This window comes from Adiantum capillus-veneris, chromosome 4 (assembly GCF_014529385.1).
Source record: "Adiantum capillus-veneris isolate H3 chromosome 4, ASM1452938v2, whole genome shotgun sequence".
Classification (NCBI taxonomy): domain Eukaryota; kingdom Viridiplantae; phylum Streptophyta; class Polypodiopsida; order Polypodiales; family Pteridaceae; genus Adiantum; species Adiantum capillus-veneris.
In genome coordinates this window covers 13,453,056-13,597,234 of record NC_140934.1, presented here as the reverse complement: position 1 = coordinate 13,597,234, position 144,179 = coordinate 13,453,056, and the positions used below count along the sequence as shown (strand labels likewise).

General features: G+C 43.6%; 1 protein-coding gene across 1 annotated transcript; it reads right to left on the bottom strand.

Moving 5' to 3' along the window:
- Positions 1-46,759: 46,759 nt before the first annotated feature.
- Positions 46,760-128,266, bottom strand: LOC147458732 (uncharacterized). The gene is made up of 4 exons (XM_086510173.1): positions 127,985-128,266; positions 96,378-96,498; positions 79,351-79,518; positions 46,760-47,789 (listed from the first exon to the last, which is right to left on the bottom strand). The coding sequence occupies exons 1-4, from the start codon at positions 128,170-128,172 to the stop codon at positions 46,929-46,931; spliced, it is 1,338 nt and encodes a 445-aa protein (XP_086366299.1). The 5' UTR covers positions 128,173-128,266; the 3' UTR covers positions 46,760-46,928.
- Between the last annotated feature and the right edge of the window lie 15,913 nt (positions 128,267-144,179).

Here is a 144,179-nt window from a genome sequence, read left to right as displayed (position 1 = left end):
CGGCAGAACAAGCTCGTTGGGATGTTAAGGATGCGCAGGCTCATGCATTGATTGCGTTGTCTGTGAAGCGCACCATTATTCCTCACATCCGTTCAGCAAAATCTGCAAAACAGGCTTGGGATATTCTAGCAGGTCTTTATGCAAGCCGCAATGAGGCTAAATTGCTTTGTTGTGTAAAGAGCTAGAGTCAAAGATTATACATGAGGAAGATGATATGGACACTTTCCTTGCTAGTGTCAAGGATATCAATGAGCAACTCATTTCTGCAGGTGAAGTCATTTCGGACAGTTCCCTTGTGCAGACTGTTCTTGATGCCTTACCAGATTCCTACGAGACTGTTGCTAGTACTTGGAGACTGATGACCCAAGGAAATCCTGAAGTTGTCAAGTTTGATGCATTATGCACATTGCTGTTGCAAGAGTCACTTTCTAGAAAAAACAGGACTAGGCAGCGTGCAGTTGAACAGGCTTTTATTGCTTCTCAAAGAAAGGGTGGTAACAGTAATGCAGCCACTTCTTATGGTTCTGCTGCGAGTGGCAAAAATTCTGTTCCTAATGCTTCTGTTGGCAGCACTTCGTCTGGCAATTCTGGTGATAAGGGCAAAAAGAAGATGCGTTGCCATTATTGTAAAGCCAATGATCACTTGATCAAGTCGTGTCCTAAGTTGAAGGCCAAAGAGGCTAAGAAGAAAGAGGGTGGTTCCACTGCAAATGCTGGTTCCACTAAAAATGCAGCCATTGTTGAGTCTTCTGTGAAAGGAGATTGTGATGTTGATGTTGATGCAGAATGGGCTTTTAGCGCAGAGTGCACTTACAATCCTGTTGTCCATGATGCATGCTTGTCAGTTGCTGCAGATTCACATGTGTGGTATTTCGACAGTGGTGCTACAAAGCACATTACCTCACATCGTGAATTGTTTACCTCTCTCGAGTCTGTCCCTCATGGGAATTCAGTCACTTGTGCCAACAACGCCTCTTATCCAGTTCAGGGAGTTGGAAAGATTGTGCTCACTGCTGCTAATGGCAGTTCCTTCACACTTGTTGATGCACTTTATGTACCTAGGATCAAGAAGAATCTCTTGTCTGTATCCGCACTTGCTAGACTTGGACTTGTAGTCAAATTTGTGGATGACAGATGTACAGTTCATGATCTCAGTTTTGGTGATGAAATTGTTGCATCTGGCCTTTTGTGCCGTGGGCTGTATAAGCTCACTTTGTATGACAAGTGTGGACAAAATTTTGCAAATGCTGTTGCAGATTCAAGGGCTATTTCAGATGCAAAACTTTGGCATGCACGTTTTGGTCATCTGAATTTTGCCAGTTTGCTGCGTTTGCAGAAATCTGATATGGTTGCTTCTTTGCCTCCTCTTGATGCACCTGTCAAACATGTTTGTGAAGGCTGTATTCTGGGTAAAATGCAGTGTTCTAAGTCTCCAAAGGATGGTTCAGTTAGGGCCACATGCAGGTTGCAGCTTGTGCATAGTGATGTTTGTGGGCCCATGCAAACTCCGTCCTTGGGCAATTACCTGTACTTCGTGACTTTCATTGATGATTACTCCAGGCATGCATGGGTATTTCCGCTTAAAGCGAAGTCCGAAGTTTTTATGTGCTTCAAACAATTTTTGGCTATGGCTGAAAATGTCTCAAAATGTACTATGGGCACCCTCCGTTCCGATCGAGGGGGGGAGTATATGTCTCATGAATTTAATGCATTTCTGGCTAGTCATGGGATAAAACACCAATGTACAGTGCCTTATACACCTCAGCAAAATGGTGTTGCTGAGAGGAAAAACAGGTCACTAACGGAAATGGCACGATGTATGGTCAAAAGTCAAGCTTTGCCGCATTCTTTTTGGCTTGAGGCCATCATGTGTGCCACTTATGTACTTAACAGGTGTCCTACGAAAGCTTTGCAGTCTATTACTCCATATGAAGCATGGCATGATAGAAAACCTTCTATTGAGCACATGCGTGTTTTTGGCTGTTTGGCATATGCTTTGGTGCCACAAGTGCAGCGCAGAAAATTGGATGATAAGGCTGTCAAATGTATTTTTGTTGGTTATAGTGCTGAAAGCAAAGGTTACAGGTTGTATCATCCGCAAACAAAACGTATTCTGGTTTCACGGGATGTAGTGTTTGTGGAAGACTCTGTTCAGCCCTTGCTGTCATGTACTAGAGACAGTAATGTGAGCTCACAGGACATTTATGACACTTTGTTGCCTCTTTTCAGTGGTGGAAATACGAACGTAAGTTCCAATGAGGCAAATGTACAGCCTATGGGGGTTTCTGAAAATGTTTTAGAATAGCCTATTACTGATGCAGATGTACATGATGTACTTGATGAGGAAAGGACTGAAAATGAGCAGGCTAGAGGTATGCCAAATGGCTGGTGCACACTTTGCGTGACAGTAAATTGGATGCACCTTTATCTAGTCGTACTCGTTCAGGCTCTCGCCATGCATCTTATGCATCAGATTGTTATGCTTTGGCTGTGTCTAGTTTACATGATGTTGAGGAGCCTCTGTCTTTTGATGAAGCACAGAATTCAGAAAATTGGATTGCTGCCATGAAATCAGAATATGATGCACTTATAGAGAATGACACATGGACTTTATGTGATTTGCCTCTGGCAAAAAGGCCATTGGTACGAAGTGGGTTTACAAGTTGAAACGCAAGCCGGATGGTGAGATCGATCGCCATAAGGCTCGACTTGTTGCAAAGGGTTATGCACAACAAAAAGGCATAGATTATGAAGAGACTTTTGCTCCCACTTGTCGTATGACTACTGTGCGTTTTCTATGTGCATTGGCAGCTCATTTTGGTTGGGATGTACATCAATCAGACATTGTTACTGCTTTCTTGAATGGTGACATATTTGAGGAAGTTTATGTAACGCAGCCTCGCGGTTTTGTCATAAAAGGACAAGAGGACAAAGTGTGCAAATGTAAGAAGGCTTTGTATGGGTTGAAGCAATCTCCTCGTGCTTGGTATGAGAAAGCTGACACTCATTTGGTTAAACGAGGCTTTCGTAACAGTCCAACAGAAAGCACATTGTATGTAAAGCGTGAGGATGATGTATTTCTCATTGTGGTTCTTTATGTTGATGATTTGCTGATCACTAGACCAAATGAGAGACATATTGCTGAATTTAAGGCTGATTTGAATGCTACTTTCAAGATGAAAGATTTGGGGCTGTTGCATCATTACTTGGGTATACAGTTTAAGCAGTGTGATGGTGGTATTGCCTTGTGTCAGAAAAGTTACATAGAGACATTGCTATGTAAGTTTGGACTTGAGGATTGCAAACCTATTGCCACTCCCATGGAAACAGGTTTGAAGTTGAGTCTACATGATGCTGGCGATCCTGCTGATGTCACTCTTTACCAAACTGCTGTTGGCTGCCTCATTTATGTATGCAACACGAGGCCAGATATTCAGTTTGCAGTCTCACAGGTCAGTAGATTTACGCATAGCCCAGGGTCTAAGCATTGGCAGGCTGTCAAGAGGATTTTCCGCTACCTTAGTGGCACTTTACATCTTGGCTTGTTTTATCCCAAGGGGGGATCATTGCCGCCAGACTTACATGCTTTTTCGGACTCAGATTGGGCTGGTTGTTTTGACACGCGAGTGTCCACAAGTGGTTTTTGTTTCATGCTTGGCAGTTCATGTATATCATGGTTGAGCAAGAAGCAACCTACTGTGGCCACTTTGAGCTGTGAGGCTGAGTACAGGGTAGTCTTCACAGCTACGGTTGAGTGTGTATGGCTCAGACGCCTTATGGCTGACTTGGGTGTTGGACAGGACACTGCCAACGCTATCTACACTGACAGTCAGAGCGCATTGGCAGTTGCGAGGAACCCAGTTTTTCATGCTCGCACAAAGCACATTGAGGTGCATTACCACTATGTCAGGGAGAGGCTCTCAGCAGGAGAGATCAACTTGGCTTATGTGCCAACACAGGACAACCTTGCAGATCTTTTCACAAAGGCATTGTCTCGTGAGAAGCTTGAAGCTTTCCGCAAAGCTTTGGGCTTACTCCCCTTTGTGGACTGATCCTGTCCTCAGGGCATGGCACTTCCCTTTACTCATGTGCCAACTCTCGTTCACCGCATCACTCCAGGGGGGATTTGTTACCATATACATGTGGTAGTGATGTGTGTGAACACACTAGGACTGCCGGGGCATTTTTTCCCTCTTTAGGAGTTTTTTTCCCCCGTGCATTGTATATATGCCCATCACTCTAGGGCTATCAATCTTTCCATTGCACACTAAGTAACATACTCTCTATTGTGTGCCTTGAGCTTCCTTCGTCTTCTCCAAGTTGTGTGTGTTTCTCTGCAACCCTAATTCCAACAAATATAATCTAGAACTAAAAATGGTCAATAAATATCCTACATGGTGTTGAGGAATAAACAAAAAAAGATAATGAAGCTTACATAGTCTATATACAAACATGGGATAAAATTAAAGTCAAGTATAGTAGATTATTACTAGGATTTTAACTACAAGATATCTCCAACTCATTTGTCTCGCTCACTTTATGTCCCTCGCTCGTTTTTCAAGGCTCGTTAAATGGTAGAACCCTCTCACAAGGAGGCTTCCTAGGTACTCTCTCTTCATGGTGGGGGGCTTGGAGAATCCCATGAGCATGAAGCTGCCGCCCGTTGCACTTCACTTTGGAGGGATGGATTGCCCATGGCTTGTTGAAGCCTACAAACAAGGTAGTTAACAAGCATAGGGGCATCATTAGTAGCCTGCTCATTAGCAAAATGAAAGTTATCAACATTAATTTCACTCTCTTTACTATTGTCAACCATTCTAACAATTTTTAGGTGTACTTTGGCACTTCAAGCCCTAGTTGCTGCTCCTCTTTACCCCTTTAGAAAAGCACTCAAGCTACTGTACCTATGGCTCGAATATCATTAATTGCAAGGAATAGAAGAGAGGGTCTTTCAACACCTAAACAGTACCAGCTCATGTCAAGCTTCTAATAGCTCAATAGTGGTTAAGCCGTAGGAAATCCCCTTAGAACTCCACTATTAAGACCATAGCTCTCGACGGTGATGCCCCATTATCTACACGAAGCAGGTGCATTGCAAGGCTGAAAATGGCCTATTCTACTTACTCAGTTGCAATTAAAATACCAACCATTTATAGCTAGCTTGAGGACCTCCCTTCTTGAGCAAGAAAAGAGAAACCTTGTGCTTTAATACCAATGTAACATTTAATGGCCTAGTAACTTGTGTGTAGCGGAAAATAGCATAGACATAGTGAGCATTTCATTAGAATAGATTCCTAATGAGCATAGCAAGAGTGCTTGGATGAAGAGAGCAACAAAAATCATAACACCTAGTTAGATAGGCATGAACAATACTTCAAAAGAGAGAGAAATTAAGCTATTGACAACATTTGCGGACCGGATTTGTGTGGAGCCGGTCCCCCCTCCAAAACGCTTTGTATTATCAGTTCCCCCATCAAGGGAGACATTTTATGACACAATACTTTGTGTTCCTTCAATAACTAGCTAGTGCATTGAAGATGGAAGCTTCAAGCACTAACCAAACACTTTAAAACACAACATCAATTCCCTCATGGTCTCGGACCTAAGACCTCACACACCTTCGAAGATGGTGAGAGCTAGCAGGGTATGAGAGTAGATTGAGAGGAAGAAGGAGTACTCTTACAAGAAAGAAGTATATATACTCTCATAATCACTCATAATAGCTTAGCATAGCTTAGTAATTAGCATGGTAGAGGAGATGAGCATGCATTGAAGCTTGGCTCTTTGTTAGATTTACATCACAAAGCCAAGAGTTGTTGCTGTAGGCCTCCCTTCTCACAAGCTTGGAGTAGATGATGAGCTTTCCATTAAATCTTGAGAAGAAGAGAGAGAGTCTTCTTGCTTCACACATGAGATTGTGTGAGAGATGTGCTATAATGCCTTGTCAAATTCAGCCCTCTTTCTCTCTCTTGGTCGACCCCTCTTGGAATTTACTCATGCTGGCACCCCATTGGACCCTGCAAAGCTTAGCCAATAAAAACTGAGAAGCATAAGTGATAGCCTTGTGACAAGTTTCCCCTTTCTCCTTTTGTGAGAGCTTTAGGTAATTAATTACTGCAATTAAACTCTCATTGGATCCCTTAGTCTTCTGGCCAATAGGAATCAGGCAAGCCATTGGGCTGTTGAATGCTCATTGGACCCCTTGGGAGACTGGCCAATAGTTTTATAGAGAGATTTATTCTTATTGGTTCTTTTATTAAGTGTTTTTAAATGAATTAAACTAAAAGTAGTCTAGCCTAATTCTCATTGTTCCACCTCAATGGCCATCCAATAGGATTTGAATGCATCTTGGGGGCAACTGGGCTAGGGAGCTGACATGTGTCCACTATGCCCTTTGTGTAAAGGGGCTTGCATGAGATTGTGTGTTTGTGTGTTTCTCTCTCATCCCCTACAAAAAGGGCTCGCCCCCTCCTCTTTAGGAACTTGCAAAGACTTTTTGTACACTATCAAGCATCCAATTTTCCTAAGCATTGACCATTCGACTTAACCTTTAAATTTTGGAACCTTAGCATTTTGGAAGTCTTAATGGGCTGAACCTTAGGTCTTTGAAGCCCATTGCTTGCACATTGCTCTTCTTCATATGGTCCCCCTTTGGATCCCTATTTTCCCTCCTTTGGATCCCTACTGTGACCAATCTGCTAGCCTTACCAATAATCTAGCTTTTTCTCCCCAAATACTTCTCCATATTGAATGATCAGTTTAACGTGAGAAAATCATTTAGGAGAATTAATATTAGTTACTATGACAACATGTGTTCTAGGCCTAACCATGTTCTGAGTTGAAGTAGTTTGAGATTGGCAAACCAATCTCTTGGGCCGTCGTCAATATAGATAAAGAATTGACGGAAGGGTTCTTGGTGACAGGTAAGGTAACTACGGTCAATACTCTTCCAACAAGTTATGCTTCCTGGCATGCCAAAGACTTTGGTCCCGATTTCTAAGTAAAAGAGTTCCCGTTCATCCCTTGACAATCGTGTCGCCAGATTGTTGAACATTATGGCCAAAACCTCATTTCCTTAGCTAAAGCATTCAGGCGTCACTCTGGGAGCCATTTGTTACTACAAAACAAACATTCAAAAAAAGTTTATAATATCGTTGTTTTAACGCTTCAACCACTTTGCTAGAACTCAAACCAAACACTTCCACCCAAGAAGACAAGTCAAACAACCAACCAATGTCACTTGTATATGCATCATGAATATAATATCCTTTCTCAAACAACATACATGAATGCGTGCACAATGCATAACTAACCTGACTAATATCAAACTTTAGGCTATCCCCATAACCTTAAGGATATGCTCTAATACTAGGTGAGAGATACCCCTCCGTGGGGGTCTATGCACAAAAGATACAATTTACACCTTTATACAATTTTCAATATACATCAAAGTTGGGGAATCATTTGCATAGGGGAGGAGTTCTTATGCCCGACCAAGCATGGAGTTTAGGCCATGAGCCGGACTGCATCCAGAGGTACCTAGAAACTAGTGCTATCCCTGAATGGATGTTATGAATGAAAGCGTACTCAAGAAAAATATAACATTGTGGAGGGTGAATATATCTGTATACTGCATTGCGGAGAGAGAGAGAGAGAGAGAGAGAGAGAGAGAGAGAGAGAGAGAGAGAGAGAGAGAGAGAGAGAGAGAGAGAGAGAGAGAGAGAATATAGTGGAGGGTGAAATAGAGTGCACAAAGACGTGAGATAATGACAACAGAGAATTTTTAAATGCCCTAACTAAATGAAACAGGCAACCATGTATAAATGCAATGACAGAATCTGGGTATGCCATAAGATCAAAAAGTTTATGACAAAATAACTAGTAGAGCACCAGACCCTGTGTAGGGATTGACCAGTCCACCCATCCACATCAGCTCTACTACGGACAAGGAGAATTTCACTTCATAGGGAGCGAGCCAGAACACCTCCAACCTACCTGAGCCAGACATAAGCTGAGGCCACTTCCCCTCCCTCCATGAGCCCGAGCTCTAAAAGGATCCCAAGTACTAGTAGGTGGTAGGGCATCAACACCAACCATACCAGTTTAGGCACCACGCCTCTCCGATTCCCAGCATCGGGTGTTTAGGCAAATCCAAGGAAAATTCCCGAACGCGTTAGCCGTGTAGGTCATTCAACCTCCGACGCACTAACTATGTAGATGAGTCTAACAAAAAAAAGACCTAGGCAACACTCGCGATCCAGCAAAGCCCGAAGTCAACAATCCTTTAGTCTAAAGCTAAGCGATATAGATCCTAGTCTTGTAGTGATGCTGCCATGAGAAACATAACACGTGAGTCCAATCACAATAGCACTTTCCATATGCACAAACAATCTTTTCCAAGCAGTTAGACTGTGCAGGGTCTCTACCCTTGCACATATGCCATAAACCTTCCAAATCACTTCATGATCCAATTCTAAAAACCACAAAGCATAATCCAATCATATCACACAGGTGAGCACTCCACCCAACTGGGGTGAGACACGACCAATCCTGCATAACCACTTTCTAACACAATAATATGGCTGCAAAAATTTTGGCAGCATAACCATATCTTGAAAAAAAACCATAAGCCACACCAGCTTCCACCATAAAATCACAACCATAATCCATAAGGGAATCCCAGCCCTTAACCATAAATCATAACCACACTGAACCAACTCCCATACTTGGAGTTTGAAATATCCCTTGCAAAAATCAATTGGAGTCCATACACATGTGACTCTTAAGACATGATTCTTTCATGCATAAAAAGAGTTTGATGAGCAACTAATCATGATATAAAAAATCCAATTTTAACAACATCCAACCATGCAAAGTTGATGCATCACATGTGCACTTCACCTCCCTAGCACATAAAGCTAGTTTTAACGTAGAAAGGTGGAAAGCAATCATAACCATGCATATGAGGCATCCACATCAATCCATAAGTTCCCATAAATCATATGATAACATTCCATCACCATAAACATGATGCAAAACAGCTCCGACCTTTAGGTCAACCATAAACCATAACTTCACACATATGCAAAAAACAAATTTTTGACATTTTCGAGAGCGTGCATAACATGAAAATGAAAGTATTTGACCCAAAACCAATGCATCAAGTTCAGCTCCATAATATAGACTATCACTCTATCACATCACTTTACCCATATGGTACTTACGCGCAATAAACGGTAACCCAAAAAGAAAGCCACAAACATCATATATGCATATACGGTTAGGGATGTCTAACCATATAGTCTCATATAAGTTATGGGAATCTAATAGCTGAAATCAACTCACCTAAACAAACCATAAATCATACATAAACAACTCGCTTAACTCACGACGTCATATGGTATCCTCCTTGGTAGCACCCCTATACGTGTAGCTAAAACCGGTTATAGAACAATCAATAACTCGCATTCCCGAGGTGATAACGGAGACCTGAATTCATTTATCATCAAGTTTCATCAAGATTTTCAATTTATGAAGAAGGTTTGCCCATCTGATGGATCTATATAGTGGTTCTCCAAGGAGCATGGAGTCAAAAATTTTGGTTATGTAGTGGGCAGCAAAATTGTTTTTTGACCGTATCTCTTACCTCGTGTTTTTTTTCATATGATACCAAAGAGAGAAAATGTTCTAAATGATGTGTTTTATCTCTTATACAAAGGGTTTGGGTTGATCATAACAATTTGTGATCTATGATCAGAACAGTGTTCCTATCGTCTCTATGACGTGAAACGAAAAGCTCTTTTTATGCACGCACGCGATCATAAACGCATCATGTGCATAAATCAATATGTCAAACATGATAAAATAATCATGGGGCAACTTCATATGTACTCGGTTAATCCATACATATACTCATATACAAAGAAAAAAATCATCGAGATGGTGACTACTTAGAAAAACGACATAGAGAGAGAGAGAGAGAGAGAGAGAGAGAGATGACGGCTATGGAGTTTAGAGCTTCTCATCGTGTTTTTGAATCGATTAGGGGCTATCAAAAGGCTTCTTGCTTTGCCGCAAAAGAGCGGTGATGAGAGCTGCAAGCTTTTGGGAACTTTGCTAAAAACATGCCTTTGCTTTTGGTGGTCAACTCTCCCACTTACCATTCAATTTTTACAGTAAAGTTGGCCAACCGAACAGTATCTGGCCAACTAATGGAAAGCGTAGCTAGACTATGCTGCACCGTAATGTCCCGACATAATTATGACTTTCCCATACTATCCGGCATAAATACGGTACCGCTTTTTATAAAAATAATTCCTGTAAAAATCCCGTTTGGTCCCGTTTTTGCTCCGAGTGATCATTTCTAAATCCGACGGAGACTAAAATTAATATTTCTATATTTAGTTCATCTCATAAAAAGCACATTGCTTTTCAAAAATGTCTAAAAGCACGAAAAGCTAAAAATAGTGTAAAAAGCAACAAAAAAAATCTAAAATTGAACCACAAGTTCCCTTTGTCCATTGGAATAAGAAAGCGGACTCGCTTTTCACTAAAAATCATGAAAAGCTATAAATAGTGTGAAAAGCACTAAAAAAAATATTTTTACAAAATTGAACCATAGCTTCCCTGGAACACATAGATCAAGGATCCGACCTTGCTTTTTGCAAAAAAAGCACTTAAAAGCATAAAAAGCTAAAATTAGCGGATTTTTCCAAAACTGCACCAAACGTCATCTAACCTATTGGAATATGGAAATGGCCTTGCTTTTTACTTTAGAACTCTCCAATACTGTCAATCAAGCATCTTAAATCAAAATTTGACAAAAAAAACTATTTTTCTTATTTTACAAGGAGACCCAAAAATTGGGGATCTTACTTGCCAGGCATAGTAGCCATCCCAAGATCGCCTTCTACTAGTGGGACAGAATGTTGGGTCAATCCTGAGATGTTGTGGTGTATTCGAATATATGGTCTCATCCTGTGTGTTTCCGCTTATCGAACCATGTCTTTTTCCATAGGGGTTGATTCTCTAGAATTGCAAGTGTGTGATCTACTATCAACGACATGTTTTTGTCCCCCTTTTGGTTTGGCTTGAGAGTGGACAATAGCTTCTTCTTCCACAAGATGGCCTCTTGCTTCATGAATGTAGAGAAATCATTTTGTGGCCAAAATACTTTACCACTTCATCTGGCGTGGTCATCAATATTGTGTTGATTCCAGAACCTTGAGTTCATACTGCATATATTTGTATTGTGAAGGATCTTGCACTTCTGAAATTCACCTTTTGATCTCGTCCCTAGCATCTTTCGTGTCTTTTGTGGCTTGAAAATCATGTAAACCTTCCTCTGAAGAAGTGCTTGGCAACTCTATTGGGGGTGGGTCTACCCTTGTGTGATGTCTTTCTGTTGCAAGTGGTGGTTGATCTGGCACAACTACTTTGGCTTTTATGGCATTGAGGACCACGTCTCTCTTTTGTAGATCCAATGCATATTCAGCCTTTTGTGCAACTAACTCTACCTGAGCTTTTGCCAATTGCTCCTTTAGCTGCTTGATCTCTTCATCTTTTTGGGCTTGGATAGCTCTATGCCCTCCTGCCTCAGGATCTGCATGTCATACTTCTCCTAAGCTAATTCTTCTTTTGCAGCCTTCAACTCTTCTAAAACCACTGCTCAAGTTGATGAGGTTGAAGTTGGGTTTGGTGTGTCTTGCATTTCTAAGAGTTGTGTAAGTGTATTTTTGACTACATCATACAATTCCCCAGGCTTCACATTCTTTTGCTGCTCCTTTTCTAGCTGGTCTTCCTGTTGTTGTTCTTCTTCTTGTAGTTGATTGTTCATCGCATTATAATCTTGAACTTATTTATAGTAGTAAGTGGCATTTTCTTTTCTTTAGTAAGCTCCTCCTTGAGTTGTATCTGCCTGTCTTGAAGCTCTTCCATTTGCTATTGGAGCTTCTGATTGTCTTCTTTTAGTGTCAAGGTTTCAGCTTGGGCATCTTCCATTGTGGCGATGAGTAGCTCCAGCCACATCCTTTGTCTCCTCCTTCTCTCTCTCCTTCTTCCTCTGTGCACATGCACCCATTGTGCACCCTTGAATTGGGGGTGTTGCTTATATTTTCTTTTTTGTTAGGCTCAGCTACACAATTAGCATGTCAGGGGCTGAATGAATTACACATTAACATCTTGGGGATATTGCCTTGGTTTGGCCTAAACCCCGATGTGGCCCAAAATAAGCGTGGCACCTAACCAATATATAGTTGGTATTGATATCCTACCACTACTAATATTTGGAATCCTTCTAGAGCTTGGGTTCATGGAGGAAGGCAAAGCAAAATGTTCTTTTATGTTCTGGATTGCTCTCAGATGAATTGAAATTCATTCTATTCGTAATAGGAGTGTATGTGGATGGGTAGCTCGATTGATCCCATACAGGGTCAGATGCTTCTACTTAGTCATTTACGGTTTTAAAGTTATGGTGATAGCATAAATTCATGGTTTGCCTAACTCATTTAGATGAGACATTAAAAAATTCTCTTTTGTGATTTTTGTGTGGCATCTATGTACTCCAATTCACCCTCCACTTGGTCCTTTCTTTTGAGTACACTTTCATTCATACACAATCAAGTGTAGCACTAGTCGCTAGGTACCTTAGGATGTAGTCCGTGAGCTCATGACTTAAACTCCATGCTAAGTCAAAGAATGCAAACTCCTCCCCTATGTTATTGCTTCCGTATTCTAATATATAATGAAGTTGTTATATTGATGAAAAAGTGTAAATTGTATAGTTCTTGCATAGACTCCCTAGGGACGGGATCTCTCACTTGGTATTATAGCCTAAGGTCATAGGGATAGCCCATAGCCTAATCCTAGTCGGGTTACTTATGCATCATGCACGCATTCATAAATGATGTTTGGAAAAGATATACTTTATTCATGAGTACGAATAATGATTGACTTGTTTTTTTGTGCAAAATCTGATCGGAAATTAAAGGTATAAAATATACTTGATTGGATTATTAGATAATTGTGCTAATCACCTTAATTTCTTGTTTTAGTAGTTAGCAATGCCTCTTGAGGTGACTTCTGAGTGCTTTAGCAAGGGAAGTGAATTTTTGGCCATAGTATCCAACAATGTGGTGACACCATTGCCAAGAGATGCTAGAGAACTCTTCTACCTTGAGATTGCAATTAAGATTTTATTAGTACAAGGGGATGTCATAATGGGATTCACTGAGTGCATCACATTGGAACTATTAAAGAGTTTTGAAGTTCGTTGTAAGCAATGTACTAAGAAATTTCTTGATATGGTGTAGTAATTAATCATGCCTCCTAGAGAAAATGGAGTGGCTATTAATGCCAATGCACCAACTATAGCCCAACCAACTATCATCAATTTGTGACAACAATGCTATGCTTTGAAAGTCTCAATGTGGAAACTTCAACAAAGAAGGCAAAGATGTAGGCAAGGCTACCAAGGATTGTATTGAGTATATGGATGATTAATTTGATTTGGCTCATTCATCCACCAAAAACAAGGCTATCATTTCCAAACATTGGTGAAAGGATCATTGTGATGAGAGTAATGTCAATTTGAGCACAACAACTTGGGCTTATCTTAGAGCTTAGTAAAAGAAGAATTATCAAAATAAGGTATATCACTCCGACCACATAAATAAATTTCTTGGTTGTACTCAAGGAACTAGAGACTTAGAGTCATACCACCAACATTTCTTGACCTTTTTGGATTACGCTTTAGCATGAATGTTTCCAGAAGTCAAGGTAGCATGTTTTGTTTAGGTTTATACAATGCTATGAAAACTAAACTCCAGAGGTTACAACTTACAAATTTTATAGATGTTCTTGATGTGGGTAAACCGATTGAGATTGAACTATGCATTGGTGGAGAGCAAAAAATAGATTCTACTTCTATACGTAAGATCAAGAGTCCTTGACCTAAAGTTGAACCAAGATACATAATTCACAACAGAGAAAAGAGAATTTGTCTCGTATGAAAGCTAGATGGAATAACATTTGATACAATTGTCTCCACCTTGACCATCTATCCAAGGATTGTCTGCTTGTGACTCACGATTAGCAAACAATCATGAGACCAAGAACCAAACCCAAATCGAATTTCAAGAATCTTAGACAAATGGACCACATCTAACAAGAACAATGGTAATAACTTTAATTGACTAGCTCATCCAAGAGGAGGAGAAAACCAATGACGCCAAGGAAGAGCTCAAGGTGCTCGAGGGTGCAAAAATCACGCAAATGTATATGTTCTTATTATAATCAAACGTTAATAAGCTATTGAACAGTTTTAGTGATTCAGACCCTAGCAAAATATGAAGGTAAATATTTTACCTTATTGATTGAATTTGGGAGTACACATTCTTTCATCTCTCATAGATGCATTAGAAACCTCACTTTATCTGCACATGCTAATACTAACCTTACTATGGAATCACCTACGGGTAGGAAAGTTGAATCTTCTACTTAAGTAGGTGAATTGAATTTTGCTTTTGATGGCTTAAAAAATTCTTATTTTAGGGTTTTATCCATAGGAGTCTATGAAATGTTTTTAGGGATGGATTGGCTTAAGGAACATGATGTTCACTTGGATTGTAAACATGCTTCATTGACCTTTGTAAATAAGCACAACTCTAGGGTCACTGTTATCAAAGAGTGAGGACAACCTAAACTTCAGCTTGTGAATTCCACTAAGTTACTTAAAAGTTATAGGAAGAATGAGATGGTGTACTCTATAAAGATTAACCCAGTAGAGAAGAAGTTGGAAAAACTTGAACCTGAGTGGCTTACTAAATTTGATTATGTGTTCCTTGAAGAAATTTTAGAGTTACCACCTAAACGTGAAGCTGATCATGCAATTGAGCTTATTCTAGGAGCTCAAGTAGTTTCTTGTAGACCATACAAGATGTCCGTAATAGAATCTACAGAACTCAAAGAGAAGCTTACTCGAATTTTTGACCAAGGTTTCATTCAATGTAGTGTTTCTTCATGGTGTACTCTCATTATTTTTAATCAAAAGAAGGATGGTACTCTACATCGTTGTATCAAATATCAGGGTTTCAATCAAGTAATAATCAAGAATAAGTATGCAATACCTATCATGAGTTACTTAATTGACTACATGGACCCTCTATTTTCACAAAGATTGATCTTAATTTTGTCTATTATAAAATCCAAGTTGAGGAGGAAGATATACCAAAGATAGGATTCAATACTCAATTTAGGCACTATGAATTTACGATTATGCTCTTTGGACTTACATATGCTCTAGCAACTTTCAATTGCCTCATGATGGATGTATTTAGAGAACATCTTGATGATTTTGTTCTTGTTTTTTTCGATGATATTTTGATATATTCAAAGAATAAAAAAGAGTATGACTATCAAACACAAAAGAAATACTTGGGATTCGTTGTTTCCAAGGATGGAATCTCTACTAACCCAAGTAAGAGAGAAGTGGATGTAGCTTAGCCTGCTCGCAAATTTAACAAAGAAGTACGCAAATTTCTTGGACTGATAAGATGATATCATACTTTTACTAAAGGTTTTGCTAAGATAGCAACGCCATTGACCAATACCCTCATCAAGATTAAAGTGTTTCCTTGGAATGATCGTGCACATGCTAGCTTTGAGAAAGTCAAAGAAGCCTTGGTAAATGCTCCTATTTTATGACTTCCAAATTTCACAATGATATTCATTGGCCTTATTGATGCATGTGGGCAAGAGATCGGTGGTGTTCTATCTCAGAAAGGAAGACCAATAGCTTATGCATCTTGTAAGTTATGCATTCAAAAGGTAAACTACCATACATATGATTTGGAATTGTTAGCTACATCAAGAAGGGAAATCTTAGTAGTTGATGCTTTAGGAAAAGAGAGTACGGTGGTATCAATTTGCAACCCTCTACTACCTCTTTGATTGACTTTATTCATGAGACAATCCTTCAAGATTCATTTTTCAAGAGGATTCAATATTTATTAGCCTTACATGATCATATAAAAAAATAGGAATGACAAATCAAAGGCTTTCTCATTGAATATGACGATCTCTACTTCAACAATCATCTTTGTATCCCTAATGATGAAGGAACCAAGCTTCGGCTATTACAAGAATCTCATAATATCCCCATTGTAGGTCATTTAGGTTACATTAAAACTTATGCTACTTTGAGAAATGGTTTCTTTTGGAAAAAAATAAAGCATGATGTATTAAGTTATGATACAAAATGCTTAACATGCCAACACATTAAAGCTGAGTGAGTTTGATATCTTGGTGGTAAGCTTCATCCAATTGACGCACTTCAAATGAATTGGGAATGTATATCCATGGATTTCATCACAGTATTTCTTACATCCCTTGGATATGGATCCTATTTTCTAGTGGTTGATGTGCTTACAAAAATGACTCACTTATATGTTGAGGAGCACAACTAGCTATGGTGAGCACAAGTAGAGAAGATTTATGAGAGATGGATAAGAGCACATGAGCACAACAGAGACAAAGATTGGGAGCTAAGAAAAAACATGTTATGATATATTTTTTTATGAGCCTTTACGTATGTTTAAAAAAGCTAACTAGCAAAGTCATTGCATACACCTAAAAAAGGAGTAGTGTGTGTGTGTTTTCTGACATAGCATGATCCCATGATCTTGAGCCCAACAATTTCTCCCTCAGTGCCAAACCACTAACAAAGGCCTTGTTACAAACATGGAAGAGCCTAACAAACTACCTGAAACAAAAGTAGAAGCTCCCTCTAGACAACAACATCGTGGTATGTGTGTGTACTTCCCTCAGACAACAATCAAGATGAGACAACAAAACTCAACCAAATCAACACATACGGAGGTCTTACCACTTATCATTGAGGCAATTTCTATACCCGTACAAGATTTATTGATTGTGACAACATAAAGGAACTAGGAAACTAAAGGACATCACTTTTGACGAGTACCATTTGTGCTTCAACATCACCCTCAACAAAGTTTAATACACTTTTGTTCTTCTTGAAACACTTGTTGGAAGAATGTTAGTCTCACCACAAGGAATTTAAGTGAAGCAATCCTTTGTTTGATGATTATTTTTCCCACAAATTGCACAAGATCTAGTACTAGTGGATGGTCTTGTTGAAGTTGACATAGAAATGAATCCACTGACTGCATATGTTGTGGGAACCATAGAAGAAGTAGCATGGGAGGCTCTTTTTTCCTCTTCCTACAAAGAATTCACAATACCATTTAAAGAAGGTAGAGGATCTATTGCCTTCAAGACGGTCACAATTTGACAAAACTTACCGGGTAAGTTGTTGAGTAAACGGCAATAAGATCTTTGTCAGGTACTCGAGCTTCAACATATACTAGCTAGGTTTTGATGCATTTTAACTTGTTAGCTAATGCATCTATATTTTACCTTGTTAGCTAATGGTGCTATATTTTCACAACTATGCATTATTAAAGTATACAATCACATCTTTAAGCTCATTTTAAAATATATGGCTTTGGCACCAAAAAGAGTCTCTTATTCTATCCACGCTTCACTCGAAGATGTGATATCATCCAAATAATTAATAAAATTGTCCTCAACAAAAGTCAAAAAATAATACCAAGTGCCTGCTCATCTTTCCTTTGTTGTTCAATGGATAAAGCACAAGTTATTGTAGCCGTTGTTCTTGTTTTGATTGTTGAAAGAGGCTTCATGATGCTCCAAAGGTTTTTTTGCATGGGGTATCCCTTGACTTTGATTTTTCACGTGTGAAATCTAGAACCATCAATTTTTTTGACCTTGAATACCATTTTTGATGAAAAAATTGAATTTGTATGAAGCTCTATAACTCAATATGTAGACCCTTTAGAACGACTGGCTCTCGTTGTAAATCCCAAAACAATGTGATGATATTTTAATCTCGTCAAGTATTTCAAAACATTACACGCTTTAAAAACTCAAAAAAACTTTCTACAGGATCTGGAAGCTCAAATGTTTCTACTCTTGAAAACTTCATAAACACTTGTTGATATGCCAATATGCCAACCGATGACCCCTTGATACTATCTAGCATGAATAGTTCTTGACAGTGACCAAAAGTTCAAATTTAAATCAATCAAAAGTTTGATAAAGTGTGAAAAGGGTAAGCAACAATGATAGCAAGCTCTACAGACAATGTGTGGTTCTAAAATGAAGCATGATTTGCCCATTGCAGCCAGTAGAGGCCAGATTGGAGGAATATGTAGTGTCAAAAAATGATTTGCAACCCTAGGAAACCAAGTTGAAAGCAAATATGAAAGGTTTTGTGCAGCTTAATTTTATCCTCTTCTCTTTGCAAGTGACCGCTCACACACCTTAACTTTTTGAGCCATGCCTCAAAGATCAAACCCAAAGCTCTCATACTAATTGTTGAGGAGCACTGCTACTATGGTGGGTGCATGAAGAGAAGCTCCATGAGAGATGGGCAAGAGCACATGAGTAGAGCACATAGAGAGAGAGAGAGAGAGAGAGAGAGAGAGAGAGAGAGCAAAGAAAAAAACACACTATGATTTTTTTAATGGGCCTTTACATATGTATAAAAATCTAACTACCAGAGTCATTGCATGCACTTAGAAAATGTGTGTGTGTGTGTGTGTGTGTGTGTGTGTGTGTGTGTGTGTGTGTGTGTGTGTGTGTGTGTGTGTGTGTGTGTGTGTGTGTGTGTGTGTGTTCTAACAAAGCATGATCACATGCGCTTGAATCCAACATTATCTCATGTCAAGACAACATTTACATTTAAATACATAGCCCAAGTTTCCATGAAAGGTGTTTTTATGTGTCATGGTGTACCTTGTCACACAATTTTGGATCATTATGCAAAGTTCAATTCGAATTTTTGGAAAGCCTTATTCTTAGTTACAAGAACCCAATTGGCATTTAGTACCGCTGATCGTCCTCAAACTGATGATCAAATGGAGAGAACCAATCAAATTATTGATGACATGTTGCGAGCTTATTTTATGCATGAAAAAAATAAATGGACCAAGTATCTATATTTGGTATAGTTTGCATATAATTCTTCATTTCAACATAAAATTGGGATGTCTCCTTTTCAAGCGTAAGAGTGTGCTACTCCATTAAAGTGGGAAAACCCACTCACAAGAGTTCAAGCATCTAAAGAAATGTTGGATAAGATGCAATTATAGACTAGCATTATATACAAACATATAAAGACTACTTAGAATAGACATAAGAGTTTTGCTAACCCTAAATGATCTACTCAACTTCTTGATGATGGAGATATGGTATTTTGAAACTGAAACCTAAATGTAGCTCTTTATAAATGGGCAAATGTAAGAAACTTAGTGTGTGATATTGTGGACCGTCTATCATTACAAAAAAAATAAATGATCAAGCTTATTGGTTATCTTTACCACCTCATATGAAGGTACATGATGTTTTCTATATCAACATACTTAAGAAGTATATACCTGGCCCAAAAATCACATTCTTGATTATCTCTTGTCTAGTTTGATCGATAATACTTTTGAAGTACACCTTCATAGAATTGTTTATAGTACAACCAAACCTCTTTGTAGCTGGACAATTACTAAACATCTCGTTAAATTTCAACTTACTTTGAGGAAGATGCTACTTGGAAACATGATGAAATTTCGAAGCATAATTATCCATACTTCATGTCCAAGTGAGGACATCTCAAATATTTCAACTGTGGGGAGATGTAAGATCTTTGATATTTTGGTCTCTTTTACAAATACAAAAGTAGAGTGCCAGTGTACATTAATTTATTTTTGGTTAAAATGCTTGCTATGCAATGTAGTGGTGTTTAAGAGTCGAAAGCAAGATTGTTTTCATGTTTTGTTAGGTAAGACGAGGACTTCCTTCAGTTTTGAAAAAAAATTGTGTTTTCTTGCTTTATTTATGAAAAGAAAGGCATGATTCTTAATCTACTAGGTCCATATAAGCTAAGGTTCAATTTTGTTTTAAAAATTGCTTTTTGAGCGCTTTTAGAGTTTTTTTTGGAGCTCTTTTGTGCACCCATGATTTAACTTTTAAAAACTTTATTTTTATAGCTTTCTATGCTTTTATTTACTTTTGTGTTTTTTTGGTAATTTTGAAAAGAAATATGCTTTTTAATATTGGCTTAACCAAAAAATATTCTTTTTAGTCACCGCATAAGTGCAAAACGGACATATGGTGGAGAAACAGGATTAAACAAGATTTTGACAGAGATTATTTTTATAAAAAGTGATACTGTAAATACATCAAGGTAGTATGGTGCAAGTTGTGATCATACTGAGACATCATGTGTAGTTTAGTAACTTTAGTTCACTTACAATCACATTAGTTATCAAGATACCATTATAATAGACAGGTTATAGCAGGAAAAATGGATGGTATGACCAAGAGTTCACTTCTAAAAGCGGAGACTTGCTTTTAGCAAAGAGGGAATCTCTTCCCAAAAGCTTGGGGCTATTCCTTGCAAAAATAGGGCATCCAATTTTGCTCTGGGGGCTACTCAAGCCCACAGGCAAAGCTTATAAGAAATAATAGGCCTCAATTTCACAAACGAACAGAGGCATAGAGCTCAATGAAACTCTACGTACATATTATATGAAGGTTGTGCAAGCTCTCCATCACCATCTCCATAAGAATCTCTCTCTCATTCACAAAAATAAGAAGAAGAACCATCTCTCTCTACTCTCTTACTATATTCTCTTCTGTTTTCAGAATGAACCTGCTCTACATCAACTTCATAAAAAATCTTCTACGTGTCTCTTCTCACCGCCCTACTGTGGCAAATCAAGAAGATTTTCAACCACCAGTAATCACTTCTTATTCATGGTAAGGATCTTTATCCTCCATAGCCATCATCTCTTTCTTTCTCTATGTCCATTTTTGTTGGTATTCTCTCAAGTGATGTTTTCCCATGTACAAAGGCATGTATGGGCTTGTCAAAAGTATATGATGTATATTCACACTTTTATAATCACGTTTCTCATGTTGATATATGCATACAGTGTGTATATGGTCACGTAGATACCTAAAAAGCACATGTTGCTTTCACATCATGTTGACGGTAGGGACATTGTTTTGGTTGTATCTCCAAAATTGTTATGAATCAGACCAAACCCTTTGCATTAAATATTAATCACATTCTTTAAACATTTTCTCTTTCATGTATCATGTGAAAATTCCGCTTGAGTGAAGAGTTATGGTCAAAATGCCTCAAGGATCTTGTATTGGCTTTTCTTAAACACCCAATGTTGCACCCAAGGGGTATAGTGCTTAAAATGGTATGGTTTATATTGATATCCTCCCACCCATTGGTATTTGGAATCCTTTTAGAGCTCAATTTTGTGGAGGGAGGTGAAGCAATCTCGACATATGTCTAGCTTAGGTAAGTTGGAAGTGTTCTGGTTCACTCTCAACAAAGTGAAATTATTTATGTCTATAGTGGGAGCGGATGTGGATGGGTGGATTCATTGTTGATCCCACATATTTTCTGATGCTCTACATAGTCATTTATGGTTTTAAAGTTATGGTATACTTAGTTTTGATAGCATGAATTCATGGTTTGACTATTTCATTTAGATGGGGCATTGAAAAATTCTCTTCAATAACAGTGCCTATAGCTGAAAAATAAAAGAGGGAGAACTTCCAAGCTTCAAAGAATAATATAGTCCAAGTGAAGCATTATTAATAGCAAAAACAATCTCTCGGTCTAGAGACCAAAATTTAGTGTATACAACACCTCAATCCTGTCATATTTGTCTCAGTCAAACTCAAGTAGATAGTGTAGCAAAAAAAAATCATCCACAATATTTAAAGTAGAATAAACTAGTAGCTTTGTGCACTATAATGCAATTTGATCAATCATCACACCAGAAGAAATTCCATGCTAGGCACAGTTAAGTATCAAGGCTACACCATATATCTTCAACTTATTTCCAAAGTGCAGGAAAAGGAAGCAAGAACCAAAACTTCAATAAATAATTGTAGCACGCCCAAATATTGTAGGAAAAGACTTTTTCTAGGTAAATTATCATAAGACAAAAATAAGACCAAATTTTGCAACCTATAGTTAAATAGCCACCCACAGCTAGTTAGCAACCCTTGACAAAAATGGGATATGGTGTTGATAGGAAAGCAAAAAGGGTAACCAACCCATTTTTTATAACCAGAGATCCTTAAAATCAACACATTCATAGATCATCTAAACCAATCTGGTTATGAAAATTGGGTCACCAACCCAATTTTCATAACCGGAGATCCTTAAAATCAACACATTCACAGATCATCTAAACCAATCTGAAGTAAGCCAATGCTAAAATCTAGCAAGATTTGATTAAAATACCCTACTTAAGAACTTAATCCAAGTAATTTACTCTTATATGAATCACCAAACCCGAGAATCAAAGTGAGTATGCTACCAATGACTCTAAACAATTGTGTATTTAATCCAAAATATATAAAGTAAAAGAAGTCATGCAAAACAAAGCTTCAAAAGGATAGTTTTGCTGAGATTTTCGAGAAGATTTATTTTGTAAAAAAAGAGGCTATCCGGTTTCAAAGTGATACCATAATCATGAGCATTGGTGGCAACCAATTAGGCATCAAAAGATTAGTAAGGACTTGTGAAGAATATGCATCCTCAACCATCATCATGTTTTGTAAGGGGAGAAAGAGGCAATCCAATTTCAAAGTGATACCAAAATCATGAACATCGGTGACAATTAATAGGCATCAAAATATTAGTAAGAAGAATATGCATCCTCAACCAACATCATGTGTTGTAAGGGGAAAAAGATAAAAACAAAAAGTAGATCAAAACTAACTGAGGGATAGGAATCCCTCACCTTTAAACTAGTAGGGCTTGGGCATGAGTTGCAATCATATCCACATGACAAGTGTAATGGCAACGGATGGCATCCTCTTTATGCAAAGTCTTAGTACGGCTTTCTTCATTCACAAGCTATCAATAGGGAAAACTCAACCATTCAATAGAGTAGTACACATAACATACAATATTACAAAACACCTAAATCCATAGTAGGGAATTAACTCATCGGTGGCATACCTTCAAGGATGTTGGGGGGGAAGTAAAGGAGTCATCACCCTTAGAAGACTATCCTTCAATAGGCCCTCAAGGATGTTGGGGGGAAAGACAGGAGTCCTTGCCCTCACAAGATCAGACAGATGTAAAGCATCATCCTTTAGTAAGCCATAGTAGGGAATTAGTTCATTGATTCCATACCTTTAACGATGTTGGGTGGAAAGAAAGGAGCCATCACCCTCAAGAGATCAGACGTAAATCATTCTTAAGTTTGCCATTTTTGACATAAAAATGCAGCAGGCAATCCCATCCAAGAGTCAAAAAAGATTAATGCGATTGGCCAAGGTGGTTCCAGATCCATACATCTTGCACTTGGGAAGAATGCGTATTGATGGAGAGATGTTTTGTATTATTGTAATCAAAGTCAAGAATAAGGATAAAATCTTCCCAATCTATTTGCATTTTGCTTACATATGCTTGCAACATATTGCAGTAAGAAATCACCACGGCTATGGCGACAACCGACTTTTTTGATTTTTTGGAAAATTGTACAATTTTGGCAGCCATTAGTGAGAAGCTTTGCGGTCATTGTAACTATCATTTGTTGTAATCCTGATTATATGTTTCATAAAGGGGTCATTGGACTTCCAAATTGTAATTATTTTGAGCCGATTATAGACGTAAGCCTAAAACATTATTTTTTCCCACTCCGTAGGTATATACATGATTTTAAACATTTTGTAAAGGTCAATTTTTTAGAAGAAGAAACACGCCATAATAGAGTGCTTGTCCACTAATTTCAATCATGGCTTTCTTGCATACAACTTGTTTTTGATTGCATAGTTTGGGGGGGGGTCACATCCAAATATGTAAGTTTAGCATGTGAGTTCAAAATAAGGGGTTTCTCACATGGATTCTTTAAAAAAAAATTAACAAAGTTACCTTTACAAAAGGGTGTTATTCTTGCATTTAGGAAAAAAATCATTTGTGTTTTAAAAAAAGGGGTTGTTTTATTATAGGGGTTTTTTTAATAGCCTTTGAACACAGTGATATAGATGATTTCTTGTTGGTGACCCCCCCCCCCCCCCCCCAAGATTGCATATTAATAATCTCCTCTATGTGCTCTTCACTTCAATCTCTTACATTGCATGATTTGTGTTGGTTGCTGATAGGCTTCTCGTGTGCGTAATTTGTTTTTAAGTGATCATTGTGAAGCATGTTGTATAAATTTTGATTGAAGAAGGATTGTAAGAGTAATGTTATGATGTTTGCTCCCTTTCAAACAATTTTTGAGCACCTTGAAAACAATGGGTCACAATTTTGTGCATGCCTAGAATGAGGTTCTAATAGCTTGTATAGGTTTTCAAATGCTAGTATAACCCTCTCCTTTTTGTTTTTTGCATTTTGAACACGATTGCTCTTAGAAATGCCCAATTATGCTAGTATGCTACATATCGCTATTGTCTACATGTTGATCTTGATTGGTTGACTATTGTCTCCTTACTCATTTTTCAATACAAATAGGTCATTTTGTGGTACTTGACAAGCCATCTAGTTCTCCATGCCCTAGTCGGGTCAAATCAGTTCTATATTATTTGATGTGTTAGTTCTCAAATAGTTGTGATGCATTTGATTGTCGTCACAAATTCCCATACTCTTTTTATGTCGATTTCTGCCGGCACAACTTCAAAATAATTGTGAAGATCAATCTTCTCCAGATACTTTGCTATAGCGCGGATAATGTGTCATGCTCTCTATAGTGGGTGGTCCTCAGTGCAATGTGCGTGACAATCTCACTCAAACAGACTGAACAGAAAGGAAATAATAGACATCAACAGAGCTCACAAAGACACATCAGCAAACCAGAACATATGACTCGACTATCTCAAAGACTGATACAGACTCTGGCATGGCAGCACACTCAACTCCAGCCCAGGACTCACAGGTACAATGCGGGTGTTGAGGCTCAGATGTGCAGGGATGGTGAAGCAGTGCTCTGTGCATAGACTCACTCTAGATGACTACGTACAAGATAATCCTACCAAACGCTACTACTCATATATATCACCATAAAGAGCCACCAACGGCTTATAAATGTCAGCCATGTGGTGACCTGACCACGACGTCCACTAGACCACCGTCGGTAGGTACCCTGCCATGTGTCACTCCCGAGACCAGAGGGTCCGTCCAGTGTGAACCAGACCAAGTGTAACCAACTGTCCAACTGTCTGTCCTGTGAAGTGACACTGTAGCCCTGCTACAGGTTTCCCGCCACAAGAGCGCTCACCGTCTCGGTGAGAGGAATACTGAAAAAACTGTGAAGGAAAACCACTAGGTACTGCATCCGTAGATCTTTCTTGAAGTAAGTGTTAGGCCCATGACCATACATACCTCAAAAGTGGAGTTAACAACACTACACTGCTTGTAATCGCCTTAAGCCTCTAACTAGGCAAGAACCCAGTATGTATGAGTGCATAGCCTAAGAATCCCAATTGGCAAAAGATGAGGCTCTACGGCAAAGAGATAAGCTCAGTTTGATTCCAGCGCATCTTTCTCTTCCCTAACCATAGTGATAGCAAAATGACATGGTTGCATATTAACCTTGCCACACTTTTTGCAACAACACTCTTCTCAAAAAGAGCTATGACCATAAGCCTGAGTAACACTGCAAATAGGGTTAAGCTCCATCATGATGGCAGAACGAAAAAGCCCTCACAGCAAGGATGGTATCCAAGTGAAATCTTGAGAGACAGTTGATCATGTGGGGGGGGGAAAACTTGAGGGGTGGGGGGTAAAAACTAGCTGAGGCTAGAGGGGTGGGGAGGGCTAGATAGGGGAAAACAATCAAACAACAAGTGGCAGAGTTACAACTACTACTTGCAAAGAAAATCTGCCCGCCAATTCAAGATACCACAGGAAACCTCAACGACAAATGCCAATAAGCGCATCGCTTATACCTTCCTCCTGCACCGCATAAATTCTTTCTACATGCATTGACTGCACATGCATATAGGGCTATATTACAAGGCCTGCATTAGCACGAGTTCAAACCCATGCACAACACATACCCTTGACGATACCCTGTCGTCCGGGAGGACTCCAATTAGGAGGGGAGGAGGCATTCCAATGCGGACTCATGTCATATATTAGAGGGCAATGTTTGTGAGCAATTTTTCAACCATTTTTGCGTTTTATTGTGTGATATTGTAGGGGCGAGAGGTGATGGAATAGGGTACAAGGGGAGGCAAGGGCAAGGGCGAGGGGGAAGGGTAGGGTTAGGGCTAGGGACGAGGGACGAGGAGCTAGGGGCTAGGGGCGAGGGACTAGGGACTAGGGGCTAGGGGCTAGGGACGAGGGACTAGGAGCTAGGGACTAGGGGCTAGGGACGAGGGACTAGGGGCGAGGGGCGAGGGACGAGGGGATAGGGGCGAGGGGTGAGGGGACTATGGGCTAGGGGCGAGGGGCTAGGGGCGAGGGAATATGGGACAAGGGGAGGCAAGGGCGAGGGCGAGGGGGAGAGGGTGAGGGACTAGGGCGAGGGTTAGGGGCGAGGGGGAGGGACTTAGGGCGAGGGCGAGAGGGGGAAGGGAGGGTGAGGGACTAGGGGCGAGGGGGCAAGTGGGAGGGTAGGGCGAGGGGTAGTGACGGGGAGAGGGGGATAGTGTGGATAGGTGCAAATAGGGAGCACGCAGCTAGCATGAGCAATACAGTGATCATGATCTTAGAATTCATCTTGCAGGACGGGCTCTGTGAAGGGAGTTTGCTATACACAAAGGAGAGTTTTGTTTTGGTCGGAGAAGCAGACACCAAAGGTGTTGATGTTTGAGGGGGTGTGAACTCCTGTAGAGGAGATTTCTTATTGCTTCTATACTTCTTCATAGGCTCATGTGGCTCATTTGGTGTAGTTACTATGGCACCATTTGAAGAGGGTGTACCTTCATGCAAAGAGTGAATAGAGACTCCATAACAAGGCATAGATTTGGTAGCCTCCAACCACACCAGCAGATCTTCATCTGACCCTTCAGGTGTAGTAGGCTGTTCTTGTTCAGGTTTGGTTTCCATTGACAAAGAAACTTGCTACAGCACGGGATCCATACCACCTTCTAAGAGAATGGGTTGCATCGAGGAGCCAGAAGTATGTATCCACATTACGTCGTTTCCCCAATCATGAAGTGCTTTAGTGTGTCGCAGCCATGGTCTTCCAATGAGCAAAGGAAATCCGCCCTCAACCTGGGGAAGACGAACCACAACAAAATCCAAGTTAAAAGTAAAGTCTTGTACCTGTAGAGGCACATTGTCCACTATGCCCACTGGGTAGACTGTCCGTTGGTCAGCCAACGTAACTGTGAAAGGAGCAGGGCGAGTAGGCTGTAGACCTAGAGCCAACATAGTGAACTCGGGCATCAGGTTGATGCCAGATCCACCATCCACTATCACTCCTGAGAATTTCCGACCCAAAACGGACAGTGTCAGGCGAGGGCTTCTATAATCAGCGAGTGGAGCAGCGGGATTGGATATCATATAGGACTCTGATGGTCGCACTGGGAGGTGCCCGTCACTAGGACCTGCTCTAAGATAAAGTGATTGAATAACAGCAAGGGTGTCACTTCTAAAATTTTCATCTAGCCGCAACATGTCATAAAGGGACACTTGTTGGAAAGTGTTCTTCAAGATTGTCTCTGCTGTAAGCTTCTCTTTTTCTACCTATTGTTCTTCTGGTATCTTGATCTTCTGCAGATCGGAAATTGCTTCCAAGAAAGCTTCATCAATATAGGAGAGCAAAGATTTGGATTCTTTCATGGCACTGGGGGATGGCTTGTTAACAGCTGTAGGCAGGGTATCCACTGGTGTGAGAATGTGTGGGGGAGTTGAACTTGATGGAATGCTAAGACCGAGAGCGGCTCTCTGGGCCCGGGTGAGGACGCCCCATGGCTACTCTACCAATTGCAGCGGCTTATTTTTAGGGGTAACCACGTGGGTAGAAGGGGGCGGCTGAGAAATAGTGCTAACTGCTATCAAATTGAGCTTGGGAAAGGCAAACTCAGTCTGGCTTTGACTTGGGTTCGAAGCCGTGGATGCCCGAATTTTAGGGCAATCCTTATTGTAGTGATTCTTCATATCAGGGCAATGACGGCAGGGAGGAGACCCTTCGGGCAAAGGGCATTTGCTTTGGTAATGACCATATTCCCCGCATCTGTAGCACAAAATGGGCCGATTCACTGGACGAGTCGAAGGACGAGGTGGTCCTTGCTCCATGGAGTTGGAGGTGGAGGCATAGAAGCTGTGAGGTGGTGAGGGAGCATGGGTATGATAAAAGATCTGAGAGGGAAAAGTGCTCTGCATACCTTGCATAGGAGGGGCTGTCAGCAAAGGTGGCATATGGTGTGGATGGCCACAGGGAGAAACCATGTTGGATGCAGGTGTTGGCCCTTGCTGAAGAGAAGGACCAAGATTTTGCTGTATTTGTCGCAATCCCTTGAGGTAGTAACAATCCTTGTCTTCGTGCCCAGATTTTTCGCAGAAGTGGCAATAAGCCCGAAGGGGACAGTCCTTTGGAGGATGCCCTGGAGAGCGACACGAGCTGCACCATACCATAACCTTAGTCTCTTGTTGAGACTAAATCTCTTCTAGCTCTCTCTTGATTTGATCCAAAGCCTCAAGATGTGGGGGTTTCTCCTGGTGAAGAGAGATATTTTTCTCCTCTTGAAGAGCGTGTTGTAGTTTTAGGGCTTCAAGTTCTCTCCGTAAAGAAGTCAATGGATCAGCAGGACTTTTCGGAAACACAGAGGAGGTCTCTATGTGAGGGGAGTTGTTGAACAACTTCCTAGCCCCCTCTATCCTAGTAGCAACTGCGATGAACTCCTCCAAAGTGGCGTGGGGCCGGAGACTCTCTTGGAGTTTTTGTTGAGAAGTTTTGGGAAGTGCCTTCTCCACCCACTTCTTCACCATGAATTCACATGGTTGCTGAGGAATCTTAGCAACCAGAGACTTGGTCTTAGTCATAAGCTCTGCAAAAGTCTCCTCTGGCTGGAGCACCATGTTGGCTAACTCATCCAACACCTTCTCCTGGTAGTCACCGGGCCTGAAAGCTGCACAGAACTGTTGCCTTAAGGTTGCCTAAGTTGCAAAATGGTTCTCTGCAAACTAGCTATACCATTTGTCTGCTAAGCCATCCAAGGTGGATGGAAAGAGTACCAAGTAGGCATCTTCCCTGTTAAGACCACGACCCCTACACAGAGATACAAATCTCCTTGCATGGTCGTCAGCATCTTCTAAAGAGAGTCCTTTGAATGTAGGAAACTTGATGTTTACCTTAGCCAACACGCTAGCTAGTGGCTCCATGGCCCCTTGCTGAGCCTGTAGCTCAGTAGCCTGTAGCAGAATAGGAGAGAGCTTTACTGGAGAAGGAGATCTCAAAGATGTGGAAGCGGATGAAGGAATGGGTGATGTATGTGGAGGGATAGGTGATGAGGTTGATGGACTTCTACTCGGTACCAAAGGTCGTCTTCTGTTATAGTAATTCAGAGGGCTCAGTAGTGCGCTTTGACGCTCAGCAGACCACCTTGTATGTGTCATGCAGTGACAACCAATCCCACCAACCTTCGGGCAAGAAAACCTTGAACTGGCTGACGTCTGGCCTAGACTCTACTAGACCAGGCAAGTGACTAGACTAGCTGGACCAGGGACGATGGACCAGGGACGATGGACCAGGGACGAGGAGGACTAGACCAAGGTCGAGGAGGTCTAGACAGGGACGAGGACAGGTTGAACCAGGGCGACCCGTTGGACCAGGCGAGACCCGTTGGACCAGGCGAGAGGAGAACAGTACAAGGCAAGGTCGGTGAAGCTAGGTAAGGCAGGCGAAGCTAGATAGACCCAACTAGCTTCAAGATTTGCACCTTACAGAGTGAGATTTCAGTTGAGGTCCCACCGTGATCGCCAAAATAAGAGCACCTATAGCGCAGATAATGTGTCGTGCTCTCTACAGTGGGTGGTCCTCAGTGCAATGTGCGTGAAAATCTCACTCAAACAGACTGAACAAAAAGAAAATAATAGACATCAAGAGAGCTCACAAAGACACATTAGCACACCAGAACATATGACTTGACTATCTCAAAGACTGATACAGACTCTGGCATGGCAGCACACTCAGCTCCAGCTCAGGACTCACAGGTACAATGGGGGTGTCGAGGCTCAGATGTGCAGGGATGGTGAAGCAGTGCTCTATGCATATACTCACTCTAGACGACTACGTACAAGATAATCCTACCAAACGCTACTACTCATATATATCACCATAAAGAGCCACCAACGGCTCATAAATGTCAGCCATGTGGTGACCTGGCCACGAGGTCCACTAGACCACCGTCCGTAGGTACCCTGCCACGTGTCACTCCCGAGACCAGAGGGTCTGTCCAGTGTGAACCAGACCAAGTGTAACCAACTGTCCAACTATCTGTCCTGTGAAGTGACATTGTAGCCTTGCTACATCTGCCATCTTGCTTCTGACAAACTCATTGAGTTCCCCCGGTAGCATTGGTAGCTCTATCACATTTCCTTTGGTGTCTTTGAACACGCCTTGGTAAATCTTTAGATCATTTGACTCTCGCAGATCTTCTTGGATCCATGTGCTGGTTGGCTTTAGAGTTCCTTCTGGTATGACAAAGGGCTCTACTTCTTCTAGGTAAGCCTTTATGGTCATCCTTTTCTTCTTTGTTGGTGACTTTGTGGATGCCATAGATCCTATTGCACTCAGTAGTCCGAAGTTAGCGTTTTTTCCATATCAGCTGGGAAACTGAGTTTTAACTATCCAAATGACTTGAAAATTGAAAATAAAACTTAAAAGGAACTAGGGCAACTGTACATGTGCTCACAGTGCAATTCTGGCCAAAAAATTTCATTTAGACATCCTATGCGTAGGATGTCTTTTTCATCAGATCTGGGAGATACTTGTCATGCTGGTGGTCCTTGACCTGTACAACATGGCTATGTGCTTGGAATTGGATTTGGGCATCAAAAAGTGTATTTTTTAGCAGATTCAGACTTTGGGCTCACTAATTGGGTAAAAGTTCACTACAGGTAGCAAATGATATCCAAATGGTTTGAAAATTGATATATAGGCTCCTTGCACCATGATAATGGCTCCCATGATGTCATTCTTTGCACAAAAGGTCAAATACATGATGGAGGCATACTACGTGTAGGATGTCTATTTCATCAAAATGGCTTGAGATTTGTTATGTGGGTAGTCCTTGGCATGTGGAACATGGCCATGCTCTTGGATTTTGATTTGGACAATAATTGATGTTGGTAAGACCCTAGGTAGTGTTTTTGGGCTCAAAAAGTGTATCTTGAAGGTGTTGGGAGTCAAAATTGATTAGAATGGCTTCAAACTTAATCTATGAGCTCTTGAAGATGATAAGAAAAGATCTGGAATGTAAAAATACCCTCTGTAGGCCAAAAATGTCAAATAGATATCCTACACGTAGGATGTCTATTTCATCATTTCTTGCAGGTGACCACACAGGTTGGTTGGCTATGTGCTTGTGAATGTGTTGTGCAAGTTTCATGTGATTTGGACAAGTTTTGGTAGGTCTATGGCCCATTATTGCCTCTATGCCCTAACTTTGCGTTTTTTCATGCATATGAGATCAATGTTGGTCCAAATGTGATGAAACTTGGTGGCTAGCATGTAAAGGCTATTCAAAAAAGGTGTGTGATGAAAAATGTTGGGTTTTCTGCCCAGAAATGGCCTTGAGACATCCTATGCGTAGGATGTCTCCTGATGATTTTTTCATGGAATCTGGCACTGGTGCCTATCCCTAGTCCCCCTGAGTCCCTTTTCAGCCTAATTTCAACAAAAAAGTCAAATGGATAGAAAGTAACTCCTTGTGTAGATTTCAGAGCCTCCGAGCCGTTTTCTGACTTTTGGAGTTCTTTTCGGCGATGAAATTTCTTGATGTTGGTCTCCATAGCTTCCTAATCCCTTGGGGATCCTTGCCGTATGTTTTTTGTCGACTTTGGCTTCACCGGAGCTTCATTTGGCAATTTGTCGCTCTAGAATCACCCGTGGTTGCGTTTACATGTCTCGATGATTTGTGGTGGTCTACCACCATAGGACTTGGTTGTTGATGGTCTAGGAAAGCCGCTCGTGAAGTTTGGTGGCAAACGGACATGCAGTTTGGCCGCGAGAGCTATTTAACGCTTTGTGTGTCTGATGTCGTTTCTGAAGTTTAGTGCCGCTTCTGGTCACCTTTTGGTCACGTGGGTTACATAGACTTGTCAAGCATGTCGAGATGCTCCTACCCATGAATTTTGGTAGCATTTGGGCTCTTCTCCGCCGATTTCCCATTTGGCGGCCTCTTGCGGGATTCTAGAAATTAGGGTTTTTCCCAATGGTTTTCTACTGCCTTTGGATATCCAAGACTAGTCTCCTATGCTAGGGTAAGCTGCCGATGAAGCCTCATTGCTTTTGGGTTAGCCGTTAGGTGGCCACTTCTAGTTGTAGGTCTCTACTGCCCGCTTTGCGTGTGAACCCTACGCTAGCTTTCGCGACAAAACGACAAACATGCGCGAAAAGCTCAAGGTGATGAGCCTACCTCTCATGTCTGAAGCTGCTGGCAGTTCCGCTCACTCCAGGTGACAGAAGTTCTCTCTCAAAGGTCAATAGTGGAAATGTCTGAAGCTGCTGGAAGTTCCGCTCGCTCTAGGTGGCAAAAGCTCTCTCTCAAAGGTCAATAGTGGAAATGAGCTAAAAATAAAGTGAAAATTTCTTATAATGGAGGTCCCCGAACCACTTTTCATAAAATTTGACATGTGCTCCCAACTTCTTGCGAGATGCGGTTTAGGCTCAAAAATTTCTTGATTTGGACTCCATTTTCCCTGTTTACCAGAAATTTGGCAATTCGGCAAAATCTGGCCAAAACACTCTTTCCGCTCCAGTCTCATAATTGCACCCCCACTATACCATAGGTTGTCCTATAGTCATTGATCATCCCCACATTTTTTGTTTTTCATTACAATCGTTTTTCACCTGCTTTTTATATTTTTGAAGTTTTTCTGTCGAAAATTAGTAAAATTAAAAGGAAAATAGAAAGTCAAACCCAAGAAATCTCCAAAAATCATAATAAATCAAAAACATCATCGCAAAACATTATATACACTCACATGCAACTTTTATGGCCGGATTTTTTCGTTTTTACCAATATTTTGCCCGAAAAATGGCTATTTCTACTTATATACACACACCTAGGGGCTTGATTTGGCGTTTGGCCCCATATACCTGTAGATTCATGGTGTATAAGAGCATATATACTTGGGTTAGTCCAGAAAATTTTGCAATCAAACAACAACCCTTAAAAATAGTCGAAAATCATGCCTTTTTTTTGCTCTTTCTTCCATTGGGTCCGCATTTGAGAATGCCTCCCCCACTCCTAGCCGGAGTCCTCCCGGAAAACAAAGTATCGCCTCGGAGCATGTGCCGTGCATGGGTTGAAAAAATTATGCTAATGCTTGGCCGTGTAATGTGGCTCTATTGTATGCATACTCAGTCAATGCATGGAAAAATTAATGTTGTGCAAGAGAAGGGTATAAGCAAGATGGTTATTGGCATTCTTCGTCCAAGTTTCTTATTTTCTTTGCAAGTAACAGTTGTAACTCTACTGCTCTTTGTTTGATTGTCTTTCTTGCAAAGGTCGCTTGCGTTGCCGCTACTGTTGATATGGTCGGAATTGGCTTGGCCGGAATGACTGTAGACCGTATCTCTTTTGCTTTCCATTGGTAGCTTGTCTTTGCTGGTTTTTGTAGGTTTCTTGCTACTTCCTTGGTTGGCACTGTTTTGTTGCTAATTGGCATCCACATAAGTCGATTTGCCGGTTGCAAATGCAGTTGTCTGCCTTCCGATGTTGCTTGTACTGAAGGGAGTTCCTTTTGCTTTTGTTTCTGTATCCAAATGCGATTTGCATTTGAGTTGTGCTAAGCATTTTCTTTGGGATCCATATTTGTTTTATGCCCTTGGTTTTTGGTTGAACTATCTGCTTCGGTTGAATTCTTTCGTTGTATTGTTTTTGATCTGCCATGTCATTTCTATCCTTCCGCACCCATATTTGTTTTTTTCTTGTTGGTAACTCTGATCTGTTCACTGCGGTCGGTGACTTTTCATACCTGTACTGAACATTGTTGGCAGTTCCCTGTTTGGTAGCCTTGGGTATCATTTTGTTCTTTAGTGGCATCCTTGCTTTTGGCTCGTTTTCCAGTGATTGCATTGCTGACAGCTGATTATTGCGGGGTTGCTGATCAAAGGCTATTATCTGTTGTTCTTGTGCATGCTGAATTTTGACTGCATTCACATTCCGATCTATCTGCACATTGTACTCTTTTTGCCAAGGTTGTCCCAACAACATGGGGTGTTTAGTGCTTTCATCCTCGACCACATAAAATTTGTGTGGGTAAATATATTGATGTAATTGTATATGCAATATAGTCCAGCCCCATGTTTTCAACGAGTGTGATGTACTACTTTCCAGCACTTGTGGAGTAGGATGAAGTTGACTTGTAGGCTTGAGCTGTTTGTATAATCCGTAAGAGATTAAATTTGCTTGAGCTCCAGAATCAAGCAATGCCGTCGATTCAACTTGATTGCTACCCATTTTGACTGCAATTATTGGCTCCACTGTGTCTTCATCAAACCTCGTTAGTCGAATAGCATTGATTTGCAATGGTGCTCCACATTTTTGTTGTTGTCACAGAAGTCTTCTTTTTGCAATGCATTCTTGTGCTTCTGCTTGAGCTTCTTCTCGTACTCTCTGCTTCTCCTTCATTCGTTGTTTTCCTTGATGGATTTGTTGAAGCATATCCTGTGTTAGTGGTAAATGATATTTCTTCAATTGACACCCACTAATCCAATTTGGCATTTCTTCACCTGCTAATGTAGCAAGCTTGACAGCTCCGCTTTGTGATAGATCACTAATCACAAAGGGTCCCATCCCTCACTTTTTAAGTTTCTTGGCATGTTGCTTCAAAGTATAAACAAGTACATAATCACCTGTTTTGAACTCTTTCGTGCGCACATGCTTGTCAAAAAACTCATTTTGCCTTCTCTTTTTAGCATAGATCAAAGCTACAGCTCTCAAGAGGAGTTCATCTAGCTTTTCAAGATCATCTATTCTTGAAGAGAGCTCATGCCCTGTCCATTCTAAGCGTTTCGCTACTCGTAGAGTAGGAATTAAAAACTCTATGGGTAATATAGCATTTAGGCCAAACACCATGTTGTACGGTGTCGTTCCTATTGATGTTTTGTAAGCTACCCTGTATGCCCATAGTGTTGAGTGTAGCTGCTAATCCCAATTTGTTCTTGTCTCTGATACAATTTTAGTGAGAACAATGCATAGTGTTTTATTTGTGGTCTCAGCTTGTCCATTTGCATGTGGATGGTATGGAGCAGATTTCCTATGTATGACCATGAATTCCTCTAGCAGATATTCAATGACTTCATTAAGAAAATGTGTTCCACGATCACTGACAATTTCTATTGGTAAACCGTATCGTACAAAAACATTCTCATACAAAAATTGTGCAGTGGTCCGTGCATCTTCTTTTTGTGTTGCCTTGGCTTCCGCCCATTTTGTGAGATAGTCCGTAGCCACAATGATATATTGGGTACGATATGCAGGGGGTGAAATAGGCCCCACAAAATCAATGCCCCATTTTGCAAATTCCCTTGCTCCCATCATTGGCCGTAGTGGTATCTCATCTCTCTTTATCGGCACCTTGGTGCGCTGACATGCGTCACAACGCTTTACAAACTCTTCAGCATCCATATGCAATGTAGGCCACCATATTCCTGTAGTTAAGACAATTTTTACCGTCTTATTGCCTAAAATGACCTCCACCTATTCCGCTATGTGCGTGTTCTAGAATCAGCACGTATTCACTTTCACTTGCACAGATTCTAAGTTGATTGTCCTTTCCTCGCTTATAGAGTTGGTTCCCAATTAACTGAAAGTCACGAGCCTCCAGCTCTATAGCCCTTTTCCGTGCTCTTGATATGTTTTCACGAAACATCCTTGTGGTTAAGAAATCAATGATATATTGACTCCATGCAGGTACAATGTTTACCTAAAACAATGTTGCGTGATCCACTGGTCGTTTGGCACTACATATAGTACAATTGTTAACATAATCATGTGTGTCCGCGCACATAGTTGGCCAATAAACCCCTAACTGTTTCAGTCTCTGGTGTGTTTTCACTGTTGAACAATGAAATACACAATCCTGGACATGTGCTTCTTCAAGATAACACTCGAATTCTTCCCGATTTATACATAATCATAGAATTTGGTCCGATCCTAAACGATACATCCGTCCTGCTATCAACTGGAAGTTTTTTGTTTGTCGAATTATTTGTTGTTTGGATATGTCTTCCGTACTATTAAACCTACCTCCAAAGGAAAAAATGCTAACAATTTCCTGAGACCATTTGGGCATCATTTCAATATTGAAAAAATAAGCATCTGGTATGTCATCATCTACTCCTTCAGGAGATTCCCCGTTGTGTATCCTTGAAAGCTGAACCACTCGTAGATAGGTTTTACCATTTTTGACCACCACTGTGAAATCAAACTCTAGCAATATAATAAACCAGCATACAATTCTCCCTGTATTACATGGTTTATTCACCAGATACAAAAGAGCTTGATGATCTGTGAAGAACACAAATTTGTTTGCGAGCAAATAATGCCGAAATTTCTTTACAGCATAAATCATTCCTAACCTCTCTCTTTCGGTGGTTGTGTAGTTCTTTTCCGCACTATTTAACTGTCGGCTTGCATAACAAATACATTGTTCCGTCTCCAGGTTGAGCCAGAATACTCCCGATTGCATATGCAGAAGCATCAATGTGAACATGGAATATTTTTTTCCAATCCGGTGCTTTAAGTACAGGTGTTGATACAAGGTTTTCCTTCAGCTTTTGGAATGAAGTTTCACACTCCTCGGTCCAATCGAAATTGACTAGCAAACGATACAGAGGTTGTGCGATGACTGCATACATATATATGAATCTTCCATAATACCCACAGTGTCCCATGAACGATTGCACTTGTTTCGCATTAGTAGGCCTGGGTAGGTCTACTATGACTTTGACTTTGTCTAAGTCAGTGGTTATGCCATTTCTTGAAACAATGTGTCCTAAGATGCGGCCTTGCCTAACCATGAAAATACACTTTTTCGGGTTAAGACAGATTCGATATGTCCTGCATTTTTCAAATACCTTTTGCAAATGGTCAATATGTTCCTCTCGTAGAAGGGAGTGTACACAAAGATCATCCATGTATATTTCTAAGAATATTCTCAGGTATTCTTTGAACGCGTGCGTCATTAACCTTTGAAAGGTAGCTAGGGCATTAGTTAAGTCAAACGGCATAACTCGATACGCATATATTCCCCATTCTGTGGCAAACGCTGCTTTGTGTTGATCCTCCATTGCAATTGCCAGTTGGTTGTATCCTGAAAACCCGTCCAGAAAGGAATAAGCCCATTTTCCGGCCACCCTCTCAAGTACATGTTCTGTGATTGGCAAGGGATAATTATCCCTTATGGTGGCTACATTTACCTTTTTGAGGTTTACACACACTCGCAGTTTTCCGTTCTTTTTGGGGACTACCACAATGGGTGACACCCAATCTGTATGTCCGATTTCATAGATGAATTCAACTTCCATCAGCTTGTCAATCTCTTCTTTGATTCGTGTAGCAAATGTGTCATTATATGTATAAGGACGCTGTTTGCTAGGTTTTGCATCTGATTTCAAAGAAATTGTATGTTGGCATATCGATGGATCAACTTCCTTAAGGTCTTTGTAGGACCATGCAAACACATCTTTATACTTCCTGAGAAGTTGTGTTAGCCATTCTTCTTCTTCAGGCTCTAAATCGGTTGTTGTATAGACTGGCTGAGGCTTCTCACCTGGTTTCGCGAGGTCTATCCTTTTTGCATTTTCTGGCCCATCGTAAGATTCCTGGTTTGTTATTTCCCTGACTGGTGGTGTCATTATGATTTTTCTGTCATGGATGGTAAATTTTCGATAGTGTGATGGTACATTCATGTTTCCCTTTTTTGACTCCTCTTTTCCATCACTATCTCCCTCAGTAGTCCATACCTCTCGTAAAGACCGTTTCAATTCTTGGTATTTCTGTTTACGCTCCAGTTTGGTCCACTCTTGGTCTTTCGTTGTTTCTTTTTTTTATTTTTGAGATTTTTGTGATTTTGTTTCCGTTTTAGCTTTTCGTACTTGTTTTTTTTCCTCTCGCGTTCTTTTCCTTTGAACTTTTGAGAATCTTCCTAATATTTGATCTTTTACACAATCTCTTGCTTTTACAAGCATCAGATAGTGAGTTTTACCTTTTATCATGGACATTGGGTTCTCTCTCGCTTTTTTTCTTGCTCGTTTTCTCCTATAGCGTTCTTGGCGTCTAGGGTGCTGATTAGCGAAATCATAAAAATTGATATTCTCTGCTTTCTCCCCACGCTCACTTGAGCTGTCTGAACACTCATTATCTGCATCGTTGTTTACTTCCAGATGTTCAGAGGAGTTATAAAACTCTTCTTGTTCTGGTGGTTCTATCGTCTCATCTCCTCCTAGTATAATGCTTACCATGTAGTAGGGTAGCACATCATAGCCATCCTTAACGCAAAATTTTGTTGTTGGACTATCTGTAATGGTACAGATATCCAATGTTGCTAGTATGTGTTCCCATTCTAGAGGTTCCAAGACATCTTCAGGAAAAGGTTCTGGAATATACTCCTTGTCCTCAATCGCTCTTTCTAAGACGCATTCCTCTCTTTTTAGGCTTCCACAATGTGAAGCTCCACACATCCATAGCTCTTTTTGTTTCGCTAACCACTCTAGGAATTCCGATCCTGCAACTGTAGCTGAATCAAACTCTTTCACTAGTGTCTGGTTCACATCCTTGTAACTATGGTCTTTCAGGTGTATTTTGGTTGTTGTCTCGCCATGTCTGAGGTATATGTGGTCGTAACCCCAATCCTGGACCATCTTCAATTGTCTCATGAATGGTCTTCCCAAAATGATCTCGTAATTGTTCTTTTTGTCGAAATCGACTATTGCAAATGTATGCTCATACTCGATTCCGTAGGAAGTGACAATCACTTTTTCTAAGAGTCCTAGAGGCTTTTCCATGAACCCATCTGCCAATTGCAATTTCATTCTGGTAGTTCTTAAAGCTGGTTTTTCTCATGTTTTCCAGATTTCCTTGGTGGCGATAGCAACTCCCGCTCCATTGTCAAGAATAGCTTTGGAAACTACTTCTTAGAATTCTACTGGTAGCGTGGTGTTTCCATCTTCTCCTTCACAATACTCTTCAACTTTGTTTAGTGGTACTGGCCTAGTGTTTAGTTGAGGCCTTTCCAATTCTCTGATCCATTCCTGAAGCTTCGAGGTGGGATCTTTCACTCCAAATTTTTCTAGGCATTTACCTACTGTGGTCCACATGTTAGGTCATAACCGTAGGAGTTCAGCTAATGTGATTGTGCATGCCAGAGGGGTGGACAATAACTCAATCAACCCTTGTGAATCCATCACTTTGTTAGAAGAAAGTCTTTGAGATGGGATTGCTCTCACTTCAGACTTGGCTTCATACTCTCCTAGGTAAGAGGGTAGAGTTTTCAGCGAGTCTGGTTGGCTGTGCCCCGAACTAATTGATCCCTGGTCTCCCCCTTGTGAATGTATATCAAAGTTCATTTGTGATCTTGCCTCAAATTCTTCAATAGGAGGTAAGATCTCATTTTCTCTTTTCTCGTGCTGTTCATGTGGTTACTCACCCTGTTAGCTTCGTTGGCCTCACGGATTTGCTTCCACAGATCATCTAGACCGTTACAGTCCTTACCCATTTCTGCCAATGCTTTCGGCTGGAACCCATCACTTGCCTCATCTGTTGTATTTGGCACTATGATAGGTTCTCCCCTGGACTCATAGGCATTCGTGAGTCTTTCCTTCGTTTCTACTTGTTCCTCTAAAGTTGGTTGGAAAGGGGTTGGAGCTGGTACTTCATGCCAATTTACACGTTTACCAAGCGGGTTTTCTATCAAAGATTGAGCTGTTTGAATCATCTTTCTACACATTTCCAACCTGTGTTTTTCTATTTCAGCATATGGATAAGTCATCCATCTATGCTCTTGGGTTTGGTTCCTTTTGAGTCTGGCTTCGTAAGCTTTTAGAAGTGCATCCAACTGCTCATTTACCTTGTCTGCCATTACTGATCCTCCTGATCCTGCACTTTTGGGTTCTGCTATTTCCTTGGGTGCTATGGTTGCCGTGGTGTGTGAGCTTAGGCTAGCTAGATCCTCTAACCGCTCTAATCTATCCTTTGTGTGTTTTAACTCCTCGGATAGAGCCATTTGCTCTCGTTCTTTCCTGGCTTTCATACGCGCCTTTCTAACTTTCCAAGTGCTTCTCTGATTTTTCGTTTTTGAACTTGGGGCATCGGTTTTTGGCTCTTCAATTATGGGTTCGTTCGTCATTCTTTGAGCTTGGGCTCGTATCACCGCCTAAATAGGTATGGTCATTTCATTTTCTGACCCTCCACTGGAAGGCACGGTTTCTAGTATGTTCAAGGTAGTTTTTGATCCTTTGCTTGGATTCTTAGGGCAATCAGGAATCAAATGAGTAACTCCACACTCGATGCAATATGTGTTGACTCTAATGATTTCATCATGAGCACAGTCTCTTAGCCAATGGTCTCCACCACACTTGTCGTAGGGTCCCTTGGGTTGTTGAGGTGCTCCTTGAGCTCCTCTTTGTTGGTATGCATGTTTTTATCCTCCCATGACTCCGTTGGCTATGAACAACAGTGTTCGTTCATCTAAGCTATATCTTCCTTTTCTTGTATTTCCTATCATGCTCCATGGTTCTGGTGTCGAGGGTTCTTCTGGTGGATAATAGACAGGATTTGCCGCATATCCAATGGGATCTTCATAATATGCATGCATAGGCACCAAAGCCTTCTCTTCTAATTCGGTTACTGTTGGTGTGTATCTTATATCGACTGATCGTAATCCTGGTAGGGGTGGTTGTTGCCCCAACCACTGGTTGTGGTCTTTCTACACCTATAGGTCCTGGTAGGTTGCCTGCTTGATACCTAGGCATCAGTGGAACTTGAGGAGAAGCTACCTAAGCTTGGGGAGCGTAAGGTCTCTCTCTCACATATTCCTTGTTATAATAACATTCCTTCGTCCCATGGTTTGTCCATTTTTGTTCAATAGCACACCACTTGGGCTGTTTAGCTTGAGGTTTGGCGTACAAGTTAATCTTTTTTAGCACTTCCTCTACAAGCTGCTCCTGGTTTACAACCACTTCTCCTTTCGGTGATATCTTAGAAGACTTGCTTCCACTTTGTTGTGAAGATGAATCATCATCCAGATCTTTGAACTCACCCTCTTTGTAGACTGCACAATTGTCTACAAGATAAAGAGCCTCCTTGGTTAACTCATTCAACGTCGTGCTCCTCTTCATATGTAAGTCCTTCTGGAGATATGCATTCCTTAGTCCTTGGATGAATATAAGCATAAGTCTACACTGAGTTGGCAGTTCTTTCACCGGGCACAACTTAACATACCTTTTTAGTCTTAGGGCTGCCTTTCGCACTGATTCCCCGTCTTTCTGTTTGAATTTATGGATTTGTGAGACGGTATTTTGAGCTATCCCCCTTTGTGAGAATTCTTCGATAAACTCGTCAAACACTTCCTCCATAGATTCAAAGTCTCTATGCTCTACAAAGTCAAACCAAGTAGCAGCGTCATCCTCGAGGGTTAGTCCAAACCCTGCAAATTGGGTAGGGAAGTCTAACACCTCTTCCGCTCTAATTACACGCACAAAGGCAGCTACATGATCTCTTGGATCTCTCTTTCCTGTGTATTTCTTGTTTACCCATTTTTGCACTTGAGAAGGTTTAATTCTACGATGGTCTACAAACCTCATCATTGGATCTCCACGTCCTAATCGATATACCTCCTCTGGTCTTCTGTAGTAAGCTGGTTCCTCTCCCAATGGTACTCCTAGGCCATAATTTCTAACAGTTCTTGCAAGAGAAGGTTCATCTCTTCGAACTCGTTCTATGGGTGGTCTTCCAGGCTCTGTTGACCCTTGAGTTTTTTGTTTACTCTCTCCTTGATACCTTGAATAGAGTGGTGGTTCTTGTAAATCCCTTAGCCCTCGTGTGGCTTGATAACCATCTCGGTTTCGGTCTTGCTCCAATGTTGTTCTCTGTCGAAGCCTGCAATGATGACTGAGTTGCTGGTTGGTTTTGATTGTTGAATGTCTGCGGTCTGGTAGAATGTGAGGTCGCGTTCTTCTGAAAAGGGATTTATCGACTTGCTAGGGGTGTAGGTGGCTCTTGGCACTTCGTCGGGGGCATATATTGATGCTCCTGGAACTGTTACCTTTTCTACCTCCTCTGGGAGAATACGTTGGTATTCCCACCCGTACCTATCAACAAAAACTATATCCTTCCCTATAGCAGTTTCATAAGAGAATAAGTAAAGAACCTTGTCTTTGCTTAACTCAGTTAAGTATGGTTCTTTGCAGCGAAAGTAAGAGACTATTCCCTCACGCTCAGGCTTGTAGATTCCCATGTTCTTATTATAAGTTGAAACCCTGGTTGTTTTCTTATCATACATAAAAATTGCTCCAGATCGATCAATGTTTGGTGGCGGTTCTTGAGTTTCTGAAACCATTTTCCCTTTCATCACGTTATCTCCATATCTATTGTAATCTTCAGGGTTATTACCTATCAGATAGTGGTTCTCCTTTTCGTCTCGGAATCTATCTCCATCAGCATAGACTCGAATTATCTCCAGTCTCTGAGCCGGTCTTTCTTCAATACAAATGCACTTGCGTCCTCGATAGTCAAAATAGACTAGGGCTCCCATCGAGTTTGTTCCTTCTAAGAAGATCACAGTGAACTTGGAATCATTCAAAGGATTTAGGGAGGTGCTTTCTCCTGGCATTGGTCCGTCATAGGTGAAACCTCCTGGCTGTTGACTACCCATCATGAAGAAGGATTTTTCTGATGAAGTGTCAGTATCACTACCTTCCTCAATAATCGGTGCTAGTAGATCTAGCCTTGCCTGAGTTACACTCTCCTCGATGGACACTAAGCTACCTTAATCACCTGCCACCTTTTGGTCTTTAAAAAATGTATCTTCCTGATCTTAATTGCATCTAACTTATCAATGCAATTTATCACAAATCCAACCACTCACCTGGCAAAGGATCGGTCTTCGCACAACTTCTTGCTTTGCTGCTGAATATACCTGTACACAAGCGTTTAATTTCGGCATTCGAATCAAAGCATTTAACTGCTGGAGGTTATCTTAGTAATGATTGGTATAACTGGAGAGTTAATCTCAACCACTACTGTATTTTATACACTGTTGATTCTAGATTAGGTCTGCTAACCTGGAACTGTACTTCCCTCGGAGGTTGGTCAATTTGTTTTGCCTAGATTTTTGCACTATGGATTCCCCTTAATGTGCTGAGTCCACAGCTCTTTTTACTTTTTGATTTGGACACCTATAAACTGGTCAATGGATCAGAAATCTATTCCGACATCCTGCTGCTGGTCTTGATCAGTCTAATCAACCTCAATTTGAACCAAAATTGACTAGGAGGCTTGCCTTAGGCTATTCAACACCTTGCTATGTCCACAATCAGTATCTGGCTTCAATTTCTTGCTTTAGACATCCTACGCGTAGGATGTCTTTTTCATCAGAATGGCTTGAAATTCAAAGCACAAGCTCCCCTTGAGATGCTGATCACTTTGGTATGCTCAAAATTAGGTTTGAAGTGCAAAATCAAACAGAAGACATCCTACGTGTAAGATGTCTTTTTGGCCTGTGTGACCCCAGACTTGACCCACAACTTCCCCTTGATGTCAGCAACCCAATGGTATGCTTAGATTTTGGTTTGGATTTCAAAAGTCTCCAATTTTAGCTGTTCTAGCCTTTTTCAGTCAAAAGTGCTAAAGTCTGCTTTGAATCCAATGTTCTCTCCCAAATGAGATGAACCTCTCTCAGTCACTTAATATATCATGCAGATCATGCTCATGCAGTCATCCTATGGTTTTGGTCTTAAAATAATGCTTTGGCATAATTTGGATAGGATGTCTGACAATTTCAGTCTATCTGACATTATCCTGTCAAGATATGGTCAAATTTTCAATTTCCAGGTGAAATAACCCACCTTCTGAACACACTGGTCAACTCAAAATCCCAAAATTCCCACCAAATTAGCCTATAGACATCCTACGCGTAGGATGTCTCTTGGCTTAAAATGAAATTTTTTCTGACAGAAATGCTCCTGACGCTCTGCGGCTCTATCAGAAATACTCACAGTAACTTTTAGACTTCACTTTAGCTTTCAAACACACTTTTGCGTCTTTTTGCGTCTTTTACAACCTTGTGATGAATTTACCAAGCAAGTATACATGCATAAAGTGCTCTAGATCTTGAATCATGATATCCTACTTACTCTACTCCTACTCTTCATATGAAATTGTGATAATGGTGCTTTGGTTGCTTTCTGGTCTCTCCGGACTCTCAAGCTCTCCTCTCACCGCTTATACCACTCCAACTCCTACTCAAGAACTCAACTAATATCTAAAACTATCTCGGTCTACCTAAATCTACCGAAGTCGAAGGATCTAAGCCATACACACGCTCCCTAAACTCCCTCTAAAACCTAGAGAGTCCTCCACCCTCTGATACTATCCAAATGTAAAACGAGACTCTTGGTAAACCAAAGAATCCCTATCCTCAAGGACTAGTTTCGATCATCTACCTAAGGTTTTCGTCCCCGACAACGGCGTCAATGTTGGACGAATACGCCGCGACGGACGTCAGCACAGCGTGAACTCACCTAACAAGATTTGGCAGCTAAAGACGAAGCTCGACCCGCAGGTGCATGGAAGCAAGCATAAGGTGTAAGTTACACTCGACCGACTCCTAACTAATCCCATCAAACAATTTCGAAACACCATAGAACTTAAAAGAAACCCTACTAACACCAATAGGTTGCTCTCCCTAAGGTCTATGAACCAAAACCCCAACTCAAAACACCCGGTGTAAAATCACATAGAATGTCTGACCAAAATTTACAGGTCTTCGTTTTCGAAATCTAAAGTGCGTAATGTGTAGCTCTACTCAATGTGAACGCATGGATATGCTGCAATGCAAAATCGGACAACGTATGCTCACCGAATCACCAGATGAAGCTCGTAGATGGAGCTCGCAAAACCGGACCGTATGCACGCAATGTAGGTATCGACGCGTAGCTCTCGTCGGGACCAACACACTGCACTTCTCCGCACTTGATTCCAACCACCGGTGCTCACATAGTGTCAAGATGAAGCTCACACTCTCTCTCTCGTACATAGTACGCTCACTCACAGACTTCAAACTTTTTTTTAAATGACAAAAGATTTTTCATTAAGGTCAAAAAGTGATATAAATACCTTACAATTCTCAAACCCTAAAGTTCCAAATCAACCATTTACTTAATCTAAATGTCAAAACTGAGATACAATCTGGAAACTTCTGTAAGCCCCAATATTTACAAGGTGAAATGTCGAGTTTTCTAAATGAATAATTACAAAAAAATGATAATCTGTCAAGCCGTCATTTCCCGTAGGGTGTGTCCAGCTTCTAACATAATACCAACCCTCTTTTTAAACACATCACTGTCTTAACTATTGGTACTTTCAATCCTGAGAAAATTTGCACATTTTAGAGACAAACCTCCTTAAGGTTTTGTGCTTAAATATTCACTAGCTTGAATTTACCATCTGGTAGCCAGTCATAAAATTACTAATTTTTAGAACCCCTTGTAGGAGTGTGCCCTTCAATAGGTGCGTGGTTAATGACTCACATACTCTCTCACCCTCGTGGGATTATGCCCTTCAATGGGCGCCTGGTTAATGACTTACTCTCTCTCAATTTCAGTACGTGGCATTTTACGACTCCTAAGTTGTACTCGTACATAGTGTAGCCATTCACACCCCTTCTACTTCCCCTCTCTTCTACCCTATTGATTATCCCCCGTATTGAGGCATACGTTACTCTGCTATAATATCATCCACCTCCCCCTCTCTCTCTCTCTCTTACCTTAGCTCCTATTATTCAAACCATGGCTGCTACATTGGGTAATTATCGACCTTGAGTTGGATCAGAAAGGGTGGTGGCCTTCTGATCAGAATCTTACCTATATAAATAGATATTAAAAATCTTTAAAAATGGGATAAATAATAACCTTATCTATAACCTACCAAAACTCACTTGAATCTTAAGTAAGTAATGACCTTTTTACAAGATAATAAATGACTTGAAAAGGAACAGAGAAAAAGAAAGAAAACAAAAACTTCTACTCAAAGCTAAACAAACTGATGTACTTCGGACAGTTGGTTTAAAGTTAAAAAAAGGTTGTAAGATGGACATGAATAACAGCTGATAAAGTCCATCAACACCTGTAAATCATGCACACCACACTCTTTTTCCCACTCACACCAGCCAACATGCGCACGTTCGAGGAGCAGCGGCTTGTCGACGCGTGGCATAGCTGGCTGCTCCTTATTTTTCCAACCTATATAAAGATATAGAAAAGATGTCAAAAAGTATACATGAATCTTGCAATAAACTCCGTCGTAAGCTCACCAAGACGATTGCTCAATACACTATTCCCATAATTTTCATGTCCATTTGGAGGACCAAAGCTTCACATGCTGTAGGACTAGCCTTTAGAATATTGTCAATGCTTTGGATCCATAAATGGAGAGCATACAAACTGTTGCCAAGGCTACAGTCTCTGAAAGGTATTGGAGTTACTATCTCCTATGGATCGCTCAATGAAATGTGTACGCCTCCTAACACTTTCTTCAACAGAGATGCTGCCCCCCTTAGCTGCTCCATATATGCTTCTTGCAGTCTGATTCACAAAATTTTTACTACTGTGGTTTGAATGTCTTTTCGCTTCCTCTAGTTGATCTGCATCAAAGGCTTTCTTTAGGCGATGCCAACGCTGTTCTTCATGAACTTCAGCATCATTCTCCATCTCTTTAAGGCGGGCAGCCCTTTCTTCATCTGTAAGCTTTCTTCGCTCGTGTTTCAAGTTCTGCCTGCTCCTTTCGATTTGATTGGAGGGGCCATCATCCACATTATAGATCTTCAGAGTTTCTTTACAGTTCCGTTCTGTGTCTACAGAACTGCAAACCCTAATGTTGTTGAAGGAATCTGGACTATCATGCCGTTTGTGATGCCTTCTTTCAGGATCAGCATGCCCGCCACGGTTGATGTGCAGACTGTCTTGCCTTCCTTCACGACAGTTGTGCCTCCTCCTTTCAGGACTAACATGGCTTCCTCTCTCAGACTTCTTGTGTTTTCTTTGGGAGCTTTCACCCCTATCAGATCTGCTTTGTTTTCCTCCAGGTGAAGTGTGTGTTGCATTCCCAGACTCTGATCTTCCTCTGCACTCCAGATAGTCATCAGCTTCCACATTACCCTCGGACTCCATGAGTTTTTCATAACCAGATGGACCTTTTGGTTCATTTGTAATACGAGAGTCGTCCATTTGGTGCTTTTTTTTCCTCTTATGCTTGTGACTTCTCACTTTCTCATCTCTTTGTTTTCTCTTATCCTTTTTCACAATCTTCTCCTCCACCTGATTCAACAACAGTCATATGAAAATTAATATCAAACAGTAAAAGTGGGCCAAATTACCTTATAAATGCATTCTTAACAGCAAACAGAAATGAATCCAAGCCACAAAAACTTGGCTCCTGTTCGACAGAATTGAATTAAGACATACAATCACAATCACCCCATATATTACCATGGTCCCTAAGTTTGCCACAGGTCGACGCTAGAGACTAACTCGATGGAAGTAAACAAATGACTATAACATGATTGTTTGGCTACAAAAGAAGTATACACATCCCTCACTCACGTGCTCAGTGTCCAAGATTTGGTGCATGTAGAACATTCTTTGTAAAACCAACGAGCCAAGTGCCTATCACACTCCGGAGGTGATAAGCAAACTCAGCCATGATAAACACTAGCAAAAATATCAAAAGTACTAAAGAGAGCTACATAGCAAATAGTGTATCACTAAGCTAAATAATTTGGCCTTCCCACTTTTATTGAATATACTAAGGTCTTGAACGTTCCAAAAGAATAGACATTGAACACAAACTTACTACATTAACAAATGAATAAAGGTTTTTCATGTTCAAAACTAGCAAAAATATTTTATATACCTAGATCGCTAAGCTAAACAATAAGAGGAGTCCCCAAATATACTACTCACTGTATAAGGTCTTGAACATTCCAAAAGAATAAACATTCAAAACAAACTTCCGTTTCTTATTCTAAATCCTCGAGAATCAAGGTTCTCACCTCTGGATCTCACCTTCCAGACTTACGGCATGGCATCCCTGCAACTCTTTTCCGACTCTCTTTCCAGAGTCCTCTTCCTGCAGAACAACTCTGCTTCCTGGACACGAAGTCCTTCCCTTGGGAATTTCAACTTCCGGATCACATCTCGAGAGTCTACCACTCTCCGATCCATGGATCTACTTCCCAAACTCGGGTACAAAACCCTCGGGCTGATCGGGCTCTAGTTCCTCAGAGCACTTTTCTCCTGCAGAGGCTCATGCCTTCCTCTGCTCCTACTCCCTCACTAAGAGGAAGTGCATCTGCAAACAAATACTTAGAGATCATAACATGAAAATCGTTACCTTCAAAATCTCAACGCTAGAAACGCAACTCGGTTCTCGAAAAGCAATTCCCCAGAAGAGATTTCTACATAGAAAATCCTCTCTTCCAATCCTACACAGAAAAGAGGTGTGTTCTCGGGTTCCTTCTCGTAAATCAGCCCCGTCTACGACGTTAATGGGCTGAAAACAGAGAAAAACAGCAGCTTGTCGCGATGGAAACATGCTCTGTAGGCACTTCTTCGCGAGGGAACTCGCACACTGGTCCTTGGCGACATCTGGTACACTTGGGGCAGCCATGGGCATCACCGTCAACGTCTTCTTTAAGGCGGAAATCTGCAGCAGCATCTTCTCCTTGCGGAAACTGGTCTTCCCTCTGGGAGAGGGTGTGTGATGCTTTTATAGCTCCCTAGGGGCCATGGCAAAGATAGAAAGCACTGGATGCCCGCGTAGAGATCGTGGCCGGTTTTTTCTGCGTTGTTCTGCGAGCGAGAGAGAGAGAGAGAGAGAGAGAGAGAGAGAGAGAGAGAGAGAGAGAGAGATCGATTGAATTATCGTCCACAGAGGTTACATATGACCTATGGGACCAAAAACAAGACATTACAATGTTGCTTTTAAGTGGAGGCATTGGGTACATATTAGTTAAGGACTGAGGGTCCATTAGCTAGGAAGAAAGAAAAGAACAAAAACTAAAAACTAAGACTAAGAGGGGTCAAATGTGAGAGAGGAAGGTTTGGGAGTTCGAAACTCCTGGATGACTGCTTTACTGCCTCGATAGACTGCCCATTTGCCTTGTTTGCGCGCTTTGTGCATCTTCTTGAGCTCGCTTGTTTTAGTCTTCAGTTGATTTGTAGTTAGTTCTCCGGCAATCCAAAAATTGTCCCTTGAGAAGACGCGATTGGCGTAGCAACCGCATCCGCTCGTCTTTGTCCTTGAAGGTGAGGATACAATGCTTAGGTGGTACTTGCCTATGTGTGTCGTTGATCCAAGAGATGGTTTCGGGCTTTATGTCAACTGGTTGGAGAATATCATTGAGCTTGGAGATGGCTTCTTCGAGAGTGTCTTCATCGGTGCACCATGGTGAAAGAAGTCCCCCAATCCTAACCTTGAAGCCAAGGGATTCTTGTAGCCGACGTCCCTATAAAACTACATATACCTTGGTGTCACTCTCCTTGGTAATGGTATGTGTGGCCAAGTGTGCTTGCGTGACTTTTTCCTCAACTTCCTTCATCTTGTCGGTGGTGAGATCTACCATAGAGTCAAATCGTGCTTCAAGTTTGCTAAGGTGAGCCTTTAGGTCACGATTTTCTTCCATGACTCGGTCCAAGGCCTCTTGGAGTTGTCCGATGCGGTCAGCCTTGTTCGGGGCCGCTACGATGGCGACGAAACTTGGCCGTGTTCTCGTGGGCGTTTCTGGTGGTGTTGTCTTTGCATTCATCAACATTATCTTCACTAGCTTGTTGGTCGAGAAACCCTTGGTCGATCCACTGTGTGACCCTCTCTATCTCTGATACACAAACCCTTGGTCGCTCCACTGTGTGACCCTCTCTTTCTCTGAAGCAATTAATCAAGCCTGAAACGGTGAAGTAGCTATCGCGAGCATTGTGTGGAGCAGTACCTGGAGAGCGTGGCGTGCAGCTTGAGCAGGCGACAGGCCGGGAATATGCTGTGGCTGTGGACAAAACGAGAGCCAGCCAACAGGCCGTGGACAGAGCAACGCTTGGCTGTAGATGGGGCGAGGCTATTGGCTAACGCCCCCCACACGGCAACCCTCGCCCAAGGGAGACATGCAGCAGCGCAGGGAGAGGAAACGACGCGCAAAGCTTTAGGTTACGAGCGAGAGAGAGAGAGAGAGAGAGAGAGAGAGAGAGAATTTGGCTGATCTGTTGCCTTATTTATCAAATGGCTGCTCACTTATTAAGTAGCGGCCGCCATATTTAAAAAATAGTTTGAATCTGCCCAAAAACTCAATAAAACCTTATAAGTTAAAAACAATGCTTTCAAAGCACTTCCCAAGCGTCCCTGGATGCAATCACATGCACAGTTGCAATGCAGACATAGACTTCAACGTGGGAAAGCATCTACTTTCCCAAAAGCAACCCGCTTTCTCAGAAAGCATCCGTTTTTCCTCAAAGTTTCCTCTGAACCCATCTTCATTCAAGTGCTTGCTTTTCCTTGTTCACAATTCTAACACAGTTCAGAATTTCCTCTTGACTATGGATATCCCCTTTCCGATGCACCCGTCACCCACCTTGTGACGCATCAGGAATACCCATCACCTAGTCCTTTCCTACCGAACTTACGATATAATCTCCTTAGCGATGCTCTATGTCACCCATCCTATGACGCATCAGAGATGTCCGTTCCCGGATGGTCGGATACTTCTTCCCGATACTCCCAGTCACCCATCCAATGTGACGCATCAGAAGCACCCATTCCTAGTGGCCTTACAGATATTCCCTTTCACAGTGCTCTCGTCATTACTCTGAATTACGCACTGGAAATACTCTGTACTCGGATGTCTCCAGCGAGAAAAACCCTCACTTAAAATTCCAATAATTATTTAGAATTATTTTTCTTAGTGTTCCATGTGAGAAAACCCTCTCACTTATAAATCCAATAATTCATTTCGAATTATTAATTTGTCGGATAAAGCTAATTTAGCAACAACATCGGAGGTTACGGAGCATCGTTGAGCGACATCGAGCCCCCCCCCCCCCCCCCCCCCCCATGGAGGACATAGAGGCCATACTGCAGAGACCCACGAGAGAGCTCATGGGATAATCAACATTGTCTACTTACCCCCCTATGCACCTCATTAGCCCTCACGTGATTATACCCCCTCTCCATATGTTTTGAGTTGATGTATTCTGTGATGAGGACATTGACGATGATGGGGATGTAGGTTAGGCTTCTATACTACCCATGCAAGGTACCCTTATTTAATTATATCTTTATGTTCCCTTGATAGTGTACTAGAGTCACACATGGTTGTAACCTTTTGGTCTCATAGGTCATTTTGGCCTTTTGAAGACGTTAATATAACATTTCGTTTCTCTCTCTCTCTCTCTCTCTCTCTCTCTCTCTCTCTCTCTCTCTCTCTCTCTCTCTCTCTCCAAACTTACATAGCAATGTCTCTATGTAACTTTTCAGACACAAGGCAATACCACCATCACACTGCTTAGATTGTATACCCAAGTAATGATGCAACAACCCCAAATCTTTCATCTTGAAAGTAGCATTCAAATCAACCTTAACTTCAGCAATATGTGCCTCATTGGGACCAGTGATCAACAAATCATCCACATAAAGAACAACAATGAGAAGTACATCGCCCTCACGCTTGACATACAATGTGCTTTCTGTTGGACTGTTACGAAAACTCGATTGACCAAATGAGTGTCAGCTTTCTCATACCAAGGACGAGGAGATTGCTTCAACCCATACAAAGCCTTCTTACATCTGCACACCACAAGTAGTGCCTTGCTCTGCATCTCTAGATCAATAATCCCTCCTCTCTAGGTAAAATGATTGTGTCCCAATGGACTCGTGGTCGAGTGTCAGTAGAGCCGAGCCGTCCATGCCACCCCACAAAAAGTTTCGTACACGGCGCCTTAAATGCCCAAGTGAAGAGTCATGCAGGATGTGATGAACCAAGCTGTCGCAAGAAGAACCTGATTCACCACAAGGGCTCTTCCAGCCAAAGATAAATGCAAAGATGACCAATGGCAAAGTTTCTTCCTGATGGATTGTAGCACAGGTGCAAACTGTTGCTCAACGGATAGACATAGAAACCTAAATATCTACAAGTCAGCCTTTTAGGTAGCCAAGTGAAATTAGCATGTGCACCCTAGTGAAAATATTCATCTACTCCTACTAGAAAGCCGACTTGTGCCAGTTGATGAGAGCACCACTAGTCATGCAGAAGGTAGCAAGAGCATCCCGTAGATTGTCCAAGGTGGGTGTGTCATATCGAACAAAGAGCATAGTGTCATCAGCATATTCCTGATCCAATAAATCTGGTGAGTCAACCAACGGCAAAGCAAGACCTCTCAACTGTGAAGTTTTGTGGCGCAAAAAGAGAGAGATGACCTCCGCAAAAAACAGAAAGAAGTAAACAGCGAGCGGACATCCGTAGCGAACTGAACGAGACAGAGGAAAGGGACGTCCAATGTGACCCCTAATTGTGATAGGGCTGGAAGCAATACAATATAATGCAGAGGCACCTCTGATCCACTCCAAGGGAAAACCCATCCTCTCAATAGTGCCCTCCAAGAAACCCCAATCTACTCTATAATAAGCAGTCTCAAAATCAAGAAGCATGAAAGCTATAGGCTGATTTGTCTGATGAGCCCATTCCATTGCTTCATAGAAAGTGAAGATGTTATCTAAGATACACCGGTCCAGCACAAAACCTCTCTGGGAAGCATGTATGATTTGGGCATTCAGAGTTTCAAGCGCATACTGATCATGCGAGCGACGATCTTATACGCCGAAGACATGAGGGTAATCGGTCTCCATTGTCAGAGGGACGATCCATCTCCGCTTTTTGGTATAAGAGAAATATGTCCTGAACACATAGAGACAGGCATCTCTCCTATGTCAAATATGTGTTGCAAATCTAAAAGCATAACCTGGCTGAGAGCATCCCAGAACCTCAAAACAAATTGTCTCGTCGATCCGTCCTCTCCGAGACAAGAGGCACTATCGAGGCCATCCACTGTCATGCATCTCCTACATGGAGAAAGGGGCTAGTAATGTATGCACATAGTCTTGGCATCTCAAGTGAATTGCCCAAAGTGATCCCATTATTTATTTTGGCTTTTAGGTATTTATTTTACTTATTTGTTGAAGTATAAGTAGGGCAATTTACTGAGGTGGGTATATATGTGACCCCTTGCCCTCATTGTATTATCACATCAATTATTCATTGCCAAGGTTGAATGGTTAAGGAGACTCTCTTCTTCTTCTTCTTCTTCTTCTCTCTCTCTCTCTCTCTCTCTCTCTCTCTCTCTCTCTCTTTCTCTCTCTCTCTCTCTCTCTCTCTCTCTCTCTCTCTCTCTCTCTCTCTCAGGCTTCAGCGAGCAGGGGGTCGTCCTCTTTCTCTCGCGAGCAGGCTTCAGCCTCAGCACCACAACGCGAGCTGGCTTCAGCCTCAGCAACTCAGCGCGCAGGTCTCAGCCTCAGCACCACAGCGCGCAGATTTCAGCCTCAGCACCACAGCGCGCAAGTTCTCAGCCTCAGCACCACAGCGCACAGGTTTCTAGCAGAGCATGGGCTCTTAGGGAAGCAAAGCGGCTGGGGTTGTTGAGCGTGCAGGAGCTGCTGAACGTGCAGGGCTGCAGAAACGCAGAGGGAGCAAGTCACTGGCGCTCTCTCTCTCTCTCTCTCTCTCTCTCTCTCTCTCTCTCTCTCTCACACACACACACACACACACGGATACATACCCACACACACACTACACACATACACGCATACACACACGTACTCCCTCTCTTCCCCTTCTCCCCTCTTCTTCACAATATGAAGAGAGGGTAGTTACGAAGACAACCATGTCTTCCCCCATCATCAAGACGCCGACATCGACAATGAAGACAACCTTCATGCTCACGAACAAGAGGCTTGCACAATTGGAGAAGGACATGAAAGAATGGTGGATGGAGAGAGAGATATGGAGGGAGGAGAAAGCCACCTTCATCAAGCTATGGAACGAAGAGAAGGAGGACATGAGAGCGGAAATCCAAAATCTCAAAGAGGAGAAGGAGAGAAGGGAACGGGAGAACGAGAAGGAGAGGGAGAGATGGAGGAAAGAGCAAGAAGAGATGAAGGCACAAATCGATCTCCTTCATGCTTCCATCACATCCCTCACCCCCGAGGAAGGAGAGATTAAAGAGGAGGCTAAGGAAGCCCTCAAGGAGGAGATCACCAAAGCCCTTACCGCAAGCATTGAGGACAAATAAGAGGCCACCAAAGAAGGATGGGTCGAAGTGGTCAAAAAGAATATCAAGAAGGTAGCAAGAGAGGAAGCCCAAAAAGATGAGGTACTCATCGTACACACAACCATCGAGGAGGAGAAGATGCGACAAGCTCGCCGTCTCAATGTGCGAGTGACCGGCATCAAAGAAGAAGAAGGGTCTACACCCGAGAGCGATGGGAAAGCTTTATGCAAGAAAGTGGGATACAAGGAAGAAGAGATCCCTTTCTCCAAAGTTTGGAGAGCCGGCAAAGATCCAAAGAAGAGAGCTCTCATCCTCCAATTCGCCTCCGAGGAGTCTCGAACTTCTTTCCTCCGAAAGAGGGTCATCTTGAGAGGGCTAGAAGGCCCCCCGATTTATCTTGATGATGACCTCACAAAGATGCAACAAGATCACCGTCGCGCGTGCATGCCTAGAGTCCACCAAGCCCGCAAAGAAGGGAAGAAGGCAGTATATCGAGATGGTAGGGTTATCATTGATGGCAAGACCATCGCATAGGGACTCGCGGCCTGTGGGACACACGAGGAGATTCATGTCACGGTTTGGAATTGCAATGGAGACCTATGGACACACCCAGAGAGACTTGAGGGAGGTGATGAGAGGTCGAGACATCATTCTACTTACAGAGACACACGAGAGCCCAGAGAGAGGGTTACCACGGATACATGGATTCCAGTGGGAGTCTCTACATCGGGGATGTATGCGCCAGCACACCACTCGCGGCTCAGGAGGAGTGGCCATACTCTTTAGACAGGGGCTTCACAGCAGACTACAGATTGTTGCCCGGGACCCACAGGCCCGCTACATGTGGATTCGTCTCGAGCTCTCACGAGACAGGATCGTCTACATTGCCCTTTGCTACTTTGCTCCCACAGGCTCCAGATTCGCCCCTATTGAGCAGGAGTCACCGTACGCATGCCTCACGGAGGAGATTATGGAGTACTCCACACTGGGTGAAGTCTTCCTTATGGGAGACTTCAATGCTCGTACGCGCAGTGAGCAGTGTGAGGCATATGACCACGAGGACACAGAGGCACTACACACTCTAGATGAGGAGGCTCCTATGAGAGATACAACAGACAGAGCTCCAGTCACAGACTACGGACGACATCTACTTCGACTTGGCTCCCAGCACCGTCTCGTTATTTATAACGGGATGGTCCAGTGGCCCACCTCAGGGGGCCTGACTTGTATGCCACATGGAGTTGCAGAGGGAGGGGGGAGTACAGTCGACTATATTCTGGGACCCAGGGAGGCTACACACCTTATCACATCCTTCACCATTCCACCCATACCCATCGGAGCCGACCACACATACCTCTCTTTCTCCATCACCGGAGATACCATCCCACACAGCTCCACAGCACACACTCCACACACCACCATCCATTTCACACATGAGCTAGCCTCTCTTTACTCGGCCGAGGTCGAGCATGGCCTATGCCTCCTCCACCCATCCACACCACTCTCAGTTCTCACATCACATATCTCTTCCGTTCTCCACACTTCAGCTATTAGCTCTTTTCCACACACCACTCACACAGGACGCACTCCCCCCCCCCCCGGGACTATGCCTCAGAACCGCTGGTATGATGATGAGTACAGAGAGCTATACCGACGCCTCCGTGCACGGCGAGCCTTAGGAGAGATCACAGAGAGAGAGGCCAGACGGCATATGAAGACGCTGACACGCCAACAGCGGCGAGCATTCGAAGAGGCACAGGAGCTAGAGCTATACCGCCTATTCATGAGCATGGATAGCGCGACGGCATGGCGCACCCTGCGCGAGCCACGTCCGACTACAGCTATTGAGGATCCACAGATATGGCATGATTATGCAGAGCGACTTTATGAGGTGCCAGGGCAGCCTCCTATCCCGCAGCCACACGAGCCACGCCCCACGTGCTCCTCCTTCTTTACAGCAGAGATGGTAGAGAGGGCCATACGCCGCATGCAGCACAGACGATCAGCTGACCATACTGGATTACAGAGTGAGCACATCATTTATGCAGCCTCCACTATAGCCCCGTTGATTGCACATGTCTTCAACCGGGCTATAGGGGAGGGCTTCCCAGAGGAGTGGACACAGCACACCATAGTGCCTATCCACAAATCTGGCGACACCCTGGACCCAGGGAACTACAGGACTATCATGATTGGCCACACGATGGCCAAGCTATATGGAGCAGTACTTGAGGCACAGCTCAGCTGCTACGCACAGATCGAGGGTTTACGAGCTCCAGGCCAGGCAGGTTTCAGACGAGCTTTCTCCACCACCGATCACATCTTCGTTCTGCGCTGCCTCATTGATGGGGCAAAGGCGCGGAAGAAGAGGCTTTACTGCTGCTTTGTGGATTTCCGCAAGGCCTTTGACACAGTCCCACGCGAGAGACTCTTCCAGCGCCTTCACAACATTGGGGTACCAACAGAGATGATTTGGGCCATATATGCTCTCTACGAGAGGGTGACGGGTCGGGTTCGTTGCCCAGGCGGTTTTTCAGAGACCATTGCTAGCACCATTGGTGTTAAACAAGGATGCCCACTCTCCCCGACACTCTTTGGGCTCTACATCGACGAGATCTCCGACTACATACTGCGAGCAGGGGGAGAGGGGAGCGACTTGGCAGGTACTCCGGTCCACATCATGTTATATGCTGACGATATTGTGTTGATTTCAGAGTCACCCGAGGGCTTGCAACGCCATCTTGAGGCCTTGGACGAATTCAGCACACACAGGGGGTTGACTGTGAACCTTGGCAAAACCAAGGTTATGATCTTTCACACATCCAGTGCAGTGAGGAGCGCTGCCACCTTCACAACAGCAGGAGGACAGGTTGATGTAGTCACCTCCTATGTCTACCTTGGCATCACATTCACCAGCCTACCAAGACCCTTCACTATGAGGCAGGCTGCTGCTGACAAGCTCACCCGAGGATATGCAGCTCTGACCATGCTAGAGCGGAGATGCCACCAGGCACACTTTCAGGAGCCCCGCACGAAGGGGTGGCTTTTCGACACCTTAGTCACCCCGGCCTTGATGTACTCGGCGGCAGTATGGGCACCAGGATTGACAGCTGACCAGTGGACACAGCTTGAGAGGCCACAGGTATGTATGATCTCACGCTTGCTCCGCAGCAAGAAGACAGTGCCACATGACATTATTAGAGCCGAGCTCGCCACACCACCTATGGTTGTAGAGGCACTATTCCAGACAGTCTGCTTCATCCAGAGGATGAGAGAGCTACCTCCTGACAGACTTACTCGTAGAGCATTTGAGGCAGCTATACAGCTATCAGAGAGTGGGCATGAGAGAGCATGGTACTCACAGGTCAGAGCATGGTTTGAGGGACACGGTCTTGACATGGAGAGCCTACCACCATTCCAGTACGACCCCCACTCACCATATGTTCACCTCTCTCGCAGTGAGAGGAACTTGGTACTGAGACAGGATCTGTGGCAGCTATACACTAGGAGAGTCTGGGAGTCACCTGGCTTGGGGACGAGGATGTCAGATTACAGAGACCAGTTTCTCACCATATTGTCTGGGGGGTTCATACAGAGACCACGCTACATGGACACATATATGCCACATAGCTCACAGGTGGCGATTGGTCAGCTGAGAGTGGCTTCACACAGGTTAGAGATTGAGATCGGGAGACATACTGGTGTTCCCAGGGAGGAGCGAGTCTGCAGAGCCTGCACAGAGGAGGTGGAGAGTGAGGAGCACTTTGTATGTAGATGCAGAGCATACACTGAGATCAGAGGCAGGTATGAGGCCTTATTCAGAGGACAGCCCACTCTCCGAGAGATCATGGACTCTCGAGATCAGAGACAGCTCGGACGTTTCTTACTAGAGATACAGAGCCATCGGGACACACTACTACAGCCACACACAGCTACACAGACAGAGGGGAGAGTCGCAGCTCACAGACTTCTTTCAGAGGATTGCCGCCCCTCCCTCACCAGACACTCAGAGGGGAGTGACACTCCCACAGGCGGAGGTGAGCCAAGCTAGACGACGACCACGAGTCACAGGCTACAGGGGCGCGAGCTCCCACCACCGACAGATCGAGGAGATCCGAGCCCGGGAGCGCCGTGCCACTGAGGAGCGAGTGGCTCAGATGAGGGCCGACCCGACAGCTTTCATCTGGGTAGCCTTGGCACCAGACCCGCCCATGTACCACATCTTACATCCCCCCATTAGTACAGGATGGAGCTAGATAGCTTGATGCATTCTCATGATTGTACTACCTTGAGCATATAGACATGCATATACCCCCTAGAGATAGAGCTCCATCCCTCCTCAGATACTCCACTACCTACATTCAGTTCAGTTTTGTATCAGTTTTGTTTCATTTGTCTTTCCGATAGACGGATGACATACACACCATGTACATTTGATTTGTCTCATAGGCCGATTTCGGCCTGACATAGACGTTAAAAATCTTTCTTTCTTTCTCTCTCTCTCTCTCTCTCTCTCTCTCTCTCTCTCTCTCTCTCTCTCTCTCTCTCTCTCTCTCTCTCTCTCTCTCTCTCTCTCTCTCTCTCTCTCTCTGTGATCTCTACGCTTTCGCATCGTCAACTGATATGGTATCAGAGCCCTTGGCGGCGTGGAGAAGACCCATAAAGTGAGAAGGTTCGTCTCTCTAGTTGCCCTCCGCCATCTCCCACCCCCCCCCCTTTGCCTCCAACGTTTTAAAACATTGCCCTTGCAAGGCCGCTGTTGTCCCCTCCATCACCACCCCACCGTCAAGCCCTCCTCCCCTTGGCCTGCCGTCTCAACGTTTTGAAACGCTACTGTAAACAAGCGGCCCCCTTGGCGGCGCGTGTTTCTTCCATTGCACTTGTGTTTTAAAACGCACCTGCCGGTAGCACTTGGCAACTGCACCCCCTCATGCGTGCATTTTAAAACGCCCGTCGGTGCAACCCATTGGAGATGACACCCGGCTCACCCTCCCCTTTGTGCAAGCAGCATTTTAAAACGCTTGTGCCTTTCCTTTTTTTCCTCTTTCTATTGCCGACAACTTACCCTATATTCCCCCTCTTGGCAACGCAACCCTCGAGACACCCTGAATTGCTGGCATCTAAGACACTGATCCGAGCGACCAATAACAACCAACCTCTGTAGACAGACCTAGGAAGGGCAGTCTCTCACCATGTGCCCAAACCGATGGCATCTAAGACACTGATCCAAGCGACTAGTAACCACCAACGTTTGTAGACACTGATCTGAGCAACCAGTAACCACCAACCTCTGTAGACAGACCTAGTCTGTGGTGAGATCAGAGAGTCGTAATGTATTCGGGAATTGGGTATCCCCAGGTGTGTAGACCTCTATCTGTGGTGTGTCAGCCTCTGTAACCAGTGAACCTCATATAACCAAGCCTCACCTAGCGGCTACACCAGTAACACAACCTGAAAGATGGACTGGGAGAGTGACTGAAAAACGAGGGATCCTTTGCTGGCCATCAAACTCCTCAACATCGAAGTCTGGTGTCCACACTCTAAAACCAACAGTCAGGTCCCTGCAACAATAGGAGAGCGACTGTAGAGAGACTCGGCACAATGGTCGTCTGAGAGCTGCACTTGAAAGATGCCACAGCCTAGCATCATGATCTCCAAGATGTTGTCTTCAGAGCCACCGAGGGCAAACATGAGCCACTCTCAAACTGTGTTGCGTAAGGGGGAGCGGCCCACCATGCGCCCAACCGGCCCAAGTGATGTCTAGTGGCCGCCTCGATACTGGCTAGGTCCTTCGTAGTCAGGTCATATGTGCAAGTGAAAGGTGCATGGGCAGTCGTCGTAACACCCGGTGCAGGTGTGGTGGTCACCATGGAGCAAAAACTAACCAAAGGGCAGAAGTCGAAGCTCGCTCTCTCTCTCTCTCTCTCTCTCTCTCTCTCTCTCTCTCTCTCTCTCTCTCTCTCTCTCTCTCTCTCTCTCTCTCTCTCTCTTTTTTTGAAAATCAGGGCTGTATATTACTGAGTACAACATAATCCCCAGCGGATGCCAAAATAGCCTCACGTGGGGTGTACAAGCTGAATGTAAGGGTGAGAGCCACTATAGTGACAACTCGACTAGAACAATCTCATGGTGGTCTGTGTGATGAGTGGAGGAGAAACCACTGAGGGGGGGCATAATGCCATGTAATCTGGCCACTTGTAAGTGTGAAGAAGAGTGGTGATCGGGCCCAACGCCAAAGGAAGGTAAATCGACGAAGCCTCGGCTGCTCTAGATGTACCTGAGGAAGAATCCCACTGCCAAATCAGGGTGTGAATGATGTCCAGCCAAATGGCAATGAGGGTATCCTGAAGGAACTGTGGTGCTGCACTGAGAATGTGAAGACAACGAGCTCTCCAAACATTCCATAGTGTAATGCTAGTGATGACTGAAAAAACTTCATCACGTGTCTGAGGATCCCCCTGCCAAGCGATCTATGGTAACATAGCCAAAGTCCCTCGCCGATAACCACTCGAGGTAAGCATAAGAGCTGGATCTGTGTCTGAGCCCTCGTAGAAAAGATGCGGTTCGGGCATCGGCATCAACCATGAGACAGATCCCCAAGTGAGAAATCCATGTTGAACACCGGCTCTGCTAAGTAAAAAGAAAACTGCTAGCCACACTATATGGGAAGAGGAGCATGACCAAAGACAGTGTGCAGGGGACTCATGTAGTCGCAAAGGACATCGAGTACATAACGGATCATGACCCATAGTAGCTAGCCAAGTCCCAACTGGAAGTCCTGCATGTGCAATCATCCAGATGAAAAAAGAAATACGACGAGCCGCATGTAAATCCCAGATGGCTGACCAAAACTGCTGTAGATAGGCATGGGAGAGACCTGAATGTAACCAGAAACGCATACGAGTGGGCTGCTTTGGGTGCTGTCGCATCAATGCTAATCTTCCAATTCTGACAGTGTACTCAAAGAATGATACAGGTGCACCGGTGGGGTTAGAGTGAGGCCAATGCCACTCTCCTGGGTCCCAATAAAGCTGAGATAGTGCACGACCCTCCCACACCCAAAGCCTCCAAAGGGCGGCATCGACGGAAGCGAAACGGGGGTCAACACAACGACGCTTCCCGCGGGAGCTAACTACTCGTATGGCCTCCCATCGAGCGCCGGGGTAGACAAGGTGCGGAGAGGTGGTAGCATATGTCAATCTAGCATGAATCCCCTGAGAGTAGTCTGTATCAACTGTGAACAGCATGTTGTCTAAACGAACTAATAAGAGAGTGCTCTGAGCAAAAGAGACCTTCCCAACCACTATGTGGAGGCATCTGAACCGTGCCTCGCATGACTGCGTCCCACTGCAAAGGAACGGCGGAGTCAATCTCAAGCAGTCTGTCTGTCACCCCGCGACCAATGTCATAATGTTCTGCCACAAAATCTGCATCCAGCATACGTGTCTCATGAAACAACCGCATAGAGGCAGCAGGGCCAGTGTCCCAAGCAGCCCAATCAATGTGAGTCCTCTCTCCAAGCTGACGGGGTGGATTAACCGAAGAATCAAGAACTGCATCAGAGGCTGGCGCTCAATCTCCTCACGACATGAGGGAGGTGAGCGTATGATAGCCCTTCGCATGGAAACCCAAATCTGAAGGAGTGATCGGATGAAGGGTGAGAGAGTGCAAGGGGCATCCGTAAAGAGATAACGATACCCTGTATGCCAAGTATGACCATCTCTAGTGCCGAGGCGTGGAGTCGCTGTGCAAAGAGCGGCCTGAAGAAGCATCTTCCAAGGTTCTTGGCCGGGAAAAAGACCCCGAACAATAAGCTTGGTAAGAAGGGCGCGACTCTGTAATTCTGGATCAATAATGCCAAGACCTCCCTCTGACCTAGGACGAATAATCGTGGACCAACGAACTCGAGCACGAGTGTCAATAGTCCCATCTGTGCCACTCCATAAAAAGTTCCGCACTAGTCTGCGGAGCTGAGCTGTCACTCCAGAATGTAGCATCCAACAAGAGGCCGTATACCATACTGTAGCCAGAATGACCTGGTCGGCGACCAATGCACGGCCAGCCAACGACAGATGACGAGAAGACCAATGACATAGTTTCCTGCGAATAGACGTAGTACGGGTGCAAACTGCTGCTGTGAGGAAACGTCACATCCAACCTGAAAGCCCAGATATCTGCATGTCTGACCCGGCTACAGCCATGTGAAACCATCAGCTACCCCCCAAGTAGGTATGTCATCACTGCCAACCAGTAACCCATAGGATTTATGCCAGTTAATGTGTGCACCACTGGCAATGCAGAAAACCTCCAGGGCCTCCCGCATGGCATCAAGAGCTGCTAGCAAATAGCGCAACATCAGCATAGTGTCATCAGCAAACTCCTGATCGATAAGGTCTGGAGCTGAAGGTACTGGCATGGTCAAGCCACGAAATGCATGACTCTGAGCACGAAGAAAATCAGACATAGTCTCTCCGACAAACAGATACAGATATGCTGCTAAAGGACATCCCTGACGGAAAGATCGAGAAAGCTCAAAACAGCGACTGACACGACCACCAATAGTAATAGCACTGCTGGCAGTCCTGAAGAGAGCGGAAATGCCTGTGATCCATCTCGAAGGGAAACCCATCCGGGCTAATGATCCTTCGAGAAAGTCCCACTCAACACGATCATATGCTTTCTCGAAGTCAAGGATGAAAAAAGCGAGAGGTTCAGAAGATGATCTGGCCCACTCTACTGCCTCATAAAAAGTGAAGATATTATCCAGCATGCATCGATCCATGACAAAGCCTGTCTGAGAAGTATGAATAATATCTGGTAAGAACGGTCGCAAGCGATGGCTGATCAGTAACGCTAGTATCTTATAGACCGAAGGGAGTAGGGTAATAGGTCTCCACTGGCGGAGCTGAGTGGTGTCACCCCCTTTCGGAATAAGAGATATGAGACCTGAGCAAAGATCCGGATGCATATATCCTGATGCAAAGATGTCCTGACAACCGCGAAGCAGTGGTATATGCAATACATCCCAATAAGTCAAAAAGAAAGCTCTAGTGAGGCCATCCTCTCCTGGACAAGAGGATGGATCTAGACTCTCGATAGCAGCATGAAGCTCTGCAAGTGTGAAGGGTGCCAACAAGATCTCGGCCATAGTGTCTGTACAACGGCGTCGGGTGTGATGCCAAATCTGCTCACGGGCAAGTAAAACCTCAGTAGTGCATACATCAACAGTGAACATTGCCTCAAAATAATCTGCAGACATATCAAGAATAACATCAGGATGCATATGAAGTGTCCCCTGAGCATCGCACAGAGTCCGAAGGGTGGTGCTAGGAGGGCGCTCTTTATGCGCAGCGAAGAAGGCCTTATTCATTCGATCAGCTTTAGCTATCCAATGAGATACTAAAGCATGATGAGTGAACTCAGACCTAGCCTCCTGTACGCGACGAATTTCCTCTGTGAGCTCTGTCTGTCTAGCAACGAGATAAGCATCCTGAGGCCACTCTTCAAGCAAGCGCTGCGTGGAACCAAGAGGAATGTGAAGATCAGACTCGCGTACTCTCAACTGACGATGAATAATAGCAGTCTGATCACGGCAGTAAATACTAGACTGAGTAATGCAATCTCTCTCTCTCTCTCTCTCTCTCTCTCTCTCTCTCTCTCTCTCTCTCTCTCTTCTCTTCTGCTTGCGCGCCACCCACCTGCTGTCTCCCCACGCGCTCTCTCTCTCCCTGCTGACCTGCATAGCCTACTGACCCGGCACCTACACAGCCTCAAAGGGCAGAAGTCGAAGCTCTCTCTCTCTCTCTCTCTCTCTCTCTCTCTCTCTCTCTCTCTCTCTCTCTCTCTCTCTCTCTCTCTCTCTCTCTCTCTCTCTCTCTCTCTGTGCGCTGCTCTTCTGCTCGCGCGCCACACACCTGCTGTCTCCCCACGAGCTCTCTCTCTCCCCGCTGACCTGCACAGCCTGCTGACCCGCAACCTACAGCCTGGTGCTGTTGTCCGCCCACCTGGCCTGGCTGAGCCTCCTCCCCACACCCCACTCATATACCGCCACCTACACAGCCTGGTGCTGTTGTCCGCCCACCTGGCCTGGCTGAGCCTCCTTCCACACACCACACACACTGTCCACATACAGCACACACGTACAGTCCGCAGCCAGCCATTCCTCTTTCCCATCCCCCTCCACACACACACACACACACATCAATTCCACTATACACACACACACACACACACACACACACATCAATTCCACTATACACACACACACACACACACACACATACACATACACCTACGTACACACACACAAGTACACATTCGTGCACATACACCCACATACATAGTTACTTACCCACACATACATACACGTCAATCATACCACCTCTTGATCGAAGGGACTCAACCGAGAAACGGACACACCAAGAAGAAGCAACATGGCCAAGAAGGAGGATTTGACCACATCGCCATCAAAGACAATAAGAAGATGATGGACTCCACCATCAACAGTATCATCGTCCGACTATCAAAACTTGAGAAGGAGACGGAAGCACTCAACAAAGAAAGGGAGACACGGAGGAAGGAGGAGGAGGAATGGGAGATGAAGAGAGAGGAGGAGAAAGAAGAGTGGAAAGAAGCACAAGAGGAGTGGAAGAAAGAAAAAGAAGACATGAAGGAACAAATTGCCATTCTCAAGGCATAGGTGGCATTACTTTCACCCAAGGAAGGTGAGATGTTACACCACCACCAAAGAAGCTCTCAAGGGAGAGCTCACCAAGGCCTTGACCGCATGCATGGAAGACAAGCTTGAGGCCACAAAGGACGGGTAGGTGGAAGTTGTCAAGAAGAACATTAAGAAGGAAGCATGGGAGGAAGCACAAAAGAAGGAGGTCCTCATCGTACACACCACCCTTGAGGAATAGAAGATGAGGTAAGCTCGACGCCTCAATGTACAAGTCACCGGCAAAGTTGAGGAGGGATTCACACCCGAGAGGGACAGGAGGGGGCTATGCAACAAGCTCAGGTACAAGGAAGAAGAATTACAAGGAACAAGCTCGCATTCATAACGGGATGGCCCAATGGCAACTTCAGGGGGCTTGACTTGTATGCCACATGGAGTGGTATAGGGAGGGGGGAGTACAGTCGACTATATTCTAGGACCGAGGGAGGCCACCCACCTCATTACATCCTTCACCATATCCCACCCATACCCATTGGAGCTACCATATGTATGATCTCATGCTTGCTCCGTAGTAAGCAGACAGTGCCACATGACATTATCAGAGCAGAGCTCGCCGCACCACCTATGGTAGTGAAGGCACTATTCCCAAAAGTCTGTTTCATCCAGAGGATGAAAAAGCTACCTCCCAACAGACTTACTCACAGAGTTTTTGAGGTCGCTATACAGCTATCAAAGAGTGGGCATGAGAGAGCATGGTACTCACAGGTTAAAGCATGGTTTGAGGCACACGGTCTTGATATGGAGAGTCTACCACCCTTCCAATACGACCCTGACTCACCCTATGTTCACCTCTCTCACAACGAGAGGAATTGGTGTTGAGACAGGACCTTTGGCAGCTATACACCAGGAGAGTCTCGGAGTCACCGGGCTTGGGGACGTAGATGTCAGACTACAGAGACCAGTTCCTTACTATACTACCTGATGGGTTCATACAGAGATCACGCTACATGGACACATACATGCCACATAGCTCACGGGTGGCGATTGGTCAGTTGAGAGTGGCATCACACAGGTTCGAGATTGAGACTCGGAGACACACTGGTGTCCCCAAAGAGGAGCGAGTCTGCAGAGCATGCACAGAGGAGGTGGAGAGCGAGGAGCATTTTGTGTGTCGATGCAGCGCATATACTGAGATCAGAGGCAGGTATGAGGCCTTATTCAGAGGGCAGCCCACTATCCGAGAGATCATGGCACTCCCACAAGCCGAGGCGAGCCGAGCTAGACGACGACCACGAGTCACTGGCTACAGGGGTGCGAGCCTCCACCACCGACAAATCGAGGAGATCCGGGCCTAAGAGCGCCGTGCCACTCAGGAGCGAGTGGCTCACATGAGGGCCGACCCTGCAGCTTTCATTCGGGCAGCCCTGGCACCAGACCCGCCCATGTACCACATATTACACCCCCCCATTAGTACAGGATGGAGCTAGATAGCTTGATGCACTCTCATGATTGTACTACCCTGAGCATATAGACATGCATATACCCCCAGAGATAGAGCTCCATCCCCCCTCAAATATCCCCTGGATATATCACCACCACTATCTCGAGTACATCACTACTTATTTCTAGTTCAGTTCAGTTTTATATCAGTTTTATTTCATTCGTCTTTCCGATAGACAAATGACATATACACCATGTATATTTGATTTGTCTCATAGGCCGATTTCGACCTCATATAGACATAAAAAATCTCTCTCTCTCTCTCTCTCTCTCTCTCTCTCTCTCTCTCTCTCTCTCTCTCTCTCTCTCTCTCTCTCTCTCTCTCTCTCTCTCTCTCTCTCTCTCTCTCTCTCTCTCTCTCTCTCTCTAAAAGGTCTTAGTACTCGTCATATGCTTGAGATCGTTTGATATTTTGATAGTGTGTGCCTACCTTTTATTTCTCTCTTTTTGCAATCTAATGTCTTTTGCTCATTACTTATTTTTGTTTTTTATAAGAGTAACATAGAACTAGCGCATACCCTTTTTGTTTTTACCTCACCATGTGACTTCCCTTTAAGAATATCTTTGAAAATTGTTTTTTGTGTATCCATCTTTCATTATTATTTCTCTATTTGTAATATGCTTGTCTTCTGCTCATTAGTTTTTTGCATTTTGTGTGAAGTCAAAAGGATTTAACGTAAATCCTCTCACACTTTGATCTTCTTTTTAGAAGGCCATCATAAAACCTTTTTTTTTGGAGAGAAGGTGGCTGATTTCTATTACTTGACAAGCTCCTCAGAATGCCCAAATGGTGTCAAAGTATATACAGGCAGAGGGTGATAGAGGTGCTCAACTTGCAGGGACATGGATTCTGTTGCTATTATATGCTGATGATACTGTGCTGATCTCAGATTCTCCAGAGGGGATGCAACGTCATTTGGATACATTGCATGTATTTGCACGGGACAGTGGATTGTCTGTGAACCTTGGTAAGACCAAGGTAATGGTGTTTAACACCACGGCACAGTGGGTAAGGAGGTCCGCCCCCACTTTTACATATGGTCGAGAGACTGTGGAGTATGCAGATACATAGACTTATCTTGGCGCGGTTTTCAATGGTTCAGTATTTTCCCTAAGGCATGCAGCAGATACACGATTGACCAGAGCCTATACAACATTGCGGAGACTTGAGAGGATATGTTCAGAGGTTTAGTTCCAGGAACCTAGGACAAAGCTTTGGCTCTTCGACACTTTGGTCACTTCGGCCATGTTGTACGGAGTGGAGATATGGGGCCCCTCAGTTGATCATCATAGCAGAGCTGGCAATACTGATGGATGGAGATGTATGGAGAAGCCCTTGGTGTCTATGATTTCTCGGATGATTGGGGCCAAGGCCTCAGTACCACATGACATTATTAGGGTGGAGCTCGCTGCTCCTTCATTGGTAGTGGAGACACTCACTTGATCAGTTTCATTTATGCATAGCACTTGGGCTCTCCCTAGAGATTGATATGCTCGATTAGCACTAAAGCATTTGCGACAGCTGGCATTGTAGGGAGATAGATCATGTTGGTATGCAGAGATGGCATCTTGGTTTCAGTTACATGGCTTTAGTATCGATCCGCTATCCCCATTTCAGTACTCTTTGGATGCACCCTCCATCCCCCTCACTAGGGCAGAGATTACCAAGCTCATTAGACAAGACTTGATTCATCTGGATACGAAGAGGACATGGATACAACCTACACATGAGCTAGGTACGAAGATGACTTTCTATAGAGAGCATCTTCTCCAACTCTCGGCGGATGGTTTTGTGATCAGACCGGGATACATGGACACAAATCTATCCCACAGGATACGATGTGCTATTGGTCAGATACGCACATCCTCACATCAGCTAGAGATCGAGACAAGTAGATTTAGAGGAGTATCCGCTGAGTCCAAGATTTGTGAAGTGTGCAGAGGATTCGAGCCATACTCTCTCGATATCCAGAGTGCAGATGAGGATGGATTCTAGTAGAAATATCTAGTTCTTTTGTACCTAGACATGGTATTAGATTCAACATTTTGTAACAGATTGGTCTCATAGTTCATTTTGGCCTTTTGAAGACGTTAATATAGCATTTCATTTCATCATCTCTCTCTCTCTCTCTCTCTCTCTCTCTCTCTCTCTCTCTCTCTCTCTCTCTCTCTCTCTCTCTCTCTCTCTCTCTCTCTCTCTCTCTCTCTCTCTCATACATATTGTTAGTTTTTTTTTTGTGCGTGCGCGTGCGTGCGTGCGTGTGTGTGTGTGTGTGTGTGTGTGTGTGTGTGTGTGTGTGTGTGTGTAACCGGCCTATACAACATAGAGGGCGGTACTATTTCAATTACCTGTTAACTTTACACAGAGCACTGAGAAGGGAAGAGAACACAGTTGCGTCCAGCGACTAGAATGTCACTGCGCACACGAGACCGACACCCTGTAGGCCCCAAAGACTGGCGCCCCTTTCGGTATTTCTTTAATTTAGAGAGAGGGAATTACAAAAAAAGAGAGTCCTTGGAAGATAACACCTGCATCCAGCTAGTACGCTCCAAATTCGGCAAAATTTCGACAACATAACGGTACCGAAATTAACCCGAATCAGTTTCCAAGCTCAGGACTCTATCCCACTAGCGTTATCCCTCAATCGGGAGCACAAAACAGTAAATTCCAGGTCACTGTAATTTCTGGTTCAGTCCTGTTTCTGACCTGATTTGGCCACACGACGGTCCCTACACTGTTCCCTGCACCTTGGGCTTGGTGCCCCTTGATTCTGGAAGCATCCCGGGCACAAAACAGTCTCAAAACAGAGTAAAAACAGCAAGCAAACAGTGCTGAATTTACTGCACAATCGAGAGGTTATCACCCTCTCGTGGACCTGCTTTGGTGCAGCAGCTAGCTACACCGGTTCCTGTGCAAAGAGGCTCTTGCCTCGGCATGAAAGCATATTTCCCCACAGCTGTACATAGGTCAAATGAGAAGCCCACTAGTGGGGCATAACATATTGTACGTAGGGGAGAAAGAGAGCAGTATGTAGCGTGCGGGGCATCACTCCCGTCACCATACTGTGCATAGAGGGCAAGGTAAGCATTCCATAGCTTCTGTACCTGCTACAATCCACCTGAGGCTGAAAATGGCGCCCCCTTTGTTGATATGCAGCTCGTTTTTGCCTCCCAGAGTGGCAGAATCGCTCACAAGCTGACACGTCCCGCAATTTCCGAGTTTGGGCTTTCCCTGCTAAAAATATCTCAACTGGTGCGTCAGTTGACTTGGCAGCAAAGCAATAAAATGTTCCCCTTGTCATTCCAGAGCTAATGACGCGAACACATTTTCCGATCAAAAATAGCAGTTCCCTAAATTTTAGGAGATGCTTCCATGGCGTCCCTATCGATCTCCTGACCATCATTGAAAACTACCATTTGACCAACATCTACAATGTGGGTTAATTTACTGGCCCCTTTCAACTTATAAAGTTGCAGTGACTTGACGAGTGGCCCAAATTCCAGTTTGGCGCACACAAGCTTCCATACTCATCAGAATTCAGTGCTAACTGGCCTGGGCAGTCCCTGTCTGACCGACCTAGATCCTCGATGTGAGAAACCCATTAAGCTGTAGCCGTTTCACAGTGGCCATGCAATGTCCACTTGCACCTTTTCAAGGGTTTTGGGACAAACAAGTAAAAATAGGATAAATATATCTAATACTTATTTACGGAAGGCAACAGGAAAAATACACCTCCTGGTGACACACCCCACCCTTGAAATACTGCAAGCGACCTCGCTTGCATGCCAATAATACATGCAAATATCTCCTGATATCACATATATTCTATGATGGGAATCCAAGATATACATGCTTTCGGAAATGTAGCGTTGGGCGATTAAACAATCCCACCAACCTGGCTACGACACATATATCAAGCATAGAGGTCTTCTAGTGTACTCTTGAGCACAAACTTCTCTAGCTAAATTCTGTATGGAAAGAGTAGATACAATTGCTTAACTACTCTCTTGAGCATCATGAACCATGCTCTTGCCTTGCTCCAAAAAGGATGCATCACGTCACTGTGGGTTCCATCTGAAAGGCTTCAAGATACAATTGCAATAGCTGAGGTGAATCAACCAATTCAGAGTCTTCCATCCATTTGGCATCTACCGATGGATAGTTTTTGAACTTCACCAAATAGCGTCTTGCAACTTTTCCTCTAACCTTTCTTTCTTTATGTGCCAATATCTGTTTAGGAACAAGGATTTCATCCAATTCTTCCACTTCGGGTTGTTCCTCATCAAGCATATTCTCTGGCACATCACCAACAAAGGGCCTTAGAAGGCTGACATGAAAAGCATTATGTATTTTCCAGCCTTCTGGTAGCTTTAACATGTAAGCTACATCGCTGATCTTTTCTGAAATCTGAAAAGGACCATAATATCGCATACTGAGCTTAGGAAACAAGCGTTCCTTGCCTTTCCTTTTCCTTAACCTGGCCTTTTCAAAGCGCAAAAGTACCCAATCACCAAGTGAAAATACAAGTTCACGACGGTGACAATCGGCAGCTTTCTTTTGCTTAGCCTGAGTCTTCTCAAGAGCAATCTTTATCTTCCTGTATGTTTCATTCATATCTTGCACATACTTGTCTGCCTCAAATATCTTGTCCTTAGTCTGCAAAATGGGCGGGACTTTCTTTCCTCCTTCCACTATCTCAAATGGTGCCTTACCTGTTGACGTATGCACAGTGTTATTGTAAGCATATTCAACCAATGGGAGATGGTGTTCCCACGTTGCCTTGTGCTCTGAGACATAACATTTGAGCAGGTCCAAGACAGTAGAATTTGCCTCTTCTAACTGTCCATCAGTTTGCGGATGAAACGAAGAAGAGAACTTGAGCGTAGTGCCCATGTTCTCAAACAATGCTTTCCAAAAGAGACTCGTCATACGTGGATCCCTGTCACTGACAATTGACTGAGGCGTCCCATGATATTTAAAGATATTGTTCATGAATATCTTGACCATGTGTTCTGGCTTTATCTTCTTCCTAACAGGAATGAAATGGGCCTGCTTACTGAACCTACAAATGATAGTCCAAATCCCATCATTTCCTGTTTGCGTCCTTGGAAGATCAAAGATAAAGTCCATTGCTATACTTTCCCATGGCCTATCAGGGATCAGCAATGGCTGCAACAATCCCGGTTGCTTTTGTCTATCAAATTTGACTTTTTGGCATACTAAGCATGATCTTACAAATGTGTCAACATCTTGACGCAAAGCTGGCCAATAGAAGAATGCCTCAATCCCTTTCACTGTCACATCAATTCCACGATGCCCAGCATAAGGTGGAGCATGACTTTCCATCAAAATCTTTGGCCGTAACTGTTTAGTAATGCATAACTTTCCATGCATCATGAGGAAGTCATTCTTAAGCATATAGTGCTCATGATGTTGCCCATCAACAAGCTGGTCATAGATCCTTGCAAAATCTGAATCTTCAGCATATTGTGTCTTCATTTCGTCTAGTTCACAATGGTACGGAATTGACGCTGCTGAAATTTGGGGCTTCGTGACAACGCATCAGCCACCACGTTCTTTTTCCCTTGCACATGCACAATCTGAAAATGGAACATTCACAAGATGTTTGCCCATCGCATGTGCTTCTCAGACAACTTCGTCTGTGTGAGAAAATATCGCAAGGTTTGATGATCCGTTTGGACAACAAAATCAGCCCCTAGCAGATAGTGTTTCCAACTAGTGAGAGCATGAATTACTCCCAGCAATTCTTTCTCATAGACTTGCAAGTTTCTTTCAGTCTTCAAAAGAATTCTGCTCTCATATGCGACTACTCGGCCATTCTGCATTAGAACTTCACCAAGACTATGGCCACACGCATCACATTGAACCACAAAAGGTTTAGAAAGATCTGGCAAAATAATTACCGGATCTGAAGTCAGCTTCTCTTTCAAGTGTTTGAACGCTAAAATTTCCTTGGCTGTCCACTTGAAAGTAACTCCTTTTCCTTGCAGTGCATGGAGTGGAGAAGCAATCTCAGCAAAATTTCGGATGAACCTCCTGTAATAGGAAGATAAGCCTAGAAAGCTTCGAATGTCATGTACGGACTTCAAGTCTGGCCATGACCTAATTGCTTCCACTTTAGCGGGATCCATGCGTACCCCATCCTTTGAAACAATGTGCCCAAGGAAGTGAATCTCTTGCAAAAAGAACTCACTTTTCTTCGCATTAATGAGTAGCCTATTCTTGCGTAGCTCATTGAAAACTGCGGTCAAGTGATCCCTATGCTCCTCTTCAGACTTTGAGTAGACAATCATGTCATCAAAGAAGGTACCCACGAAGTTTCTATGTGGTCTAAAAATTCTGTCCATCATTCTATTAAATGTGGCAGGAGCATTTGTGAGACCAAATGGCATGACAAGAAACTCATAGAGACGAAATGTTGTCCTGAATGCAGTCTTATGGACATCTTCTGGTCTAATGCGTATCTGATGATACCCGCTCTTTAGGTCTATTCTTGTAAACAATGACGCTCCCTCAAGCCGATCAAGAACGTCATCTATCCTCGGTATGGGGAACCTGTTCTTGATGGTATTCTTATTCAAGGCGCGATAGTCAATGCACATGCGCCATGAACCATCCTTCTTTTGCACTAAGATTACAGGCGAACAAAAAGGGGATGAACTGGGCTGAATCAGCCCCTTCTCTAAGAGCTCGTTGACCTGACTCATAATCTCTTTCTGCTGGGCTGCACTAACCCTGTATGGTGGTCTATTCCGTGGACTAGAACCTGGCACAAGATCTATGGTATGATCCTCAAGTCTCTCAGGAGGTAACTCCCCTGGCAACGAGTCTGAAAAACAATCACTGAAACCACTCAAAAAAGTTGACCTGTCTTTATCTAAGGTAGACAAATTAGATACAACTTGAGGTACTTCTTTTGCAAAGATTAAGTACGCAGAAAGGTGATTCTTTATTACAGATGAAATAGCAGAAGTAGAAACAACTGGAACAGACTCACCTTTAAGCTTTACATCAAGGACACGAGTCTTTCCTCTATGTACAAGGGTAATCTTTTTGTTGTAAATATCCACCATAGCATGTAACCTGTAACACCATGGGATACCCAGTAACACATCACAAGCCTCAAGTGGCATAATATGAAATTCTTCCGCATCCACATAGCTCTGAATGTGCAGATGAAGCTTTCCCAGAATGGGAGTAACAGGCTCTGAATGTCCTGGGCATGCCAAACCTGCTTCGCCTGTCATACCCATCTCCTCTGCACGAATGTCCAACTTTGATGCCAATTCTGGTGATATGAAATTTGCACGGGCTCCTGGATCAAAGAAGACCAGCACTGTCTGGTCTCTAACTTTGCCCCAAGCTCTGCACAGCTCCGTGGCATCTGTGTTTGGCTGATCTCCAACCAAATCTAGAACAAGTCCTGCACTCGGCTTTGGCTTCTTCCCTTTATGGTCTGACTTGTCATCCTTATCCTATGACTTCTTCTGTGGGCACTCATTTGCAAAGTGTCCTTCCTATTCACAAATGTAGCATTTCTTGGCCTCCCTAAGAGCTTTCCTTTCTTCAAAAGTTTTGCCAGAAAAATGGATTTTTTGTCCTTGTCCTCGTTCCGAAGAAGATTTAGACTGCTTCTTGGACGTATCAGCTTCTTCAGTGGAGGGCTTCTTTGTGGGAGGCTCAGAAGGCTTTGCTGCAACATTGCCCTTGGCTAAAAACTGTTTGCCCTGGGCCCCTTTCTTGTGGCTATTAAATCCATCGAAATCTCCCTTCAACAGATTGTTGCCCACTATTGCATTCTCTATCAATTGAAACATATTCATGACAGTAGTCTTTGTGCAGTAGACCCTGATTTTCTTGGGCAATCCGCAACAGTACTTCTCAATTTGTTTTGACAAAGGCCCAAACCTGTAAGAGGTGACTGGCAACAGTGCGGCCCAAAACCGTTTATTGTACTCTTCCAGATCCGCACACTGTTTAGCATTCAACTCGTGCCATTCCGTCATCACATCCACTTCAAAAGTGTTTGTCAACCATGCAGGCGCAAAAAGTTGTTCGAATTGGACCCACGTTGTTGGGGCTTGACCTTGGTTCAACAATGCAGTCCACCACTGAAGTGCATTCCCTTTCAAGAAAGTGGCAGCCTTGCGTATCTTTGAAGATTCCGTGAAGTTGCCTCCAGCATAAGCTGCATCGAACTACTGTATGAAGGTCAAAGCCAACAATTGGTCCTCAGTTCCTCGGAAAGTTTCAAACTTTACTCCCTGCCCACCTTCCTTGTAATCCTTAGGCTGACTCAAAGGAGCCACATTATCATAAACAAGTGCCTGTGACAGTGGTGCTCCATGAGTGTTCATTCCAGCACTCGCATCAACTGTTTTCCCTGTCATATCTCCATTTTGTACATATGGCTGCGAAAAACCAGCCATACCAAATTGTGTTCCAGGCACTCGAAACTGGCCATAGGCACCCTGAAAACCTGGTTGGACACCCATGTTCGCGTACATAGGGTTACCCATGCCTGTTTGCATTGTCCCGAACACATTCCCTGGCATATAACCTGTGGAAGGTCCAGCCATAGCTTGAAACACTGAACCACCTCCAAAATAACCAGGATAAGTATTAGGTAATGGAAGGGTCTGACGTATAGCCTGTTCATTGCTCCCTTGACCATTCACAAACGGTTCCTGTCCAGCTAAAGCAAGTTGCTTTGGATCATTGGACACCGCTAGTTGCTCAACCACATGGGCTTTCCCTCGACCATCATGAGTCCTCTGCACATTGGAAATCTCCTTTTCCTGCAACGGCTCAGTCATGCCCTGTGTAGGAGGCTGAAAACCCTGTGTCGGAGCTTGTAAAAACTCTTGCATCCTTGGGTTCTTAACCAACTGCTGAAACATGTCCATGCAGCAACGCAGTTGAGTTCTAAACAACCTATCCTCTTCTTGAAGAATTGAAGGAATTTTCTCTGTGCCATGTGAGGAAGATCCCTCTTCAGGTACTTGGTCTCTCTTCTCTGCCATATCGACAAGCTCTGTGTTGCTTTCACCCACAACAATCCACGCTGCACTTTTTGAAGAAAAAGTGACTAGGCCTATACAACGTAGAGGGCGGTACTATTTCAATTACCTGTTAACTTTACACAGAGCACTGAGAAGGGAAGAGAACACAGTTGCGTCCAGCGACTAGAATGTCACTACGCACACGAGACCGACACCCTGTAGGCCCCAAAGACTGGCGCCCCTTTCGGTATTTCTTTAATTTAGAGAGAGGGAATTACAAAAAAAGAGTCCTTGCAAGATAACACCTGCATCCAGCTAGTACGCTCCAGATTCGGCTAAATTTCGGTAGCATAACGATACCGAAATTAACCCGAATTAGTTTCCAAGCTCGGGACTCTATCCCACTAGCGTTATCCCTCAATCGGGACCACAAAACAGTAAATTCCAGGTCGTCGTAATTTCTGGTTCAATCCTGTTTTTTGACCTGATTTGGGCACACAACAGTCCCTACACTGTTCCCTGCACCTTGGGCTTGGTGCCCCTTGATTCTGGAAGCATCCCGGGCACAAAACAGTCTCAAAACAGAGTAAAAACAGCAAGCAAACAGTGCTGATTTACTGCGCAATCGAGAGGTTATCACCCTCTCGTGGACCTGCTTTGGTGCAACAGCTAGCTACACCGGTTCCTATGCAAAGAGGCTCTTGCCTCGGCATGAAAGCATATTTCCCCACAGCTGTACATAGGTCAAATGAGAAGCCCACTAGTGGGGCATAACATACTGTACGTAGGGGAGAAAGAGAGCAGTATGTAGCGTGCGGGGCATCACTCCCGTCACCATACTGTGCATAGAGGGCAAGGTAAGCATTCCATAGCTTCTGTACCTACTACAATCCACCTGAGGCTGAAAATGGCGCCCCCTTTGTTGATATGCAGCTCGTTTATGCCTCCCAGAGTGGCAGAATCGCTCACAGGCTGACACGTCGCCCAGTTTCCGAGTTTGGGCTTTCCCTGCTAAAAATATCTCAACTGAGGCGTCAATTGACTGGGCAGCAGAGCAATAAAATGTTCCCCTTGTCATTCCAGAGCTAATGACGTGAACACATTTTCCGGTCGAAAATAGCAGTTCCCTAAATTTTAGGAGATGCTTCCATGGCGTCCCTATCGGTCTCCTGACCATCATTGAAGACTACCATTTGACCAACATCTACAATGTGGGTTAATTTACTGGCCCCTTTCAACTTATAAAGTTGCAGTGACTTGACGAGTGGCCCAAATTCCAGTTTGGCGCACACGAGCTTCCATACTCATCAGAATTTAGTGCTAACTGGTCCGGGCAGTCCCTGTCTGACCGACCTAGATCCCCGATGTGAGAAACCCATTTGGCTGCAGTCGTTTCACACTGGCCATGCAATGTCCACTTGCATCTTTTCAAGGGTTTTGGGACAAACAAGTAAAAATAAAATAAATATATCTAATACTTATTTACGAAAGGCAACAGGAAAAATACACCTCCTGGTGACAATGTGTGTGTGTGTGTGTGTGTGTGTGTGTGTGTGTGTGTGTGTGTGACGTCCCTAGATAGCACGATGGGCGCCTGAGCTATGTCCGACCAGGTGTGACTTTTGGCCACTCTTTAAGTGAGTCCTATAAATAGGACTGTGATCTCATTTTAGAGACATCTTGTGTGATCACCACACTTGGACAAACATAGCTCAGGCACCCATCCTAATGTCTTGGGACGTAACACACGCTCTCTTTCTATATACTATCTCTATTGTGCTAAAATCAAGGTTTGTTGTCCTCCACCGCCTGGCTAGTAGCACCAACCCATTCTAGTGACATCCAAGCTCAACTGATTTCTCTTTAAAGGGCAATCAGATCCAAATTGGACAGCAATTTTCAGCAGCAATGAAGAACTCCCAAGATATCAACAACCATCAAGAGGAGAATGAAGAAGTTGAGGAAGAGGTCAAGACTGAAGTAATTGATGAAGAAGACACCAATGGCCATGATGAGTCATCTAACAATGAAGATGAGAAGCGGGCTCCGGTTGTCTCTGTTCGATAACTTTCTCCTGTTTTCCAAGGATCCCCCATATGCTAAGCACATGGAGGAGAAGGCCATGAAGACAGTCTTCATACCACAGTCAAGAAGGCAATGATTCCTAAAAAACCCAAATATATGGTGAGTCAGCAACACACAGAAGGAGCACCAATTTCCCGGACTCATGTTGGGAATACCCAACGTCATTGGGATGGCAGGTCAAGGAAAAATATGGTTTCCTTATGGGGGATATGGGGTTTTTGGAACTAACATGCCGGGGAACAATGGAGGCATGTACAAAAGATGCCATGTATGCAAGGCAACCTCTCTGGTTCAAATTTTGGAGGAAAGTTTGGGATATATGGAGGGGATCTAGCACCATCTTTTGGCTCTAACTTTGGAGGAGCATGGAATACTTTGCTACGACCCGCTCCCTATGATCAGCTTACACCATGGGGTATCCAAAACGATTACAAAAAAGGTGTACAAAGTGTTGCGTTTGACCCCTTTTGCGGTCCTAGAGATGAATAGAAGGCCTTAGCCTTCGTACAACGATTTGACACAGCGTGTCAAACTTTGCAGTAGCCTCCAAGGTTAGGAAGGCTTCCTCTTTTTGGAAGGGAAATGCTAGGCAATGTTGGTCTACACTCAAAACAAAAAACTAGCAGAGACCTCTACTGACACGCAGACATAAAAACATGGGAATGAAATATGGTTGGATTTGTGATTACGATTCCAGCGGTCAATATTGTACATCAGCCTATTGCATGCTTGTAGTGCAGCCTACATATGACCACCACAGTTCTTCCTGTACAGTTGCATTGTATTTTGAGCCTGCTACAACATCATAATATGTTTTCATGTAACCACCATGAACTTCATAGGTTTGTGAAAACTGTTGTGACAACAGACAGTGAATTGGTGTCTAGATGCCAATTATTTGGCCACCAAATCCATGATGTAGGTCAAATTTGAATCCTGTAAGAAGGTGTATGGATGGCCCATTGAATTTCCGCATCTCAGTCCTGACAGAAAGATGTGGGGCAAAAAGACTTTATTTTCCAATGGGTAATTCAAGAATGAATAAAAACAGGTTGAGAAAATCCTTGACAACCTGTATAAAAATAGCATCCTGTGTTTTGACAGCAGCAATACAGTACATAGAACGTGAACAGAGTGAGCTCATTCGCACAATACAAAGTTAACTTATCAAAACAAGCCCTCTTTTCTGTTTGAACAAATCCTTGAAAGCCACAGAGAATTCTCAAGCATTAAGCAAACAGAAGTAAATAATCCATCCATAAGATTTCAATCTTCAATGCGTACCGATTTTTTTATCATGTCCATTTTGACTGGATTGTTTTTTATGCGTGCAAGAGCAGCCTGTTCTTGTTGCTTTATCAGTAAGAGAGGATCTGTATGAAGCTTGCGCCACGTATCGTTGGCTGATTGTGGCTTCTCTTCGACAAAGAGTGCACCAGGTGCTCCAGCAGCCTGTAAGGTCCATAAAAAAACAAATTTGTCACATGCTTAGTATTTCAACACTCAATTTCATTAAACATAGCCTGTGTAGCCTTCAGATTGCTATTTCATTCAACATCCCTTTTATCCCTCCACCACCATCGAGAGAGAGAGAGAGAGAGAGAGAGAGAGAGAGAGAGAGAGATTACTGCGGCAAGGGAGAAGGGAAAGATGGCCTTTTACAGAGATGGTCGGGTGGTAATTGTAGAGCGGTGCTCTACATGACGGTGTGAGACCTATGGGACCATGTAAGGTGCAGCAGAATGAATGTTGTATTTTCTCAAGATTAGTGATCTTTATTGCTCAAGGTTCCTTTTAAATCTTAGGGAAGGAGAGAGCGTTCCGACTTATGGAGAGTGCTATGATCACGAACAAAGTGAGTGGATATTGTGCGTGCTAGTGAATGAGACTGAGAGAAGGAGAGAGAAGAGATACGACACCCGAGAGGTTGTAAAACCCTCCTCCGAAGTCCCCACTCTCGTCGGTGAGAGTGGTCTACTTTGATTGCACAAAGGTGTACAATGCGTATGCAATGGACTGATGCAACTTGGACTATGCCGATGACGACGACGGTGGTGACGACGACGACTTGGTGGCTGAAATCTGTGGTCTTCTAACTGCTGTTTTTCGGGACTGTTTCGGTGGCTGAAAATGACTGTTTTGGCTGTGTTTTCTTTGTGGGGGAACTTCTGCAACTAATCTGGGATGTATCTGCTACTATTCATCTGCTGGAAATCTACGTTTTGTCAAGGCTGGAAAACGCTGAGATCTGCAAGTACTGCTGGCGTTTTTGCAAGGAAACACTGACTGAAGATGCTAGCGTTTTTGCATGGAAAACGCTGGGGCTGAGGCTTGTAGGTCGCGGGAAAAACACCAGAGAAGAAGCTTATGGCGATGCTAATGCTGTGGGAGAAAAACGCCAGGATGAGGGAAGGATGGCGATGGTTTCTGCTTGAAAAACACTAGGGGATGCTCCGGGGGGGGTACTACTGAGAAGTTGCCTGTTGAGTGGGAAGCTCCTGCTGCCTCTTTTGCCAGAAAGTGCTAACTTGGGTTTGCTTATATATTAACTTAGCAAAATTGCCCTACCTACTTTTGTTGGAAAGTCACTTAAAAATAATAAGTGAAAATAACCAAAAAATAGGAAAATAGGCTAAATGCACTGGAAAATTTCCCTAACTCATGCTAATGGATTCTGATGGGAATTCCGATGATCATGTTGTGTGCAACCGGAGGATAAGCATCTATGCTAAGTGACTGGGCATGCACGGTCTACGAATAGACTCACAAAAGTGCCAGATCACAGCTAATCTAGACTTGACTGAACTGACTGAACCCTGCTGTGGTGTAGCTTGTCCACGGACACATAGGGTTGGGATGTGTCACGTGACAGACCACACTGAAGATGGATACTTAGAATAGTAATGGATCTATGAGGTTGGACGTTGGTGCCTTTGAGGTCTTCCCAGAGACTCATCAGGCCCTTGGACAGCTTATGCCACATGTGGTGGGATACAGATGGGAGATAGCCCACAGGATAGTCGCGAGATCTGAGCATGGGAGTAGAGGTTCAAGAGGAGTAGCAGTGCTATTTAGGGAGGAGTTACAGCCACTACTACATATTGTACGAAGAGATGATCATGCTAGATACGTGTGGGTGAGGCTGAGAGCTGACACGGGCTGATTTCTATACATTGCCATATGTTACTTCCCCCCCCCCCCCCCCCCCCAGTACGTCAGTATATGCTGCATCCAAAGGACAACCGCCTTTCTCTATACTAGATGATGATATATGGGAGTTTTCTAGGGATGGTGATATTATCCTCCTAGGGCACTTCAATGCACAAACGAGCAACTCTCAGACAGTCTTCTACGACACTTCAGATGAGATGCTTAGAGACCTGGATGTGGGTGCGTTGGGCTTTGACAGATGCTCACATGACAGAGAGAAGACGGAGTATGGGAGATACCTCACGGAGATGACGACTACACATGGGTTAGCCATACTTAATGGCTTACAACGATTCCTGGAGCACCCAGTTTCACATGCTTTCCACACATACACGAGGCCACTACAGTGGACTATGTTATGGCACAACCGAGCTTTATTCCTTGTATTTAGGATTTCATAGTGGGAGCTAGACCAATGGGCATAGCAGTGGATCATGCACTTTTGACATTGTCTGTTTCATTTCCAGCCCAGACATCACGAGGCAGGCCACATACCCATTATACATTTACACCAGAGACTGACTCAGTTATGAAGAGAGATCTATAGTCGTTTATGCACAGCTGGTCCTAGCCTCTCAGTGGAGGAGTGCACCACTTTACTAACTGAGACACTGCATGGTGCAGCATCAGAGGCATACCCACACACTCAGCCGGCAGGTCGGAGGCGATATTCTGGGAGCATGCCCCATTATAGTTGGTATGATGAGGAGTGCAGAGAGATGAGAGCCTAGCTTCAGAGGGATCTTCTTTTAGGAGTCATCACTTACAAACAATCTCGGATTGCTTCCTGGCACCTTGTGCGACGGAAGAAAGAAGCTTACTTGGCCCAGATGGGGCAGACTTGTATCAGTTGTTCTTGAGTAGAGACTCAGGAGAGGCATGGCGATTCTTTCATGAGCACTCCCCTCCCCCAGTGATTACTTGTCTTGATGTGTGGGGTCACTATGCCTCATCGTTATATATGGTTCTTGGACAGGACCCCTGTCACCAGCGTGTGACTACTATCTATCCTTTTTGTTGATTTCTTTCTTATTATCTATTTACTTTCACTTTTTGGAAACACCCCTCGGGAAATCTAACTGCCCTGCATTGCATAGCTAGTGTGGAACTGTCCAGAGGGAGTCCAGGCCTGAGGGCAAGAGAGCACTAAGGTTGGACAAGGACTATGGTTAGCCAAGTGGGGTCATTGACTAGCCAAAGTGGAATCCTTTGCTACAGAGGCTACATTTCAGTTTTGGATGTGGCCGCAGTGTACAAAGAGGGTCGGATGACCTAGAAAGATACAATGGCAGCATCTCCTAAAATTTAGGGAACTGCTATTTTGGGACCTGAAAATGTGTTGGCGTCATTACCTCCGGAATGACAAAGGGAACATTTTCTTACTCTGCCGTGAAGTCAACTGGGCAACCGGTTGGGATATTTTTAGGCGGCAACCCCGAAACGGGAAAATGCTTGTAAATGTGCCAAGTGGCACATTCTGGTGCAGTTTCCAATGCAAGAAGGAGTTGGCGCTGAATTTGAAGGGAAGAAGGGCTCATTTGCTGATTTTGTCACAGGTTAAGAGCTATGGAGTGCTTGCTTTCCCTCTTATGCACAGTGCGGTGCCAGGAGTGATGCCCTGCACGCTACGCACTGCCCTCTCTCTCCCCTTTGGCAGTATGTTATGCCCTTCTAGTGGGCTCTTCATTTGACCAATGTACAGTTGTGTGGGTTCATGCGCGATTGCCGAGGCAAGAGCCTCTTGCATAGGTACTGGATTAGCTAGCAGCTAATCCCCCCCGCAGGTACAGGTGAATTCGGAGAGGTTTCACGCCAGAAATCTCGTCCGATTCAAAGGGCAAGTAGCCCTACAGGTGCGGGAGCTCGAGGACTTGCTAGGGATGCGACCGGCACGCGAAACGGAGCCCGAAACAGCGAATTACAGCCTGCTGTGTATTTTTGCAGGTTTAGGGTTTTGGCCCTAAACGGACCCTAATACCCCCAGGAGGTTCGGGGACGCAAGGGGACCGTTGTACAGGCGATCTGGCGCATTTTCAGGGCTGAAAACAGAGAATTCAGCGTGCTGCAGATTCTCGCCAGGTTTTGCAAAGTGCCCGTATGCGTCGGGAAAGTCAGTCAATGCGTGGGAATACTGACCGTGAAGGGTTCTAGTACAGTTATGCTGTCGAAATCGGGCTGGAACAGTGGAAATTCAGCCGAGTTTGTGCGGGGCAGCTTGTAGGAACCACAGCGTTTATTCCCTCTTTTGAACAATAAAGAAATACCGAAAGGGGCGCCTAAGTTAGGGGCCAATCTGGTGTCCGTCTACTCATACAGGTGCAATCTAGCAACCTGTATCCCTCTCCCCTTTGTTGTGTCTTGAAAGTACAGGTAAAATAGACGACTAATAATGGGTGAAAGCTAAATCAAGGCTTAAAGTAAAGTCTACCGCCCTTTTTGTATTGAACAGGCCGGTTTCAACCCCCTTCCAGATCCTACAGAGCCATGCCCACCTACCAGCACCTTCTTTACCACTGAGATGGTAGAGAGATCCATTGACAAGATGAGGACCAGCAGGGCATATGATCATGATGGTCTAGTAGCAAAGCACTTTACACATGCTAGAGATATGCTGGTAGAGGTTCTTGCAGTGTTGTTCAATCGTGCCATGTGTGAGGGGTTACTTGAGACTTGGAGGTTCTCTACTATTGTGCCTATCTTCAAGGCAGGTGATCCTATAGAGCCTGGGAACCGCACTATTATGGTTGGGCACACATTGGCACAGTTGTATGCATCCATTCTTGAGCAGCAGTTGAGTAATTGGGCAGAGGGTGAGGGTGTACGAGCAAAAGGCCAGGCCGGTTTCAGGAGGGGTTTCTCCACTCTTAATCATATTCTGACACTCAAAGCCATCATTGAGGAGGGCTAGTCACATGGGAGACGAATTTATTGTAGCTTTGTGGATTTCCGCAAAGCATTTGACATGGTACCGAGAGCTCGATTGATGCGCAGACTGCAGGAGATGGGGGTGCCCATAGTGTTGATTTGGGGATTATGGCTCTATACAGATCAGTGATTGGACATGTACGCACTCCCGGGGGGATATCTGATTTAGTTCACTCTACCATTGGGGTGAAACAAGGTTGCCCATTGTCTCCTACTCTATTTGGTATGTATGTTGATGAGTTGTCTGATTACATTGACAAAGAGGGTGATAGAGGTGCCCAGCTGGCAAGGACGTGGATCCCATTGTTGTTATATGCTGATGATATTGTGTTGATCTCTGACACACCAGTGGGTATGCAGAGACAGTTGGATGCATTACACAATTTTGCAAAGGGTAGTGGATTGTCTGTAAACCTTGGTAAAACCAAGGTTATGGTGTTTAACACCACACCACAGTGGATCAGGAGATCAACACCTACTTTCACATATGGTCAGGAGATTGTAGAGTATACAGATGCATACACTTACCTTGGGGTTGTCTTCACTGGGCCGAGGTTTTCTTTGGGGAGAGCAGCAGAGACTAGACTGACTAGAGCTTTTACGGCCTTGGGAGGCTTGGAGAGGATGTGTTCACAGGTTCAGTTCCAAGAACCTCAAACAAAGTTATGGCTCTTTGATACTTTAGTAGCCTCAGCTATGTTGTATGGGGTGCAGATATGGGGAACTTCTGTAGGCCAGGATGGTTGGAGACGTATGGAGAGGCCCTTGGTATCTATGATCACTCGACTGATCAGAGCCAAGGCCTCCGTACCCCACGCTATCATTCGAGCAGAGCTAGCTGCCCCTCCTAAGGAGATTGAGGCGCTTACCAGGTCAATCTCCTTTGTGCACAGCTTGTGGGATACTACTGGAGACAGATATGCTAGACTGGCCCTTCAGTCTTCCAAACAGTTAGCTCTTCAGGGGGACACTTCATGCTGATATGCACAGATGACATCATGGTTTCAGACGCATGGCTTCACCATGGACAGACTGCCCCCTTTCCAATACTCTCTTCAGGCACTCTCAATCTCTCTTACACGGGTGGAGATTACTAGACTCATTCGTCAGGACTTGATCCAGCTGGATACCAGGAGGACATGGATAGAGCCTCCACAGGAGTTGGGCACGAAGATGGCTTTCTATAGAGAGCATCTTCTCCACCTCACAGGAGATGGGTTTGTGATTCGACCCATACACATGGACACATGTCTCATGGTTTGCGGTGTGCCATTGGTCAGATACGCACATCCTCACATCAGCTGGAGATTAAGATTGGTAGATTCAGAGGGATACCAGCAGACAGCAGGATATGCCGCTTACGCCAGCTAGAGCCAGAGACAGAGCTACATTACATATGTCATTGCACAGTGTACTATGAGATACGGGGCCGTTTCCACTGTTTATTCAGAGAGGGTTTCGGTCCTTTTTCTAGGGTCATGAGTTATGAGGATTAGAGATGTCTTGGGCTAAAGAGTTACACAGATATAGAGACACTTTACTGGGGAGAGATAGAGAGAGACAGTCCCGGAGATAGATTAGAGATTTCTTTTCACTAGATATGTGACAGCCAGGGGAGCAACCACCACTGCAGTGCTCAACCCACACTCATTCGAGCATTGCCGACACTCTCATCGACCGAGCACTGGAGCTAGATCCAAACGGCCACGATTGAGGAGAGGGGCTACACAGCATCGACAGAGACTACAGCAGAGGATTCGAGCCATACTCTCTCGACACCCAGAGTGCAAATGAGGATGGATTCTAGTAGTAGTATATTTGTTCTAGTTCTTTTGTACCCCAGACATGGTATTAGATTCACCATTTTGTGACAGATTGGTGTCATAGGTCATTTTGGCCTTTTGAAGACGTTAATATAACATTTCATTTCTAGCAGGTCTTCTTGTTGTCGCGCACAGGTGCAAATCGAATCATGCAACGCAGGGAGACGCGTGCAGGGCAGGGAGCCACGTGCAGCTGAGAGACGTGCAGGTCTCTCCTCTCCAGCAGGTCGTATGTGCCAGCCCTCCCATCCAACCCACCCCCCCCTCTTGTCGGCCCAGAGCCTCCTGCTCTCCCCTCCCCCAAACCCGTTCCCACCCATAGCCTTTTCTGGAAAAAGATTTTCGAAAAAGTTTTTCGGATTTTTAAACCTGCAGATTCCAGAAAATTGCAGAAATCAGAGACCTGCAGGAATTTCAGAAATTGCAGTGGGGGGGGGGGGGGGGGGGGGGGGATTTTCAAAAAATAATCAGAAGGGCACGCAACAAGTATGTTTGACATGTACGCTTGATGTGGGAGAACATGTAAATATGGAAACACATCTGTGTATAGTGTGTGGTCTTCTTTCTACCGTACCCTCTAGTTTTTTGGGGCATCAAGCATAAGAAGCTTTAGAGGATGTCATTCAAAAGTGCAAAGAAGAAATGACCGAAACCATTAACAAGATCAACCGCAACCTCTTGGGCACAATAAAGATGCTCGAAGAACGTGTGTTGGTCCAAGAAAGCAAGACAACTACATTGGAAGATCGTGTGACGGCCCAAGATGAAGAGATTGTGTCACTCAAGAAGGATCTCACCGAGGTACGATCACGAAACACACTTGAAGAGGGAGAATTGCAACCCTCAGTAATAGAAGAACTCAACACGATTAAAGAGCGAGTGCGGGCCATCAAAGAGGGAAGAGCAAAAATAAAGAATGACGACTTCTTGGGTGGATGCCAAGAAAGGAAAAGGCAAGGAAACAACGTCCACACCCACCATTATTAACCTGACACTAGAAGAGGAGCAAAGAAGACGTGTGCATGCTTTACATGTGAGAATTTGCGGTGTTAAAGGCAAAGATAATGTTGACAAAGAGCTAAAAGAACTCATGGCTTTGAAGGGGGTCAATGAGCCGATGCACACAAAAGCTTGGAGAGTGGGCAATAAAAACAAAAATGGAAGCAATGGAGAAACCTCGAAAGAAAGGGCACTCATCCTTCGTTTTCCCTCCATGGAAGTGAAGGACTTTTTGAAGAAGAGACCAACTCTTAAGAAAACGGGCATCTTTCTCGGGGATGACCTTACCCTCTCGCAGATCGCTCATATGTAGGAGGCAATGCTAGAGATTAGAGCGGCAAGGGGAAAAGGTAAGATTGCCTTTTATCGAGATGGAAGAGTGGTGATATTGGAGCGACGCATGACGATGCGAGACCTATGGGACCACACTCAAAGTTGCTACGGAATTGTAATGGGTCTATGCACCTTGATGTGGGTGCCCTTGAGGATAGTTTTACAGGGAGAGACATCGTCTTCTACTCTTAGACACATCAAGCTCCTGGGCAGTCTATGCCTCACATCAATGGATACAAATGGGAGACAGCCTGCAGACAAGAGACACGATCAGAGCACAGAGGGCAGGGCTCAGGGGGAGTGGCAATGTTATCCAGGGAGGAGTTGCAGCCGTTGATACATATAGCCCGCAAGGATGAGCAAGCTAGGTACATGTGGGTGAGATTGAGAGCACAGACAGGCAGGTATCTTTACATTGCTATTTGCTACTTTCCCCCGAGTACGTCAGTATATGCACCACCCAGAGGACAGTCCCTGTTTTCTATATTGGATGATGACATATGGGAATTCTCTAGAGATGGTGACATTATCATCCTAGGGGACTTCAATGCTAGGACTGCACATCACCAGACAGTACTTTATGATACCTCAGAGGAGATGCTGAGAGAGCTGGATGTTGCAGAGACGGGCATGTCTAGACTATCACAGGATGTGGAACATACTGAGTATGGACGACAATTGATAGACATGGGGACTGCACATGGACAGGCCATCTTGAATGGCCTACACAGATTTCCCATTGCGGGAGGTTTTACATGCTTTCCACACAGACATGGAGCCAGCAAAGTGGATTATGTGATGGCACAGCCGAGCTTCATCTCTAGTATCTAGGATCTCATGATTGAATCGAGACCTGTTGGTGTGGCAGTGGATCATGCCCTTGTGTCAATGACCATCTCTTTCCAGTTTAGTGTAGCACACAGAACACGGGTAGCAGCCCCTACTCGCTACACCTTCACACAGGAGACGGACTCTGTATACATAGATGGGATCTATAGATGCCTGTGCACTGAGGAGCCAGGGCGACCTTTGGAGAAGCTTACTATAGTGACACAGACATTACATGATGCAGCAGCAGAGGCATACCCGCACACCCACCCTGAGCGTCACAAATTGCTGACGTGTCAAAGCCCTAAAGAAGGGAGCGCCAACTTGCGAATGCCGGCCGAGGGGCCTAAACCCTAAGAAGAACAAGTAACAAAGGAAGAAGTCCTACCAACTTATGGGGACCCCGTCTGATGGGGCCCCAATGACAAAAAGGAAGTAAAATAAAGCAAGACCCACACACAAACTCACGCAAAAACTAATGATGTGGCAACTGTACGAACGCTCCGCGTTTTGCGCTAACTGTTGACGTGGCAATTGTATGCAATTCCGCAAAACGCGCTGGTAGCTTTTTGGCATTGCTTTTGGACCAGATGCTTTTGAGTTTGGAAGGCTTTTCATTGTAACTACTTTTCAGGCCAACAGCCTTTAAATATGAGGTTAGGGCTCATTCTCTCGCATGCTTCCTGGAGAAGGTGCAGAGTCTGGAGTACCGGCTTGTACTGTGTTGATGCAATCAGGCAAGCCCTCACACAGGGCATGGTTGAACATAACTGCTAGAAGCTCTACTAGTAGATCTCTGGCATGGATGAAATGCTCAACCACTAAGCCATCATGATCATATCCTCTCCCAGTCCTCCAAGTATCATGCAAGCCCTTACACATGGCACGGTTGAACATAGCTGCTAGAAGCTCTGCTAGTAGATCTCTGGCATGTATGAAATGCTCAACCACTAAGCCATCATGATCATATGCTCTCTTAGTCCTCATCTTGTCAATGGCCTTCTTCACCATCTCAATGGTGAAAAAAGCACCTGTGTGTGGGCATGGATTTGGGGTTTTGGGTGTGGGGGGGGGGGGGGGGGTTGCTTATGAAAGAGTCGCCATGCCTCATGTGAGTCCTGACTCAAGAATAGCTGGTAAAGATCTTGCTCTAGTCAAGCCAAAAATGCCCTTTTCTTCCGCCGTACCAGGCGTCGGAAATCAATTTGTGATTGTCTGTGAGTGATGTCCCCCAAAAGCACCTCCCTCTGGAGTCTGGCTCTTGTCTCGCGGCATTCCTCATCATACCAGCTATTCTGGGGCATGCTCCCAGAACGCCGTCTCTGCTCAGTGACACAAGACGGGCACCACGTGCCAATAGAAAAGAACAGACTGGGCAGACTTTTAGCACTTCATTAACAATTGAACTGAGAGAGAGAGAGAGACGACACGCGACACGGAGTGGCGGAATTCCACCCCAGAGAGTATTGGCCCCAAACCTTGGCGCCCCTTTCGGTATTTCTACTATTGTACATGTCTTCAAGTCAAGAGACCCTATGGAGCCTCGGAACTATCGCACTATCATGATTGGACACAAATTGGCACGGTTGTACGCATCCATTCTTGAGCAGCGGTTGAGTAGATGGGCAGAGAGGGAGGGGATACACGCAGCCGGGCGGGCAGGGTTCAGGAGGGTTTTTCTACTCTTGACCATATCATGACACTCAGAACCATTATTGAGGAGGGCAGATCACATGGGAGGCAGATCTAATGTAGCTTTGTGGACTTTCGACACAACACCCAAAGCAAGACTGATGCGCAGACTATAGGAGATGGGAGTACCCAAAGAGCTCATTTGGGGGATCATTTCATTATACAAGTCAATAGTGGGGCATGTACGAACCTTAGAGGGTCTACCTACACTAGTTCCCTCCACTATTGGGGTGAAGCAGGGCTGCCCGCTCTCTCCTACTCTATTTGGTATGTATGTGGATGAGGTTTCTAACTATTGAGAGAGATGGTGATAGAGGTGCACAGCTGACAGGGACATGGATTCCACTATTGTTATATGCTGATGATATTGTGTTGATCTCCGACTCTCCACAGGGATGCAACGTCACTTGGATGCTTTGCATAGGTTTTCCCATGAAAGTGGTTTGTCTGTCAACCTTGGTAAAACCAAGGTTATGGTGTTTAATACCACCCTACAGTGAATCAGGAGGTCAGCACCCGCATTCACATACGGCCAGGAGACAGTGGAGTACAGAGATGCTTACACTTACCTTGGGGTGGTCTTTAGTGCACTAGCATTTTCATTGAGGAGAGCAATAGAGACTAGACTGACCAAAGCCCATGCAGCATTGGGTAGATTGGAGAGGATGTGTTCACAAGTTCAGCTCGGACGAAGCTCTAGCTCTTTGACACTCTGGTGGCTTCCGCATTGCTCTATGGAGCTGAGATATGGGGACCTTCATTGCATCATCATGGGAGGTCGGGTCGCACTAATGGATGGGGGGACATGGAGAAGCCTCTAGTCTCCATGATCTTGCGGCTATTAGAGCCAAGGCTTCAGTACCGTGTGGCATTATTCGAGCAGAGCTAGCTGCCCCCCCTACTAGTGGTTCAGGCGCTCACCAGATCAGTCTCCTTCATACACCACCTGTGGGAACTTCCCAAAGACAGATATGCCCACCTAGCACTTGAGTCCTCTCGGTAGTAAGCCATGCAAGGAGATACAGCATGCTGGTATGGGGAGATGACATCATGGTTTCAGGTACATGGGTTCGCCATAGATAGATTGCCCCCCTTCCAGTACTCATTGGATGCACCCTCTCTAACTCTTACACAATCCAATTTCACCCGCCTCATCCGCCACGACCTTACTCGGCTAGACACCAGGAGGACATGGATACATCCAGCAGAGGAGTTGGGCACGAATATGGCTTTCTACAGAGAGCATCTTCTCCAGCTTATGGAGGACGGCGTTGTGACGAGACCCAGATACATAGACACCCATTTGTCTCATGGGATACGATGTGCTATTGGCCAGATATGCACATCTTTACACCAGCTTCGGGTCGAGATTGAGAGATACGGCAGAGTACCGACAGAGGCCAGGACATGCCCCCTGTGTCACATGGAGCCTGAGACAAAGTTGCACTACACATGCCACTGCCCAATCTACTATGAGATAAGAGCCGCTTCCACTGCCTGTTCACAGAGGGCTTTGAACCACTCTCCAAAGTCATGGGATACGAGGACCAAAGATGCCTCGGTTTGTTTTTGCTCGAGCTGCGCAGACAAAGGGAGAGCCTGATGAGAGGAGAGGCTAGCCAGTCTCACACACGGATCACGGACTTCTTTAGAGCAGAGACTAGACAGTCGAAGGAGCTATCACCACAAGCAGAGCCCACATTCTCCTCGCACCAGAGGCACCTATCGACCGAGCGACCAAGCTGGGGAGATCCAAACGCCCACAATTGCGGAGGACTACAAAGCATCGACGGAGGCTGCGTCAGAGGATTCGGATCACTTTGGCCCAGCACATGCACGATGCCCAGTCAGACTACTAATCCACCAGCGACCGATGCTGGATCTACTGTGATTTAGCTCTTTCTAAGGATGCACCCACATTGTGTTGTATTAGATCCCCCCCTCCCCCCCTTTCGCTTCACCCCCCACTCAGATCCTACACAATCCCAGCTAGCTGCTTAGTTCACATCTAGCATCTTAGGATTCCATAGTATAGTTTTTTATTTTTATTTTGCTACTCAAACTTTGTATCGGATCCACCAAATTGTAACTTTCTGCTCTCATAGATCACTTTGGCCTTTTGAAGACGTTAATATAACATTTCATTCTCTCTCTCTCTCCAAAACAACAAGACATGGTGGAGCAGCTAAGGTGGGAACTAAACGAAGTCGGGGCGAACAAGAGTGAAAGGTCCAGATATGGTGCAGCACATGTCAGGCAGAATGCCACTTCTGTAAGAAAAATGGCCCTGAAGATAAGGACCGCTACTATCTCAGCTCCTAGCATGGTAACCCCCTATGGCCCACTTAATCACATACTGCCTCTGTTAACCACTCTCACTTCAACGTATTTGCACAGTAGCCAACCTCAGAGCGTCTATAACAGTACCTTAGCCTTGACCCCGAAGAGCTTCTACACTGCTATTGCCAAGCACTGAACCTGACCACCTCTGACCAAACACCTCACCATCCTTGGCCACTTCTTGCCCAGCCAATCGCTGAGTGCTATGTTAGGCATGTGAGAAACATGGGCACTATCAAAGCCAGTGTCCCCTCCCAAAGGATCCCCTCCCTGTCATCAGTGCCCTGAGTCAAAGAACCACTATACTAAGGGTTAAACTGAGCAACATGCTACATCATCCAGCGAGAGAAACTTAATCTTCCCAATCAACTTGATAACTTTAGTCCACAGTCACAGATTGGTGATGTCACCCACCATATGCAACAGACCCGAAAGCACGGAGACCAAGGGAGGAGATCGTGGACGCCTTACATGTGGCATGATGGCGTCAGTTTGCACCGATTGATGAGGTGGCACACACTACAAACTTGAAGACATGGAAGCTGACTTGAAGACGTGGCAGTTTGTACGGCCATGCTCACGTGGGAATTTCTCTACGCAGGCTTTTCTTCTTGATTTCCACGTGGAATATAACCTAGGGCACCAGTTTTAAATAGCAAATGCTTTTCAATGTGTTTGGGCCCTTGGGGACTATAAATTAAAGGCCAATGCACCAGTTCTATCTCAGATCATGTGAGTGCGCTCACGGAAGAATTGTAATTGCAATTGTTTAGTGGAAACTAATACAAAAAGGACTACCGGTCAATGCACCAGTTCTATCTCAGATCATGTGAGTGCGCTCACGGAAGAATTGTAATTGCAATTGTTTAGTGGAAACTAATACAAAAAGGACTACCGGTCGCAAAAGGCACCTGTTGAGGGGCCTTGTGTTATTGTGAGTTCTGCTCTATTTTCAGTTCAGCTTGGTACTGTTGTAGTGATTTCACCGCAAGCCAAGCAGCCAGCTGGTTTGATGTTCGATGGTATCAACAACCAGTCGACAATTCTCCTGTCCAGAACTGCAGCAACTCATTTGGAAGCAGCATCTCCCAGTCATCAAGAAGAGCAGGAGTACCAGGAAGCGAAAGGGGAAGAGGGTTGAAGAAAAAGTTGAGGAAGAGGTCGCAGATGTGGTTGATGCTGATGAGGAGGTGGTGGACGATCAGCAAGAGACTCAGCACCCCACTCCATCACTTGTGGAGCAGGGTAGAGAGGCCGTAGTCAACGTGCTCATGGATCATCTCCTCGCCTACTTCAAAGATCCTAATGATGCAAAGTACATGCAGGCCAAGCCTATGAACACGATGATCTCACAATGGAAGGGTGTAGTCAAGAGTCATTTGACGCTGAAGCAAAGGTGAAGGCAACCAAATCTTCCAGCAACAAGAAGGGTTTCAATTCTTTTGACAACTAGAAGTAGCAGTTGTAGCACATACAAGGATTTATGCGATACACATGTTTAAGGCAGGAATCCAGCTTTCTCAAACATGGCATCCATGAGCCAGTTTTGCATGCCTCAAGGGGGATTCAGCTGGTGGATTTGGGCCTTAGGGAGCCGGGATGCGTGGCCGCATCATACATGGGAAGGATGAGTGGCACAATGCCTATCATGGAGGGGAACCATTCCACAAGGGTGGGATCACTGCATAGTCGGTGGGACCAGTGAATATGGCTATAACTTTTGGCAGCGAGCAAGGTGGAACTAAACGTAGTGTACCATACACGTACAGCATACAGTACACTGTACTATATGATTTGGATTTTAAAGAGACATACCATAGTTTAAAAGCATAATTATATAACATATTAGGACATTCTCAAATGAGATTTAGAGACATACAAGAAGTCAATCCACCACACAACATATCCAGGTCTACAATATCTTCTACAAACACAATCAACACATGCAAGATCACAAATTTAAGTCTAGAGCCCTCTCCAAAAACCAAAGAGTAGGGCATTTGGGGACTTTTAACCCAATTTCCTTATCTTATCTGTCCAAGGCCCATAAACCCTTGCATGTGAAAAGTGCCCGCTTAGAAGGCTGCCCAGAGCTTAATCTTTATTTCTTACAAAAATGTGCCCCTTTTCCGTGTATACAGATCCCCTGTACTGATCCACCTTGCAGTGAGGCAACACAATTCTACGACCAAATGCTTATGCTCAGTTGACTCTTGCAGTGCGCACATCAGAGCCATTCGCCCACATTTCCATTCAAAAAGGTAAAGGTCCCACCTTTTATTTGGTAGCTAGCAACATATCATGCGTTCCAAACGATCAAGGCCCCTGCCCCTGCCCCCCCCCCTTCCCCCTCCCTGCCCCCCCAACACTTAGAACACCTCCATTAGAGCAGCAAGAAAGGTCCTCAGTGGCTGCAAAACCTCTACAAGCAACCCACACCGGTCTCTGCAAAAGTTGTGTCAGCCTGATAATGTCAACACCTTCACAAGCTTGAACGGATAGCATGTGCACATAGTCCCCATCACTCACAAATATTCACTTGTAGGAACGAGTTGATCGGACATGCTCCATTTGCGCACAGTCTCTGATGGAGGGTCAAAAGATTACAAAGGAAGGAGGCCTAAACGTCAAGTTCGACACTTCTCAAAGCCTCGAGACAAAGAGAAAGCACTTACTTTTATCCAGCAGTTTATACCGCTCTCTCTGGAGGCAAATTCGCCGAAGCTTCCAAAGTACAGAAAGTAGCCTCTTTCTCAAGGGGAGTGGTGGTCGACTTTATTGTAGCAAAGATAGGCACCATGGACATTTGTGGGATTCAAATACATGTTGATTCCCTATGGTCGACACCAGCTTGTCAAGAAGACAACTTGCCTGCGTGAAACCACCTCAGGTTTAGGCATACAGATAGATACCCTTCAGGCATACAACCAAAAGTTTTCGTGGAAGTTGACGTTCGAGAATAAAGATTAAAATGAGAAGTAACACAACACGGAGCAAAAGCAAGGCAAGGAGGAGAAGACAAGTTTTGAGAAGAAGAAGTCTGGCAAGAGGGCTAAGTCTAAAGAGCCACAGATTCAGCCAAGTAAAAGCTGGAATGGTACAAGCAAAGAAAGTATTTTCACATGTGATGAGCATGGTCATATTTCTACCACGTCCAATGGAGGAGGAAAAAAAAGTAGGGACTTCTAAAGCTGTCGGGAAGAAGAAGGCTTCGAAATCTCGGGGGATGCAGAGCTCTATATCTCATGAATTCCGAGAAATCCAAGACATTGTCTGCCACAGCCCTTGTCTCATCATCACTCTTTGGAGCCTCATCATGGACATTGGTTTCTTCCTCTAGAACTTCCACCTCAACCTCTTTCTCCACCACCACTACTTCATATTACATACTTTTGTTGTTAGTTTCCTGAAAATTCTAAATGGCGTTTGAATCTTTTATGAAACACCAGCTTGGATTGTCCATAGAAAAGCAACCAACCATACGACTAAAATTGGCTGGCTCTTCCAAGTCAAGCGGTCAACTGACAGCAGAAACCTTCAAAACATAGACAAAGAGGGGAGGAGTTCCCCTCAAAACACAAATTGGCCCTTCAACTAGACATCCCTCGCGGTATTACTTTATCTATATTAATATTATGCAATAAAGTGTACAACTTGCTCCTGTTAATAGCAGAGACCACTCTTGACAATCTGGTTTCACACGTAGGGACTCTCAAAAAGCATCTGCAGTAGGTAGCTGCTGCACCAGTAGTTTGGGTTTGTACTGCCCTACCACGTCAACAGCGTCCGCCTGCCGGTGCCTCGTCATCATCGAGTCCATACAGCATTGCCACATCATCTGTCCATACAGTCAACTATTTGTACAGCTCTGCCTGTCATCAAAGAGTCTATTCAGCAGTGCCACATCATTTGTCCATAGAGATATGCCCGGCATTCATACGCTCCTCTGTTTAGAGCTGCAGGTGTGACACATCATCATTTTGAGACAAATTATGTCATAGAACGACTTGCAAGTCCTTGACAACATGAGGGCAATAACGGGAAATAAAGTTGATTCAGAATACCAGCAAAAGGAAAAGCTTTATATAACATGCTCAAAGAAGTTTCTCTATAATGCAAGATGTGTCTATTTAACAATTACACAGAAGCAATGACACATACCTTTGTAACATCATCATCGCCTTTTTTCTCTTCTACGGGTTTTCCAAGCAAGTAGTCATCCGTAGAGCTTCGTCCAACAGCCAAACCCGAATCATAAAGGAACTCGAGACGTTCTTGTTTCCTGTGAATAGAATGAAAGCTTAGTTAATCATCAAAAAGAAGTGTAAAGGACGATTTCTTACATTTCAAGTCTGCAATAAATATAGCCAATCAAAATAATCTAATTTTCAAGAACCCTAAGACATGGAATTGCAAGCTAAAAGCTAAACTCACACTTTCCTTGACATTCATCACAAATTACTTTTCTCTGCACAACCACAAACAAATGATGTCACTTATTAATACTTGCAAAGATCACCTTGAACTCTTTCTAAATGTTCTTGAAAATTGCCATTAACCATTTTTCTTGGAAATAAGCGTGGAAACGTATCCTCAATCTAGGCTGCATGTCGCACTAAAGTATGTATCAATTTACTAACTTCACCGACATAACTTATTTTTCAAACATGCAAGAACAAAGCCAGACAACATCCTTTCCCGTGTTTTCCATATTATTTTTCATGTGCCTAGAAATTTTTCCCTCCATCCTCAATTAAGGACCATGTATCGTTGAACATGAGCAACTTACAAGTTACCTACTCAGATCCATCACGTCTTTACCCATGAGCATTTGATCCTCTAGCTTTTGAAGATATAAAGAGTTCACAGGTTTTCTTTTTGAAAAAAAAACTAGCATTTATGTTTTATGCTCTGTCAGCATCCCCAAATCAAGTGAACCTTCCCCAAGGAGGAGAAGCCCTGCAAGGAATCTCTACACAAAAGAGAGGATACAAGGTCTCCACAACTCTGCCAGAATCGGGGTGCCCCCATCCCAATAGGGGCAGACAATAACCGCCCCCAACACCTCCTATAATGACCCACAACCCACAAATCCAGGATTATGAAAGTCAAATGCAGAAAATAGGGTGCCCAGCCAAAAGAGGCACAAGTGGCGATTCGCTAGTGATGCCTAGAACCTAGAAAAGCCTCATAAGCCCAAGCACAGCCACAAAGAAGCCCTCTCTCACTACATTTAGAAAAGATGACCTTTGTAAATCTAACACCCCCTCTCAGATCCTCGGTGCACAACAAGACCAGATATCTTGGGACCTCCAAGAGTGAAAAAGGAATCTGACAAGTCCAGTCCACCACTACATTAAGCACACCACTTCTCTAGAGAAAACCAAAGGGCCCCAGGATAGACAATCCTGTCCACCATGGGATCCGGAAACCACTATGGCACATCAGAGATGTCCGTTCCTGATGGTTATCACTTCACAATTCCTAACTTACCACTTCTGAAGTGCACAAATTTAAATATTGTAATTTTATAAAATAGAAATTATTCAAAAAATAAGAAAATAGTCAATTTAGCAACAAAATCTCAACGCTCCAGGTTCACATCAACAAGACAAATTGTCGCAGACATACCATCTTTCACACATACTCAGACAACAATAATTGTAAGTGTACATGAATTATTCAGTTATTAAGGACTTCCAAATCACAATTATGGTAAACTTTTATGTACATATTATAAAGTCACTCAACAGAGTACTATCAGCCTGTGAACATCCCCATAGTCTCAAAAAGAAATCGGTTGGCACCCTCTCATGTAGCATGCACCGCACCAACCTCAACTCATCGATTCAACATGCACTTCTGGAATAGTCGGAGCTAAACCAAAAGCCTCAAGGTAAAGCTCTAGTATCTGAGGAGTATCTATCAGGGCCTGCTCCTCTGCGACAAGTTTTAGGGTTAGGGTTTTTGTGTCAAGGTCCTAGATGCAACGGATAACTACGTTCGTTTGGCCAATCACAAACTCTCTCTCTCTGGAAAGGTGGTCCATGCCAATCTGTTTGTCAAAGCTAGAGTCCTCTATGTTGTGCATTGATTTTCTCTCTCTAGAATCTGCTGATTTTCTCCTTTCTCTCTCTACGACAGATTTTCTCCCTCTAGAACCTGCAATTTCTCTCTCTAGAATTGGACAAAATTTTCTCCCTAAAAGCAGACTCTCTCTCTCTCTCTCTCTCTCTCTCTCTCTCTCTCTCTCTCTCTCTCTCTCTCTCTCTCTCTCTCTAAAACTGACTTATTTTTTAAAAATACAAAAAGCTGGCACCCCATAAAATCTGGTTTGTCCTAAAACTAGATGCCCCATTAATTTGCTGCTTTTTGCTTGCAAGTACTATAAAAAGAGGGCCTCTCTCTGGCACTTTTTGCTAGTTTGGCTACCTCTTCGAAGCTATAAAAGCATCTCATGTAACGGGGACGGGCACCAACATGCCAACGAAAAAGAACAGATTGAACAACTTTAAGCACTTCAAATAACATTGAACTAAAAGAGATGCATGACACGCGAGACGAGGAGTGGCGAAGTTCGACCCCAAGAGAGCATTGGGCCCAAACCTTGGCACTCCTTTCGGTATTTCTTTAAATTGCTTCAACTCAGTACAATACCGGTATTCCATCCTCTGCACCTCTACGCGGGAGTGTGCCAGAGAATGAGCCCTTGGCTCATATTTAAAGACCCTTGGCCCTTCAAAAGCAGTTTACATGAAAAGCATAAAGTCTAAAAGCATCTCGCCCAATAGCTGGCGTTGAAATCAGCGAGCACAAATTACGGAAATCCGTACGGGTGCCATGTCAACAGCTAGCGTGAATTTCGGTAGTCCGTACAACATGTCAACGCAAATTGTGGGCCGTCCGTACAATCGCCATATCCTCATGTGTTAGGCAATAGAGTTGGAGAGTGTTTGTTTCTTGCTTTATTTACTGTCTTTAGGTTCCCTAGGCCCCATCGGACAGAGTCCCATAAGTTGGTGGGAACTTCTTTAAAAGTTGCCCCCACTCGGTGAGGTTCTGTAAGTTGGTAAAACTTCTTCTGTTGCTTCTTCTTCTTCTGTTGCTTCTTATTAGGGTTTAGGCCCCTCAGCCGGGATCTGGAGGTTGGCTCCATTCTTTAGCGGCTTGACACGTCAGCAGATGTGACATCCCCCTACTTGAAAGAAAGTAATCGTCCGCAATTACAGCATATCTGCAGAACAACTCAAGTTAGCTCAAAAATTTTCAAGGGTCCTTCCGAGGGACAATCAATTTCTCATTCCAAATCGAAGCTCTTGATATCCTGGGTCGTTGACTTCCCAAAAAAATCTCATCCAATAAGCAGTTTATTCTTATTCCACATCGGAGCTCTTGATATTCTGGCGTAGTAAAATTAGCCCATCACACCTAGACATCGGTATTTCTTTATATTGCTTGAACTCAGTACAATGCTGGTACTCCATCCTGTGCACCTCTACGCGGGAGCGTGCCAAAGAATGAGCCCTTGGCTCATATTTCAAGGCCCTTGGCCCTGCAAAAGAAGTTTACATAAAAAGCATAAAGTCTAAGAGCATCTGGCCTGAGAGCTGGCACTAAAATCAGCCTACACAAATTACAGAAATCCGCACAAGTGCCACGTCAACAGCCAACAAGAATTTCGACAGTCCGTACAACATGTCAACGCAAATTGTGGGGCGTCCGTACAGTCGCCACGTCATCATGTGTTACTCAAGAGAGTTGGAGAGTGTGTGTATCTTGGTTTATTTTATTGTCTTTAGGTCCCTTGGGCCTGACCTTTAGCATTTGTAGAGCAGTGTACACTTCCATTGCACCGAATCCATATGTACATTTGATGTGCTAGCTGCATCATTACCCCTCTTTTGAGCACGTTAAGTTGATCATTACCCCTCTTTTGAGCACGTTAAGTTGGGGCATACGTAGGTTGTAACTCAAAGGCCTCAAGGTAAAGCTGCAGTACATTCCATGACTCTAGTAGTTCACACTCTTCCATCCACTTCGCATCCATAGGTGGACAGTTCTTGAACTTCACCAAATAACATCATGCGACTTTTTCGTTCACTTTTCTTTCCTTATGTGCCAAAATCTGCTCCGGTACCAAGATCTCATCAAGTTCCTCAACTTCTGGTTGATTCTCATCTCGCATACCTTTTGGCACATCACCCACAAAGGGTCTTAGAAGACTCACGTGAAACGTATTATGGATCTTCCAAGTGTCACGCAAGCCTATAAGAAACATCGCTGATCTTCTCAAGTACTTGAAAAGGTCCATAGTAACGCATATTGAGCTTGGGAAATAACCTTTCCTTGCCCTTCATCTTCTTTAACCTTGCCTTTTCAAACTCAATTACTAGGTGAAAACAACAATTCACGTCAATAACGATCAGCAACCCTTCTCTGCTTTGCTTGAGTCTTCTCCAAGGCAATCTTGATTTTCTTCAAGATTTCATTCATGTTCTCTACATATCGATCTGTCTCAAAAATCTTGTCCTGTGTGTAAAATGAGAGGAACCTTTTTGCCACCTTCAACAATCTCAAAGGGTGCCTTGCCTATTGACGAATGCACCGTATTACTGTATGCATACTCAAGCATAGGTAAATACTCTTCCCACTTACCACCATTCCTTGTCGGCATTTTTGGAAGATCAAAGATAAAATCCATAGCAATACTCTCCCGTAGCTTATCTAGAATAGGCACTGGCTGTAACAACCCTAGTGCCTTTTGCCTGTCAAACTTGACCTTTTGGCAAATTACGCATACTCGCACAAAGGCATCCACATCTCTCCTCAAAGTAGGCAAATAAATGAATGTATGGACCTCTTTCGCTGTCGCATCTATACCATGATACCCTACATATGGTCAGAAATGGCTTTCTGCCATAACTTTATGTCGCAATGGCCTAGTGACACATCAACATCATAAAACCGTCCCTGAGGAGATAGTGATCATGGCACTGCCATCCTGTAGCCATTCAAAGATCCTCGCAAAATCTTCATCAATAGCATATTGTTCCTTCGTGTCATCAAGCTCATGATGATAAGTAATTGACACAACTGAAATTCGTGGTTTTCTTAATAATGCATCAGCCACAACTTTCTTCTTGCCTTCCACACGCACCATCTAAAAGTGAAACATAAAGAGATTGTTTGCCCATCGCATATGCTTTTCAGACAACTTCAATTGTGTAAAGAAGTATCGCAAGGTCTCATGATCTGTTTGGACAACAAAATCAGCACCTAACAAGTAGTGCTTCCAACTAGAAAACGCATGAATCACAGCCAGTAGCTCCTTCTCATAGAATTGCATGGTCTTTTCTTGCCTTGGTAATATTCTGGAAACTGCTCTTGTAAGCTACTACCCGACCATCTTGCATTAGCATTGCCCCAATACTATTGCTACACGCATCACACTGGACCACAAATGACTTCCTGAGATCTAGTAAAAGAATTATTGGATCTGAAGTCATCTTTTCCTTTAAGAAATAAAAAGTTGTTTTAAGTTTTAAAAAACAGGCTATTACAGCAGTATACAAGTGTGTAGTAGGTTGGAACAGGTCTCGAGAGCCCATTTCGAGGAGTTTCGTCGCGGAAATCGGCGTATACAGCTGATTACAAGTCCTTTTTGACAATGTGGCACAGCTGAAATTACCAATTTTATTGAGAACTACTGATTGTGGGCTGATTTATGTAAGAAAGTTGCGGAATATATACCTTCATAAGTTCAGAATAGTCTGAGGAATAAAGCACTCATAAAACTATAAAAGCAAGGAACCAAGAAAAGAAAAGAAAAACAAAAACAAACAAACAAACAAACTAAATCACTTTGTTTGCTACGAAACAAAACTAGATAAAACAAAACATTATTAACTTAAAAATGTTTTTAGAAAAGGTATGTGTAAAATAAGTTGACGCAACTTACTTGGTTTAAAACAGGTACTCAACTTTAAGCAAAAAAGGATGAGACATCTTAAAAACTTAATCCTAAAAATCAAACTTCACACAACAACTTCTAACGGAACACATTCTTAAGTCCTCAGATAAGCTAAATACAAAATCGAAAAATGAATACTACTGCAAACCTCGTAGAGCAAAGAACCAAACTTGACAATATGTGATCTCAACTTCGTTGCTTGTCCAAACAGGAAGAATAAGATTATCACCTTTATCATGCATAGCTTGGACAACAGCTATGACATCCTTACTCACGTCGTCAGTGCCCAAGAGTAGGTGCAAGTTTATATAGAGGTCATTCATGCTTTGAACGTACTCTATAAAACCAACGAGCTGAGTTTCTATCACCCTCCGGAGGTAATGGGCATACTCAGCCATGATAAAGGCTAGCAATTTGTCAAGCTATAGTAAAAATACTAGAAGCGCTAAAGATCAAAACAACAACATAAGGTGTTATTAAGTCAAACAATAAGTGGGCTTTTTAGCTCCCCACTTCTATTGAATTTACTACTAATTATCTTGAACATTCCAAAGGAAGAAACATTAAAAATAAAGTTACTACGATGCAAAAATGAATGAACGTTTTTCATGATTCTTTTGAATGAGTATCTTTTTTCAACTAGTAAAGAAATAAGATGGCAAAATTGAACAACAAAAGCAGATTTACTAGAACAAAGACAAGAAAATCTAAATAGTTGAGAGCAAATGACACCATACTTAGCTAAAAGAGAAATGTTCGAAGAAATGTGAGGCATACGGATGATTTTTAGGTTGGCATATTCTGGTTCAAGGCGCTTATCATAGATATCTACTTCTAATCCCAAGGGAGTCTGGAAAATCTTAAGGTCTAAAAAGGCACAACAATCACTATTTGTTCACAAAACTCCTTGGGATAAATTCCTCCGCCTACAGAACTCGAATTCAAGTACATAAAATCTTGAAAAGAAGGAACGTCGAGGACAAAAAGATCATCTACAAAGAGTCTTACATTACATAACTTGTGCAAAAATATTGGGCAAGTGTTAGCGAGGGCAAGACGCTCCATAAAATCAAACTCATAAGTAAAAAGATAGAAATTAGCAAGAAAAACAGCACAATTGGTGCCCATAGGGATACCAATTGTTTGCTTGAAAAGAGAGTCGCCGATGGTTATATATAAATTGTCCAAAAGAAAATATAACCAAGATATGATGTCAATGTCATCTACAATCCTGGTAAATCTCTTTCTTGCTTTGTCTACATCTACATTCTTACTTTTCAGCCATAAGAAGTCAAAGTTCAAGGCTAACTTTTCTACTAGCAATGCCTTGTACCTATCCTTCTCAAGCTTGTACGCAAAAACTTTTGAAATAAGAGACTTGACTCTAAATTTAAGGTCCTCCAAATTTAGCTTCGTGTATAGCGTTGTAAAGTCAAAAGTTTGGAGACATAAAGGAGAAGATTTCTCCTTAAGGCTTCTTGAAGAGTTCAAAAACTTTAAAACAGGAATCACACCTACTAAATCATTTAAAATCCAACTTGAATTGGTAGGTACGTCATAGTTACATGGGACGGCGGGTCGGGGTCGGGACGGCAAAAGTCAGGAAACGGGGACGGGGGTTGGAACGGCAAAAAAAAAAAGAGTGTTTTTTTGGCATTTTTTGACCTGCACACATGCCACACACATAGAGCATCACTTTGACCATAAATTTACACTAAATAGACCAAAGAACACGAGTCATATAGGCTGAAATGTGCTAATAAAACATCGATGATCGATGGATACAAAATGAGAAGTGCATGCCACAATGGCTCCAGAGTCAAAAGCCTAAAGGACTTAGGACAAGCCTGAGGCCTCAAGGATAACAAAAAGTACAAAGGGCTATGTAGTAGGTACAGTCGTAGACTCAAGAGTCTAGACTCGAGAGTCGAGTGATCAATGATCATCAAACTCAAGAAGTGCTCGCCTGCTGAATCTCCACATCGTCGTCGTAGTCGAGGTCGTCAGCAACGTATGAGGGCTCCGGCTCGGGAGGCTCGCATTGAGGCTCGAAATCCTCCTCTAGCTCCTCCAAAAGAGTATCGGCCATAGATGGATTCTCTTGTGCCATCTCCCCAGCATTGAAAGGATCTGCCTTGTGTGTGACGCTCTTGGCAAGCATGCGCAAGTTAGCGCTCACAAACACCAAATCATTGGCCCTCTGAACGCCAAGGCGATTCCTCTTCTTAGAGGCAATGTGGCTGTACACACTCCATAGTTGCTCCAAGCAACTAGTGGTACATGCTTGGCTAAGGACACGAACAACCAAGCGCTGTAAATGTGGGCCATCTCCTCCATAGTCCTCCCACCACAAAACCGAGCCAATCTTGTTGCGATCAAGCTGTGCATCTACACATCCATAGGAGCCCTTCTTTTGCCTGTAGTTGAGTAGCTCGTCTCTAATCTTGCGCCTAATGTCACTGCTAGGCTCAAGGCGCTCCAATGCAAGCCGCCATCCTTTGCTCACCTCCTTGTCGGTCTCTTGACGCCTTCCTTGAAACTCAGGGTCAAGCACATAAGCTGCCGCATGAAGTGGAGAGTAGTATCCATTCCACCTCGACTCACACAAGCCATGAATCTCCGCATACTGAACAGGGTCAGGCACAAGCTTCTCAAGTGCCTCTATCATCCGATCCATGGCTTCGTAGACTTTGCCAATGCATGGCTGCAAGCCATCCACCACTCGAAGTAGGTGTAGAATAGGCTTGACCATGGCGTCAAGAGTCTTCACCTCCTCCCACCAAGCGGCGTCGTCGGCCCATTCTCGGCATTTCAATCCTACTGCTGATGTAGACTCCGGCATGGCCTGGAACTCATCACTGAGAAAGAGGCCCCTTAAGGCTCCGCCACATGTAGACAAGCGGCCTAGCATAAGCCAATTGAATGCAAATCTTGTCTCTGAATATTTGAGCAAAGACAAGTGGCTCCTCTTTGAGAATTCATGGCGCACTTTTTGATGGTTGAGCACAAAGGATACAATTCGAGAGGCGTCACCAATGGTGGGTGAAATCCATGACAAGTTCCCTATGTCCTTGAGGAGGTTATTGAGGCAATGCGCCGTGCAAAATGTGACATGGATGTTGGGATACATGCCCTCAATGATAGCTCCGGCTGCCCTATTTGACGCCTCTCCATCTGCAACCATACAAAGGACATTCTCCGGGCCGGTGATCTCTATGGTGCTTGTCCACTCCGCAGCAAGCATCTCGGCGGCCTTGCCACTATCGGATGCATCATGTGACTCCACAAAGTACATCTCCCCCCGAGAGTAGGCCACCACCCCGTGGATGGACCGCTTGCGGGTGTCACTCCATCCATCTACAAGAAGAGAGACGCCATTGGTCTCCCACAAATCCTTTGTTGCTTGGGCCGCTTGCTCCACAGCAAGCTTCTCTTTGTCAAGGAGGGTGGTGCGAAGCCTCTCCGATGAAGGTGGCACTTAAGAGGAGCCATATTCCCCTATTTTCGTAACCATGGTTCGAAAGTATGGAGACCTATCCATACAAAACAGAGCATGTTGCGTTAGTATGGAGAGTCGAGAAATTATAACCCATTATGAATACAAAATGGAAGATTGCAATGTGCATATGCCAAGGGAAACTCACCGCAAAGCATGGAAGGCAATGTGGTCGTGGAAGAAGAATCGAGCAACCAACCTATCTAACTCTTCCTTCAATTTAGGATTCCAATTTTCGTTGAGAGTGGTTTGGCGATGCAAAAGGGCAGAGGACGGTGTAGATCCATGGCTCTTGAAGGTTCGAGAGATGTCGCAAGGTTGGCTTCCCTTTGCTCTCGCGGTGTCGTCGTGGCGGAGGGATCAACGGCAACAAAACGGCCCCTCTTGGCCGCTTCCACAACCTCATACACCGTGAGTTTCTCAAGAAGATCCAACCTCTTCTCGGGAGCTACATGAGGGCAAAACTTCACCTCGTGACCGGGTTCATGAAGAAGATGGGCTCGCACTTTGTTTGAACAACCCGATCTCTTGTATGGACATAGCTTGAACGTCCATGGTCTTGCACCGCCACCTTTGCCACGCGAGCTAAAGTCGACTTCATCCCACCACGACCACGTTTGCACGGTGGGCCTCCTTAGAGAAGAAGCGGCTTGAGAAGTGGAGTTGGCTTGAGATGACATGATGGTGGAGAGACTCGAGAGAGTAGAGCTTAGAAGTTAGAACGGTTAGAGGAGAGCTTGTGTGGAGAGAGAGTAAAGGAGAGCTTCAAAGTGGGTAGAAGAGGGAGAGGAGAGCTTCAAAGTTCAAACTTGAGCCTTGAGCTTGAGGGAAATGGAATGAGCTTGAGCCTTGAGCTTGAGGGAAATGGAATGAGCATTGAGCATTGAGACTATGAGTATTAAGAGGCCCAAGGGAGCCTTTTATAGCCTCCCAAGGGCCAAGGCTTAAAAAATATGGCAGTTGGGGCTGCACAGAGCCGTTGCAAACGGTCAAAAACGGCCATTTTTTTGAATCCGACCCCGGCCGACCCCTGCCGTCCCCGTCCGGTCCGTCCGACCCCGGTCCGGACCCGGCCGTCCCCGGTCCGTCCCCCCTACGACCCGCCCGTCTAGCCCGTTTTCCGTCCGTCCCTCGGCGTTCCCAGCCGTTCCCGGCCCGGTTACGGCCGTTCCCCGGCCCTGGGGCCCGTCCCCCCCGTCCCCTATAACTATGAGGTACGTCTGCTTCCTTTAGCATATTTTTCCACAAATCATTTACGCTAGGTAAAATGGCTTTGAAACAATAACTAAGCCATTTGGAAACCTCGGTCAAAGAGGTGTTACAAGAAGTAGCTATAAATCTAGGCTTTATAGGGTTCTTGTGGAACTTCCAAACGGTATATAAAAAAGGTAATTTAAGCTGACACTTGAAACCAAAAGACTTACAAAAGTCTTGATGTTTCAAGATAACCTCTTGCATTGAAAGATCACAATCAATGTAAGTCTGAGGGTTTACTTCACCTAACAAGCATTCCAAATAGAACTTTTTACACGTAACAACGAAGTTATTAGGGCACTTATCTACATAAGAGATTACAAAATCACGATGAAATTTCCTAAGAGCATCACGATCAGAAGAAGATAAGCTATTCCTTCCTAAAGAAACATTCCGAGAGCAAGATGCTAATTTGAAAGAAGCTTTCTTGAGGACTACAAACTTCCAATGGGTAAAAATACCTTGAACTCCTAAAGACTCCTCAAACTTTACTACGAAACTAGAAATTCCTTTTTCTATGGCTTTGAGAAGGCAAGAGTCGTTTGAGGAGGGGAGCCTATATTTAGTACCTCTTGAGAAAAGGTCTTCTAAGGAATCCGAAGGAAGGATAGAATAATCGACAGTAACTACATGACCCAAAGCTCCATTTACGTAAGAAGAAAAGGCAGTTTTACTACAAGGGCAATCAATACTTGAGATTGCTTGCCTTTCTTGCTTTTTAAGATTACGTCCTATGTCACTATAGTTGAAAGCTTTTTGTCCTAAAGTTTTCACATATTTGAAAGCTACAACAGGATGGTTCCATACCTTTCTCACACAAGGAGGGAGAGCATTCAAAGCTTCTTGAGATCTCAAAATAGAGCTTAATCCAATCTTGTCTAAGTCAGGGGAGGTAAAGATAGTTATCAACAAATCTTTCTTTCTAACCAAGGGATTTTTCATACTAGGACATTTGGACTTCAGAAATTTGTCTAACAGTACTCGAAGTTAAGTACTATGAGACTCTCTTAACTCCAAATCTTCATAAGAGTAGTTCTCAAGGGTATACAAGAGCTTAAATAGGATCCTTATATTATACCTTTCAAATAATTTATAAGAAAAAGAACCCAATTCCATGGCTCTAGATAGGTAAATCAATCTCCGTTTGAAATCTCTATAGGCAAAAATTCTATGGTTTGAAGGGTCATCACTCTCAATTCTAGAGATTGAAGCCCTAGGGAGACCTTGTACTCTACTAGAAATAGTGTTGTGCAAGACAACTGGATTGATTTCAGGGATAGAAGACGGATCTGAAGAAGAACCTTTAGGAATCCAAGTTCTTTTAAACTGACTTGAAGGGAGAACTAACTCGGGTTTGGGATGCCTTCGCCAAAGCATAGGTTTCTTATGGTAAATTGTCTTATTTTTACGTAAAGAAGACTTTCCTTCCAAGTTGAAACCTTTAGGGAAAAAAGTGTGCAAAGTTCTCATCCAAAACAACTCTCGAGGCCATGCTGATTTATAGAACTCTTTAGAGTTTCTAAAATTACCCTCTATGTGCTCAATGGGAAAACAACGGAAAGACTCAAAGCCATGTTTTGCTATTGCCGCATACAAGGGTTTCACACTTTCACGTACGGTGCTCTTACTTTGAACTTTTCTGGCTTCTCTTACATGTTCCTGAAAATGGACAAAAGTTGTTCGAAAGGTTTGGCCAACATACATCATAGAACTATCGTGAATACTATAAATAACATAAATAACTTGAGAGGTATGACCGGACTTAGAGGACGATCTACCACAAGATGTTTTTTCCTTAAACGCCTCAAACGATTGAGGGCTTATATGGAAGAACTTGTGTAACAAGTACTAACTAAGACATTCTTAAAAGAAGCCCAATGAATAGGACCATCACCAAAAACATGCAAATTCTTCAAATTAGACTTAGCTAAAAACTTAAATCTTTCTTGATACAGATTATGACTACTTCTAGCTACTGAAAAGAAAGAAGGTTCGAAAAGACGTACCTGAGAGTCATCAACATTGCTCGTTGAAGCTGAAGAAGAAGTAAAAGTGTTTTTCATTTTTGTAGTAAGGTCAGTGTTTCAAATCAACGCCCGCCTCAAGGCTAAAGATCCTAAGGCTAGATTGGTGCTAGCCACACCCCTCATTTGTATAGCAGGGCTGCTGCCAAGCAGTGAAGTCCTTAAATAAGACTGCTTGCTACACTCAAAAGATCATCGACAATAGCGTGCAATCGAGTGTCCGTGATCCCTTGCTAGAATCACTACTCAACCTCTCCTCTCACAAGAGATATTTCATGAAACCACACAAGAAACCCTTGATCCAAGGGACCCAAATTAAGATGTTATTTTTATTTTTTAAGAGTTTTAAGAGAAAAGAATTATTTATTAAAAACATGCAATCTACAAAGTTAGATTTATAACTTTCTTACAACAATAACCAAACCCACATACACACAATCAAAGGCAAAAAACAACAAATACATAAATCAAGACAAATTAAAAAATAAAAGACATGACACTCAAACAAACCAAAAATCAAGACGAAAAGAAGCTCTACACAATAAATCAAGATACAACCAAAATTACAAAAAGACCCATTTCTTATTATTATTAAAAAAAAAGGTTTATTTAAAACAAGGAATAGTAGTAATACACACATAAAATCACATCGACACATGAGTATAAGATCGGTAGTTGTTGGGGTATGCACACCCTCCCAATATATCTTCATGAAGCTCAACAGCTGGTCACCACTCGGACGAAAATCAAAAAGATTTGCATGTCCGCAAGATGACTGAAAAATATACCTTCATAAGTTCAGAATAGTCTGAACTCACGAATTATAAGAGGGAATAAAGCACTCATAAAACTATAAAAGCAAGGAACCAAGAAAAGAAAAGAAAAACAAAAACAAACAAACAGAACAAACTAAATCACTTTGTTTGCTACGAAACAAAACTAGATAAAACAAAACATTATTAACTTAAAAAAAAGGTATGTGTAAAATAAGTTGACGCAACTTACTTGGCTTAAAACAGGTACTCAACTTTAAGCAAAAAAGGATGAGACATCTTAAAAACTTAATCCTAAAAATCAAACTTCACACAACAACTTCTAACGGAACACATTCTTAAGTCCTCAGGTAAGCTAAATACAAAATCGAAAAATGAATACTACTACAAACCTCGTAGAGCAAAGAACCAAACTTGACAATAGTGATCTCAACTTCGTTGCTTGTCCAAACAGGAAGAATAAGATTATCACCTTTATCATACATAGCTTGGACAACAGCTATGACATCCTTACTCACGTCGTCAGTGCCCAAGAGTAGGTGCAGGTTTATATAGAGGTCATTCATGCTTTGGACGTACTCTACAAAACAACGAGTTGAGTTTCTATCACCCTCCGGAGGTGATGGGCATACTCAGCCATGATAAAGGCTCGCAATTTGTCAAGCTATGTAAAAATACTAGAAGCGCTAAAGATCAAAACAACAACATAAGGTGTTATTAAGTCAAACAATAATCGCATGTAACACATTGTGGTTGGGCTATTGCGCAGAAAATTTCAGCCCCTTGTTGTTGCGTTACATTTATATCTGTGGTTTTATTGAAATGGCTAGCACTTCTTCCAACTGTGACACAAAGAGTTTGATGAAATCAAACGATTTATTAGTCAGGGTTTCGATCTTTGAAAAGATCATATTCAGAATATTCTTTTCTTGAAAGATTGTGAGGATGCCTTGGAAGAGAATAAGCCGCAACAAATGTCCGATGAGGAATGGGCTAAGCTGAACCAAAAGGCTATGGCCTACATCAAGATGGCTCTAAATGATGATATTCTTGTGGATATCAAAGGATTGGACACGGCTTATGCGATCTCGCAAAAGCTTAAGTCCACTTATAAGAATACCACACCTGTTAAAATCAGGTGCTTTTGATACGTAAGTTGGTAAATATGCAGCTTCATGAGGCTAGGTCAGCATCTGAGCACTTGAGTGCTTTCACAGGTATTCTAAATCAATTGCAAGACACTGGGCTTCAGGCATTTGATGACAAGCTGAAAGCCATTTTCTTGCTTATGACATTGCCAAACTCATGGGAAACACTTGTGGTCTCTTTGAGTAATAACCCAAATCTTTCGTATGATGGTGTGCGTGGCTCTATTCTTAATGAAGATTTTCGACGCAAATCTAGTGGACTGTTTTTGTTGTTTTACTGACCTATCCGCTCCCAAATGAGTGCGTCTTCGCGAAACGAGTAAGTATTTGCGCTCCGGACTTCAATAACAGCTGTTGGTTGAACCTGTACTTGCTACCCAGGTCCGAAAGAGAAACCCTAGGCTCTGATACCAGTTGAAAGGAGTGCCACAGTGCAGAAGAAGAAACACTAGGTGGTGAAGCCTGAAGGAGCAAGTGTAGGCTCTGATAGAGGGATGCGCAGCAAGAAGAGAAGCACAAGAGAGTGCGCTGAGACACACACACAGAGAGAGAGAGAGAGAGAGAGAGAGAGAGAGAGAGAGAGAGAGAGACTCGTCAGATTTGAGGCAAACCCCCGGATGGGTTCTTGGGTGCCCTAATTTTATTACAAGTGACCTCTTTTTAAAAAACAAGCATGTACAAAGGGGTTGTTTAGGCCTTTATACCCAACACAAGAAAGAGAAGAAGTCCAAACCCACGGTCGGGTTAGTGCCAGATATGGTGGGTGATAGGCCAAACTGGGATGCCAGTGAGTTATGCAGAGCGTGGGGTAAAGTCAGAGACCAGACAGCACTAATCTTCTTTGATCTAGGTGCTAAAGAAAACTTTATCTCACCAGAACTCACTATCGAGTTGGGCATCAAAGCTGAAGAGATGGGGTACTGTCACGAGTCTGTGGCAACTTTACTTGTTGATTTCTTTTTGGGGGAATTTTATTTGACTTGTTTTAAAGCACCCCTCTGGAAATGCCAATGCCCGAGTTGCATGGTGTGAGGCGGACACTGAGTCTAGGCCGGATGGCCAGTGAGCACTGAAGTTGGGGCAAATGGACTAAGGTTAGCCACGGTGGGGCTACAAGTGTAAATCACCTGATACCTGGCCGACATTGCATTTTTCGATGTGGTTCCAGTGGTGATTGATGGTCAGATGACCAATGTGAGTGTCGTGGAAGCATCTCCTAAAATTTAGGGAATTGCTATTTTGGGCCGTGAAATGTGTTTGCGTCATTAGCTCTGGAATGACAAGGGGAACATTTTATTGCTCTGCTGCCAAGTCAACTGACGCACCAGTTGAGATATTTTTAGCCAAGTTGGCCAAAGTCGGAAACTAGGCAAGGTGTCACTCAGTGAGCACTTCTGTCACTTTGAGGGGAGACTACAAGAGGAAGGGGGCGCCATTTTCAGCTGTAGGTGGATTGCAACAGGTTGCAAGAGCTATGAAGTGCTTCCTTTCCCTCTTATATATAGTACGGTGCCAGGAGTGATGCCCTGCACGCTACGCACTGCTCTCTCTCTCCCCTACGAGCAGTATGTTATGCCCCACTGGTGGGCTTTTCATTTGACCAATGTACAGTTATGTGGGTTCATGCACGATTGCCGAGGCAAGAGCCTCTTGCACAAGTACTGTATTAGCTAGCAGCTAATCCCCCGTAGGTACAGGTGAATTCGGAGAGGTTTCACATGCGAAATCTTGTCCGATTCAAAGGGCAAGTAGCCCTACAGGTGCGGGAGCTCAAGGACTTGCTACGGATGCGACCGGCACGCGAAACAGAGCCCGAAACAGTGAATTACAGCCTGCTGTGTATTTTTGCAGGTTTAGGGTTTCGGCCCTAAACGGTCCCTAATACCCCCACGACGTTCGGGGACGCGAGAGGACCGCTGTACAAGTGATCTGGCACATTTTCGGGGCAGAAAACAGAGAATTCAGCGTGCTGCAGATTCTCGCCAGGTCTTGCAAAGTGTCCGAATTCGTCGGGAAAGTTATCTAATGCGTGGGGATACTGACTATGGAGGGTCCAAGTACAGTTATGCTGCCGAAATCAGGCCAGAACATATGGAATTCAGCCCAGATTGTGCGGGGCAGCTTGTAGGGAACCTCATTTTTCATTCCTCTATTAAAGAATAAAGAAATACCTAAAGGGGCGCCAACCTTTGGGGCCTACAGGTGTCACTCTCTGCTTGGAAGCATTCTAGCTTCCTAGCCGTGCTATTTGTCTTGAAGTGTAATTCAGTCTCAGTTACAGGCTTCGCTTAAGCCATTGCTTTGTGTCGTAAAGTCAAGTGTTGAAGAATCGGTGAAAGCTAACGTCTACCGCCCTACGGGCCAGTTTCATGGTTCCGTCGCCGGGACAAGATCACTTTTTCCTTAAGAAGTGAGCCTTGGTTGGTTTGCGGCGAAGACACAAAGCACAAGAACTTGGAATTACACTATGGCTGACAGGACAGACAATGCTAGAGAAGAGGGTTCCTCTTCCCAGGGTAGACAAGCTATTCCTTTACAGCATGAAGTTGGCGAGAGTTCACGGCCGCCACTGTCTACGCCTTTTGTCCGTGTGAATGCACAACAAGAACAGGTTCAAGGGTTCATGATTGGGCACTTTGAAGAGGATGCATTCAAGACACAATTAGTTGTTGTTGTGAATGTCTTCACTCAGTTGGTGCAGAATCCGAGGTTTATGGATTATCTGCAAGCACCATTAAAGTCACAGCAGGCAAGGGAGTGCCCTCAGCGTACAGAGCCCGTTGAGGCTCAAGCCGAGGTCCTCCATGTGACTGAGCAAGATAGGGAGTATTCACATGTTGCGAAGTCACGTTAGGCTCCTAAACAGGTCCCTCCTGACCATGAATGGGTGGCGAGGATCCCTACTCCACAGGTTTTGCCAGTTCAGCCCGCCACCTTTCAGGGTCAAAATGTTGCATTGAATGGACAGGGAACCAATCTCCTGGCAATGCGTCAGGTTTTTCCACCACCCACGGTACATCCTGGGTATTTCGGGGGTGGATCAATGTTCCAAAGTATGGCTGGTTATGCGCCTGGAAGTCAGCCGTACATGCCAGGATCAGTGTTTGGGGGAATGCAACACATCATGCCAAACCCCATGTATGGTAGTATCGGCATGCAGCAAGGTTTTCACTGCAACCAAGGCCAGTTTGGAGTGCCATAGGGTCATTTTGGCATGGCTGATTTTTCTAGACAGCAGCCACATATCGCACCTCTAACGCAAAATGTGAATGGCCAAGATGTGCCGATCATGCCTACCACAGTGCCCATGTTGCACACCATCCCTTATGACAACTTGGGGGCACTAGAGAAGTCGAAGGCTTACAAAGAAGGTGGTGCAGCTCTAAAGTTCAGTACCTTCAGTGGTTTGGAGGATAAGCGGAAGGCTCTTACCTTCCTCCAACAGTTTGATACAGCTTATGTGGCAGGGAATTTAACAGAGGCTTCTAAAGTAAGAAAAGCTGCCACTTTCTTAAAGGACAATGCGCTCACATGGTGGACGACATTGTTAATGCAAGGACAGGCACCCGCCACTTGGGTTTACTTCAAGCAAATGTTTGCATCTGCTTGGCTGTCAAATGAATTTGAAGCGGACGTCATGACAGATTGGCACCAACTTACTTCGGCTACATGCAAGAGCTTGTTGGAGTACAATAGGAGGTTTTGTAAAGCGTTACTCTCAGTGACCTCCTACAGATTTGTGCCATTGACAGAGCAGATAGAGAAGTATTGTTGTGGGTTGCCTAAAGGGCTTCGCGATTACTATACCAAGAACAGAATGGCTACCCTCACTCAGCTTATGGAAGTTGCTAACACTGGTCTTGCCTTGTTGAAAGGAGAAGACACTGGGTTTCCGAGCAACCAGAAAGGAGGGCAGCACAAGAAAAATTCAGCAAAGCAGCCCTTTACGAGAGCGGCTCCTGAAGCGTCCCAGGGGCTAGCTAGGTTCAATAAAGGCTAAGGTTCAGCCGAGACTTCTAGAGCGCAAGCAAGGAAGCAGAAAAGGAAGCCTTTTATGCGTAAGACGCCCGAGGAAAAGAAAGTCTTGATGGCTGAAAACAAGTGCTTTATATGCGAGCAGACTGGTCATTTTGCAACCAACTGTCCACAAAAGAAAAGGCAAGCTGACTCAGATGACAAAGAGGACAGGAAAGGAAAGAAGCCTATGCCCTCAGCAGGTTTAGTGCCAGACATGTTGGGCAACAGGCCTAGTACAGATGCCAGTGAGTTATGCAGAGCGTGGGGTAAAGTTAGAGACCAGATGGCACTTATCTTCTTTGATCCAGATACCAAGCGAACTTTATCACGCCAGAATTAGCGATGAAGCTGGGCATCAGAGCTGAAGAGATGGGGTATACCGCAGAGGCAGGATTGGCATGTCTTGGCCACTCAGAGTGCGTTACTCCCATCATTGGAAAGCTGCGTCTGCATATTTAGTTGTATGTGGACACAAAAGAGTTCTACATCATGCCGCTGGAAGGATGTGATGTCTTGTTGGGGATCCCATGGATGTTCCGAGTGCATGGAGTCTTGGATGCCTACAACAAAAAGATCATTGTACAGCACAGGGGCAAAACTCACATTTTGGATGTAAGCTAAAAGGAGAGTCGGTCCCTATTGTATCTGCTTCTGCTATCACTTCTGTGTTAAGAATCATCTTTCTGCGTACTTGGTTTTTGCACGTGATATTTCAGATAGTTGCCAGTCAAATTGATCTATGTTAGATAGAGACAAGCTAGCATTTTTGCAAAAGTTTAATGGCTGTTTTTCTGATTCATTACCGTCTTTACTACCGCCGGAGAGGCCCGAGGATCATGCGATTGATTTGGTGCCAGGTTGTAGCCCACCAAATAGGCCACCGTATAGGGTTAGTGAGGCGCAACGAAAAGAGATTATGAGCCAAGTGGAGGAGCTCTTAGAGAAAGGGCTGATTCAGCCTAGCTCGTCACCCTATTGCTCTCCAGTGCTCTTAGTACAGAAAAAGGATGGCTCGTGGCGCATGTGTATTGACTACCGTGCATTAAATAAGAATATCATCAAGAATAGGTTTCCTATTCCAAGGATTGCTGATATTCTTGACCGCCTAGAGGGTGCAGCGATTTTCAGCAGGATCGACCTTAAAAGTGGGTACCATCATATTCGAATTAGGCCTGAGTATGTGCACAAGACTCCATTTAGAACGACATTTGGTCTCTACGTGTTCTTAGTGATGCCATTTGGTCTTACAAATGCTCCTGCTACGTTCAATAGGATGATGGATAGGATCTTTCGTCCCTATCAGAACTTTGTTGGCACATTCTTTAATGACATGATAGTCTACTCGAAGAATGAAGAGGAGCATAGGCATCACCTGACCATTGTGTTCGAAGAGTTGCGCAGGAACAGATTGCTCATCAATGGCAAGAAAAGCGAGTTCTTCTTGGAAGAGATCCACTTCCTCGAACACATTGTGTGAAAGGATGGTGTCCGAATGGATCCTGCGAAGGTAGAAGCAATCAAGACATGGCCAGCTTTAAGGACTGTGCACGATATCCGTAGCTTCTTAGGGCTATGTTCTTACTACAGAAGATTCATTCGCAACTTTGCAAAGATTGCTTCACCTTTACATGCTTTGCAAAAGAAAGAGGTCACTTTCAGATGGACCCAGAAAGAGATTTCAGCTTTTAATCTCTTAAAGGAAAAGATGACTTCAGATCTAGTCATTGTTTTGCCAGATCTCAGGAAATCATTTGTGGTTCAGTGTGACGCTTGTGGCAGTAGCATTGGTGCAGTGCTTATGCAAGATGGCAGGGTAGTAGCCTATGAGAGCAGAATCTTGCAAGGGCCAGAGATGATCATGCAGGTCTATGAAAAAGAGTTACTGGCTGTGATTCATGCCCTCTTAAGTTGGAAACACTATCTGTTGGGTGCTGATTTTGTTGTCCAAACAGATCATCAGACCTTGCGATACTTTCTGACACAGTCAAAGCTATCGGAAAAGCATATGCGATGGGCAAACATTCTCTCCATGTTTCACTTCCAAATTGTGCATGTGGAAGGCAAGAAGAATGTTGTGGCTGATGCGTTATCAAGAAAGCCACAAATTTCAGTTGTGTCAATTCCTTATCATCATGAGCTTGATCACATGAAGGAACAGTATGCAAATGACGAAGATTTTCCAAGGATCTTCGAACAGTTACATGAAGGACAACGTCATGAGCACTACCTCCTCAGAGATGGTTTTATGATGATGCATGGCAGACTCTGTGTCACTAGGCCATTGCGACATAACGTCATGGTAGAGAGTCACGTCCCACCGTATGCAGGGCATCGTGGCATTGATGCTACATTGAAAGCGGTTGAGACATTCTTTTATTGGCCTACCTTGAGGAGAGATGCGGATGCCTTTGTGCGAGCATGCGTGATTTGCCAAAAGGTCAAGTTTGACAGGCAAAAGGCACCAGGGCTGTTACAGCCATTGCCGATTCCAGATAAACCATGGGAAAGCATAGCTATGGATTTATCTTTGACCTTCCAAGAACACAAACAGGGAATGATGGAATCTGGACCATTATTTGCAGATTCAGCAAGCAAGCTCATTTCATTCCTGTTAGGAAGAAGATAAAACCATATCAGATGGCACGTCTCTTTATGTACAATATCTTTAAGTACCATGGTATGCCACAGTCGATTGTCAGTGACCGTGACCTACGGATGACAAGTCTATTCTGGAGAGGCATATTTCTGAATATGGGCACTACGCTTAAGTTCTCGTCATCGTTTCATCCACAGACAGATGGACAATCAGAAGAGGCGAATTCTACTGTCTTGGATCTGCTTAAGTGCTATGTGTCAGAGCACAAGGCGAAGTGGGAGCAGTATTTGCCGTTGGTTGAAAATGCGTACAATAACACACTGCATTCTTCAACAAGCAAAGCACCTTTTGAAATTGTCGAAGGCCATGTGAAAGTTCCTCCCATTTTGCATACCAAGGAAAAGATCTTCCAAGCAGATCAATATGTACAAAATATGGATGAAATGTACCAGAAGATAAAGCATGCCCTTGAAAGGACACAGGCAAAGCAAAAGAAAGCTGCTGATCTCCACCGTCGTGAATTGCTCTTTTCACTTGGTGATTGGGTACTCTTGCAGTTTGAAAAGGCACGTTTAAAGAAGCGAAAAGGTAAAGAAAGTCTCTTTACGAAGCTTAGTATGCATTACTATGGGCCTTTTCAAGTAACAGAGAAGATCAGTGACGTCAGTTATAGGCTGAAATTGCCTGAGAACTAGAAGATTCACAATGCTTTTCACATGAGTCTTCTCAGACCATTTATTGGTGATGTGCTAGAGGATATGCCAGCTGAAGAGCAGCCAGAAGTTGAAGAGCTTGATGAAATTTTGGTCCCAGAACAGATCATGGCACACAAGGAAAGAAAAGTCAGAGGCAAGGTTACAAGGCGATATTTGGTGAAGTTCAAGAACTATCCACCTATGGATGCAAAGTGGATGGAAGAGAGTGAACTGTTAGAGTCACCAAATGTATTGCAGCTATACCTTGAAGCCTTTGGTTTATCACCTACATATTCTCCAACCCAAGAAGAGCAAAGGTCAAAAGGAAAGAGACATGCGCCTCTAGAGAGGGGTGATCTAGGAGCTAGCACTTCTCATGTATCTATGGATTTAGTGCAATAGAAGTGTACCTTGCATGGCAATTGCCCTTGGGGAATAAAAGTTTTGTCCAAAAGTCTGTTTAGTGCTATAGAAGTAAGTATGTCTTGTCAGTTGTCAAGAGTACAGCAATTGCTTCTAATGAGTACATGTTGACGCATTTTTAAACTGTTGGTTTATTATGCTTGAAAAGATTCGAAGTGTACTAAAAGTTATGGACTCTATTAAAGCCAATGGCACAGTGTGAAAGCTATCCACTATGTCAATGGAACAGTCTCACAGGTAGACCATACATGAGTTAACAAGTGTTGAATACACAAGAGTGTTAACTATGAGCATGTATGTCTCGTACCATGTTAACCACGTGTGTACACACGATAAGGTTGACAGCCGTGATACGGTGTCCACGAAGTGTTGTACACACTAATGGATTAATATTCATGCAAACGAGGACGTTCGCGATTTCAAGAGGGGGGTATGTCACGAGTCTGTGGCAACTTTACTTGTTGATTTCTTCTTGGGGGAATTTTATTTGACTTGTTTTAAAGCACCCCTCTGGAAATGCCAATGCCCGAGTTGCATGGTGTGAGGCAGACACTGAGAGTCTAGGCCGGATAACCAGTGAGCACTGAAGTTGGGCAAATGGACTAAGTTTAGCCACGGTGGGGCTACAAGTGTAAATCACCTGATACCTGGCCGACATTGCATTTTTCGATGTGGTTCCAGTGGTGATTGATGGTCAGATGACCAATGTGAGTGCCGTGGAAGCATCTCCTAAAATTTAGGGAACTGCTATTTTGGGCCGTGAAATGTGTTCGCGTCATTAGCTCTGGAATGACAAGGGGAACATTTTATTGCTCTGCTACCAAGTCAACTGACGCACCCGTTGAGATATTTTTAGCCAAGTTGGCCAAAGTGGGAAACTTGGCGAGGTGTCACTCTGTGACCACTTCTGCCACTTTGAGGGGAGACTACAAGAGGAAGGGGGCGCAATTTTCAGCTGTAGGTGGATTACAATAGGTTGCAAGAGCTATGGAGTGCTTCCTTTCCCTCTTATGTACAGTGCGGTGCCAGGAGTGATGCCCTGCACGCTACGCACTGCTCTCTCTCTCCCCTACGAGCAGTATGTTATGCCCCACTAGTGGGCTTTTCATTTGACCAATGTACAGTTATGTGGGTTCATGCGCGATTGCCGAGGCAAGAGCCTCTTGCACAGGTACTGGATTAGCTAGCGGCTAATCCCCCGCAGGTACAGGTGAATTCGGAGAGGTTTCACATGCGAAATCTTGTCCAATTCAAAGGGCAAGTAGCCCTACAGGTGCGGGAGCTCAAGGACTTGCTACGGATGCAACCGGCACGCAAAACGGAGCCCGAAACAGGGAATTACAGCCTGCTGTGTATTTGTACAGGTTTAGGGTTTCGGCCCTAAACGGTCCCTAATACCCCCACGACGTTCGGGGACGCGAGGGGACCGTTGTACAGGTGATCTGGTGCATTTTCGGGGCAGAAATCAGAGAATTCAGCGTGCTGCAGATTCTCGCCACGTTTTGCAAAGTGTCCGAATGCGTCGGGAAAGTCATCTAATGCATGGGGATACTGATTGTGAAGGGTCCTAGTACAGTTATGCTGCCGAAATCGGGCCAGAACAGATGGAATTCAGCTCAGATTGTGCAGGGCAGCTTGTAGGGGACCACAGTTTTCATTCCCTCTGTTAAAGAATAAAGAAATACCGAAAGGGTCCTACAGGTGTCGCTGTCTGCTTGGAAGCATTCTAGCTTCCTGGCCGTGCTATTTGTCTTGAAGTGTAATTCGGTCTCAATTACAGGTTCCTTTTATGTCATTGCTTTGTGTCGTAAAGTCAAGTGTTGAAGAATCAGGTGAAAGCTAACGTCTACCGCCCTACGGGCCGGTTTCAGGTACACACCAAAGGCAGGGTTGGCATGTCCTGGCCACTCACAGTGTGTTACGCCTACCATTGGAAAGCCGCACCTGCATATTCAGTCATATGTGGACAGATAGGAATTTTACATCATGTCATTGGAAGGATGCCATGCGCTGTTGGGAATCCGGTGGATGTTCCGTATACATGAGTATTGGATGTCTTCAACAAGAAGATCACACTTCAGCATAGGGACAAAACTCACATCCTGGATGTAAAGCTTAGAGGGGAGTCTGTTCCTAATGTTTTGGCTTCGGCTATCACTTCTGTGATTAAGAATCATCTTTATGCGTACTTGAATTTTGCACATGGTGTTTCAGACAATTGTCAGTCAAATTTATATGTGTTAGATAAAGAAAAGGTTGGCATTTTTGCAAGAATTTAATGACTGTTTTTCTTACTCATTATTGTCGCAATTGCCGCCAAAGAGGCCAAAGGATCATGCGATAGATTTGTGCCAGATTGTAGCCCACCAAACAGGCCACCCTACAGGGTTAGTGCGGCTCAGCAGAAAGAGATTATGGGCCAAGTAGAGGAGCTGTTAGAAAAAGGTTTGATTCAACCTAGTTCTTCACCCTTCTGCTCCCCAGTGCTTCTAGTGCAGAAGAAGAATGGCTCTTGGCGTATGTGTATTGATTACCGTGCGTTGAATAAGAATACCATCAAGAACAGGTTTCCTATCCCAAGAATTGATAATATTCTTGATCGACTAGAGGGCTGCAATTTTCAACGGGATAGACCTTAAGAGTGGGTACCATCAGATTTGTATCATGTGAGAGGGTGTGCACAAGACTGCGATTAGGACGACATTTGATCTATACGAGTTCTTAGTGATGCCGTTCGGTCTTACAAACGCTCCTACTACGTTCAATAGGATGATGGATCGAATCTTCCGCCCACATCAAAAGTTTGTTGGTACATTCTTTGATGACATGATAGTCTATACAGAGAATGAAGAGGAGCATAAGCGTCACTTGACCATTGTGGTCGAAGAGCTACGCAGTAACAGGTTGAAACCGGCCCGTAGGGCGGTAAACTTTGGCTTTTCACCCGAAAGTTTACTTTACTTGAAGTTTAGGACAAAAAGGAACTTCACGAATAAACCTATGACTGGAATTCAACACTTCAAGACATTTCATGACTTGGTAGCTTATAAAATTTGAGAAAAACCTGTAAACTTCTACAAGCTGTCCCACTTTTATCGAGCTGAAATTCCTTTACTAACCCAATTTCTTCAGCAACATAACCACAGTAGAAGTCTCCATGGACAAAACCCCCAAGTACACGGTGACTTTCCACGCACTTTAGAGCACTTTACAAAACCTGGCAAGAAATTACAGCACGCTGAATTCTTCGTTTTGCGCTCCGACTCAAGGTGAGTTGTAACCCAAAGGCCTCAAGGTAAAGCTGCAATACATTTGGTGACTCTAGCAATTCACACTCTTTCATCCACTTTGCATCCATAGGTGACTACTTCTTGAACTTCATCAAATACTGTCGTGTAACTTTTCCCTTAACTTTTCTTTCTTCTGGCATGTGCTCGAGAAGACTCGGCTGAATCTTCAACTTTCTCTTCTCCTTCATACTCCTGGGAAGCTGCAAGAGCAGCTTTTGCAAAGGACCTCTTTGTTGGTCTTTTCTTTGACGTACCCCTTTCACGTAACCCCAAAACCCATTGTCTTCTCCCTTTAACAAGGCATGACCAGTGTTGGAAACTTCCATAAGCTGAGTGAGAGTAGCCACTCTGTTCTTTGTACAATAATCTTGAAGCCCTTTAGGCAGCCGGCAACAGTATTTCTTTATCTGCTCTCTCAATGGCACGAACCTGTAGGAAGAAACTGAGAGCAACTATTTACAAAACTTCCGATTGTACTCCTCTGAGCTCTTGCAAGTAGTGGCAGTAAGTTCGTGCCAAACCGTCATGACATCGGCTTCAAATTCATTTGACAGCCACGCAAATGCAAACATTTGCTTGAAGTATACCCAAGTGGCGGATGCTTGTCCTTGCATCAACAGTGTCGTCCACCATGTGAGCGCATTGCCTTTCAAGAAAGTGGTAACTTTCCTGACCTTAGGTCTTACTGCTAGACGACAGTAAGAGCCTTCGTCTCGTCCTCGAAACCACTAAACGTATCAAACTTTACCGTTGCACCACCTTCTTTGTATGGTTTTGGCTTTTCCAATACTCCCAAATTGTCGTAGGGAAGTGTGTGCAACATGGGCACTGTAATAGGGATCATCGGCGCCCCTTGGCCATAGACATTTTGAGTCGCTCATGCCATATTTAGCTGCTGTTCAGAAAAACCAGCCATGCTAAAATTGCCCTGTGGCACCCCAAATTTGCGTTGATTACACTGAAACCCTTGTTGCATGCCAATACTACCATACATGGGGTTCCGCGCCATGCCTTGCATACCCCCAAAGACTGTTCCTGGCATATATTGTTGGTTTCCAGGCGCATAACCAGCCATACTTTGGAACACAGATCCACCTCCGAAATATTCAGGATGTACCGTGGGTGATGGAAAGACCTAATGCATTGCTTGGAAACTAGTTCCCTGTCCATTTAATGCAACATGTGGACTTTGAAAAGTGGCTGGCTGAACTGGTAAAGCCTGTGGAATAGGCGTCCTAACCACTTGTTCATAGACAGAAGGAACTTGTCTTGGAGCCCCACGTGGCTCCGTGACATATGAGTGCTCCCTGCCCTGCTGGGACGCACAAGGGACCTGGGCTTGAGCCTCAACAAGCTCTACTGCATAAGACGGTTGCCCTGTCTGTTGTGGCACTGACAACGCTCGCAGATATTCCATAAATCTAGGATTCTGCACCAACCGAGAGAACACATTCACATCAGCAACCAATTGTGTCCTGAATGCATCCTCGTCTAGTTGCCCAATCATAAACCCTTGACCTTGTAGAGCATTCAAATCAACAAAAGGTACAGCCAGGGGTGGCCGTGAACTCTCCCGAACCTCGAACACGGGAGGGATAGTCTCTCTATCTTGTGAAGAGAAACCCTCTTCCCTAGCGTCGTTGGTCCTATCAGCCATAGTGTAATTCCAACTTCCTGTACTCGGTGTCTTCACCAAAAAACCAATCGAGGCTCACTTCTTGAGGAGAAAGTGATTGTCACGGCAACGAAACCATGAAACTGGTCCGTAGGGCGATAGACTTTGGCTTTCACCCGAAACTTTACTTTACTTGAACTCAAGACACAAAGAACTTCACGAATAAACCAATGACTAGAATTCAACACTTCAAGACATTTCACGACTTGGTAGCTAGAGCGCTACCAAGCAGACAGTGACACCCTGTAGGCCCCAAAGACTGGTGCCCCCTTCGGTATTTTTTTATTCTTATTAAACTTGAGAAAAACCTGTAAACTTCTACAAGTTGTCTCACTTTTATCGGGCTGATATTCCTCTACTCTAACCCGATTTCGGCAACATAACCACAATAGAAGTCTCCACGGACAAAATCCAAAGTACGTGGTGACTTTCCACACACTTTAAAGCACTTTACAAAACCTGGCAAGAAATTACAGCACGTTAAATTCTCCATTTTGCGCTCTGATTCACGTGCCGATCACTTCTGTGGATAGCCCTCAAGCTCTCGCACCTGTAGGGTCACTTACCCCTAGCCACATAATGTCCGGCCATTTGCAACTTCAAAAAGAGGGTCCCAAAAATTAAATAAAAATCATCGGAAAGAAACCAACAACTAAGGTTAGCAATTGCCACGTCCTCGTGACAACAGGTTGCTTGTCAATCCTAAGAAAAATGAATTCTTCTTGGAGGAGATCCACTTTCTTGGCCACATAGTGTCAAAGGATGGTGTCTGAATGGATCCTACCAAGGTTGAAGCAATTAAGACATGGCCAAACTTGAAGATTGTGCACGATGTCCGTAGCTTCTTGGGCTTATGCTCTTACTACGGAAGGTTTATCAGGAACTTTGCCAAGATTGCTTCACCCCTTAATGCTCTACAAAAGAAAGAGGGCACGTTTAAATGGACACAAAAAGAGATTTCAGCTTTTAATCTCTTAAAGAAAACGATGACTTCGGATCTAGTAATTGTCTTACTAGACCTCAAGAAGTCATTTGTGGTCTAGTGTGATGCGTGTGGCACTAGTATTGGGACAGTGTTAATGCAAGATGGTCAGGTAGTAGCTTATGAAAGCAGAATCTTGCAAGGGCCAGAAAATACTATGCAAATCTATGAGAAAGAGCTACTGGCCATGATTCATGTGCTTTCTAGTTGGAAGCAGTACCTAAAGGTGCTGATTTTGTTGTCCAGACAGATCATTAGACCTTGCGATACTTCTTGACCCAGTCAAAGTTATCCAAAAAGCACACGCGATGGGCAAACATTCTCTCTATGTTCCACTTTCAGATTCAACATGTGGAAGGCAAGAAGAATATTGTGGCTGATGCGTTATCTAGAAAGCCACAAATTTCAGCTCTGTCAATTCCTTATCATCGTGAGCTTGATGACATGAAGGAACACTATGCTACTGATGAAGATTTTGCAAGGATCTTCGAGCAGTTGCAAGATGGGTAATTGGACGAGATTCCTCGCATGAAATATCTCCGAGTTTACTTGTACCTGCAGGGGATTAGCAACTAGCTAATCCAGTACCTGTGCAAGAGGCTCTTGCCTCGGCAATCGCGCATGAACCAACACAACTATACATACAGATGAAAAGCCGTCAAGCGGGAAATCACGTTTTTGTATTCAAAGGGTGAGAGAGATGCACGAGAGCAGTATCATCGTGTTACATAAGACAAGGGAGAAGGCAAGCTTTCCATTAAAGTTGTGAAACCTGCACCCACTACTCACCCACACTCAGTAGTCACTTACTTAGCTAAAATCAGCCTCCCCTCTTGAAATAGGCACCCCCTCTTCATGCAAGTTGGGAGAACTGCTCTCGAGCCACCATGTGTCCACTTTGCCTCTTTGGAGTTAATTTCCTAGTACCCACCAACTTATAAGTGTAGCGAGGGGCCTAAATGACTTTGGACAGAGCCTAGACACCCTTTTACTGCTTGGATTTCAGTGCCAACTAGACCCACCATCTCGTGGCGACCTTCCCTTTCCGTCTCCGGGTGAAAATCTCAGTCGTCCTCTGTTTCACACGGACCACACAGTGTCCGACCATTTGTGACTTCAAAAAGAGGATCCCAAAAGATTAAATAAAAATCAAGGGAAAGAAACCAACAACTAAGGTTAGTCGTTGCCACAGCCTCGTGACACACCCCCCTCTTGAAATCGCAAATCCTCGATTGCGTGCCAAATATACATGCCATAGATGATTTAGTGTGATTAGCACCCTTTTATCTCTCATGTATCCGCAAGAAAGGTGATGAAACATAGATACAGATGACTTAATGAAACTTTCATACTTTCATCTACGATAGAAGTGAGCATAACACCTTTAGCATTTATAGCGCAATGTCCCCCTCTATTGCATTGAATCCCCATATGTACAATTGATATACTAGCTCCATCATTACCCCTCCTTTGAGCACGTTGAGTTGGGGCACACGTAGGTTGTAACCCAAAGGCCTCAAGGTAAAACAGCAATACATTTGGTGACTCCAAAAGTTCACTCTCTTCCATCCACTTTGCATCCATAGGTGGATAGTTCTTGAACTTCACCAAATAGCGTCTTGCAACCTGTCCCTTAACTTTTCTTTCCTTATGTGCCAAAATCTTGTAAGGTACAGCGAAAGTGAATGTTGATATTGCTTAAGATGAGTGCTCCGAACTGTGCTCAAGGGTTCCTTTTACTTACGGAAGGGAGAGCCTTCCGTTCCTGTAGAGAGAGTGCAGTGATCACAAACAAAGTGAATGCTACTATGAATGAAAGTATTGATACTGAGAGAGAGAGAGAGAGAGAGAGAGAGAGAGAAGAATACGACACCAGATGGTTCTCAAACCCTCCTCAAAGGGCACCCCTCTCTATGGCGAGAGAGGTCTATGCTATAGATTGCACAAATCTGGTATAATGGTCTCGATGCAATGGACTTGCCGAGGCGACGACGAGGACGGGCTAGAAACTGGGAACGCTAGGGTTGAAATGCTGAAATCTGAAAAACGCTGACTTTCTGTTGAACACTGACACTATGTCGACAAGGATAGTGATAACGACGACTCAGGTCTATGCTATAGATTGCACAAATCTAGTACAATGGTCTCGATGCAATGGACTTGCCGAGGCGACGACGAGGATGGGCTGGAAACTGAGAACGCTAGGGCTGAAATACTGAAATCTGGAAAACGTTGACTTTCTGTTACACTGAAAATGTGTCGTCAAGGATGGCGATGACGACGACTCGACGACGGTGCACTGAAAACGCAAATGCTGAAATCTGAAGACAACGGGCTGAAACTGCAAACGTTGGCTGACTCGACAGTTCGGTGAGGATCTGTTGCAGGTAGGTGGGATCTGCGAAGCTAGGGGCTGAATTTGCAAAGGCTAAGTGCTGAAAACTGAAAACGCCCCGATCTCGATAAGATCCCGCGACGGAACTGCAAACGCTAGGTGCTCTGCTGCTAAAGAAAACGCTGGGAAAAATCTGCTGCAGGAAACGCTAAGGGATCTGGAATCCAAAAACGCTCGCTACTTCTGTTGGCTGAAAACGCTAAGGCCTTCTGCCGGTCTTGCTGAGAAGGTGGACTGCAAGTTGCCTGAGCTTCTTCTGCTGCCTCTTCTGCCTGCAGTAAGCGCCCCCTCTTCCCCTTATATAGTAATCTCATGCTGGGTCGAGCAAGCTCACCTGCAACCCACGACCCTGGAAAATGGTGCTTTTTAATAAATAAAATGCCAATTGCCAGTAAAATGTTCTGCCTGTCACAAACTGATGACGGGTCAAAGGCCTGAAGAAGGTAGCCAACTTGCAGATGTCGGTCCAGGGGCCTACACCCTAAGAAGAACAAGTAACAGAAGAAGTCCTACCAACTTATGGGGACCCGTCCGATGGGGCCCCGAGTGACATAAAGAATTAAAATAAAGCAAGATCCACACACACAGGAAAAGCTGGCAGATTTCCGAAAATTATGCTCGTTGATGACGTGGCAAGCTGTACGGATTTCCGCGTTTTGCGTTGGCTGAATGAATGGCTCCCTTTGCGAACCCCCTCATGCCAAGCACTAATTAAACTGGCCTTTGACCAGGCAATACTTGCACATTGATGGAGTACTAGAGACCATTGTTCAGTAGCCACCTGCAACAGCTAGCTTCCTAGTTGCCAGCTGCAACACTTGCAGGGGGGCTGGGTAAGATGTTTCGAGCATTTGGCTTAAAATCTGCTAAAAAATCTTTTAAAAAGCTGGAATACTTTTTCAGAACGTCGAGCAACAACCCATTGAGAGCAGTCAGCATCGTCTCTGAGGAAGTTTGGACCCACGACCTCTTGGTTATAAAGTACGAGCTTACTGTTGAACTATACATGGCACCATTGTGAAATACTTACGGAACAATGCCTGCTTGCTCCTGGAGAAGGCGAAATTCCTGTGCCTCCCGTTCTTCATTGATCTGCTTCTTCAGCTCCTCTAGTTTGCGCTTCTCAGCCTCGTGCTTCTGTTCAGCCTTCCATACATTCTCGATATTACGCAGGCTCCCGGTATGCCACCCTTTCTTATTCAGAAACTTTAGCGCCATGCTTGTGTATGGCTCAAAGAGAAGAGGATCTTACAGCCTCGGTGCGCCTTTACCCCAACCTTCTTCACCATGGAAGTGAATGCTTTATAGTAACGCGTCGCGGACTAATTCACCTTGGAACATGGTTGTTGGCTTGATTGTAGCCTCTAGGCATGCTCGGTATTATTTTACCCCTGTGGAACTGGATACTGGACATCGGAGTTGTTTCCCTAGAGCCTAGACACAACTGACACTTGTTCTCTATCTTCTCGATAAAGATGTTGTTTAATTTAGGCTCTTCCCGCTCTTGACAGCATGATACTTGATGAAATCCATCACTTACAGTTATTTATTGCTTTTACTTAACTTGCATAGCCACATTATCTCTGCAATTTTTACCTTGTTGGAGTAGATGGACTAACCCTTCTATTTTAAGATAATTTTGTAGGTTTTTTGGAATATAAACTTGGGACTGTTGGCATTTACTAACGGGATGTCTTCATTTTTTTAGGGTTATTATAATCATAGATGTTCTCTATCGGGTGTTTGATGATCCGCCCCTCTTGGTTAGTGTTTGGGTCCAACTTACCAATGCCTTGATAGAAATCTCTGATGATTATATGCTAGATGTGTGTAATTGGTTCAAGAAAGTTTTTTTTTTTGCTTTATTGAAGGGATTCATGCAGTCATGTACACAAAAGAACATGGGGTTGCCTTTTCCCTCCTAATTCTTATGATGATTCTGGAATTCTGGTTGTTTTTGTTATGCCTTAGAATGATGGTCTCTAATTACTCTTGTATAAATTATCCTCTCAAATCTATTTCCTAGGGAAACGAAGTCCATTAAAACTTGGTTTTTTTCCCATTGCTTTCTTGAGCTTGAGTGGCTTGGGCTAGATCCTACAGTATTTTTTTTTTTGCATGACTCTGACTTCTTGATTGGATTTGATGTCATAATCTCTCACAATGTTTACTTATGGCAAAAACAGCATGATGACGTTTTTTTATTTCTAGCTATATAATATCTCGATATTTTGTTTTCCTCTCATGGAGTGTTTATATTGATCAGAACCTATAATAAGGATGGGTTGTGGACTTATGATTTTCTAGTTTACTTATAACTCTTTGAGAAATTTTAGTCTTTAGACATGGCACTATATTTTTTTGACTAGTTCTAGCGACATGTTGTTGGACTCATGTATGGGTTATTGCTCTTTCTATTGGTTGTTGATTTCTATTTTACTTGGTTTTTAGTACTAAAAGTTTTGCTCCACTACCTTGTTGACTCTACACAAGATTTAGTCGAGATATTATGCTTGGAAATCTTCCCTATCATAATTTTGTGCATTAGTCTCCTACTTGAATTGCTTGTTTGTTGCAAAAAACACCTCATGAATTCTTTTGGTTGCTCAAGGGACAAATTTCCTCCCTTCACTTTTTTCTTAACCCTATATTGACACTCTTTGTTTTTGTGACTAGCTGATAAGGCTATTGGTCTAAAGGATGGACGACCATTCTTCCTTGCAAGCTTTTTCTCTATCACATGGTTACATAATGCAATTTGCATCTAATTTCTGGTTTTTATGATTCCATGCCTTGATAAGTATAATCAGATGTTGCTTTAAAGAATGGAAGTGGCTAGAGATGATGATTGTCCATTTACTATATGATTAGAACTATGGAAAGTTGGACTCATAGGTGTATGCTTGATTTACTAAAATATGGCATGTTGTTGATAAAACATTCTCTCTCAAGAGACATATCGGTGTGTTTCTAATCTTATTGGATGGAATTCTCTCAAATTCCTTTGAAGGATGGAGAGTCTCCAAAATTCATTCGCTTGAGCGAGATCGAGCTTGAAACTTGTAGCTTCGAGTAAAACTTACTGAGCTAAGCCTACCCACTATGAACGCTCTTGTGCAAAATCCCCTATGAGAAATCTTTAGGAAAAAAAAACGTCTCAGCCTACTCTATTGCAAAACCTTCCCTACCACCTGGCTTGCATCCCTCCCATGTCTGCATCGTGCGAGGGTTGGGAGCTGCCCTGGCTGGCTTTGCCCTTGACTTTCTCCTTCGTTGCGCCTTCGCTACCACTTCTTCTTACTCCTAGCCTCATGGGCCTTTGATGTGACACAAAGCATCTTCACAAGATTCTTCCTATTCCGCTATTTTATGAAACGTAGAGGACATACTTTTTGCATGTTGTATCCTAAGTCTGACAATTGAATGTGGATGATTGTGAACCCTTAAATGCTCGGGTTGCTTTGCATTACTTTTTAAAAGTAGAAAATGAGAGAATTGGAAACATGGTATGGCTATGACTATATGGATTGCTCATGGAATTTATGGAAGGGGCTTCCTTTCAATTGAATGAAAGCTACATAAAGAGGTTCCTAGCTTCTTTGGAAACCATAAAACTTACTACCAATATTTTCATACTTTGCAATAAGCTTCAAAGGAAAGGATGTTTTTTTAAGCTTAAGATTGGGATCACGTTTTTACTTTAAGTACTTTTTCACATATAGAATTGTCGCTTGTCTAATAATTTTTATGTATGACATGGATAACAACTAAGAGATTCTTTGACACGTGTTACATGTAGCCAAACTAACAAAAAAAATTGTCTTGTCTATACGGATGCATGTGAGAATTCTATTTTTACTTAAAGATGTTTATCTTTGTTGCTGTCTAACCTCGGAGATGAAGAAGGCAATATCATCCTCGTGAATCGGAATAGTTCTCATGTATAGGATAACTGGAATGATATTGCATTCTTATTATATTGTACAAAATTGAATCGAATATAGAATTGTTTTTGCGCAAACCACCTTCCTAATGTCTAAAGCCAGTTATCTTTTGAACAATATGTTCTTTTGTGTATAAAGTATTATCTTATAACACACACACACACACACACACACACACACATAGAGAGAGAAACAAAGAAGCATGCATAAACCTATGAAATTGTATAATTTTGGAAAAGATTTGTAAATTTAGCAGTAGATATGTGTGACATATAGAGTTTTTTTACTATTTAGTTTGATGTTTGATTAATTGTTGTTATTTAAGGCGTTTTAGTTTATTATGTTTTATTTATAATTGATTTTCAAAATCAAATAGTTTAGTTTGTATTAAAGTTTACTTTATTAAGTTTATATCAATTAAATAATTTGATTAATTAAGTTTCATTTAGTTAATTAATACTGATTTTATTTATTTTATGTTAATTGAGTATAGAGTTTTGTTGGTTTTGTTAAGATTTAATGTAAAATAAGGTTTATGGTTTAGCATTTTAAGCTTACTTTAGAGTATAGGTTTTATGGTTAGTTTAAGACTAATTTTAGGGCTAGTTTTGCGATCACTATGGGGTTACTTAAGATTCTAGTTTTAGGGTTAATTTATGATTAACTTTATGGTTAGTTTATGACTAGTTTTGTGATTACAGTAGGGTTACTTTAGGTTTCGTTTAAAATTAATTTATAGTTAGTTTATGGTTCGTTTAAGATTAATTCTATGGTTGCTACTTTAGGGTTAGTTTGAGATTTAGGTTTAGGAGTTAGTGGGCAGTTAAGGGTTAGTTTATAAGTCATTTTAATTTAGGTTTATCGACTATTGTAGAGGTGTTTTAAGGTTAGTTTAAGTTTAGGGTTATTTAAGTATTATAAATTGTAGTAGGAATTATGGTATTAGCATTTTAGGTTAGTTTAGGTTCCAATTAACCTACATCCATAGAGCTCTTTTCAAACACTCTACTCTAATCCCAAATGCTAAACCTAATACCACACAATAATTGTAAGCAATAAACAAACATTAAAATTGAATCCTAGACAATAAACCTAATCCCCACACCTATTCCCATGTGACCAACAATCTACCACATCTATTTTTCATTATGTATTATGTGTAGTGCTTGTGAGCAATTTGAGGGTTTGTGTTTTAAAATGAGGTTTAGTTTTAGGTTTGTGTTTTAGATTTACTTTGCATTTTTAGGTTTAGGATGTTTGTTTTAGGCTTGCTTTTTAAGTTTGTGTTTGCATTATCGTTTAAAGTTTGTGTTTTAGATTTGCATTTTCTTAAAACATTTTTAATTGTGTCATAGATTGACGTTTTAGGTTTACTTTTTGTTGTAGGTTTAGGATTTGCATTTGTGTTTTAGGTTTATGTTTGAAATTTGCATTTGCATTTTAGGTTTACATTACGGTTTAAGTTTACGTTTGCAAGTTTAGGGTTTTAGTTTATGTTTGCATTGTAGGTTTATATCTTGTGTTGTAAATTTATGGTTTGCGTTTGCATTTGAGTTTGAGTTTAGTTTTGTGTTTTAAGTTTACATTTAGTTTATGATTAGTTTTGAAGTTACTATAGAGCAACTTTAAGCTTTGTCCAAGGATAATTGCATTTGCATTTAAGTTTAGTTTTATGTCTTAAATGTAAGTTTAGTTTATGATTAGTTTTGCGGTTTCTATAGAGCTACCTTAGGCTTCATTTAAGGATAATTTTAAAGCTAGTTTACGATTAGTTTATGTTGGAATTAGGGTTGCACAGAAACACACACGGTTTGGAGAAGACGAAGGAAGCTCAAGGCACACAATAGAGAGTGTGTTACTTAGTGTGCAATGGAAAGATAGATAGCCCTAGAGTGATATGTGTATATACAATGCATGGGGGAAAGAACCACCTAAAGAAGGAAAAAATGCCTCAGCAGTCCTAGTGTGTTCACACACAAATCAATACCACATGTATATGGTAACAAATCCCCCCCGGAGTGATGCTGTGAACGAGAGCTGGCAAGAGTAAAGGGAAGCGCCATGCCCTGAGGACATGATCAGTCCACAAAGGGGAGTAAGCCCAAAGCTTTGCGGAAAGCTTTTAGCTAGCCAAGATGTAAAGTGCCACTAAGGTAGCGGAAAATCCTCTTGACAGCCTCCCAATGCTTAGACCCTGGGCTATGCATAAATCTACTGACCTATGACACTGCAAACTGAATATCTAGCCTCGTGTTGCGTACATAAATGAGGCAGCCAACAACAGTTTGGTAAAGAGTGACATCAGCAGGATCGCTAGCATCATGTAGACTCAACTTCAAACCATCACACTGAGAACCATCATGTAACTTCAACTTCAAACCATCTCTATGTAACTTTTCTGACACAAGGCAATACCACCATCACACTGCTTAAATTGTATGCCCAAATAATGATGCAACAACCCCAAACTTTCATCTTGAAAGTAGCATTCAAATCAGCCTTAAATTCATCAATATGTCTCTCATTTGGTCCAGTGATCAACAAATCATCGATATAAAGAACGACAATGAGAAGTACATCATCCTCTCGCTTTACATACAATATGCTTTCTGTTGGACTGTTACGAAAGCCTTATTTGACCAAATGAGTGTCATCTTTCTCATACCAAGCACGAGGAGATTGCTTCAACCCATACAAAGCCTTCTTACATTTGCACACTTTGTCCTCTTGTCCTTTCTTGACAAAACCATGAGGTTGCATTACATAAACTTCCTCAAATATGTCACCATTCAAGAAAGCAATAACAATGTCTGATTGATGTATATCCCAACCAAAATGAGCAGCCAATGCACATAGAAAACGCACAGTAGTCATACGACAAGTGGGAGCAAAAGTCTCTTCATAATCTATGCCTTCTTGCTGTGCATAACCCTTTGCAACAACTCGAGCCTTATGGCGATCAATCTCACCATCCGGCTTGCGTTTCAACTTGTAAACCCACTTTGTACCAATGGCCTTTTTGCCAGGAGGCAAATCACATAGAGTCCATGTGTCATTCTCTATAAGTGCATCATATTCTGATTACATGGCATCCGTCCAATTTTTTGAATTTTTTGCTTCATCAAAAGACAGAGGCTCCTCAACATCGTGTAAGCTAGACACAGCCAAAGCATAACAATCTAATGCATAAGATGCATGGCAAGAGCCTAAACGAGTACGACTAGACAAAGGTGCATCCAATTTACTATCACGCAAAGTGTGTAGCAGCCATTTTGGCATACCTCTAGCCTGCTCATTTTTAGCCCTTTCCTCATCAAGTACGTCATGTACATCTGCATTAGTAATAGGCTGATCTGTAACATTTTTAGAAACCCCCATAGGCTGTACATTTTCCTCATTGGAGATTACATTTGTATTTCCACCACTGAAAAGACGCAACAAAGTGTCATAAATGTCCTGTGAGCTTACATTATTGTCTCTAGTACATGACAGCAAGGGCTGAACAGAATCTTCCACAAACACTACATCTCGAGAAACCAAAATACGTTTTGTTTGAGGATGATACAACCTGTAACCTTTGCTTTCAGCACTAGAACCAACAAAAATACATTTGACAACCTTATCATCCAATTTTCTCTGCTGCACTTGTGGCACCAAAGCATATGCCAAACAGCCAAAAACACGCATGTGCTCAATAGAAGGCTTTCTATCATGCCATGCTTCATATGGAGTAATAGACTGCAAGCTTTCATAGGACACCTGTTAAGTACATAAGTGGCACACATGATGACCTCAATCCAAAAAGAATGCGGTAAAGCTTGACTTTTGACCATACATCATGCCATTTCCATTAGTGACCTGTTTTTCCTCTCAGCAACACCATTTTGATGAGGTGTATAAGGCACTGTACATTGGTGCTTTATCCCACGACTAGCCAGAAATGCATTAAATTCATGAGACATATACCCCCCCCCTCGATCGGAACGGAGGGTGCCCATAGTACATTTCGAGACATTTTCAACCATAGCCAGAAATTGTTTGAAGCACATAAAAACTTCGGACTTTGCTTTAAGCGGAAATACCCATGCATGCCTGGAGTAATCATCAATGAACGTCACGAAGTACAGGTAATTGCCCAAGGATGGAGTTTGCATGGGCCCACAAACATCACTATGCACAAGCTGCAACCTGCATGTGGCCCGAATTGAACCATCCTTTGGAAACTTAGAACACTGCATCTTACCCAAAATACAGCCTTCACAAAAATGTTTGACGGGTGCTTCAAGAGGCGGCAAAGAAGCAACCATATCAAATTTCTGCAGACGCAGCAAACTGGCAAAATTCAGATGACCAAAACGTGCATGCCAAAGTTTTGCATCTGAAATAGCCCTTGAATCTGCAACAGCATTTGCAAAATTTTGTCCACACTTGTCATACAAAGTGAGCTTATACAACCCAAGGCACAAAAGGCCAGATGCAACAATTTCATCACCAAAACTGAGATCATGAACTGTACATCTGTCATCCAGAAATTTGACTACAAGTCCAAGTCTAGCAAGTGTGGATACAGACAAGAGATTCTTCTTGATCCCAAGTACATAAAGTGCATCAACAAGTGTGAAAGAACTGCCATTAGCCGCAGTAAGCACAATCTTTCCAACTCCCCGAATTGGATAAGAGGCATTGTTGGCACAAGTGACTGAATTCCCATGAGGGACAGACTCAAGAGAGGTGAACAATTCACGATGTGAGGTAATGTGCTTTGCAGCACCACTTTCGAAATACCACACATGTGAATCTACAGCAACTGACAAGCATGCATCATGGACAGCAGGATTGTAAGTGCATTTTGCGCTAAAAGCCCATTCTCCATCAACATCAGCAACACTGTCTCCTTTCACAAAAGACTCAACAATGGCTGCATTTGTAGTGGAACCAGCATTTGTAGTGGAACCACCCTCTTTCTTCTTAGCCTCTTTGGCCTTCAACTTAGGACACGACTTGATCAAGTGATCATTAGCTTTACAATAATGGCAACGCATTTTCTTTTTGCCCTTATCACGAGAATTGTCAGACGAAGTTCTGCCAACAGAAGCATTAGGAACAAAAGTTTTGCCACTCGCAACAGAACCATAAGAATTGGCTGCATTGTTGCTACCACCCTTTCTTTGAGAATCAATAAAAGCCTGTTCAACTGCACGTTGTCTAATCCTGTTTTTTCTAGAAAGTGACTTTTGCAACAGCAATGTGCATAATGCATCAAAGTTGACAACTTCTGGATTTCCTTGGGTCATAAGTCTCCAAGTACTAGCAAAAGTCTGGTAAGAATCTGGTAAGGCATCAAGAACAGTCTGCACAAGGGAACTATCTGAAATGGCTTCACCTGCAGAAATGAGTTGCTCATTGATATCCTTGACACCAGCAAGAAAAGTGTCCATATCATCTTCCTCGTGCATAATCTTCGACTCCAGCTCTTTACGCAGCAAAGCAATTTTAGCCTCATTGCGGCTTGCATAAAGGCCTGGAATTGGAGCTGATCTCTTAAGACAGCTAATCTAGTGTTAGAAGATTTCAGCTACTAGTGTAGGAAGATTTCAGACAGTAGACTGGACAGGAATCAGAAATTATACTGGAATTTGGATACTAAAATAAGAATCAGACTTATGTACTGGAAATAAGGTTCAGATTCAGATTCAGAAGACTAGACGAGAAGTAAGTGTAACTGGAATATATGCCATGATTGGAATTACAGATCAAGATTACAGCGAATATCATTTACAAAGAGAGAGTACAGCCGACAATACTGCCAATGATCTCAAGTACAAGTGTAGCCAAGGCGCTAACCCAAATGATAACAATTGCCAACCCGATTACAATGTAATGGGCCCTGTTTATACAGTTCGAGTTTACTGTAGTAATTACCATAGTAATTCGCTGCCCATCTCCTAAGACGACGTTCCCACACAGTGAACTATCCAGCCGTCTACATCCTTCCCTTCTTTGTTGAATTTTGGCAAGATTCCAAAATTTCTGAAAAATTCCCCTATCTGATTCTGATGTCAGACTGAAAATTTCATCGTTTGGTTCTGATGTCAGGAATCTGGCTTGACCACTGACAAAGTGGCCATACAAAGATTGCGAGAGGCAGCTGAAAAGGCCAAGGGACTGCAAGAGGCAGTTGAAAAGGCCAAAGGTAGAGCTTCACCAGGCCAAGGTGGAGCTCTCATCAGACCAAGGTAGAGCTCTCATCTCCACCTGCCTGCTGAGGAAGAAAAGTTGCCACTGAATTCTAAGATGGAACTACCCAGTATCCTTCCATTGGATCGTCTTCCGTTTGCCCTTTGACCTGGAGGGTGCCTAAGAAGTCCCAGTACCAGCATTCTCCTCTGAATCAGTCGGTAAATGGCCTCCTGCTCAAGTTGATCCCGCCTATCGGTGTCCATCTCTACTTCATAAGGCGTGAGGGAATGATAGGTTTTGGTGTCAGGATCATAGAGTGTACGCCTGCCCTTGCTAATTTTGGTTCTGGCCAGCTTATGACAATGCGAAGCAGTATGGATCCATCCTTTTGGAAGAGGCTGATTAGTTTTGACTCGAGCTTTGAAAAGAATCTCAACCATCTCCTTATACTGTGGTGCTAGACCCGGCTTTGCTACAATATCCTTTTCAGGCAATTTAGAAGATTTCACCGTAAGTTGTAGCATTTAATGGCCTAATAACTTATGTGGGCATTTCATTAGAATAGATTCCTAATGAGAATTACAAGAGTGCTTGGGTGGAGAGAGCAACAAAAAGCATAACACCTAGTTAGATAGCATTGACAATACTTTCAAAAGAGAGAGCAATTAAGCTATTGACAACAGTTGAGGACCGGATTTTCATGGAGCCGGTCCCCCCTCCAAAAGGCTTTGTATTATGGTTTCTCCCATCAAGAGAGACATTGTACAATACAATTCTTTGTGTTCCTTCAAGACTAGCTAGTGCAATGAAGATGGAAACTTCATGCACTAAGCAAAACACTTAACAAACACAACTTGAATTATCCCCGTTCTCAGACCCAAGACCTCACACACCTTCGAAGATGGTGAGAGCTAGCAGGGTATGAGAGTAGATTGAGAGGAAGAAGGAGTATCTTACGAGAAAGATGTACATCTCCTCACATAATCACTCATATGTAGCATAGCTTAGCTTAGTAATTAGCTTGGTAGAGGAGATGAGCATGCATTGAAGCTTGGCTCTTGGTTGGATTTGCATCCACATGCCAAGAGAGTGTTGATGTAGGCTTCTATCTCACAAGCTTGGAGTAGGTGATGAGTTCTCCATTAAAGCTTGGGAAGAGATAGTCTTCTCTTTCTTCACACATGAGCTTGTGTGAGTATGTGTGTGATAATGCCTTGCAAAAATCAGCCCCCTCTCTCTCTTGGGTGAGCCCTCTTGCTAAATGCTCTTCCTGAAGCCTCATTGGCCCTCCCCAAGTCAACAAGCCAATTACAATTAAGCAGCATAAGTGATAGCCTTCTGACATGTGTCCCCCTTTCCCCTTTTGTGAGAGCTTTAGGTAATTAAATAATTAAACTAAACTCTCATTGGACCCCTTGCCCTCCTGGCCAATAGGAATCAGGCAAGCCATGGGGCTCCTGAATGCTCATTGGACCCCTTGGGAGACTGCCCAATAGTCTTCTAGCATACTTAATTCTCATTGGTTTCTTTTATTAAATGTTTTTAAATTAATTAAACTAGATTTACTCTAGCTTAATTTTCATTGGTCCACTTCAAGGGTCATCCAATAGAAATCGGGCACACCTTGTGGGCATCTGGCCTAGGGAGCTGACATGTGTCCCTCATTCCCTTTGTGTAAAGGGTGCCTATGTGTGTGTGTGGCTTTCTCTCTCATCCCCTACCTTTAGGGCTCTCCCCCTCCCATGTAGGGATGTGCAAAGACTTTTAGGGCACACACAAAGCATCCAATTTTCCCTAGGGTTGACCTTTGGACACAACCTTTGAATTTTGGAACCTTAGCATTTTGGAAGTCTTAATGGGCTGAACCTTAGGGTCTTTTTAGCCCATTGTTGCACATGGCTCTTTTGCAGATGGCCCCCCCTTTGGATCCCTACTGTGGCCGGTCTGCTAGCTTAACCAATATTCTAGCTTTTTCTCCCCTAGCCTTCCCCACATTAAATGATCAGTTTAATATGAGAAAATCATTTAGGAGAATTAGATATTGATTCTTATGACAGTGGTGCTAGACCCGGCTTTGTTGCGATATCCTTTTCAGGCAATTTAGAAGATTCCACCATAAGTGTACAAAGACTTTTAGGGCACACACAAAGCATCCAATTTTCCCTAGGGTTGACCTTTGGACACAACCTTTGAATTTTGGAACCTTAGCATTTTGGAAGTCTTAATGGGCTGAACCTTAGGGTCTTTTTAGCCCATTGTTGCACATGGCTCTTTTGCAGATGGCCCCCCCTTTGGATCTCTATTTTCCCTCCTTTGGATCCCTATTGTGGCCGGTCTGCTAGCTTAACCAATATTCTAGCTTTTTCTCCCCTAGCCTTCCCCACATTATATGATCAGTTTAATATGAGAAAATCATTTAGGAGAATAGATATTGATTATTATGACAGTGGTGCTAGACCCGGCTTTGCTGCAATATCCTTTTTAGGCAATTTAGAAGATTCCACCGTAAGTTGTAGCAACTGATTAGTAATCCTGGTCAGACCTCTGATTTGAATCTTCCATTGGCCCATACACATCTGGATCCTATGCATCTCCTCTTTCAATGCCTGAATATCATTGATTTGGAGAGCATCATTGAACAGTGTTTGACGTGTTTGCCAAGTCTTCCATTCCACAGTCGATCGCTCATACCAATCCTGAAGCTCATCAGTGATTTTGAAGTATGTAAGGCGATCAACTGGTTCTGGGTGTTGAGGATATAGTGATGGAAAGAATCTTGGCAGCTCTGTTTCTCTTGCTGGAAAAGCATACAAGAGAACTGGAGAATCATGCACGAATTCTAAAAAATTGAGAATAGCGTGGTTCTCTTACTGCATCATCTTTCTGGTGATTCTCACTAGCTGGAACAATGTTCGGAGAGCAGTTGCATGTGCTCCGACTGACGTTCTAGTCTAAGGTCCTTTGCTAGTGGCTGTCTGGTCCTCAATAATGGCTTTGACTCTCTGATCCAAAACTCCTCTGGCAGTTTGCATTTGCACCAAAACTTCCTTTAGTTGTTCCCTAACATCCTTCATACATCGGTAAGTTGGTCTGTTACCCAGCAGAAGTTCTAGTTCCAGGGCAAGGGAGCGACAATCTGCAGTAGATTGCCTTTGCAAGTATGGGTTTGTCACGCTCTCGTCAGCAGTGAGTATCCATTCAGGAACTCGTTCCAGCAGCTGGACTGTACTAGGATGCGCAGGTAAACGGCAAGCTTCTTTATCATGGAAAGCTGTTGATTTCCAATGTTCCACCATTTCCCTAGCTCCAACATATAGCCTTTGAAATCTTTCCAAATCAGACAGGAGATCATCATCCTCCAGATAATGTCTGGTTATGGAGGCCTGTTGATGTCTCAATTGCCTATTCAGGGTAATAAGCTGCAGTGAGTGTTGACGATCAACAACTGTCCCTCATCCTGCACTTTCATTTTCCCTTTCGCATCCCTGCTGAGTTGGGACTAATCAGCTGGCTAATTCCCAGTGTGACTGGGCTGCTGCTCTTCAGTCTACTCGTTACCGGACTAATGCCCTTCATTCTGTCCTTCCTGCTGCCCTCATTCTGGCCTGGCCGGTCTGGTTGTTGACTGGCCTCCTTTAGTTGGCCCTGTATCACCAGTACCAGGTCCTGGAGGTGGAGATGGTGGTGGGGCATCATCATCATCATTTGTATGCCCCGCTTCTTGATCATCCTCCTCCTTATCAGCTCCATCCTCCTTATCTTCATCTTCCTTGTCTTCTTCTATCTCATCCGGAGAAGTCTGCTGCTCAATATAATCTAACATAGCTTAATTCACCAGATCAGTATTATATTCAGTCACCTTGTCCTGCAAATCACTCTGCATAATTTCCATCAAGGACTTCAAATTCTCTAAATCGAAAACATCATTGCCTGTTGGATTTAGAATTTCAGCCAAGCTGGTATAGATGTATCTTTCAGTCAGAGAAGCCTTCAGAGCTGTATGGCGAATGAACAAGTTGTTGAATTCCACCCGCTTCATTTTGAGCGTTGTTTCAGCCCGTTCTGCAGCTCTCAGTGCTTCATTTCGTTGATTCTTGATGATCATTATCTCAGATTCAGCCTTAGCTAGCTTCTTGTTTAACAACTCATTAACCCTTTCTGAATGAGCTTCCAGTACCATGTGTTGTATGTTCTGCTCTTCCCGGGCTTTCTGGAGCTTTTCAATCTGATCTTCCGCCTCCTTCAAGTCAGCTTTAAGCTTTTTCACTTCATCTTCTGATCCAACAGCCTCCATCAGTTGTCCCACACAACTGACAATGGTATTCCAAGAAGACCGTATGAGGACTGACCATCTGTCTTTAACTATAGCTGGATTAGAATCAGTAGGCTCATATATTGTCGTTGGAGCCATGCAGGGTAAAGTTGCATTATCAGCTTTGCCTAGCAGAAGATGCCCTTTCAATTGATGAGTCTGCATTTGCTGCAACTTGTCCTGTTTTACCAGGTGCAGAATGTGTTCAGTGTTTGGAGTAGGAACTCCACCTGGCAGAGTCGAAGAAGTTGGACCTTTGCCTTTGTCCACTAACTGGTCTGCTATCTTCGCAGAAGTGGCTGGCTTGGCCTGATCTTTTCCAGAACCAGTAGCAACTGCACTTTGTGCTACTGACTGGCTAGGCACAGTCTTCTGAGCAGATTGCTGCTCTGTCTGGCTCACTATAGCTTTCTCAGTATTCACTGTCTTGACCTGGCTTTCTATCTGCCTCAAAAACTCACTGCTCTTTGTCAGTGTAGTCTTTGGCTTCTTTGAAGTGCCAGCCTGTTCTGCAGTTGCTTTTCTTTTCAAGTATGTTGAAGTAGTCTGACTGTTCGTTGCTTCGTCGTCTGAGGACAGCTCAATGTTATTAGGTTCAGAAATTGGTTTCTCACTCCAAGCCTTTTTTACCTGCTCATGAGCATCTGTAGCAGTGGCCCAATACAAGAATTGCCAAACATACCAAGCTTTAAAAACATTTTGAGATTTTAGCTTGCCAGTTTGCTAGAGTACATTGTGCGAGAGGATTTGACAAAGGTTAATAGGAACCTTTGGATCCAATATCTTGGCCAATAGCATAGCAAAAGGTTTTTCGGATACATACGTTGGGTTGTTTTCAAGGCTTACTGCTTCGGCTACAAACCTGTAAGCAGTGGAAGCTTCCAGTCCTGCTACTGGAACTCCTTGACCACTTGCCTTGCGCTTACGTTTAGCCGCTTCATCCTCCTTCATAGCTATACTTATTTGATGTGGAGTTTCCATAGATGGTTTGGACTCGTTGGGCATTTTGAATGCAAAAGCTATGGTCGCTGATGTCACCGACACCTTTCTACCATTTACCATGGCACTGCCATCTTCAGCGTCGAAAGAATCAAGAACTTGCTTGATGATGTCTGCGTCAAAAGCAATTCTTGTAGCTTGCAACACAACTCGGAGATCCCATAGTTGTAGCTCAGTCATTGCTTGATCAGTGAATACATAATGTTGGATTTTACTGTACGGTATGATAGGAAGGCTTGCCTTTGCAGCAGCAACTATGGCCTGGGTTTCCTCAAGAGACTCCTGCATCTTCTCTGAGCGTTTCCTTCTACCCATACACTGTGAAGACGATGATGATGAAACAGACGAAGGAGAAGAAGACTTACTTGTCCTGTCAAAGCCGTACCGTGGTGTCGCTGGCAAGGCTAGCTGACAGTTAACTGTCTCTTCAGAGGTCGAGGTTTGCGGCTGTAGCGAAGAAACCTCGAAGCTTGGCAATGGCGAATGGTTAACAGGAGGAAAGCGTCGCGCAGGGGATTTGTGAGGAAAAAAGCTAACTCTCCTGAGTGTTATACGTGTTCGCGCCATAAAAGCTCCACCACTCGCCGTTCCTAGACTTGTGTGCGTCGCTGATGTCGTGGCAGACATGCATTAGACAAGACTGCGACCCATCCTTGAAATAATTACTACTAGCATGCCATCTAACCGTTGGGCGCTTAAAATTTGAAAAGTGTGTCCCCACTGATATTGGACCGATTTCCAGTCTGGCTCGACCATACTGGTACTGAATCTAAGATCAGTCTCATCTGGTTCTTCTGGTACTGGTTCTGAAATTGGAACAGGTTGCACATGAAAAAGTCCAAAAATGTCTGATTCTGGTATCTCTTGATCAACAAGTTCCAGTTCCTTAGTACCTTGTTCTTGCCCAATTTCTCTAGCCTCTGAATAATAAAGCTTGATCTTTGCCCCATTATATACTCTTGGCAACAATAATCCAGATAAATCTTTCAGTCTGACTGTGCCATTGGAGAAGACCCAGTCTACCTCAAATGGTCCTGCCCAGGCAATCTTCAAGTTTGGCTTCTTTGGACCCAATCTAGACTGATATAGAAGCTCCAAATCTCCTTTCTAAAATTCCCAAACTTTAATTCGGTGATCATGCCAGTGCTTCCTTCCTTGTTGAACAATTTCTTGTTCCAACATAGCCCGTTGCCTGAGTTCATCTAATTGCATCTGTTCATCTAGCCATTTGTTAAGATTATGGTTGAAGTCTAAGCCATACTTCACAGCCATTCTCAGACTTGGGATCACAAACTCCATAGGAACCAGAGCTTCAGTGCCATACACCATTCTGAATGGTGTCATTCCAGTAGTTACCTTATAAGTTGTCCTATAAGCCCATAGAGCAGTCTGAAGTTTCAAATCCCACTGGTCTGGTTTCTTTTGCACCACCTTAGTAAGAATAGTTTTTATTGTCTTGTTGCTACTTTCAGCCTGTCCATTGCATCTGGGATCGTAAGGAGTAGATTTCCGATGCTTGATTGAAAGCATATCCAATAGGATTTCCATAGTGTCATTAATAAAATGTGTTCCTTGATCGGTCACAATCTCTACTGGACATCCATATCGGCAGACATTATTCTCAAATAGAAACCTTGCAGCTGACTTGGCTGTGTTGTCAGGAAGAGCCTTAGCTTCAACCCACTTGGTTACATAACAAGTAGCCATTACTATGTACTTGTTCTTCCTAGGGGTAACCTTTTTAAAAGGTCCCATAAAATCTAGTCCCCATTTCATGAACACTCCCAGTG

Bases quoted from the DNA above. Each gene is read 5' to 3' on its own strand.
- LOC147458732 (XM_086510173.1), bottom strand. From the start codon at position 128,172: ATGGCGCTAAAGTTTCTGAATAAGAAAGGGTGGCATACCGGGAGCCTG. The intron at 96,499-127,984 runs GTAAGTATTTCA...TTCTATTCACAG, and splicing joins GAGCAAGCAGGCATTGTTCC to GAAACAAGAACGTCTCGAGT. The intron at 79,519-96,377 runs GTATGTGTCATT...TGGACCTTACAG, and splicing joins GCGATGATGATGTTACAAAG to GCTGCTGGAGCACCTGGTGC.